The sequence below is a fragment of the Zalophus californianus genome, chromosome 1, assembly GCF_009762305.2.
Source record: "Zalophus californianus isolate mZalCal1 chromosome 1, mZalCal1.pri.v2, whole genome shotgun sequence".
Classification (NCBI taxonomy): domain Eukaryota; kingdom Metazoa; phylum Chordata; class Mammalia; order Carnivora; family Otariidae; genus Zalophus; species Zalophus californianus.
In genome coordinates this window covers 46,829,698-46,973,876 of record NC_045595.1, presented here as the reverse complement: position 1 = coordinate 46,973,876, position 144,179 = coordinate 46,829,698, and the positions used below count along the sequence as shown (strand labels likewise).

Sequence of the window (144,179 nt, the reverse complement as noted above, 5' to 3'; positions counted from 1 at the left end):
CGCTTAAACAGAGTCAAAGGAAAACCTGCTTCTAACAGTCCTGAAGCTTCATCCAAAATAACGGGATAGACTGTGGCACTGGGAAGATTTAGATGGAAAATAATCCATTTAATCCATTTTCTAGTTCTTTTTTTATTATTATTTTAATAGGATTTGGAGGGAAAGGTGCCATTCCTTGGTTGCAGCCAATTTTGGCCTGATTCGCAGCTTGCCCAGCTCCCTGGGTCACTCACCTCATAAAACAAGGCAATGGAGGGAAGGCTCAGTGGGCTCCTTTGGCCTGGGGTTTAAATGGGTGGCTGGTCATGGTTAAGAGCCTCAGAGCTAAAAATTCACTAGAGCTCACAAAGTACTTCAGCCCCTATCTCTGACAGACTCCTCGTTCTTTCTTTCTTGCTGAGTCCCCAGTCCCTGTATGCCATGTCTGACTTTCCTGAGACAGAGATGTAGAATAAAACCTGGATCTGTGTTTAACTTATTCTTAAAAGATCGCCTTTTTTAAGGGCTTACAGATACCAAGATTTTTGCATAAATTAATCCTTTTTAATTTTCACAACAATCTTCTGAACTGAGAATTGTTGTTTCCACTTTACAGATGTGGAGACTGAAGCCTAGATGTGGAATTTATTTGCCCAAAGTCACATAACAGTACTTCGTGCAACCGTGACCGACAGCATAGCGGAGAGCTGCAAAGCCCTTGTTCTTAGTGTCTGCACTCCACTGCCTTCTTCAAAAACCTACAAATGCATCTGTACAATGACCAACCTCAAGTCTACAGAACCCCGTAGACTGGGTACCCAACCTCCTAGGCCCTGCTCAAGCTTCATTTTCTCTATGAAGCCTTTTCTAATGCCCCAGCCTGCATGGGTCTCTCCCCATAGAGAACGGTCAGCATACATTTAACATTTTGTACTGAACTTTCATTTCCTTTTTACCATTTTCTCTGTCTCCCTACCTAGACTATGAACTCCTTCAGGGTCAAAAAACTCCCTTCCACTTCTTATTTTTGTCCAAAAAGGATAGAGGCTCTCCACCCAGGCTCTGCATATCAGTGTCATCCAGGGAACTTGTAAAAAATACAAATGGCCGACACCTTTCCCTGGGCTCCTGAAGTGGCCTCTCCGGAAAGGGCCCCAGCATCTATACTTTAACCCATATCGCTAAGTTCACCTGAGGCACAGCAAGGCATGTAAATAGCTTATCTACAATATCTACAACAGGTTTAAGCAATTCTTCTTTCAAAATGGCTATAGAATAGTCATAAATATTTTTCAAGACCCAACTACTTATCTTCCTCTACCTCCCACAGCTCCTGCTAAAACAACAGGTCTGGATGGTCCCTGCGCCCTCAGGTGACCCAGATCCAGGACTGTACTAGAACTTGGCTCAAGGGTGTTCCATTTTCCAGTGGAGGTAGAAGGCCAGACCCATGCATGCATCCTAGGGACTTAACCTGTACCAAATGCTATGACAGAGGTGTGTGCAAAATGCTCTCTGAAACCTGCAGAGGAATTGGGGGAGGCTTCTCCAAGGAAGTTTAAGTGGTTGAAGGATGAATAGTTGTTGTAGAGTGGGACTGGGGATGGGTGGTGACTAATTTGCGAGGAGACGCAAAAACACGTATAAAGGCAAAGGGTGGGACTTAAAAAAAATCACTGTTTTTAAGCAACCCTTAAACCCTTAAGTTTAAAAACCCTTAAATTTTTAAGCAACCCTTAAATCCATTAATAGAGAACTGGTTATAAATGATAATATAGCTATACAGTGGAATACTACACAGATGCAAAAAATGAGTGAGAACTCTATATACTAATTTGGAATAATCTCCAAGATACATGGTTGAAAAAAAATCAAGGTACAGGTGTGCTGGGAAAAAAAAGAAAAAGAACATGGGAGGAGACTGTGTACATACACACACATTTGTGTTAAGGGAAAAATATTCTGGAAATACACATGAAATGCCCTGGGAAGAGTGCCTGGGGGATAGATGGCAAAAGAAAATGTTTCATGATATGCCCTTTTATACTGATAGATTAGTGTGTGTATTTTCATTCTTTGTTTAAAAAATCTGTTAAGAGTTTTAAAAATATTTTGTTGGTAATCAAATAAAAGGATAATGAATGCCATTCTAGAAAATTGTTTCCTATTCTGGTAAAAAGTGCCCCACCACTCAGGTGTTCAGAAAGAACCTGGTCCAAAAAAAAAAAAAAAAAAGAACCTGGTCAAGTTGCCAGGCCAGATGGTATAGACAGGGAGAGAAATGGATTCAAGCAAGTTAGTTGGATGAGATGACCTTCTGGGTACCAAGCCACTGGGAAACTCAAAGAGCCTACGTGCAAACATCTAGGGGCAGGGCTTGCATCACCGAATTCAATTAAACAAGCCCATCATTGGCACTCAATAAAGCTATTGAATCCAAAATCTTATTAGAATGTCTATATTGTGAGAGTCTGCTGATCTATAATAAAGCACATTAATCGAAGATTTAAATGAAGTTAAATTTGTGTTAACAAATACTCTAAAGGTCAGAATCATTACTTTCAACACAGGCAGCTAGCATTTAGTGCAAATATTTTTCTCTTGTGTGCTACTCCCCGGTGTCTGTTGAAACTGGCTTGCCCATTGCACCTCATTATCTCCCACCAGCCTGAGAAGCAGTAATCTCCTCATTCCTGCTCACCTCCAGGGTGCATTGCCTTTGTGATATGATCAGGAAGCTTTCTCAGGAAATTTCCTTTGAGCTCATTGTTAGAAATTTCCTCTGCTGCCTGAAACCCACTGCTGGGTGTAATTTGTGGCATTGTGCCTCACCACCAGGAGGGTGCATGAAGGCAGGAACATTAATCAAATTTGGAAACAACAAAGAAACGGTGGGCTCTAAGTGGATCAGCATATGATTAGCAGCCCACAGTATCAGATTTTAGAATGTGAAAACCAGAAAACCTTGGGGCTAAACTATTATGTATGAGATTAAAATACTCATCTGCAGATCACCCCGAGGTGATATTTGACAGCAAATATTACCTCCAAATTCATGTCATCGTCGTTAATTTATTAGCTGTTTGTATTTCCTATCTCTATCATGAGCTGCGATTTTTCTGAAAACTATAAATTTATCATATTTATATAAATTTGATATCGTCGCTAGCATGGCACCAAAGGCATGGGGTCTAATAAGTGCTTCTAGCTAGTGAAATGTTTGTTGAGCTTCTACTATATACAAAGGGCACCCTTGGGGATGCATTGTTGGATGTTTCACCAAAATAAGTAATTGGTCTATATGCTATTTTTTGACCTCTGAGCTTTTCTTACATTTCACCCTGCCAGAAACATCCTCAATCTTTCAAGAGTCAACTCCTCCTTGAAGGCATAGTTAAATCCCTTCACTTCTGTCCCCAATCCCCTGATACATTTTTTCCTTTGAGACTCCATAGTGCTTTGTATGTTCTGAGAGTGCTCTTCATGAACGTCACTATGTAACAGTTACCTGCATAGATTCCTTATTCTCCCTCCCAGAGGTAAGGAGCTTGTTTGCTTGATCAATATCCCTCCGCAGACAGTGCCCAGCACAGAGCCCTATAAACATCAGGTTCCTAATCTTTTTTTAAATAAAGAATAGGAACTACCATGTGATGTTGTACTGGATTGAATAGATCCCCCTTGCCCCATCAAAAAAAACGTGTCCACCTAGACCCCATGAATGTGCTTATTTGGGAAAAGTGTCTTTGCAGGTGTTAATAATTGAAGGATCTCGCGGTGAGATCACCCTGCATTAACGGGGGGGGGGGGTCCTACTCCAATGACATGTATTCTTTTTTTTTTAAGATTTTATTTATTTATTTATTTGACAGAGAGAGACACAGCGAGAGAGGGAACACAAGCAGGGGAAGTGGGAGAGGGAGAAGCAGGCTTCCCGCAGAGCAGGGAGCCCGACGTGGGGCTCAATCCCAGGAAACTGGGATCGTGACCCCAGCGGAAGGCAGACGCTTAACGACTGAGCCACCCAGGCACCCCACATGTATTCTTTCTTTCTTTTTTTTTTTAATGAAGATTTTATTTATGTATTTGACAGAGAGAGACACAGCGAGAGAGGGAACACAAGCAGGGGGAGTGGGGGAGGGAGAAGAAGGCTCCCCACCGAGCAGGGAACCCGATGCGGGGCTCGATCCCAGGACCCTGGGATCATGACCCCAGCCGAACTGAGCCACCCAGGCGTCCCCCAACACACACATGTATTCTTAGGAGAGATAGAAGAGAAAACAGAGACACAGAAAGGAAAAGGCCCTGGGAAGTCAGAGGCTGAGATCAGAGTGACCCCACCACAGCCAAATGCCTGGAGCCATCAACGGTGACTCTTTCCAGGCTCTCCCTGGAAAAGGCAAGGGAGAATCCTCGCCTAGAATTCTGGAGAGAATGTGGCCCTGCCAACACCTTGATTTCAGACTTCTGTCCTACAAAACTGTGAAAGAATAAATTTCTGTCACTTAAGAACCCATGTTTGGGGCACCTGGGTGGCTCAGTTGGTTAAGCGACTGCCTTCGGCTCAGGTCATGATCCTGGAGTCCTGGGATCGAGTCCCGCATCGGGCTCCCTGCTCAGCAGGGAGTCTGCTTCTCCCTCTGACCCTCCCCCCTTCATGCTCTCTCTATCTCATTCTCTCTCTCTCAAATAAATAAATAAAATCTTCAAAAAAAAAAAAAGAACCCATGTTTGTGGTAATTTGTTACAGCAGCAAATAGGAAACAAATACAGATATGGTCTCTGGCTTTAAAGGAATTATTGGAGAGACAGTGACATGCAGAGCTTATAGAAGGATATTCACACATAAAAAGACAATGGTAGGGGCACCTGGGTGGCTCAGTCGGTTAAGCATCTGCCTTTGGCTCAGGTCATGATCCCAGGGTCCTGGGATTGAGCCCCGCATCTTTGGGCTACCTGCTCAGCAGGGAGCCTACTTGTCCCTCTCCCTCTGCCTCCCAGCCCTCACCTCCCACCCACCCCCCCAACTCATGCTTGCTCTCTATCTCTCTCGCAAATAAATAAATAAAATCTTAAAAAAAAAAAGACAACAGTAAAGTCAGGTGTCATTAGGAGCTAGGTCAGTTGCACAGATTTTAGATACCAGGTGCTTGTTCATTCTGTAAATGTTAACTGATCATCTCTGATGCTCCAGGCTCTCAGAATTCAGCAGTGAACAAGGCAGACAGATGTTGAGTCTCATATTGCTTACAGACTGGGCAGAAACTGCAAAACTCAAAAGCCTGCAGAGGACCAGGCAGGTGATGGAAAGCCGTAAGGTAGGATGAGGGGATCTACCATCCACCTTCCCACTTTTGATAAAACAGGGATAAAGAGAGTTATTTCTTTGCTTTAAAAAATATCAGCCACAAGAACAATAAATAGCAATCAACACTCAGACCTCATTTGGAGTGAAACAGCAGGGACAGGTAGAGACTGTGGAAAACTGCAGACACATGTCCCAGCTGAAAGGGAGGCTTCACTCAAGCCCCAGTTGCCGCCCCATGGAAATGAGAGCACAGTCTTGCCCAAGTTTTACTCTTAAGAGAAATGAGAATCGCAGGGCTTTTGGGGGGTTTTTTCCCCCAGTTTTATTGAGAAATAGTTGGCATACATCATTGTAGGTTTAAGGCATACAGGATGATGGTTTGATTTATACATATTGTAAAAGAGAATTTCAAAATCTTTTACTGCAATCTCCTTTAAATGAGATTGCCAGAAAGTAGACCAGTGCACTTGAGGCAGCCCTTGGGCCCCCAGGGCTTCTCATTTGGATATTAAATTGGTTCGCAAGAGAAAGATTTCCCTATGAACTGTACCAATCAAAGAATGCCACAGAGCCTGTGAGACCTGATGCAGACCTTTCAAAGTAGGGAATATTCTCTGCAAGGAAAAGAACGTATTCTAGTGTGTACAAGTCTCTCACCAAATGGGTAGAAGACAAACATCTTCACGACCTTTCCAACCCTGAGCTGGATATAAAGATGGGAACGCATAAGGTACTGCTAGGCAAAGAAGAGACAAATGTGTAAAATGTAAAGAAGACTGATAAACGGTGGTAAAAAGAGCCTTCCTCTTTAACCTCTGGGCCTATTTAGATCAGGTGGAAAAGCAGAGGCTCCTGATTCCTTCCATGGCTCGTGCTTGAATTCATAGAGGGAAAAGCTATTGATAATGATCATTTCATGGGAATTCCACCATTCAGAGACATCTTAGAAGGAGAGAGAAGGAAGAGCTAAAGATTCATTTATGCATTTATTTATTTATATGTGTAGAGCATCTGCTAAGTGCCAAGAGATGAGGACACAACCCTGAATAAAGCAGGCAAAATATCCATCTTCAGGGGCCTCAATTCCAGTGAGAGAAGAGAGATAATAAACAAATAAACATGTAAATACATAAACAATCATTTGTATAAGCCATGTGACTTTCTGGGGAGGAGTTCCAGAAAGAGGAAAAAGCAAGTGCAAACGTCCTGAGGTGAGACTGATCACAGCATGTTGGAAGATTAACATGGGAGCAGAACTAAAAGGGATCTGTGATTCCCCCCCTTCCCCTGTGTTACTTCCATGATTACATATGTTAAAAGAATTTCACTGCTGCAATTAAGATTACTAAGCAATTGTCCTTTAGTTAGGAAGACTATCCAGGTGGGCCTAACCTAATCGTATGAGTACTTTAAAAACAGAGAGTTTGATCTGGCTGGCTGCAAAAGGGAAAGTCAGAGATATTCAAAGCATGAGAAAGATCCAATACACTTGCTGGTTTAGAGGATCCGATGCATATTTGCTGGCTTAGAGGTGGAGGGGACTACATGGCAAAGAATGTGGGTGGCCTCCAGAAGCTGAGAGTGGCCCTCAGCAGACAGCCAGCAAGGAAACAGGACTCTCGGTCCTACAATTGCAAGGAACTGAATTCTGCCAAAGACCCGAATGAATTTGGGAGTAAACTTTTCCCAAAAGCCTCCAGACAAGAGCCCATTCCAGCAGGCAAGCTGATTTTGGCCTGAGCAGAAAATGTGGCTGAGCCTGCCTATACTTCTGAGCTACAGAACTGTGAAATGATAATAAATGGGGGTGTGGTTTGTGCTGCTATGCTTGGAGCAATTTGTTATGCAGCAACAGAAAACTAACAGAAACAGCGAGGAGGCCAGTATGGCAAGAGTATAGTAAGCCAAGGGGGTTAAGAAGATGAAATCAGAGAAATAGCTAGGAGCCAGACAATGCAAGCCTTTATGTGCCTTGGTCAGGCCACTGGACTTCCACCAAATGAGACGGGACACCCCTGGAGTGTTTGAGTAGAGGAAACCTGACCTCAGCTTTCTCCTGAGAACTCGCCCTGTTAGACCAACAGATACCCAGAGAAAGCAAGCCTGCTGGTGGAGTTTCTGATGACCTCCGGAGGCACTGGTAAATACTCAATTATAAAATATTCAGAAGAAGCCAGCAAAACAAATGGAGAAGAGCCAGAGAGGTTGAGAGATGGACCATATCAAATATAGCATTAAAGATAGGCCAGCAGTTTAGAAGAGCAAATCCATCAAGAGAGATCACACAAAGCAGCCTAAACACAACCATGCTACTCACTTTCTTCAGCTCTTGTGCACAATAGGACGAGTGCTTTCAGTAGACGTTTCGTTAACAAACATGTCTGTGCTGTACAGATCCAGCCTCAGGAATATCTGAAGCTTGCCCCCACGCCATCTGGCAGATGATTAATGTGTGATTAAACCTGATGATTAGCCACCGGCAGGAATTTGATCGCTAATAGTCAGAGACTCAGGGGGCAACTTTTATCGGTGGTTGACTGCTTTGCCAGAAACTGCCTCCCAGAGGGGGCTGGGGGATTGGAAAGATGACTAAGGAGCCCCATGGTGGGAAAAACGAAACTGTAGACCCATGAGATAATAACAGCAATAGAGAAGAGGCAGAGCCTCCTACACACACACGCCAAGTCAGAAATACCTCAGGTATAATTAAACCCTATTCCAGAATTTAGCACCTTTTTGTAATAAGAATCTTTACTTGCAATCCTCAGCATTCTGTTGCCTTGGCAAAAAACCTATCTCTTGACATTCGGGAGGTTTCCATCCCATTTTCAAAGAACAACCCTGGTGAAAATGCATTTCAAAAATGAGTTTTGTATCTGCAGTGACTTTGCCGATGAATCCCCCCTCCCCAGCAGAACTGGTTCCCATCCTCTCTCTGCCTTCTGCCCAGCCCCATTTGCACCGGCAAACCTGGGGCTGGACTGCTGTGGGGCCCCAGCTGTGGGAGAGTGCCCCAGCAGGAAAGGACCAGATTCTCCATGTCTCACACTGCCCTGGGAGGATGCCTTTGAGCCTCCACTATCTGGACGGGCAACTGTCTGCTGGCCTTTGGTCCTGGTCCCTGGCAACGGAGGACTCCAGCATCAGTTTGAACTTGGATTTGGGACTGGTGACTTATGCTTTCTTGACTGGCTTCTCATCAGTTTTATCTCAACTGCCATTTTATGAGCTCCCCTGTTTTGTTTCCATTCTTGTCCATATTTGCTTTCTCTTGCCTTCCTGTTCTCTCTTTTCAAGGTCCACAGTCAGAGCTTAATGTTGTTAGGAGTAAACTGTAACTAGGAATTCTGTTATACTAGGAATACATGTGATTTGATCACAAAGTGTGTTTGTGATGATTTGGATGACAACACATATAAGGCCCTGTGCAGTGTGGTTGGCACATTATAAATGCTGAACAAACACTTGCCATCTTCAGCAGGAAAGTTGGTGGTTGTGTGGAAAATGATAAGGATGAGACCCAGAGAGAGTGTACTTGTAGGAGAGGAGACTTAGGTATGAGAAGAGAATTTCAGAATCCTATTTACCCGCAAAAGGCACCAAGCAACGGACCCCATTTCGTGAGCGTCGATTCAGCCCTACATTCACAGAAACACAAGATGTGGCCCTGGGAAGTTTGCATAAAGCCATGTAAGTTTGAGTATGCTGTGTTTGAAAATCCTAGTGATGGAAAACTCACTTTAGTCTTTCTCTCGCCTTCTCCATCACAGTGGTGATGATCAGGATGTCTTCATTCAATAATTATGTATTGAGTGTGTGCTGTGAGCTGGATACTAGATTACAGCAGAAAGCAAAGCAAAGTCCCTGCCCTCCTGCATCTTAACAGTCTGGTCGGGAAGATAGACTACCAATATATACATAACGTAAATAAGTCATCACAGTCAAAATAGCAGTATGAGAAACATGAAAGACCCTCTCTTAGAGAGGGTGAAAAAGGCCTCCCTGAGGGGCGCCCAGGTGGCGCAGTTGATTAAGCATCAGACTCATGATTTCAGTTCAGGTCATGACCTCATGTGTGTGAGAGCGAGGTGTTCAGTGGGGAATCTGCTTGAGATTCTCCCTCTGCCTCTGCCCCTCCCCCCACTTGAGCATGCACACACTCTCTCTCTCTCAAATAAATAAATACATCTTTAAAGAAAAAAAAAAGAAGGCCTCCTTGAGAAGGTGACATTCAAACTGAGGTTTGAAGCAAATGAGAATAAATAAAGCAAGCAAAGAATGGGAGTAAAGCCCAAGGAAGACCTATAGTGGAGAAAATGACAGTAATCACTTACCACGTATTGAGTCACTATATGCCAGCTCCCTTCCATGTGACCCCACAACTCTGCAAGGGAGGCGCCATTTTTTCAGGGGATGACTGAGACTCAGAGAGCTCAAATAAGTCGCCCGAGGCAAGTGACAATGCTGAGTTGTCACTAGACACTGAGTTGCATCAGTGTCTAACTGGGTGCACAGCTTTGTTTTGGAAACCCAAGGTCAGAGCAAGGCAATGGACCAGAACCAGGAAGAACAAAAAAGATGAGCCTTCCAGACCAGGGGGAAAGGCCAGCAGCCACTATGATGGATTTCAAAGGACTCTCTTAAGGAGAATTATAATAACCGTCACCATGTTCTCAGTGACGGTCTTGTGCCAGGCACTGCTAAGCCCCCCACAAGCAGCTCTTATGTCCTCCTTCCAACTCCCCTTCAGGTAAGTGGCGCTACATCCCTGCTTTGCAGATGAATAAAGGGATGGAACACCCCTTCCCCCACACCCCCGTCCCCCCACCACTAGGTCACACACAGCCCCAAGTGGAACCACGATTTCAATCTGGGATACTGACTGCCAAGGCGAGCGATGAGGGAGATTTAAACCATGTCCTATGAGCCCTGATCAGAACACAGTTAGCCGGGAGGAAAGAGTGCAACCGAAAGCCAGGGAGAGGACACTGCACGTATCTGGGAGGTTATTTCATAGGGAAGCTGGGCTAGATTTGTTGACCTCAGAAAACAGAACTCAAATCAGTGGGTGCAGTGGAGGCTGTCAGTGCCCCACTCTGATCCACCTTCCCAGGTCTGTCCTCTCGATGCCCAGTGGCTGGGTGTGCTCGCTAACACGTTCTCACAGTGGCACCCTTTTCTGAAGGATTGGCACAGGGGACGTACCACAAAGCAACTCAATGTCTGCTCTGTCCCAGCCACTGTTTCCGAACTGAATTTTGGCATGTACAAAGACTGTCTGAAAATCCAGCCCCTCTCTTTGTACAGCTTGCTTTAATAATAACTAAAGCGAAAAAGACTGTGATTTGGAAACAAAATGATTTCCAAAATTGTCCCCAGCAAGCAGACACAAAGCAAACCAAAAGAGGACACAGGTAATGTAGCTCTCCAAAAATACGGTTCTCGAGTTTCTCCCTGCTGGTATTTTATTTAAGCCCTGGGGCTTTCCCTCCCTTGGCTAATTAACAGGTCAGTGATTTCTAGTCTCTGCACACCTAATATTTGCCTCCTCTGTTTAATCAGGGAAAGATGGAGGAAAAAGCAAGGACATCTGACTGCAGCCAAAAGTACTTGTGAAAAGCATTAAGCCAAGATCAAATATTTATGCTTCGGCAAGCTAGCTAACTGATTGTAATATCCAAGGATAATAAATCATTTGAAAAAAGGGAGAAAAAGCGATCAATGTGAATAGTATAATTTGCCTTTCATCAGGAGCTCTTGATTTTTTTGTTGTTGCTGTTCATCCAACAATGATAGTTTCTGACTTCTTTTTCTTGTCATTTTAAAAATACTTTTCATTTCCCTGCTCCATGCCCACCCCCACCCCCGACTCCCCGGCCACTCAGATGTGCGGCGTTGTTACAAGAGGTTTTGTGAAGGAGGCACTGGATTCCATATTTTGTGAGCTGCAAGAGGGGATGTGTGTACTTTTCTTTAGCCCTTGTCTCTGTTTCAGCGGCTCCTGCTGTGTTTACATGATTAAGAAATTGATTGAACTTCAAGAGACCGGAGCATTTCAAAGAATAGCTGTGTTCGAATTACAGATTTCAGTAAATGAGACTTATGAGAAACATTAACAGCGGCCAACTGGCCAGTAGCTTTCATCCCAGCCACCCCTCCCTCCCAGCCAAGCCCACATGGGCACCAGCTAATAAACGAAATGTAGATAATAGAAGAAAAATGATAATGAACAATTTGACATTCTTCACTTTTAGTGTTTTCTAAAAATCTACCTTTTTAGTATTTGAAACAGTACCATTCATCTTGTTGCACTTTTTACATTTTTATTATATGCTTCAATTATAAAACCTTCCCAGTAAAGTCTGCAACAAAGTCATACCTGGAAGATAAATTGCCCTACAATTTATCATCGGACTATGAAATGACCTGATCCTTGGTGCTTATGGAATTTGGTCCTCCTGATTTTTAGAACTTATTTATAACAGCTTTATTGAGATAAAATTCACATACCATACAATTCATCCATTTAAAGTATACAATTCAGTGGGTTTTACTGTATTTACAGAGTTGATTTTCTTTTGAGGAACCACAATTCCGTTGTTTTAAAATGGTCTTTTTGGAGGGAAAGCCATAGAGAAGAATCTAGAAGAATTTCTAACCTCACGAAATTTGAACTCAAAGAATCAACTGCTACTTTTCTTCTACCCCATGGCTCTGTTCTTTGTAAATGTTTAATTTTATTTTTGGACACATTCATTCAACCAATTCCAACATTCCACCAAAAAAAGTCCTCTATGCCTAGTGTCAGTAGAGAAGTAGTTTCATTAGGTTAAATCTTGCACCCTTGCTATGGAAAGCACAGTTGGGATTTGCTGCTGGAAAATAAAACCTCCATTTCCCTTAGTTTTCCTTATAGACATTTTTGGGCACAGCTCATTGCAGACTGATCTTTATGACTTCATTATTTGCTCAAGGCAAGTGATTTATTATTAGTAGCACCGACATAAATTCATAGAGGAAAAATCTTTATAAAATATCAATGAACCAAGTTTCACTTTTATACTTTGTGCTGCCTGTGTGTGATATGCATGCACACACACACACACACACACACACAGACACCCCACGACACACACACCTTCAGTCATTTGTAGTATGGCTCATGGGTCTGATTCTGTTGTTTTTTTCCTTTTATAAAAAGAGATAATTACATCTGAACACTTAGTGTTCACTCAATTCCTGTGCACCATTCCTTCTCACCCCAGGCTTCCTGATATTCTCAGAGGAGTGAAGCCTGAGAACCTGTATTTTACACAAACTTTCTGGGTGACTCGGATGGCCCAATATTGGGAACCAAGACTACTCTGTCACATACTGAAGACTGGATATTCAATGCAAGTGGTGGACGGCTTCGTGGCTGATATTCAGGGAGATGGATGCACCAGAATTAAATCACCAGCTGCTAGAATCTGAATGTTTATATCTTCCCAAAATTCCTAGTTGAAATTCTGACTCCCACAGTGATGGTATTACAAGATGAGGCCTTTGGATATTGATTAGGACATGAGGGTGGAGGCCTCATGAAAGGGATTAGAGCCCTTATAAAAGAGGTCCCACATCCTCCCTTCTTCTTCCCCAGAGAGCCCTCACCTATTCTATCATGTGAGGACACAGCAAGAAGTCACCTGCTTTGGACCAGGAAGAGGGCTCTCACCAGAATCCGACCATGCTCATAACTCGAACGTCCAGCCTCCAGAATTGTAAGAAGCAAGTTTCTGTTGTTCATATGCCACCCAGTCTATGGTACTTTGTTATAGCAGCCCCAGCAGACTAAGATACAAACTGTTCTGAAGTCTGAGAGCATCCAAATCAGCATGTCCACTCTGTGCCACATGCAGGAACTACAAGAGAAACAAGACTTGACCTCTCTGTCTTATAGGAATCTGGACATGTAAACCAGCAAATTACAAGAAAGCATTAAAAGTACAAAATCAAAAATCTGTATGTTACAAGGCCAATCTGGGGAAAACTGTTAAAAACCACCTTCAGGTTTCCTATATCTCTTCTTTCTTTCTTCTGACCTCCCATCCCCCCACCCAAACACAAGTCCTTCCCACCCCTGCACACAATATACACACACGTACACACCATGTACACATACACTCCTCCCCCATATACTCCCCACTCACACATCACAGATAGGGCTGCTAAATTTAAATAACCTATTAAATTAGACTTTCAGATAAACATATTTGGAACATACTTCTACTAAAAAGAAATTCATGATTTATCTGAAATTCTAATTTAACCAAGGTCCTTTTACTTGGCAACTCTTCACACCTCTTTCTCCCTCTGTCTCTCTCTCTCTCTTTCATACACCCACACCCACCCACACACAGACACACACATACCTCTACCCTACTTTCACATAGGTCTACAATACTGCTAAAAATCCCTACAAGAGAGTTCTGAGTTACTATCTTTTTTACCTTTCTATATTTTTTGCTTGAATTTTTATAATACATATGTCTTACATTCGAAATGAGAAATTAAAAAATTGTTCAGAAATTATTAAATGCATATTTAGTCCCACTAAGCCATCAACATTCCCAGGAATGTGCCCCCTCCTCACCAAGTTCGTGAACCACTACAGAGAATAGCATGTCTCTGGGGAATTGTGGAAGCTTTGGAAAGGGAAGAACATAGGTCCAGTAAAAAGGGTAGTTAGGAATGGACACTGGAGAAGGCAACCAGGAGGGCCCTCGGCATAGAGACTGCTAAATGCGTTAAATGCTTTGGCTGCTATTTTTAAATGGTAAAACCTGCTACAAACCAAGACTGCTACATTTGGCAGGATGCTGAATATGTACTGGAATAGTGGCTGACCCAAGGCCAAAGGGGCTGTACTCTGCTTGCCCTTCCCCCACATTCAGATGCCATCTTTTTCTCATTTATATAAAGGCTCCACAGAGCTTAACCACTGCTTCCGTGAGTTAGCATTCAGGAGAAATTTTTACCTGCTAAATAGTGTGCTAATTGGCTTAAGAGGCACACCATTCCTGGTGGAGATCTCCCTGTTACAGAAGGAACACCATTCCAGGAAATTCAGAGCACTAGCAGGTGACATGGGCACTTGTCTAGTGCATACAATGGAAGCTGTCACCCCCTCCTTAGCCTGGCCTCCCTCACACTGAGCTCCAGAGGGAGGTGGAGGATTACATTTGTCAAAGATGGCTGCACTGTGCTCTTCTGCAACGTGACTCTCCAACCCGGAAACCTGGTAGGGTTGCAGGTGCCTCGGCCAATACAGTAGCACAGAGTGGACACAGGTAGCTTTGGAAGCTACATCTAACAGGTGAGGCAGCTCCACCTTGTCTCTAGCTGCCCTGAGGTTGCCATACGGTAAAGAGGCCAGTGACGTAGACTCTGAGTCTTCCTAGTCTGGGCACCAGACTCCTGCCCCCTGCACTGGCATGACCACTAACCTTTGAGTCTTCCCAACATCCTGGAATATTGGCATGCCATTTCCACTCTTCCTTGTCCGATCTCCTGACCCACAGAATCCAGGGGTATAAGTCACTATGTGTTGCAATAACTTGTTACACAGCCTTAGCACCTGGGACAACAGAACAGAATGCCACCTATGGACCCAGTGAGGGCCAACAAATTTTATCAAAGCCTAGAAAACAAAGCGGAATAATCAAGGCCAACAGTGTGTCCTGAAATCAACCAGATGGGCTGCTTCCCTCTCTGGACTCAACAGTATTTCAAGCCCATGTGATCACATCAAGACAGAAACCATAGGACATAAAGAATCAGCAACCAGCAAAAGTGGTTTTACTCTCTCACTATTGCCTGCCAGAGCCATGCTGAGGTATAGAGACCTTCCCACACCACTCCTAACCTCTGGGCAAGTTTGGTTCCTTCAACACTCACAACAACCCCAAGACCCCAGGGCTTGCAGAGCCCACTCCACAATGTGGCAGGACAGAAAACTTTGCAGGTACAATTTTGAGGCTCCTAATTCCTCAAGGAGAGGGACGGTTTGATGCCTTTTATTGCTCTTCCCTGGAAAGAAATTTTGAGGTTGTGGTGCTATTCCATCACAACTCTCTTGAGGCTTTTTTGGCATATAAAGTAAAAGCTTCTCCTTAATATGTATAAGAACATGCCTAAGAACAGATATAACAAGCAAGCATGATATTTAAATGAAGGGGAGTTCAGCAGACGGTTTGCAAACATTAAGAATTCTCTTACTTTGTGCAGACAGATTTGCAGCCCATGTCTGGGAAATGACATAGAAAACTTAGGAAACCCCACAAAAAGACTGTTAGAAACTAGCTCCAGTTCATTAATTCCACGGATCACCCATGAAACAGAAGAGTCACTCACTACATAATGTTGTTAGGGATCTCCAGGGTAAGGGATTTTTCTGAGGGGCTCCAGTGACATTTGCATATAGTTTTTTTTTTTAAAGATTTTATTTATGTCAGAGAGAGCGAGCACAAGCAGGGGTAGCAGCAGACAGAGGGAGAAACAGGCTCCCCGCTGAGCAAGGAGCCTGACACGGGACTCAATCCCAGGAGCCTGAGATCATGACCTGAGCCAAAGGCAGATGCTTAACTGACTGAGCCACCCAGGCGTCCTTGCATATAGTTTAAATAAGTGATTATTTAATAAGGTCCAAGAGGATGCCCCAAATCACTTTTGTACCCTCAGTGTATTCACAATTTAGGATGCTCATTGTCTCCAAGAAGTAGAATAGTCAGGAGTCATGAAAAAGTCTTCAGTTAGTTGAAGAGGTTGTGCACAGTTATTTAAAAACAAAACTAATGGCACTCAATTTTCAGGGAGGACCACAAAGACCTCCCACTTGGAGCCTCTACTGGTAACAAACCCTGTGCGGGATGGAAGTGCTAGCTTGTTCTTGAGACTTTGCTTCAGCCAGCTCTGCTATGCTAATAGTCTCCCCAGAAGGGATGTCATTAATCCGGGATCCCTTCTGAAAGGATGACAAGCCAGGTACTTCCAACTCTCCATAGGTGACACGATGTGGTGATCCGAGCACTGACCAAGAGAAAGTCCAGGTGTCACCAGTAAGACTTCGGTTGTAAAAATATTACTAAATGAGTTCTCTGGGAACAAAATAAGCCCAAAGCAAGTGCTGGGAAAATTTTCATCATCATGCCGAGGGTCCCTATTATTCTTTATGATGCTACTACCACCATGGAGCCGCTGCCAAGTTGACTGGGGTAAATTATTCCTCCTTAATAGCCCCCAAAATAGCAAAAATGTTCCCCTCTTTCCCAGAAGTAGCGAGCTTGGAACAGTTTCCCATTGCTGTCCTGAGAACTGAATATTTATCTTGCTCTGTCTCAGATAAAATACCTGTCCCTAAACCATGGGTAGCAACTAGGTTTCTGACCTATTTTCTCCCCTGTTAGGACCATAGGGAGAGAAGGATCCTAAGGCCATGTCTGGAGTCATGGGGAAAGAGTTTCATGATTGATTAATGATGTCTGCAAGGGATCAAGGAGCAAAGACATTGGCCATGGGTTTGCTATCGTGGCTCTGACCTAAGTCACTCTCCCAAAACAACAGCACTGTTCAAAAATCAGTCATAACTTAGCAGGAGAAATGTAAACAAATGCTTGTTTGGTGGATTGTTTTTTTTTTTTTTTTAATATTGCTCTTTTTACACCACTAGCACTTGACGGGAAAAAAACTGTGAAAAATGAGTCCATTTTATTACACTCCCAGATCCTGCTACTGATTCTAGTGGGATTAGCGCTAATAAACCTCTGAGATGGAAGATTGAGTTGTAGTGACTGCAATCCCCATTTTATATCATTACAGATAATATGTACTCGCCAAAAGTAACTTTATTATTCTTCTGACATCTTTTATCTAATTCAGAAATGGGCAATTCCAGCCGTGAAATGTGTGTGCTGCATGCCAATATTTCCAGAAGCTGGGATAACGCCAGCGTGCTGATTGCACATGAAGAAAGATTTGGGCTTGGCGCCCCCAAGCCTCCATACAGCACCCCCTCCCCCTAACCCCCACCCCTGCACCGTGATCACATTCACAGGAGCAAGTCAATAACAGCTGCTTCCTGCTTCTCAGGCTCTACCTGGTAGAGTAGAGGGCAGGAATCACCGAACTTCTTTGGACTCCCCTCTGTTTTAAGGGCCAGGGATCACCTTCAGGTCAAGCACAGTCTAGAGTTACTGACCTCAGCCCGCAAACATTTAGAGACTCCATACTGAGTAGGGAGGGAATCAGGCTGTGCCTTAGGCTAGGAGCTTCAGGAGACCCGGATTCCACATGAGCGCCGGCCATCAGCACATCCCAACACGATGGAAATGTTCTGTGATCTGCCTGTCCAATAAGGTAGCCAGCCATGTGTGTCTACTGAGCACTTACACTGTGGCTGATGCACCTGAGAAAAGTGGAAGGTTTAATTTTATGTCATTTTAATTAATATAAATTATTTAAGTAGCCTTTGGTGACATTGGTCAAGCGATTGAACTTACCCAGCCTTCAGTTTTACTTCCTACAGACTCTCAAACCTACCTACTATTTCCCTCTCCGCAGCATTGTAACTAACCCTCTAACACAAGCTATTCTGTCTGTCTCTCCCCAGGATAGCCTCGACACCTCCTAGTCAATTGTCCTTGCTATTTGTGGATGGTGAGCGCTTACAAAAATAAAAACTGGTGGATGCCTTTGTGGCTCAGTCAGTTAAGCGTCTGCTTTGGCTCAGGTCATGATCCCAGGGCTAACTCTCAAGCACAGGAAGGAACTGCAGAAGGAACTGGTGCAAGACTTCATCACAGAGTAGTCCCCTGTCAGCAAGGGCTTTTAATGAGTAGACTATGGCAGAAGTGATGGGATGTCCCTTCCAAATTTAAATTATAAAAGATGGTGACTTCTGTCTTGCTGGTTAAGGTATTGATCCCAAGCCATCTTTGCACCATGGTCACCAAAAGCATCATGTGGATAAGGGTTCTGCTCCTCACCCCCCAGATTAGTAAAAGAGAAGCATAATCAATTAGCAATAGTCAATCTCAACACAGCAACAAGCAAAGCACCAACACTACATGCACTGAACAAGGCTTCTCTGGACTGTAGACATGAGAACAGGCTTTGGAGTCAGGGAGGCCTGTGTTAAAATTTGGGAACAGCTTCCTATTAGCCCTGGAGCCTTAAGCAAACATTCAACTCCTCTATCTCAGTCCTTAGTTACCTATGGCTCTTGTAACAAATTCCCACCAACTTGGCAGCTTAACACAACACACACATTCTCTTACCATTCTGGAGGCCACAAGTCCAGAATCAGCTATATAGAGCTAACATCAATGTGTAGGCAGAACTGGTTCCTCTGGAGGAACCTCGTGGCACCTTCCTCCATCTTCAGAGCTCATCCGTCTTATCTCTGCTCATATCACCTCCTCCTCTTCTGAGCCAAATGTCCCTCCACTGGCCTCTCATATGGACCCTTGTGATTACATTCAGGAATGACCTGGACAATCCAGGACACTCCCCCACCTTCAAGATCCCTAACTTAATCACATCCGCAAAGTCCACTTTGCTGTATAAGGTAATGTTCACAGGTTCCAGGTACTGGGACCTAGATTTGGGGGGGCCTCCCACACTCAGTTTACTCAATTTCTGTGCAGTGGGAATATGCCTGTCTCCTCATGGAGTTGTTCTCATGATTATAACACTCAAATAATAGTCCCTTTCTCTTCCACAAGGATCCAAATTGTCTTCAAATCCCAGCCCCACCACTGTGCAGTAAACAATTTGGCCTTACCCTAAGAGAGCTCTGGACTTTGTCCTCAGCTTCTGGAAGGTAACCCATGTTGCACCTGATAGGAGTGTCTTTGTGGAGGGCAGGGCCTGGCCATACTGGATCTTGGAGGGGGGCTGGCCAAACCTGGTAGTCATGGAATGAGGGGTGACCATGCCCAGAGAAACCAACCATGTGATTTAGAGTGGGGACTTTGGTCAAGCGGTATCAGTTGCGCTAAAGACTGAGTTGAACCACAGGAGCAATTAATCAACCAACAAATCATGCCTATGTAATGAGGCCTCAATAAAAACTGGACACCAAAGCTTAGGTAAACATTCTCTGGTTGGCAATACTCCATGAATATTGTCACATATCAATGCCCAGAGGGTAAGGCACCCTGAGGACAAGAGAAACTCCCCATCTGAAATCTCTCCAGCCTGTGCCCTATGCCTCTCTTCTTTGAGCTGATTCATCTGTATCCTTTTAGTGTAATAAATTGTAACTTGAGTATACTAGCTTGCAGTGAGTCCTGTGAGTCCTTCAAGCTAATTATCAAACCTGAGGATGGTTTGGGAAGGGGACTGCTCCCTTTTAACTTTGTAGTTGTCCGAAACTCCTTATATTTGGTGTCAGAAGTGAGGGAAGTCTTGCATGGAAACTGTTCCCTTAACCGTGATATGGAGAACAGAGGCAAAAGAAAAAAAAATTAAATTTCTTTACAATTTAGAGCCCATTGACAAGTCCTTGAGACATGCAAGTGACCTTCCTCTAGGAAATCAACTGTCTCAATGCTAATACTTCACTAAGGGCAAAGGCAACCTTAGCTGAACATTAGCCCAACTCCCAGGATCCTGTGTCTCCTTTAACATATAAAAATTCCTTTGGAAACTTCCTTTATCTCTACCCCCCAAGATACATGTTAGCAATCATCCTCCAAGCATATGACCCACTGATATACACCTAAAGGGTCTCATGACTAAAGGTTTACTAGACAGTAATAAATGACCTTACCTTTTCCTAACAACAGCTAGTTGCTCAAGGTCCTGGAAACCTTGCCTCCAAAATTCCTTAGAGACTTACGCTATCCCTAACTCCCTCTCAACTTGAAAGTGTATAATCAGCCACCGCTCACAACCCCGGGGCAGCAGCTCCTTCTGCCCACGGACACTGTCCCTATGCTTTAATAAACCCACCTTTTTGCACCGAAGACGTCTAAAGAATTCTTTCTTGACCACTCGCTCCCAAACCCCAACATTTTCACATCAACCTTTGTAGTTTGGACTTGAAACAAACACCTACTAGTCCTATGACTTTAGGTACTTCTCTGTGCCTCAACCCCCCAACTCCAAAATGGAGAAACCTGATAGGGTCACTGTGAGAACTGAGTTAGTTAATATAAGTAAGCACTCAGAAGAGAGCCTGACGCACACACAGTAAGCACTGGATCATGCAACGTTAATGGAGACAATATCACCAAGAGGGCAAAAATGGTTCTTAGAGGCAAAGAAAAAAAAAACTTACAATTTTTATGGATAAAGATTTATATCCAGTACATAAACAGGTAAATAGTCTATCTATGGTATTAAAATTTCATAATGGGGGGGATAAGAAAAATTCTAAAAGACTCCTTAAGAGGGGCAAAATGCAAAAAAAAAAAAAGGCTGACAAACACTACCCTATACAATGTCACCTACAGTGAAAATGGTGACAGAGCCCAGCCATTCCAAATGGCTGAAACACAGAAATGGACTCTCTGCAACTTGGGTAGTTTCCCAGTCTAGGGACCAGCCAGTGCAGATGTTTCTCCAAAACCCCCACCTTTATGCGCCCCTTGCCGCCACCCCTCACGCCCATCCTTGTTTCGCATATTATTAAAACCAAATCATTTGGATGTCTGAGCTGAGAGCATTTTACTTTTTTCCCCTTTGAAATCTATTTTGAAACTGATGGATGTGTAAAAAATACAAGCAATGTAACTTAGGCTCAAAATGACTGATTTTTCAGTAATTCTGAAAAAAAAATAAAAAAAGTGTTGCCCTCAGAAGGTGTCATCTATCTGCATACAATTTGGGTTAGAAAAAGAAAATCCTTTTCAGTACTTTATTATATAGCTCTCAACCCAGCACCGGGAAACAGTGTAATTTGAGACAATGAATATCATCAATGCCATGAATTCAATGTAATTGGATTTCATTGAGAAAAGGAAAAATGTCTCTGCTGGCATACTTGTGTGTCTCTGAGTGAGGAGAAAGGGAAGGACGAGGAAGAGCATGGTACCATCTGGACTGTCAGAATAAAGATGAAAAATAGAACAGCCACTCACCCCGTCATTGGGAATTCAGTCACACATTCCTGAAACACGAAATATGAACATCATTAAGCTAAGGTCAAAAGAAGTCAGCTCGAGGCTGGTTTTTCTCTACAGTCCAGCCACCCCTTAGTGAACACCTTCCTTGCAGATTCTCTCCCCCTGCTGAAGCTTCAGCCCTTTTAACAGAAGACGTGAAGACTCAGTCTGAAAGGGGCAGAGTCGGGGCTTGAACCCACGTTCCCTGAGTTTCATATTATAACCCTTTGGCTTTCAACAGACTGAAGCAGGTTCCAGCTGAAAAAGGAAAGGACTGGTGCAGGCTAAAAGGTCCAGAAGGAAAGGCTTCAAGCATGGCTGGATTTAGGGGTTCAAACAAGGTGATCACGGCTCTCTCCTACCTTCAGCTCTACCTAAGAGCTCAATGCTGAAGCCTCCGTTTTGGGGGTAGAGAGATAATGCTGATTGGCTGGCCCTAGGTCATGTGCCCTCCCCCAACACTGTGGGGAAGGAGAGTGAAACCTTTTGAACTGAATGGGGGGAAGATCAAGGTGCTCTCCCCAGAACAAGGATTAAAGGACAAAATATAGTCCTCTGTATCATCCAGAAAAAAAAGAATAGCTCATGCCCCTCCCCCGGTCCCCTCCTCCACCCAGCATGCTAGGCTTTCTCCCTGCTCTGCCCTTATGCTCTTGCCATGCTCTGACATGATAGCCTAAATTGATTTCTGTGAGGGCACAATCCTATCACCACACCCTAGAATCCCAGAAGAGTACCTGGCACCTAAAAGCTGTTGAGTTCAATAGAAATGAATGAATCAGAAACACCAAACCTGCCTCTCAACTAGAAATAACATGGTTTAGGTGATAAGGCATGTTCGAGGGGAGGAGAAATGATCAGCACTCTTTTTTTTTTTTAATTATGTTATGGTAATCACCATACATTACCTCATTAGTTTTTGACGTAGCGATCCATGATTCATTGTTTGTTATAACACCAAGTGCTCCATGCAGAACGTGCCCTCCTTTATACCCAACACCAGGCTAACCCATTCTCCCACCCCTTAGTAGGCGCTTCATACATGCTCAGCACCTGCACACCCGGGAAAGTAGAAAACAACCCCCATCTCCCACCTCTACCAGCCCAAGAATGGCAGGAAGTTGATAGATTCTGGAATCTGTTCCACCTGGCTGGGAGGAAGACTGACCGGCCCTCGCGGAAGGTCGCCCGCCATTCAAAATCCAGAATCCTTGTTAAGCAAATTGCCAAATACCCCCCGCCCCTGGAGATTCCCATTCTCTAAGTCTAGGGTAGAGTCCATGAGTTTGCATTTCTAACAAGTCCCCTGAGGTGCTGCCGCTGCTGTTTTAGAAACCACATTGTGAGAAGGAGCTTTCCCACCAAGACAGCATTTCCTAACTGTATTCCAGAGCTGGCCCGGCAGCTACTGGGTGGTAGGAGTCCTTAGGAGGGTACAGCAGGAAGCAGCCTAGATGAGCTGCATTTGCAAATTTTATTAAATCTGTCCCAAAGGTAAGCCTCAAAATGCCAGCTGTGGTGCCGTTTCCCCCCAGCAAACTCCCGAGGCAGTTTTCAAACTGTGATGCTCTGACCATAAGCCTGGACTCTAACCCCCTGCCCCCCACGAGTCTGTTGATAGGCAGACTCTGACTCAGGGCCAAGCCCCCCAATCCCCCCAATCTGCCGGCTGCAAGCTGGAGGCCCAGGAAAGCTTGGTATAGTTTCAAGTCCAAGCGCAAAAGCCTGAGAACGAGGGGAGCCTGTGAGGGAACTCCCAGTCAGAGTCCAAAGACCTTAGAGCCAGGAGTCCCGATGTCTGCAGGAGGAGATGGACATCCCAGCTCAGCAGAGAGCAGATTTGCCCTTCCTCTGCCTTTCTGTTCTGTTCAGAGCTTCAACAGGCTAGACATCTGTCCACATGGATAGGACAATCTTGCTCAGTCACCTCCACGGGCAGAGGTGGCAGTGAGAGCAGGTGACCAGCCATGCTTCCATGAGGTAGATGGCCACAGAGACCCAGCCTGGCCGGCCATCTTAGATTGAACAGGGGATTCTCATTTAGAATCTGTTTTTTGTTCATGTTAGAACCAGGGGCGCCCGGGGGGGCACTCAGTTGTTAAGCGTCTGCCTTCAGCTCAGGTCAGGATCCCGGGGTCCAGGGATCGAGCCCCGCATCGGGCTCCCTGCTCGGCGGGAAGCCTGCTTCTCCCTCTCCCACTCCCCCTGCTTGTGTTCCCTCTCTCACTGTGTCTCTCTCTATCCAAATAAATAAAATATTTTTTTTAAGATTTTATTTATTTGGATAGAGAGAAACACAGCCAGAGATTTCAGAGGTTTAATAACTCACCCAGCTAACAAGGAGCAGAGTCCAGATTTAAACCTACAAAGTCGACTTGATATACTGCCTTCTGTCTGCCAAATCAGACAACAGAAACCAAAGGCAGGACAGTAACTAGAAGGGAAGGCTCAACAAGACCCAGAAGTGTCTAACATCCAGAGTGCAAGTTCAAGGGGAGAAACCATGAAGAAGGAGAGCCTAAGGAAGCCGTCATCTGAGAAACTCCCCGTTGTGCAATGTCCTGTGTGTGCCGAGAGACACCCTCCCATGTTGTATCTAGAACTGTGTACCTACCCAAAACCACAGCAAGCCAAAAGCAACCTCACCAGATCAAAATTAAACCACCCACCAAACACTGAGGAAGCCTGGTGCACTTCCCAAAGACTAGGTCTACATTTCCCCTTTTCTTACCTACCCCTTGTTCTGAAATATCACCATCTAACAGGGCAGCTTGTGGTATTTACCTAGTCTCACTCTTGGAAACCAAGAACCCCAAAACACATGGCATTGCGAGTCTTCACTGAATAACCCATATGAAAGAGCTTGCTCTCTCAGGAGAAAGAGCCCATAGAGACACCCAAGGCCATCATTGTCATGCTCACTATTACTCATGTTGCGATTAGCAGCACACAACAAGAGTTTGATACAAGATTCCAAAAGACCATGAAATTATATTTTTGCACGCTGAGTTTAAAACACGCCAACACTGGTTTTTGTTTTTGTTTTTGTTTTTCTGTACCGCTGGTGGTTTAAACTTTAAAAATTTTTTAAAGGCACCGTTAGAAAAAGTGAAGCAAGAGTGGCCTCTTGTGGAAGTGATGACACCTACAACAATTTGTGGAGCTGAAACGGCACAGGATCTTCTGAAGCCCGCTGGAGGGAAATGGCCCGTGTTCAGAGGGATTGGCTTTTGAAAGTGCATGCCTAAAACCTGAGGCCACACTGAGCAGCCTTTCCTCCAGGCCATGAAAAGTTGCATCCGTCCTGTCCACCGCCAGCCTCCCTACCCCACGCTCCGCAATCACCCCAGGTGAGTCTATAGCAGGTGTTCAAGAAATATGCTGAGATCCAGTGTTTGACTGGTTTTACTGGCATTGTGTGGTATGAAGCACGTTTTCTTCAAATATCACTTTCGGGGCGGGGGTGCACGCAACTTAGAGACCTTTCCTCCTGGACTCCTATTCAAAAATGGTCTGCCAACCCACTGACAAGCCCTCATTTCTAGGTTGGTGTCCACATAAAAGGGTTGATGGGGGCCCAAAATCCTTGGTAGATTTGTCCACTAGACAATGTACATGATTTTATTTTTCCCTATTTTGCCCAACATTTTGCCACTTTTCACACTGTACCAGAACAAACTGAATTATGACTTCTTTTTCACAATTTGGGAGACCAGTTTCACCTACGATGTTAAAATTCATGTATACTGAAATTTGACAGACACACTGAAGAGCATCTAAAACATGGGGACCATATAAAGAATAAAAATAAAGAAAGCAGCCAGACAGCTAACAAGGAACCCAAGATAAAAATGGACATTCCCAGCAGCCCTGCATGCCTCAACACCATCACAGCCTCATCATAATCCAGGCATGGCCCCTCTGCTAACTTCTACGATAATAATTTCCTGTTTTTCTTTATAAGTTTCTGCATGTGTTTACACACCCAAGCAATAAATTCAGTTTGGGCTGCTTTTGAACTGTATATAAATGGACCACTGTGCATTGCATCTCTGCTCTATAATATTCCACTGTACAAATCACTACTTTTGATGGATATTTGGGTAGCATCTCAGTTTTTTGCTTTGGCAAACCATGCTGCTATGAACTGTCTCACTGTCACCAGGTTCTCACATGCAAGGAATCCTCTAGACTAGATGCCAGCAAACATTTTCTGTTTGTCAGACTGAATATTTGGGGTTTTTCGAGCCAGATGGTCTCTCACAACTATTCAACTCTGTCATTGTATAGGAAAAGCAAACATGACCGTATGGAAAAAAGTGAGCATGAATGTGCTCCAATAAAACTTTAATTAACAACACAAAACCAAACAAAAACAGGTGGCAGCTTGGATTGGGACCATGGTCCGATAGTTTGCTGACTCCTGTTAAAGATGACTTCCTTAGGCCTGAACCTGCCAGGGCCACCCCTTCGCACAACTCCATGGCAGCCCCACCTGGTGTGGTACACGGCCTGGCACCACCAGAAGCCAGGCCACAGGGCATGTTCCAATCAACTTTGCTGAGTAACACCAAGTTCCTCCTCTGAGTGGACACACAAGTTTGCATTCCCACAAGCAGTGTGCTGTGTCCCCATCATTCACATCCTTACCAATACCTGGTATATTTAATTTCTGCCAAACCCCTGGGTGTGTAAGAATTTTGCATTACAATTCGCTGAAACATAGCTGAGTCTTGAGTTCAGGAATTTCTGACAGAATTACAGCTTTCTTACAAATTGAAGAGAAGACATTTCTCCTTGGGCACTTAAGTGGCAGAAAAACATGGTTTTGTATCATCCTCTTTCCCCTTCCCCCAAATCCATGCTTCTCCACTGCTGAGGCAACTGTTTGGGTCATTCAAATCATGCCTTTGGCTCGCTTTCTTGGATGGCAGAGGAGTAGGGGACCCTATTCCAACCAGTCCCCAGAGTTGAGCTGGATATCTACCAGACCACTCTGAACACCCACGAAATCAGCTTGAGACGTAAGAAGATAGATCTGGATCTCTACAAACAGAATATCGCAGGTGGTTGGTTTTGAAGTATGAAGCAGGGAGCCGTGATTCCGCAGGCAGATATCGGAGGATAAATGGCAGCAGAAGGGAGCCTGGCCGTGGGGATCCTACACCTCTGGCACTGGGGACGAGGCACAGACTCACAGGCCGGTAGCGGCGGGGAAAGGACCATGGGGCAGGCCCCCAGATGGAAACCCGGAGCAGCAGGGCCGAGCGTGCAAACTGGGGACAGCTGGCGGTTTTAGAAGCACAAAGGGCAGAGACATGCCCTGACCTGGAGCCGAGGACTGGGAGCACTGCTGAAGCGCACACAACCCAGGACGCTCAGTTTATAGCAGCACAGACAGAAAAGAGAGAGTGTGGCCTGGAGAGCTCACTGAAGAACAGACTGCGATCTCTCTGCTCTGAGGCAGAGGGTGGGAAATGGTCTCTCTGCTCTCTCAGAAGAGACATGGAAAGCTGCCAGGGAAAGCTGCCAAAGAACAAATCCCCCAAAAACCAGTTCCCACTGAGCCCATCCCCCACCACGGGGGGGCACGGCAACTCTGCCCAAACAGGGTTGCCTGAGTAACAGTGTGGCAGGCCCCTCCTCCAGAAGACAGGCTGGGAAAACAAGAGGCCAGCAACCCTAAGGTCCCTATAAAACAGGTGCATCTTGCTTGGGTTGTGGTCAATAATTTGGACTCTACACATTCCCTCAACCACACCTAACAGAATGACTAGGAGGAGGAACCCCCAAAACAGGAAAGACTCAGAGGTTATGACTTATGCCACAGATTTATAAATGGATACAGATATAACCAAGTTGTTGGAGATGGAATTCAGGGTAGCAATTGTGAAGACAATAGCTACAATGGAGAAATCAATTAATGGCAAAATAAAGTCTCTAAGGGCAGAAATGAAAGCTGAATTGGCAGAACTTAAAAATGCTATCAATGAGATCCAATTTAATCTAGATAATCTAACAGCTAGGGTAAGCAAGGCAGAAAAACGAATTAGTGACCTGGAAGACTATTTAATAGATAAAAAAGGAAAAGAGAAGGCCAGGGGAAAACAACTCAGAATCCATGAAAATAGAATCAGAGAAATAAGTGACACCATGAAATGTTCCAATGTCAGAATTACTGGAATCCCTGAGGGGGTGGAGAGAGAGAGAGGACTAGAAGATATATTTGAGCAAATTGTAACTGAGAACTTCCCTAATCTGGGGAATGAAACAAACATTTGCATCCTAGAGACAGAGAGGACCCCTCCCAAGATCAAGGAGAACAAGCCAACTCCCCAGCATGTAATAGTAAAACTTGCAAATCTTAGAACCAAGGAAACCATCTTAAGGGCAGTTAGGGGGAAGAGATTCCTTATGTACAGAGGGAGGAACATCAGAATAATGTCAGACCTATCCAGAGACCTGGCAAGCCAGAAAGGCCTGGTAAGACATATTCAGGGTACTAAACGAGAAGAACATGCAGCCAAGAATACTTTATCCGGCAAGGCTGTCATTTACAATGGATGGAGAGATGCAGAGCTTCCAAGACTGGCAGAAACTGAAAGAATATATGACCACTAAGCCAGCCATGCAAGAAATATTATGGGAGGTTATATAAAAGGACAAAGACCCCAAGAGTGATATACAACAGAAATTTACAGGGACAATCTATAAAAACAAGGTCTTCACAGGCAACATGATGATAACAAATTCATATCTTTCCATAATCATTCTCAACGTGAACAGCCTAAATGCTCCCATAAAATGGCACAGGGTTGCAGATTGGATAAAAAGACAGGACCCATCCATATGCTGTCAACAAAGAAACTCATTATGAACCTAAAGATATAACCAGACTGAAAGTGAAGGGATGGAGATCCATCTTCCATGCCAACAGACCTCAAAAGAAAGCTGGGGTAGCAATTCTTATATCAGACAAATTAGATTTTAAACTAAAGACTGTAGTTAGAGACACAGAAGGACACTATATCATTCTTAAAGGGTCTATCCAACAAGAAGATCTAACAATTGTAGATATCTATGCCCCTAACATGGGAGCAGCCATTTACATATGGCAATTGTTAACCAAAATAAAGAGAAATATTGATAACAATATGTTAATTGTAGGAGACCTCAATACTTCACTCTCAGCAATAGACAGATCATCTAAGCAGAAAATCAACAAAGAAACAAGAGCTTAATAGTCTCTAGTTCCAACCACATCATTGCAAATGGCAAGATTTCATTTTTCATGGCTGCATAATATACCATTGTACATATATATACACCACATCTTCTTTATCCATTCATCTGTTGATGGACAGCTAGGCTCTTTCCATAGTTTGGCTATTGTGGACATTGCTGCTATAAACATTGGGGTGCATGTGCCATTTTGGATCTCTACATTTGTATCTTTGAGGTAAATACCCAGTAGTGCAATTCCTGGGTTGTAGGGTAGCTCTATTTTCAACTTTTTGAGGAACCTCCATATTGTTTTCCACAGTGGTTGCATCAGCGTGCATTCCCACCAACAGTATAGGAGGGTTCCTCTTTCTCCGCATCCTCGCCAACATGTCTTTTCCTGACTTGTTAATTTTAGCCATTCTGACTGGTATGAGGTGGTATCTCATTGAGGTTTAGATATGCATTTCCCTGATGCCGAGTGATGTTGAGCACTTTTTCATGTGTCTGTTGGCCATTTGGATATCTTCTTTGGAAAAATGTCTGTTCATGTCTTCTGCCCATTTCTTGATTCGGTCATTTGTTCTCTGGTGTTGAATTTGATAAGTTCTTTATAGATTTTGGATAGTAGCCTTTTATCTGATATGTCATTTCAAATATCTTCTCCCAACTGTCAGTTGTCTTTTGGTTTTGTTGACTGTTTCCTTTCCTGTGCAAAAGCTTTTTACCTTGATGAAGTCCCAATAGTTCATTTTTGCCTTTGCTTCCCTTACCTTTGGCGATGTTTCTAGGAAGAAGTTGCTGTGGCTGAGGACAAAGAGGTTGCTGCCTGTGTTATCCTCAAGGATTTTGATGGACTCCTTCCTCACACTGAGGTCTTTCATCCATTTTGAGTCTATTCTTGTGTGTGGTGTAAGAGAATTGTCCGGTTTCAATTTTCTGCATGTGGCTGTCCAATTTTCCCAGCACCATTTGTTGAAGAGACTGTCTTTTTTCCATTGGGCATTGTTTCCTGCTTTGTCAAAGATTAGTTGACCATAGAGTTGAGGGTCCATTTCTGGGCTCTCGATTCTGTTCCATTGATGTATGTGTCTGTTTTTGTGCCAGTACCATACTGTCTTGATGATGACAGCTTTGTAATAGAGCTGGAAGTCCGGAATTGTGATGCCGCCAGCTTTGCTTTTCTTTTTCAACATTCCTCTGGTTATCCAGGGTCTTTTCTGGTTCCATACAAATCGTAGGATTATTTGTTCCATTTCTTTGAAAAAAGTGGATGGTATTTTGATGAGGATTGCACTGAATGTGTAGATTGCTCTAGGTAGCATTGACATCTTCACAATATTTGTTCTTCCAATCCATGAGCATGGAACGTTTTTCCATTTCTTTGTGTCTTCCTCAATTTCTTTCATGAGTATTTTACAGTTTTTGGAGTACAGATCCTTTGCCTCTTTGGTTAGATTTATTCGTAGGTATCTTATGGTTTTGGGTGCAATTGTAAATGGGATTGACTCCTTAATTTCTCTCTCTTCTGTCTTGTTGTTGGTTTATAGGAATGCCACTGATTTCTGTGCATTGATTTTATATCCTGCCACTTTACTGAATTCCTGTATGAGTTCTAGCAGTTTTGGGGTGGAGTTTTTTGGGTTTTCCACATAAAGTTATCACATCATCCACAAAAAGTGAGAGTTTCGATTCTTCTTTGCCAATTCGGATGCCTTTTATTTGTTTTTGTTGTCTGATTGCTGAGGCTAGGACTTCTAGTACTATGTTGAACAGCACTGGTGATAGTGGACTCCCCTGCTGTGTTCCTGACCTGAGGGGAAAAGCTCTCAGTTTTTCCCCATTGCGTATGATATTCACTGTGGGTTTTTCATAGAAGGCTTTTATGATACTGAAGTATGTACCCTCTATCCCTACACTGTGAAGAGTTTTAATCAAGAAAGGATGCTGTACTTTGTCAAATGCTTTTTCTGCATCTATTGGGAGGATCATATGGTTCTTGTTCTTTCTTTTATTAATGTATCACATTGATTGATTTGCAGATGTTGAACCAACCTTGCAGCCCAGGAATAAATCCCACTTGGTGAATAATCCGTTTAATGTACTGTTGGATTCTATTGGCTAGTATTTTGGTGAGAATTTTTCATCCATGTTCATCAGGGATATTGGTCTATACTTCTCCTCTTTGATGGGGTTTTTGTCTGGTTTTGGGATCGAGGTAATGCCAGCCTCATAAAATAAGTTTGGAAATTTCCCTTCCATTTCTATTTTTTTTTTTGGAACAGTTTTAGAAGAATAGATATTAATTCTTCTTTAAATGTTTGGTAGAAATCCCCCTGGGAAGCCATCTGGCCCTGGGCTTTTGTTTGTTGGGAGATTTTTGATGACTGCTTCGATTTCCTTAGTGGTTATGGGTCTGTTCAGGTTTTCTATTTCTTCCTAGTTCAGTTTTAGTAGTTGCTACTTCTCTAGAAATGCATCCATTTCTTCCATACTGTCTAATTTGCTGGCAGATAGTTGCTCATAATATGTTCTTATAATGTTTGTATTTCATTGGTGTAGGTTGTGATCTCTCCTCTTTCATTCTTGATTTTGTTGATTTGGGTCCTTTCTCTTTTCTTTTTGATAAGTCTGGCCAGGGGTTTATCAATCTTATTCTTTCAAAGAAGCAGTTCCTAGTTTCGTTGATCTGTTCTACTGTTCTCTTGGTTTCTATTTCATTGATTTCTGCTCTGATCTTTATTTGTCTTCTCCTGATGGGTTTAGGCTTTATTTGTGTTCTTTGTTCAGCTCCTTTAGTTGTAGGGTTAGGTTGTGTATTTGAGACCTTGCTTGTTTCTTGAGAAAGGCTTTTATTGCTATATACTTTCCTCTTAAGACCACCTTTGCTGCATCCCAAAGATTTTGAACAATTGTGTTTTCATTTTCATTTGTTTCCATGAATTTGTATAATTCTTCTTTAATTTCCTGGTTGACCCATTCATTCTTTAGTAGGATTCCCTTTAGCCTCCAAGTATTTGAGTTCTTTCCAACTTTACTCTTGTGATTGAGTTCTAGTTTCAAAGCACTGTGGTCTGAAAATATACAGGGAATGATCCCAATCTTCTGGTACTGACTGAGACCTGATTTGTGACCCAGGATGTGATCTATTCTGGAGAATGTTCCATGGGCACTAGAGAAGAATGTGTATTCTGTTGCTTTGGGATGGAATGTTCTGAATATATCTGTGAAGTCCATCTGGTCCAGTATGTCATTTAAAGCCTTTATTTCCTTGTTGATTTTTTGCTTAGATGATCTGTCCATTTCAGTGAGGGGCATGTTAAAGTCCCCTACTATTATTATATTATTCTCAATGTGTTTCTTTGCTTTTGTTATTAATTGGCTTATATAATTGGCTGCTCCCATGTTAGGGGCATAGATATTTAAAACTGTTAGATCTTCTTGTTGGACAGACCCTTTAAGTATGATGCAGTATCCTTCCTCATCTCTTATTATAGTCTTTGGTTTAAAATCAGATTTTCTGATATAAGGATTGCCACCCCAGCTTTCTTTTGATGTCCATTAGCATGGTAAATGGTTTTCCAAGCCCTCACTTCAAACCTGGAGGTGTCTTTGGGTCTAAAATGAGTCTCTTGCAGACAGCATATCGATGGGTCTTGATTTTTTTTATCCAATCTGATACCCTGTGTCTTTTGATTGGGGCAGTTAGCCCATTTACATTCAAGGTAACTATTGAAAATATGAACTTAACACCATTGTATTGCCTGTGACTGTTACTGTATATTGTCTGTGTTCCTTTCTGGTCTATGTTACTTTTAGGCTCTCTCTTTGCTTAGAGAACCCCTTTCAATATTTCTTGTAGGGCTCGTTTTGTGTTTGCAAATTCCTTTAGTTTTTGTTTGTCCTGGAAGCTTTTTATCTCTCCTTCTATTTTCAATGACAGCCTAGCTGGATATAGTATTCTTGGCTGCATATTTTTCTCGTTTAGTGCTCTGAATATATCATGCCAGTCTTTTCTGGCCTGCCAGGTCTCTGTGGATAGGTCTGTTGCCAATCTAATGTTCCTACCATTGTAGGTTACAGACCTCTTGTCCCGAGCTGCTTTCAGGATTTTCTCTTTGCCTCTGAGATGTATGAGTTTTACTATTAGATGTCAGGGTGTTGACCTATTTTTATTGATTTTGAGGGGGGGTTCTCTGTGCCTCCTGGATTTTGATGCCTCGTTCCTTCCCCAAATTAGGGAAGTTTTCTGCTGTAATTTGCTCCAATATACCTTCTGATCCTCTCTTCTTCTCCTGTGATCCCAATTATTCTAATGTTGTTTCACTTTATGGTATCACTTATCTTTCAAATTCTGCCCTCGTGATGCAGTAGTTGTTTATCTCTCTTTTTCTCAGCCTCTTTATTCTCCATCATTTGGTCTTCTATATCACTAATTTTCTCTTCTGCCTCATTTATCCTAGTAGTTAGAGCCTCCATTTTTTATTGCACCTCATTAATAGCCTTTTTGATTTTGACTTCGTTAGATTTTAGTTCTTTTATTTCTCCAGAAAGGTATTCTCTAGTATCTTCTATACTTTTTTCAAGCCCAGCTAGTGTCTTTATAATCATCATTCTGAACTCTAGTTCTGATATCTTACTAATGTCTGTATTGATTAGGTCCCTGGCAGTCAGTACTGCCTTTTTTTTTTTTTTTTTTTGAGGTGAGTTTTTCCATCTTGTCATTTTATCCAGAGGAGAATAGATGAATGAGAGAACAAAATGCTAAAGAAATGCTAAAAGGGTAACAATGACCCCAGAGAAATATACACTAAACAAATCAGAAGAGACCTGAAACCAGGGGGGAAAAGAAAGGGAAAAGAAAAAAAAAGAAAAAGAATATGATCAGGCTGGTGAATATAACAGAGCCACACACTAGATTTTGGCTGTATTTTTGTCTGGTAGAAGAAATTGCCTCCTAAAATTTTAAAGAAAGAAAAACATATATGTACAAAAATAAGGGTAAATACAACGAAGGGATGGAATATGACTGTAAAGATAAAAATTTAAAAAGGTTTTTAAAAAAGAATTGATAAGAAGTTGGTTGAAAAAAGAATGAAAAAAAATTTTTTTAAAAAAGAGAATGTTATCAGGCAGGAGACTAGGACAATGTTATACACTAGATTTAGGGTATATTTTGGTCTGTTAGAAGAAACTGTATCCTGGGTGCCTGGGTGGCTCAGTTGTTAAAAGCATCTGCCTTCAGCTCAGGTCATGATCTCAGCGTCCTGGGATTGAGTCCCACATCGGGCTCCCTGCTCTGTGGGAAGCCCGCTTCTCCTTCTCCCACTCCCCATGCCTGTGCTCCTGCTTTCACTATCTCTGTCTCTGTCAAATAAATAAATAAAATCTTTAAAAAAAGGAAGAAGAAACTGTATCCTAAAATTTTAAAGAAAAACATATATATATACACAAAAAATAAGGTTAAATACAATGAGATAGAATATGACTGTAAAAATGAAAAATTAAAAAAGATTTTAACAAAGGAATTGGTAAGGGGCGCCTGGGTGGCTCAGTTGTTAAGTGTCTGCCTTCGGCTCAGGTCATGATCCCAGGGTCCTGGGATCAAGCCCCACATTGGGCTCCCTTCTCATTGGGAAGCCTGCTTCTCCCTCTCCCAATCCCCCTGCTTGTGTTCCCTCTCTCGCTGTGTCTCTGTCAAATAAATAAAAATCTTTAAAAAATAAATAAATAAATAAATTTAAAAAAACGAATTGGTAAGATGTTGGTTGAGAAAGGAAAGAAAACTTCAACTAAAAAATAGGAAAAAAAATAAAGCAACTTTTAAAAATTAACTTTGAAAGACTTAAGAATCATGGTAAAAAGGCCATGAATTCTATGTGCAGTATTCCCCTAGTGCTGAGGTTCTGCCATTCTCATTGATTGGTAAACTAGGTCTTGGCTTGCTGGCTGTTCTTGCTGATCTTCTGGGGGAGGGGCCTGTTGCCGTGGTTCCCAAATGTCTTTGCCGGAGGCGGAATTGCCCCGCCCTTGCCGGGTCTGGGCTAAGTAATCTGCTCGGGTTTGCTCTCGGGAGCTTTCGTTCCCTGAAAGTTTTCTGTACAGCTTTGGAGGGTGAGAATGAAAATGGCGGCCTCCCAATCTCCGTCCCGAAGGAGCCGAGAACTCGGGCCCCGCTCCTCAGTGCGCCCCCAGAGAAAAGCAGTCAGTCACTCCCTTGTCCCCGGTCTCCGGCCACACTCCGTGCTCACCTGGCCTGTGACCGAGCGTTTCTATCTCTGGCACCCGACTCAGTGCGGAGTCTCCACACCCAGCAGATCCCTGCAGTGCGCTCCCGCGCCGCTCCTCCCGGGGGAGGAAGGGGAGTCTCCCCAGATCTGCCGCTTGTTGGGTCCCTGCTGGAGGCGCAGTGGCCCGACTGTGCTGCCGATCCCAGTCTATGGCAACCCCGAGCTGAGAGCCCGCGCCTCGGCTCCGTCTCTGCAGCCGGCTTCCCCGCTCCGATACCTGGGAGCTCTGCTGCACTCAGGCACCCCCGGTCTTTCTGTGACCCCGAGGGTCCTGAGACCACACTGTCCCGCGAGGGTTCCACCCCCCGCTTAGCCACTGGAGCGACGTCCCTCAGCGGAGCCAACTTCTCAAAGTTCCGATTTTGTGCTCCGCGGCTCTAGCACTTGCCAGAAGCGGCAACTGAGGCCCCCTCCCCCGCCGTCTGTCCTCCTGAATATCGCCTCGGATTCACTTCTCCGCACGTCCTACCTTCCAGAAAGTGGTCGCTTTTCTGTTCAGAGAGTTGTTGCTACTCTCCTCTTCGATCTCCTGTTGAGTTCGTAGGTGTTCAGAATGGTTTGATCCCTATCCAGCTGAATTCCTGGGACCAGACAAAATCCAGGCCTCCTACTCCTCCGCCATCTTGCTCCTCCCCGATCAGGACCCTTAGTTCTTGTAAAGCAGAGCTGGGTGGAGGAGGTGGGAGGTTCAGGGTCCCCAGTCCTTCCCATACTTAACCAGTGCTACAAGTTTGCAGTGTTGTTGTTGTTGTTGTTTTCATCTGTTTTCTAAATTCAGCCACTACATAATATTTTATTTGAAGAATTTTATAAGCTCTTTAAAGAGGCTACAAACCACTGTTCAATGTTAATTAACTTACAGAGAGTCAACACGAAAACTACCCCGCATGGAGCCTATTGATCCTGATATGATTTAGGTGTTGCAGGCAGATGTTCAAATCCTGGGCTCTGATTCTGACTCTCCCACTTACTGGCTGGTGATGCTGAGCTGATGCTACACTTCTCTGAATCTGTTTCCTCGTGTGCAAAATGGGAGTAATGACTAAAACTCCCACTTCAGCTTAGTCCAAGTGTTAAATGAGGTAATGCCTGGGAAAAGCTTGCTATGGTACAGGCATGAAATTTAAGAAATGAACTCTAGCTATGGCAATCTTAGTTTTTAAAAAAGGTAATCGGGAATATAGTGGAATGTCCCTTCTGCAACTCTCCATAAACTCTTCAGGCTCAGAACCATTTGTCTTCTAGTGAAGAAGTAGGTTTGGTGTGGCTAGACAATGAGAGGCCAAGAACCCAACTACTTTCTTTCTTTGCTGTCACTGCCAGGAAGCTGAGGTTCTGTAACCAGAGGGTTGAAGGTGTATGTCAGGGAAGGGGCATACAAATGTGAGGCACAAAATATATAGATTCATATAAGTATAGAGAATAATCAAAGCATATATAACCAAAAAAATGTAGGAAAAGAGTCAGGTAATTTTAACTAAACCATTATAATTTTTATGGAATGTGTGTTATTGTCGTATTTGTCAGCTTTTTAATATTTGTGATTTGTGATTTTTTTCTCATCTTCCATATTTACTTTTGCATTTCTAATTTTGTGTTCATAATTTTATTTTTCATAAAAACATCCCTCCAAAACCCAGATCACCCCCTACAAAATATGGAAAAGTTAAGAGTGTCCTTTGTACTGGAAGATGCTCCAAGGGGAAAGCTTTAAGCAAGATTTTCAAACTGTGGTCCCCAGATTGGCTGCAATTAAGACTCATGGATTTTTGATGGTTGAGTAGTATCCCATTGTATATATATATATATATATATATATATATATATATATATATATATATACACACACACACACACCACATCTTCTTTATCCATTCATCTGTCAGTGGACATCTGGGCTTTTTCCACAGTTTGGCTATTCTGGACATTGCTGCTATGAACATTGGGGTGCAGGTGCTCCTTTGGATCACTACACTTGTATCTTTGGGGTAAATACCCAGTAGTGCAATTGCTATGTCATAGGGTAGCTCTATTTTCAACTGTTTGAGGAACCTTCATACTGTTTTCCAGAGTGGCTGCACCAGCTTGCATTCCCACCAACAGTGTAAGAGGCTTCCCCTTTCTCCGCATCCCCGCCAACATCTTGCCATTTGCAACGACATGGATGGAACTAGAGGGTATTATGCCAAGTGAAATAATTCAATCAGAGAAAGACAATTATCATATGATCTCACTCATACGTGGAATCTAAGAAACAATACAGAGGATCATAGGGGAAGGGAAGGAAAAATAAAACAAGACAAAATCAGAGAGGGAGTCAAACCATAAGAGACTCTTAATCATAGGGAACAAATTGAGGGTTGCTGGAGGGGAAGGGGGTGGGGGGATGGGGTAACTGGGTGATAGACATTAAGGAGGGCATGTGATGTAATGAGCCCTGGGTATTATATAATTCTACCTCTGAAACTAATAATACACTATATGTTAATTGAATTTAAGTTTTAAAAAAAATAACTAGGCTCATCCAGGAACTGGTTAGCAATGCAATTCTCAAGCCCTGCCCCAGACCTGCTAAGTCAGAGGCTCAAGGGGGGAGCCCAGCGATTTGTGTTTCTACAAACACTCCAAGTGACTCCAAGGAACTTTAAAGTCTGACAACCACTATTGTCAAAGGAATCAATTTCCAAATCCTCACCATACACAACATAAAACTACACATGTGTACTTTCACGGAAAATGGCTCGGCTTGATGCTTGACCATGATCCTTCTCCGATGTGATGGGAGGGCCTACCTCTCACAGACCCAGAATCTCACTGCTCTGTGTGTGCAGCCCTGGCGTGTAGAAACCTCTGGAGCACCAAAGGATCCACGGGAAATGTTTCTCAGGAAACAAACAGCCTCTTCCCTTCCCAGCTTGTTGGCGACAGTGCCTGGATCAGAGGCTCAAGGGCCTCCTTCTGTTCCTGTAGCAAGCACAGCAAAACTTCACGCTGCCTCACTCCATGCTAGGATGCAGAAGAGAGAGGGCTCTCATGTTAATGAACACATTTATTAGGACTGAAAAATGAAATCAGACTTTTCCCATCAGCAAATAAAACTGCTAGGGCTGAAGAGCTTGAAAACAAGGACTGGCTTAGCCAATTAGGTTACATGGTGGTTATTTCCTCTGAGTTGTGTTGACTACAGCTCCAGGGTCATGATGTAAATATATTTAAGGGAGGTGACAAGATGAAGGCATTTATTTTTTAAATGTATTATCAGAGATATGTCAAAGTTATTATTAATTTTCTAGCACTTTCTATTTCAGTTTCTATCAGGTGCCTCCAAATTTAAAAATAATAGGTACAGGGGCGCCTGGGTGGCTCAGTCGTTAAGCGTCTGCCTTCGGCTCGGTCGCGATCCCAGGGTCCTGGGATTGAACCCCACATCAGGTTCCCTGCTCTGCAGGAAGCCTGCTTCTCCCTCTCCCACTCCCCCTGCTTGTGTTCCTGCTCTCACTGTGTCTTTCTCTGTCAAATAAATAAGTAAAATCTTAAAAAAAAAAAATAGGTACAATGAATAATCATTTGATAAATGACTCTAACAACTAAATAACAAATCCTTTTTGCAAAGGGGCTTTCTATTGGTTGGAGGGAGGGCAGGCTCACTGCCCCTTTCACAGCCCCACACTGGCACAGAAAATATTCTGATTTGTGGAATGAGGCGCAGCTTCTGGAGGTCTTGATTCTCAGAAGCTGGGAGGACCATGGTGCCTCAGGCTGGGGTCCCAGGAATCCAGAATCAGGTTTGCTGCCCTGTCCTGACCTCCGACCTCCCCACCTGTGAAAGGGGCCACTGGGGTCTCAGACCAAGGATTGAGCAACATCCCTCTAGAAATGGCCCAGGGTATTCCCCACAGCAAAGACCCCCTTCTCTCCATCCTGGGACTAGAGCCAAACTATTCATTCTGGTACTTAAGAGAACTTAAGGTCACAGGTTCAGAGTGGTTCAACTGTGACCTAAGCAGGGGTGCTTACCTTCCAGTGGCCTCAGCTGTAGAAATTGAATAATAGAACTGACCTCCCAGGATTTTGGTGAGGATTTAAGCCATGTGTGCATACACACACACACACACACACACACACACACACACACACACACACACACAGGCATGTTGGAGGCCTATTTGTGTGATGTGCCAGTGAGGAGCAGACTGTGCCAGGCACTTGCCTACAACTCCCTGGGGACTGTGACGCACAGACATCACTCCTAATCACCCTGCACCAGGACAAGGTTCTGGCATCCTAAGAGGGACAGAACAGCAGTGTATTCTGTTGGTGGGAATGCCAGCTGGTGCAGCCACTCTGGAAAACTGTATGGAGGTGTCTCAAACAGTTGAAAATAGAGCTACCCTATGACCCAGCAATTGCACTACTGGTATTTAGCCCAAAGATACAAATGCAGTGATCCGAAGGGGCACCCAAACCCCAATGTTTATAGCAGCAATGTCCACAATAGCCGAACTGTAGAAAGAGCCCAGATGTCCATTGACAGATGAATGGATAAAGATGTGGTGTGTGTGTGTGTATATATATATATATATATATATATATATATATATATACACGATGGAATATTATGCAGCCATCAAAAAAAAACGAAATTTTGCCATTTGCATGACATTGATGGAACTAGAGGGTATAATGCTAAGTGAAATAAGTCAGTCAGAGAAAGACAATGATCATATGATCTCACTCATATGTGGAATTTAATAAACAAAAGAGAGGATCATAGGAGAAGAGAGGAAAAAATAAAAGAAGATGAAATCAGAGAGGGAGACAAACCATAAGAGACTCTTAACCATAGGAAACAAACTGAGGGTTGCTGGAGGGGAGAGGGGTAACTGGATGATGGGCACTAAGGAGGGCACTTGATGTAATGAGCACTGGGTGTGATGTAAGACTGATGAATCACTGACCTCTACCTCTCAAACTATTAACTATATTAATTTTAGAAAATTTAAAAAGCAAATTAAAACAACAAAAAAAGGTAAGATACTATTTTAAAAAAAGAAGAAAAAAGAACAGCAGTGTATTGCCCTGATTAAATGTGATTCACATCTTTGATGTGAAGATATTCACTAGCCAGCATCTAACGCACTCTGAGAAAACGTAGCTCATTCTGCTCTCACAAGAGCCCTGCAAGTAAAGGTGCTAGTATCTGGCTTTACAAAGGAGGAAACAATGTGAGACCCTGATCCAAGCTGCTGATCCAGAAGGGCAAGCCCAGGCTCCAGCCCAGGCCTCTTCGTGACAGTCCAAGTCCTTATCCCTCCTCAGGGTCCCCGTGTAAAAATCCTACAGCTTATCCTGGGAATCAAATCTAACTTGACCCTAATTATAGGAAATGTACCCACAGGGCTACTATGCACCAGGTGCCATTTTAAGCATGCTACACAGCTTAATCCACTCCATTCACCCTATGCATATGGACTGCTGCTGTCATTCCATATAATAGTTGGGGGAACTGAGGTCCCATGAGATTGTGTACCTTGTATAAACCGGCATGAGGCTCACAGGTGGTTAAGACTGTACCTCATACAGTGTGCGTCCAGAGTCCCCCTCAGCCCCGGTGCTCCCCTGCAATGTCTGGACAGGATGCTCCAGGACACTCGCTACGGCTGACCAAGGGCACTGGTGCTCCCACTCTCAAGGCTCTCCAGCTGACCCCGTGGCACAGGGGCCCTGCCTGGCCTCGTTAAGAGGGTTACAAACCCACGAGACTTTACATAGACACAACCACCAACAACCCTTACAAAGGGGCAGTGTGCTTTTTAAGTAGGCTCCACACCCAACATGGAGCCCAGTGAGGACTTGAACTCACAACCCTGAGATCAAGACCTGAGATGAGATCAAGGGTCAGACCCTTCACCAACTGAGCCACCCCGGCGCCCCAGGCCAGTGTGATTTACGACCAACAAGGTACTTCCGATCCCAGGGCTCCCTTCCTCTCCTTATTGCAATTCAGTTTTTTAAAAGCCCCGTCAGAATTGCCTAGAACACAAGGGTGGGACACTAAGGGGTCACAGGGGCAGAATCAGCCATCTCCCTCCAGACCCCATCATGACTCAGGTAGCAGTAGGGATGGAGGCCGTCCCACTGAAACCCTCCTGGCTCATGCCTCCCCCAGACCAGTGCAACCCACACTGACCCCATGCGCTGTTACCCCTACCTTAGTCTGCAAGAGGTCAGGAGAAATGAATCGCCTTGCGTAAGATAACGGAGAATGGGTCCCAGAACCTAGAGAGACTCAGATAAATGGCAACAACTGTGAATGAGTCAGTGCCTGGGAGAGAGGAGGCTGTTGCAGGGAGGAGGGCAGGGGCAGGACGAAAACCGTTACATGTGGCTCTCAGACACTTGCCAAGGACTGTTCAATGGGACGTGTGACGGACAAAAAAGGAGCAGTATTACTCAGGGCTCGGCTGTAAAACAAAACAAAACAAAACAAAAAAACACAAGTTTTTATTTGTCTAATTTTACAGTTTTCTTTAAAGAGATTCCCCCCTTGTTTGTCCTGAATGTAATGTGTATGTGTGAGTATACAAAGGAGAAACAAAATGACAATTCAAAAAAAAAAAAAGAATCTTTTAATAAAAATTACTCATAAAAATCCTAATAAATTTCAAAGAACAAGATATTTCTTAGTACATTTATAAAAGAACATTTGGTCCTTTTACAAAAAGCTCCCTCTTAATTTAAATACATTTCTTATTTACAGATTAAACATAAAATATCATCTATAGTTGCAAAGCATATTGCACATTACAGAGAGAGAAGCATGTGTATATCTCAATAGGTTTTCCCAGAGTTTCCAACTCCAGATTTTTTTTTGTAAAAACAGATTTACCTTTCTTGTGCATAATAAATAAAAATGCAGCTTGTGTTTTGCTATTTAAAACTAAAACAAAATACCTTTTAAAAATATTATTTCTCTGCCTCTCAGAAAGAGGGAAAGGGGGTAATGAATCAGGAAGGTCCACAGGTAGATTTTCCCGGATTCACATCCAAACTCCAGCAGGAACAGAACCCTGAGCCCTGCAAACCTGGGGACACACAGCCCAGCCAGCCCACCTTCCCTCTTTCACAAGGGTCCCTGCCCTGCAGGGAAGAGGCACTAGAGAAGGAGCTGGATGCCTGGGAATGGAAAAGGAATGACCAAGATTTCCTTCAAAAGTCCCTGCTCAGGTACTCTGGTGAAAGCAATCATTTAGCCCTACCTTTTCACCAGCATTAAATTTGAAAGCCTCAAAAGAGGAAGATCTCTGGAGCCCTCCAAAGAGAAGAAAAGGATGCCTGATGTTCAGTCCACAAGATCCGAAGCAAAGGATTACAGTTTGCAATCACCCAGTAAACTGAGCTAAGGAAATAGCTAAGAGGGTATTTTTCTTGGGGGGGGGGGGAGGGGAGGGAAGGAGGGGGTGCCACGTTCAGGCCCTCAGATTGCACACAGAGCCTCCTCTAAAATCCACCTGCACAGACACCACATAATGACTTCAGTGACCTGTGCGTGCCCCCTGATCTGTGACAAGCTGGGAACCTGCAATTAGGAATTCAGGTAGAAGAGCTGGAACAAACTGCAGGCAAGATGTGAACACTGGAAGCTGGTTTTTCACAAAGGCCAGCAGAGCTGGACGCCAGCCAACACTTCCTGTCACCTACTATTCCGGAAATGGAGCTCCTCGGTCACATCACCAGAAGCAGCAAAGCCTGCCCTGCACCGGCTGAGAACTCTGTGGTAGGAGATTTACACTGCCTGGCCTAACTACAGGGCAGCTTTCTACAAGAGTTTTGCAAAACCACATTCCTCATGTCGACCAAAGCAGACTCCAGACACTAGCTACACAGGGGAACTTGAGGATGGTGCAGGCTCACAGCTGTTCCAAAGGATGAGCTCTGTTCAGAATCAGGGCAGTCCTGGGGCAAAGCACTGAGCAAGGGAATCTCTTCAACACTCCCCTCCCTGATCCTACCGGACATCCTGCAACACAGAAGAGAAGAAAACAGCAAAAGCCCTGCAAGAGAGAACACAGTTGTTGACATTCTGATTTCCAAAAAGAAAACAAGCAAGCTTTGAACTTGGCTCTAAAGAACGTTCGTTTCATGACTGGCACTAGACAGTATTCCTAGCCCCACAGATCACAGACTAGGTAGCATCGACTTGAGACTGGGGAGTCTGGAAGCTCAACCACCAGGATTGGTCTGCAGTAACACCCTCACCCTCAGTCTCACCAACTGGTACAAGTCAGTGTCCACAAGTCAAGGGGGTTTGGACTTCATACACAACACATCTCACGCCAGCCTGCAGCCCCTGGCGTGCGTCAGTGGCCCTGGGGCACAGGTCCCTATTCCTGAGCATAAGGGGGATGGAATGCCACAGCAGGGACAGGTTAAGGGCCCGGACGAGAGGGTGGTATTGGAATGCTACACATTAATGCAGTCCCAGAAGCTGGAGAGGGAACCTAGCAGGGCCACGAGAGGGAATGGATGCCCGGAGGACCCACTTTCTTCCCTGACGGGCCTCATCCCTCCAGATGGGACATTTATAGTCCCGCCTCAGTTTGCCTGGAGAAAAGGTACAGGGACACTGTGCCTGGGTGCACATGCGTATGTCAAATGCAACATTTTGATTTTACCGAGTCAACGAAAACACCTAAAATATACTATATAGTGTTCTCAAAGGAAATGTTCTATTCAGGAGATGAGACAAGGCCGATAAAGAGAATGCTTCCGAAATGAAAAGGTAAAACAGAAGCATTTGATTTTGTTTACAACAATTTGCATAAATATTTAAAAGACAGAGGTGACACATTTATTACTGAAAATCCCTTTTTCAAAAATCTCCAAGAACTGAATTCTGTATCTATTTTTTTAAAAAACAGTAACACTGAAATTTTCAAGAAGGAATAAAACTTCTCCCTTTGATTGGTATGCAATGGCTCAGACCACACTTCTGGTTTTAAAAAAGATGAACAGGAAATCATTTGAAGTGTGCAAGCAGAGACAGGTTGGCAACACGACAGGTAAGGGTGGAGGTTCTTAAGAGACTTCTACCCTTTGTACCAGGATTCATTTCAACCTCAGACGTTATATGGAAGTCAGGCTGAGGGTTCAAATCCACCTCTGCTCTGTAGGAATATTCAGCCTAAGTTCAAAGAGAGACACTTCTGTTCTGGCTAAGAATATAACAAAGAAAGAAGGCAATGTAGCACAACTCCCTCCTCATGCAGGTTTGCTTAAAATATCATGCTGAAAGGCGAGGACTGGCCAAGAATTTTCCAGAATCTTACTAATACTCATCCCTTCCCCTTTTTCACTGTGGTCCCACCCTGTGACAAATCAAAACAAGGCTGCTAAAACCAGAGCAGCAGCTGTGACAACCAGCGGCCCCAACCAAAATCCTATAAGGCACTAAGCTAAAGCCTCTAGTCAGAGAAATGGCTCAGGGATGCCAGAGAGTCATCTGATCATTTCTTTCTCCCTGACTTAGCTAATTGGCACTAGACACAGAAAACAAAAACAAAACAAAATTCTAACCCAAACATGGTCAGAATTGAGAATCCTTGGTTAGTAAATATGAGATAGATGGAAGCTCAGACATTCTTAGGTATTTTTCTCTCCCTAAAAGGCACCTGGTTCTGGAACTACGGGAGTTCCTCAGGTAAGTTCAAATTAAATGTAATATACCATCCAAGAGATCTAGCTGTGTGACAATTTAAGAGACTGCCTTTTGAAATTCAGATAAAAATTATTCATAAGCAATTAACTTGTAACACTGTGAAGATTATGTGGGGTGCAAATGAAAAACTGAATGATTATCCCCCCTGTGATCCAAAATCGTGGGTGGAGGGAGAGCCAATTATCTAATGGAAGAAAGGATAACAAAATGCAATAAATAGGGATGAACCTCAGGCCCTTTGCACGGAAATTTTGTTCACAGTCCTCTAACAGAGAGGTAGCAATACTGCAGTCACGGCAAGTGCCAGAGACAGGAACACACTTGTCAGATTCCAAAGTGGGAAGCTATGAAGCTCCATCCAAAGATGCCCCATCCACACTGTGCTTATAAAATCAGCATGTCCTAAGAAGCCAACTTCTATGTACCCTCCTACTTCAAATTATATCCTTAAAAAAAATAGGGCATTTTATTGAACAGAAGAGAAACACTAATGTATGCAAGAATCTGCTAGATGTGTGTGAGGAGCTGGACAGAAATTCCTACACCATCACGGATGGCCAGACTGCCATCCTCTCCCGCTTCAGACTGGTCTCTGCACAGTGTGGGTTCGGCTGTTTCCATCCGGTTTCAGAAGAGGCCACACGGAGAAGAGTAGATCAAATCAAGCCAACCATCTGGTCAATCTGCCGCATGTAGATGCTCTTTAAGGGCAGGGAGTATCTTCTCTCGTCAGGAACACGATTGCACTAGAAAGAAAAAAAACAAAGAGGAAAAATATAAACTTTGAATTAAAAATCCAAGTATTAATTGCTCAGGGAATAAATGGGGGTTTCTTTACCTGAGCACTGTTGACGGGTGGGGCCCTCTGTGCACTGCAGGATGCTTAGCAGCATCCCTGGTCTCTCCCGCTAGATGCCCCCTCAACCCCTACTCCCCCAGTCGTGACAACCAAGATTGTCTCCACACATTGTTCAATGTTGAGGAGCAAACCACTCCCCCAGCTGAGGACCACTGACTTTTTTTTTTTTTTTTTTTTTACCACTGACATCATTTAATACCTTCACTTCACAGGTAAAGAAATGGATACCCAGGCAGGCTAAAAGACATCCACTAAAGGGCAGAGTGATCAGGACAAGAAGCTCATCCTTCAGGTTCTTAACTTAATCCACCCAGAATTTCAGAAAACACCTTAGCTATTTGAAAATACAGCTGGCCTTTGAACAATGCAGGGGTTGGGGCACTGACCCCAAGTGCAGCTGAAAACCCACATATAACTTCTGACTCCCTAAAAACTACTGATGGCCTGCTGCTGACCAGAAGCCTTACCAAGAACATCAACAGCTGGTTTAACTAGTATTTTGTATGCTGTATTTTTTTTTAAGGTTTTATTTATTTATTTGACAGAGACATAGCAAGAGAGGGAACACAGCTGGGGGAGTGGGAGAGAGAGAAGCAGGTTTCCCGCTGAGCAGGGAGCCTAATATGGGGCTCGATCCCAGGACCCTGGGATCATGACCTGAGCCGAAGGCAGACGCTTAACCGACTGAGCCACCCAGGCACCCCTGTATGCTGTATGTTATTATACACTGTATTCTTACAATAGAGTCAGCTAGAGAAAAGAAAATGTTATTAAGAAAATCATAAGGAAGAGAAAAATACATTTACAGGTGCAATGTATTTATCAAAAAACATCCACATGCATCTCAGACCCGCATTGTTCAAGCGTCAACCGTACTGTGGTTTTTCTGAGTTTATGGTTCTTTCCATCCACACCTAAAACCTAAATGCTTGACAGAGTTGTTTTTTTGTTTGTTTGTTTGTTTGTTTTTAAGAAAAGCCCCTTTCACATGTATCATATAACCTCACTAATATGAGGAACTCTTAATCTCAGGAACAAACTGAGGGTTGCTGGAGTGGTCGGGGGTGGGAGGGATGGGGTGGCTGGCTGATGGACATTGGGGAAGATATGTGCTACGGTGAGCGCTGTGAATTGTGTAAGACTGTTGAATCACAGATCTGTACTTCTGAAACAAATAACGCAACATATTTTAAGAAAAAAGAAAAAGAAGAAGATAGCAGGAGAGGAAGAATGAAGGGGAGTAAGTCAGAGGGGGAGACGAACCAGGAGAGATGATGGACTCTGAAAAACAAACTGAGGGTTCTAGAGGGGAGGGGCTGGGGGGATGGGTTAGCCTGGTGATGGGTATTGAGGAGGGCACATTCTGCATGGAGCACTGGGTGTTATGAACAAACAATGAATCATGGAACAGTACACCAAAACAAATTATGTAATATATGGTGATTAACATAACAATAAAAATTAAAAAAAAAAAAGAAAAGCCCCTTTCTCCCCTCAAGGGCTGCCCGAACGGCCCTTCCTGGGAAGCTCCTCCTCATCCCCTCACGCATCTTCTGAAAAGTGACCTTGGCAATGAAGCCCTCTTTATCTCCCCTGGCAGAGTAACTCCTTGCTCCTCTGTGTTTCAGCAGCACTGCATGCAGCGCCTTATTGACAAATACCTGGGGAGGAGCCGGGCTCCCCACGAGACCCCTCTGATGGACCCACATCGCCAGAGCCCTAAGAGGAGTGTCTCCTTCCAGTCTACCTCCTGGCTCCAACACACGACCAGAAGCTCTCTGTGCCTCCCTTTCCCCACATGTAACATGAGGAGACCAAAGGCACCTACCCTCGCGGGGCCACTGTGAAACGTTACTGCATATAACCAGTTGGAAAAGGGGCCTGGGCTATGGGAGGTGTTATACACAAATGTTGACTGTAATTACTATTTTTCTGCCCCTAACTCTCCTCCTTCCCTTTCTATCTCAATTAGGCTGTGTTCACCTAGTCTACACTGCATGGCCTTATGGAGATTTGGGGGACCGATCTCTGCTCTGGTCTGTCAACGTAGTTCACAGACTGATGGTAAAGACCTTCAATGGGACACTGAAGGTCAAGTACAGAAGCACAGCCTAGGACCATGGGGTGTACCCTAGCCAAGGCAGTTTGGAAGTGGGTGGCAGGCATCTTGACAACAGAGGCTTTTTCTGAGCAGAGAGGCGGCATTCAATGCATGGTGGGATAACCCGGTTCGATTATCTCACCTGACACGGGGTCTCTTTCCCCATCCTCACTTCCAAACCGTCCTATTTGACTCAAATCAATACAACTACCTAGGACTCCTACCAGAAACCCCAGGACTTGTTTCTAAATCTTTCCCAGTGATTATCAGGACAGTCGAGGTGTGCTCAGTGAAACTCTGCTTTAAATGAAACTTCATTCTTCTGCACTTTCAAGAGCATTTCATTAAAAATCACAACGACTGATGACTGCTCTTTTCTCCCTCTTCTGCTGCTGGGTGATTTGGCTGGATCTCTTCCATTTGTCCCTCCAGATCCACTCTCTGCCCTTCTCCATCCTGCTCTGGCCCCAGAGGCCAACTCGGCAGATTATACCAAAATGTCCCCGTGGCCTCTGACCCGTGGTGAGCATCGCCAGTGAGAAGCTCCAGCAGAGGAGAAGGCAGAAGGATGGTCAAGTGTTTACTCTGCTGGTTCCCTTCTGCAAGCTCACTGGAGCTGGCTCGGAAGAACAAGGCTTCTGCCAGGAGCCCCCCACTCCAGCACGCCTCTCCCCACCCAGGTTCCCGTGACCACGAGCCCCTGCAGCTAGGACGAACAGTGCACTGCTCCCGTGAGTCCTCACACCCTGACGATATCCACGTCAATGGTCTTTTTTTTAAAAAAAAAAAAAAGATTTTATTTATTTATCTGACAGAGAGAGATACAGCAAGAGAGGGAACACAAGCAGGGGGAGTGGGAGAAGGAGAAGCAGGCTCCCGCTGAGCAGGGAGCCCGATGTGGGGCTCGATCCCAGGACCCTGGGACCATGACCTGAGCCGAAGGCAGATGCTTAATGACTGAGCCACCCAGGCGCCCCTACGTCAATGGTCTTTTGTGAAACCTTCTCCAATGACCCAGTCTGGATGCCACCAATTTTCTGTCAGGGACTCTGGATGACAAGTTTGTATTATCTTCTCCTCGTCCACATGCCAACCACCCCTGAAGAAAGCAACTTACATTGGAGCTGGAGTTGATGACTTTTAACTCGGGTGATTTAGGCCTGTGCACAGACTTCCCGTCTTGGTCCTGCCCCGCCTCTTCGGAAAAGAGTTCCTTCCAGGGTGATTCCCGAAGATGTTTATCCACAGATACAATGTGTCCCTCAGTTGTAAACATGTATTTGGTTCCAGATTTGTGGACTGGATTCTCCTCATCAAATAGCTAGTAGGAAAGGAAAAAAAAGAAAATAAAAAAGATACAACTGGTAATTGTAGCACATTGGGAACAAACTCAGTCGAGTATGTCCCAGACTATTCAGGAAGTAGAATTTGCTGGGTCCTCAGGCTTTTCAGTGACAAATGGGTGAAAAGGTGGTTCCCAACTCTGGCTGCAAAGCACAATCACCAGTTTTGTTTAAATCCAAATGCCTGAATTTCCCCCATCCCATCCCACCCTGCTCGGACCTAAAGATTCAGAAATCCCAGGGCTGAGCCCAAACTTGCATAGTCTATAAAAGCTCTTCCCTGAGAGTTGTGGCACTAGAATTCTAGAACTATCCCCTCCTCACACACACCTAGGTCCTACACTGGAAAATGTTGGAAGGAAAGAAGCAAATGCTTTATCCTTCACCATATCCCAGGGCCTGGCACAGAGCATGACACCTGTGCCATCATCCCACTGATTCCTGTCAGAACACAGGTGGGGCTCTGAGGACAGAGAGCAGTCCTTTCCTTCAATAGGAGGAATGTGGCAGGAGCATCCAGAAAGAACACCTAACTGAATACAGGACAGGTCGGTGAGGGGAGGAGCCAGGTGTCTAGTAAATGTTAAATGAGCAAACATTCAGAACAGAAATCTCAGTGATGGAAGAAACCTTACAGTCACCTGAAGTACTGTACAGATGAGGAAAAACGAGACTTGGCACAACTTGTCTGTGTTTCCACAGCTAACAGGAAGTCTAGGTTTTCTCGCCCCAGACCCTATGGTCTCTCCTCTAGAACAGCCTAGGACATCTCCTTCACTCGCTCTAGAATTCACCCTGCGAACACCCCAGGCACCACGGGCTGCTGAACAGGGATGCACACCAGGCTCTTATCGGCCTGCAGCGGCCAGCCTGGCCTGGAGGCACGCACTGAGAGGGAGGCCTAGGCCCGCACGGGGGCCTGACGGCAGGCCGGCCAGCTTCCCATGGGCTGGACTATGTGGGCGGCTGGGGGGCACGCCTCCTCTGCAGTGTCCTGTGAAGAGTCACACCAGATTAGACTGGTAATTCCAAACCTTGGCTCGGTAGAGAATCACAAGTCACTTGTCAGAATTACAGATTCCTGAACCCACTTTCTGTCGATTCTGATTCAGGAGGGCTGTAATTTTAACAAGGGCCCTAGGGTGATTCTGACCCAGCTGGCCCCCGGGCCTGGGAACCGGGAACCTCAATAATGCAGCCTATCACTACTCCCCTATTCCCTTTGAATCTCGGCCTCCACACTGCTTTCCCACCAGGAAGCCCTGCCTCTCTGTGCCTTGGAAGCATCCTGTTGCACAGAGTCATACCGAGTACAGCCGTAGAGAAGGTAGGCGAGTAGCTGCGTGCACAAGCCACAGACACCATGTGTGCACACTGCAGAGCAGGGGAGTGGAAAGAGCACTGCAGAAGGAGTCAGGACCAGGACTGAAGCCTCAGCGATGCCCTGAAGTCACCCTGAAAACCCAGGCAAGTCACCTGACATCTCCATGTAGACAGCAGCTCCCACAAGGGGAAGAATGAATGCCGACAAATGACCCCTTAAAGGTTTCCTCCAGGTCCCGTGACTCTCTCTCTCTCCACACCCCTGGGAATGTGTGCGTGGACAGAGAGCCAAACGGGCTGGGGTCTCGGCCAAACTCACATGCATCAGAAGACTTAAGAGCTGCAGACACTGCTGACTTCCTCAGAGACGCCTTCCCCGACCACCACAACTCATGTGTGCGGGTCCTCTAGCAACCGTGACTAGCACTTCAGACCGGTTGTTAATTGTAAATTCCTTTTGTTTCCTTGACGATGCCTCCCCCCACGAGATTAGAAACCTCGGCAGACGACAGCAATACGCTCTTGTTTTGATAGCACTGTGTCCCTGGGCCAGCACATGTCCAGCACGGAGCCGTGCTGGACATGCGCTAGACGGAAGACCAAATGAATGAATGCATGCTCCAAGCACTAATCAACGTTTCTGGGGTTCGCCTTCTAACACACATACCAGATACAAGTATTTACAGGTCTCACTGAGAAAGAAGCTCTCCATCCGGTCCTCTTTGGATTTGTCTATGACGTGATGCAACGTCGCATACCCACACCTACAAAAGAAGTTTTGGGTTAGTCCTGCCTCTGCTGCCTTCCTACCTGCTTATTAATTTAAGAAGCGGAAATAGTCTATTAACAGAACAATCAGCCAAATTATCAAATGCCATATGAAAAACAAATCAGGTTAGGTTTAAGAGCTATCCTTTTTCAGCCTAGGTTATTTGCAAATTTATGAAAAAGTGGTTTGGCTGCTAAATCATCGGGTTAGTTATAGGGGGAAAAAAGAGGGGGCTGGTGGAAGGTATCTGCCAAGCACTTAACATGACACCAAGAAAATGACTGGCAACAAATTTAGGACTGACAGAAATTTTTTGTCCAAATATCTGTAGAAGTGACTTATCATCGGATAGCCTAAAATACTATTTTGTAAGAAAATACTTAAGATACACTGCTAGGTGAAAAAAAGCAGGTCACAAAATTGAAATATAATTTTCTTAACATATATGTATATACACACATTATATATACAAATATATGAAAATGATCCTAAGTACATAAACTTAAATGTTGATTGTGGTTATCTACACACGGAGATTACAATGATAATATTCTATCTCCATATCTTCTGTACTCCCTAAACTTTTTAGTACATGTATTATTTGTACAACTAGGAAAAATAAGTTACTTAAAAAAAAATACATAGAAAAAAAGGTGAAAAAAAATAGCAATTCCCACTATAAGGGACTGGTCCTGGTATACAAAAAGTAAGCAATTTCCCTACAGAACTAACATTAATGACCTGTTCTATAAATTAAAGTGCAAAACAGAATATTTCCCCAGAACCAAAAATAAATCAAAAGTGGCCAACAGAAAAAGGAAGGAACTTAGGAAACTAACTTGACTTTTGTGTACTTTTCCAGACTCTGCAGAATATCCATTCCTACATGGAGGTAGAAGGGATTCTTGGTTGCCTAGAGAGAACATGAGAGAATGTGATCCAGCAAGGGCCTGGAAAACATGCCATCAACAAACATCACGGTGACTGCAGGAACCTCCCGAGGAAGTGAGTCACTGGCCAAAGGCAGGCACAGCGCCCAGCTCACGTTACCTTGAAGGGTCACAAATGTTACAGAACTACGGTGTTCTGTTGGTTCACGTCAAAGTACCCGTACCATCTGTTTAACCGTAACCAGGGCTGAGACAATCCGCTCCAGGGTAGAACGGTACCCTGCTCTGGCTCTCCTGATCCCCGTCATGGTCAGACACAAAATAACAGTACCGTGTGTGAGAACAAATCTAGTTTCTCTTTCGCCTTCGAACTCTCTAGAAACTTAAGATGCAGGCCCAAGGACGCAAGACATTGCCCCCATTCCACTTATAGAGCCTTTTGAGGAAAAGCTAAGAGGAACAGGAAGACTTTCAAACAGGAGGCCCCCACACTTTCCTCTTGAACTGCCCGATGAACTCAGTCCTTAGGGTTGCTTACTCTGCTGTCACGTGCTCTTACACAGTTTCACTAGGAAACCAATTCTCTGCAAAGATGAGACCACTACTCCACAGTTTAAAAGCTGGGGATCATCTTGAAGTCACGCCTAGTGCCTGCCTGCAGCGGCAAATGCAAACGCCTATGTCTGAGGGCAGCGGTCTGTGTGGGAAGAGAGCACAGGGAGTGGTCTCCGAAGGCAGGGCCAGGAAGCTCTAAGAAAACAGTCAACGGGAAGCAACTGAAAATAGGAAAGAGGTGACAGAAATGAAGAGGTATGAACCCAAAGGCAACAGACCTAAGCTTAAGAGGAGACTCAGCAGCACCCAGGCGTGGCCTCCTTGGAGCGCGCAGAGCCGGGCTGTCCACCCAGCTCAGAGAAGCAAACTCGGAGGCTATCCGTGCCCTCTTCTGAGAGGTTATCTAAGGTTCACGAGGTCTCTCTTTGCACGTGAGGCCTAAGACCAGTTTCATAGGATTTCTCCCTTTTTCATCTAGAAGCAAATGGCACGATTCTGCGTTAATTTTTTCTTTAATAAATCCTAACCACAGTACTAACTCTACTACGAGAACTCATAAAAGTAAGTATCTTCTTGTGCGGGCTTGCCCCCTGCAGGCATTCGTCACAGGTCCACTGAGGTGCACTGAAGGCCGACTTTGCAGAAAGCTGCTGCATTTGTGAATGGATGCAGACTCTCCATCATGTGTATAGATGGAGGGCACGCCCAGAGGTAAAAATATCTGCCTTAGACTGCGGGGGAGACTTCACAGTTAAAGTGACAATCCCTCTGGCATTAAATTTCATGGAAAAATGAACACTGTATGTTTTGTTTTGTTTTTTAAGCGTTAAACAAAAATAGACATTCAGATAAATCCCAGATGATTTCCTTTACCCAGAAAAAGAATTCCTTTGGTCTGAATGATGATTACACAGACCAGGGTTCCACAGTGCATGACAACAGAATTGTATCTCAAAAAGAGTTCTTTGGCCAAACACATCTGGAAAACACGGAGTAGTAAGCCCTCTTCCATGTTTAAGGATGTGAGAGAGAAAAGCCCTATGGTGCAGGCGCGATGGGCTTTGCAGAAGGTTAGGTTCAACACCTCCATGTGTGACCGCAGATGTCTTCTCTGTTCTGTGGAACCGGGAATCACACTCAACACCAACAAGCCTATGGTTAGGCAGCATCCATCTCCGAGTCACCAGCAAACACCACAGTTCTACCCCAATCAGCCAATGTCTGCTAAAAACCAACCGCTATAGGTCCTGCTAGCATTGAAACACAAAGTCTAGCACCTGGTAGAGGAGATATGTAGACTCCACTAACTCCGGTCTCAGTGGATAGAAGAGCACGTCGGGGGCCTGGAGCTGCCAGTTATACCTCTCAGGGAGGGCCCCGTAGCGTTTCCAGATGGCGTAGTAAAAGGCATGGAGGCAGATGGCATCTTCCACATCTCCGATCAGAACCTAAGGAGAAGACGCTTTTCTCAGAGTGGTAAGACGTGACACAAAGGCCTTGGGCTCTCCCTCTGCCCCCCAGTTCTTATCTGACCTGGTTGGAGACAAACCAACCCAGAAGTAGCAAGCCAGAAAAAAGGATGCCCTCCCTAACAGACCGTCCGTGCCAAACTCATGGGAACTGCATAGCACAAGAGGTTAACTATACTTAGGAGCAAAGAATAAACAATTAAGAGACAGATGACCCAAAAATCACATATGGTTACTTTTCAACCATGGTTTTACCCTTATTTAGTATGGCTCTGTTCCAGATCCTGAGGACTAATGTCACAAACAGAATAATCAAGACATACTGTGCTACTAACCTCCCAAATCCGGAGGAGCCAGAGAATACTCTGGTATCACAAAAAGAAAAGAGAAAACACAGAAACCCTTGGCAATGATTGCATTTTCTTGGCAAACATGGTTGCTGAATACCTGCAGTCCAGGGAAGAAGGCCTGCAGAGAGTCAATCCAAGTGTTCATCAGCTGCCCGCTGAACATGTTCACATTCACGTACAGTGGCGGGTCTCCTTCTCCTTCATTACAGGCTTCCCGACTAACGGGTGAGCAGAGCAGGCAAAGGTGAGAAGAAAGATCGCTGACAGCCCTCCAGCCCTACTCCTCCCGCAGCCCCTGGTCCTTTAACTTCAATGGCATCAACATTAACATTTTCTCCTAACTCATTCTTTAAAGCTTTGGAGATAAACTGCCTCTACCTGTGGATACCAGACTCTAGCATAAGGTAACATCTGCCATAGAATAAAAGTGCTGAACTTAGCCATCGTAACTGATCAGGGCTTTCACTGTGTTTTGCAGAGGGCACTTGGACATTCCAAATGGCTTACAAATACTGCCACATAATGCGGTATCTAGCAGGGTCTTTGTTGGATTTGACCTGAGTGGAAAAGCCTGGTTTCTTCTACACAAAAAAAGGATCTCTTCTCTAATAAGATCCTACACCAGGGGCCTGAAGGAATGCATCAGAGCAAGATGCTTAGGGATTACTGCTCAATTTAGGTTGGGACTTTAAAAAAGCAAAAATGACTGAACCCTGGACAAATAGCCTCTTACTAAAACACAGCACTCACACAAAGTGTTCCTACAACAGCTAACGTAGAAATGGGTCCAAGAAAATCCCAACATGCAGAAACTCAGTAGCTATCACCTGCACTGGACATTTAATATACAAAAGCATACAAAGAAAGACCTAAGGAAGTGAGGTGACATCGAGGTAGAAGCCACTGCAGCTCTGAATGGCACTTCTCCCCAGCCCTCCTGATTGTACAACTGGGTAGTAGCAAATAATGCTGTTTTAAACTACAGCGCGGGGAAATGTGGTAACTGTCCTTTCTCTCGTGAGGTATACAGACCAATCCGAACGATTCTTTGGAAAGTAAAAGAACCGAAGTAACTCAATAATGGTCCTGTATTACAGCTTTATATGCGATGAAAGCCACAGTGAAACACAGGCACGTGTCACTCCTTGTGGCAACCAGTGTCCACCATGGCCCCCGAAGATCCCTGACTCCGGGCAGTCACAAAGGCTATGACTTGTATGGCCCCCTCCCACACTGGACCGCGGCTGGTCTGCGGGACCTACAGAGCCAGGCAGAAATGTTGGTTCATCATTCCAAACTTAGGTCACAAAAGCACACTTTTGGCCTCTCTTTCTATCTCTCTCAGACCACTCACTCTGGGGGAAGCCAGCTGCCATGACCTGCCTACAAAGAGGTCCACGTGGCGAGGAACTGAAACCTGCCAACCAGCACAGGAGTGAGCCTAGAAGGGGGCCCCCCAGCCCTGACCGAGCCCGGACACGGCTATAGCCCCTGCCAATAGCCTAGTGACAACCTTGCGAGACCCTGGGTCCACTCAGCGGCTCTTGGCTTCCTGACCCTTGGAAACTGTGGAAGATAATGTTTGTTGTTTTAAGCCACTAAGTGCTGGGGTAATTTGCTATGCCGCAGTAGAAGCCTAAAACAGATCTTCACCCCCAAATGTCTGCCCAACAACTAGGAAGTGGGAAGATGAATGCAGAGACCACAAGACGCAGCGGATTCCCGTTGAGAACACACCCTACTTGTTTTACAGGGCAAGAGAGGAGACACACCCTCTTCTTAAGTAGTTCTGAATACTCCGGTACGCAGCATTAAACATCTCGAGGTCTTCCTTTTCTCCAAAGAGAATGTAAGATTTCAAGAGGTATTCATAGAAGGAGTCCAGGCCAGCACCCAAGCCACTCTGCTTTCCAACCCAGCGGCCCGTCTGAATGTTCACCACATTGCCTGCAAAAACAAACAAAGCCTATCAGGCCCCAGGTATCTGGGGACGGCTCCTCCTCCAGGGTGCCCTCCAACCCTGGCCCCGCCAATCTCCCACACCCTGGGCCTTGGCGGAAAAGAAGGAATGAGCGCTTGGCTCTCGCATTTTTATCAGTCCCATCAGCGGCACAGAGAGCCAGGAAATCTTTCTCAATATACGGTATTTAAACACTGGGACAAAACTGGGGAAAACACTTGAGGCAAGAGAAAAGTAAATTTGTCATTTTGCCTTTCCAGATTAACAGTGCATTTCAAATGCCAAAGGAGTGTTCAAACCTTTGACTCAGTAATGCCATTCCTGGCAATTTATCCTTAATGAAAAAAAGTCTTTAAGAAAAGGTATTGTGTTGTTCATCAAGAATTATGAACTGTATGATTTATGTTATCTGTAAAATGGGGGGAAAAAAGAAAAAACAGAAATAATGCAAGTGTCCAACACTGGAAGAGTTAATGGACTCTGTAGATTTTAAAGACGGTAGCTATGAAAACAAGGTAACAACTTTAAAAACCTGAACTGCCAAATGCAAGGCAGAGTAAAAATGCTTATTTATATTAGAAGTTGAAGGTATATAAACATTGCACATGCCAGACTGAAAGGACCTATGGGAAATTTAAAAGGTGACAATTTGTGGTGACACTGGCAAACCATTTGGTGGTGGGGTGGCAATTTGGGCAACTTATTTCTACCAGTGTTGTTAAACACAACAAATATGTAAATAAATTTAATAATTTAAGGAATAATCAAAAATCACTTGTGGGTCGCCTGGCTGGCTCAGTCAGTGGAACACGAAACTCCTGATCTCGGGGTTGCAAGTTCGAGCCCCATGCTGGGCACAGGGATTACTTTAAAAAAAAAAAAAGTCACCTTTAAAAAGCAGTGTTCTTGCAATGATACTCTATGGCTCTAGGACAACTAATCAAGGTACTTCTCAATGATAAAAAAAATTTTTCTGGGGCACCTGAGTGGCTCAGTTGGTTAAGCATCTGCCTTTGGCTCAGGTCATGATCCCAGGGTCCTGGGGTCAAGCCCCACATCTGGCTCCCTGCTCAGCAGGGAGTCTGCCCCTCCCCCTTGCTCATGCTCTCGCTCTCTCTAATGAATAAATTAAAAAAATTTTTTTAAACTTTTCTCAGTGTAAGACAGTTTAAAATAGTATCTTGAGTTAGCAAAAAACTAGTAATTATTGAAGATGAATGATGAGTACACAGGGATTCATTATTCATTATACTTTCTCCCTACTTCCATAGGTTTGAAATGTTCCATAATAATTTTTTTAATAACATCTTGACCAAGCATTCTCAAGAGGAAAAAAAAAAATCCCACCTAATATAGGTTTAATCTGGCCTTTCGCCTACTACCACATGCCTAGAGTTTTTTAAAGGAAAAAGCCACTCCACCGGTACCTCCAAACGCCTATATTTAGAGCCTTATATTGAAACAATATAATCTGCCTCAGAGGCGGTTCTTTTTATAGCATTTCCATTAACAATTATTTTCAAGTGGAATATGCCAAGGGATTCAAATCAGAAGGGAACCCTCAAACAGCAAAAGCATTATTCTTTCCCATCAAACATTACAGCCTCACTCTAGGCAGAAAGTCCCACAGAGAAATTAGACATGGCAGACACGAAGGGCCATTCTCTCTGAGGTGTCCATTGTCAGGTTCAGTGGTACAGACAGAAGTAGTGGCGAGCAGGGAGAACCCCAGAGAAGAGGAAAGGAAAGGGGGTCAGATGTACCCAGTCCCAGTGGCCTGAGAAGGTGCCACCACACCTAATAATCCCGTATCATTGCTCCGCAGGTCCCAAAGGGCTTTCACAGCACGTCTGGCCACCCACTCAAATGTAGAATCCCCCAGGAGTCGGCTCAGAATCCCAAATTCCACCAGGAGGGAACCAGCGCCTGCTGTGCATGTCTCATTATTGCTGTCAGGAGGAACGCCTGTCTTTAGATTCACCTGGGGACAGGAAGAGACAAAGGATTTGTGGCAAGACTTGTGAGGAACCCTCAGGGCTAGAAGGCCAGGTCACAGCCACTAGATTCAACTACTGAACCAAACTTAATGCAGCGTGACTCAGCTCACCGCCTCCCATGTCACACCTGAGAGAGATATGGGAGTTAAGCTTAAACGACACAAACAAGGCAATAAGAACACTACGCCTTGTTTTAACAAGAGCAAGTCTTAGGGGGATGGTTACAACGCTGTGCTCTAACCCACCTCTTTCCAGCACCAGGCTTTGGTATTAGAAACAAAGGCCAGGGGCGCCTGGGTGGCTCAGTTGGTTGGGCGACTGCCTTCGGCTCAGGTCATGATCCCGGAGTCCTGGGATCGAGTCCCACATCGGGCTCCCTGCTCGGCAGGGAGTCTGCTCCTCCCTCTGACCCTCTTCCCTCTCGTGCTCCCTCTCTCTCATTCTCTCTCTCTCAAATAAATAAATAAATCTTTAAAAAAAAAAAAAAAAAAAAAAAAAAAAAAAAGAAACAAAGGCCAGCTGTGGAATGCCTTATCAGTTTTAAGTGAGCTACGAGGAACTCACCCCTGCTCAGCGAACATAAACAAATCACAGACTGGCAGACAAGGGAGACACAGGAAGAATGTGACAGCCTGTTTCATCACTGAGGCTCTGTGGGCTGGCAATTCTCTGCTGGTTACCTAAAAGGCTGACTCAATTCCCAAGGGAGTTCTGAGCTCAGCAAATCGGGTGCCACAAAGACAGAATCGCATTCCAGATCTTGCAGTTAAATCAGCAGCTCACTGGCTGGGCTGGGCAGGCTTTTATTTGAAAGATCCACGTGAAGCACTCCCAAGAACAGTCGCCAGGATCCTACAGTACACACATGAGGGTCTCTGCGGGAATGTACTTGAGTCAGAAATAAAGACAGTCCCCCATGCTATTTGGTAGCAGGGGATACAAATCTCACATGCCGAGGAACTTCAGGATACTGAGCCCAGGAACCTAGTAAGTTCCTTAAGGGGAAGAATCAAATGTGTCAACAGTATGCCTGGCACACAGTAGGTGCTCGGTAAATGCTGAATGAATTAAAAAAACATCCTGCATCACATTTTGGGACAAATTCTCTCAAGGACACAGCTTTCCTCTTTCACATCACCTCCCCACTTGCCCCAAATAAATGTATCAAAAGAGTTTTAATTCAGGAAGATGGTGACACGTCCAACTAGTCTACCTACCCGAGGATAGGGGATCCCTGTCTTGGTGTTTTCAAAGGCCGGCAGGAGCCGCACAGCCAGGTCGTGGGCCATGTGCAACAATTCGTTATCATAATCCTTAATTGTCATGTCACCAAAGGGCTGCTTGGAGTCAGTTATTATTCTGTGGGCAGAGAGGAGGCTTCCTAGGACCCTAAAAGACAGGATGACAAGAAGAACACACAAAAACAATACAATCATGTTGCTTGTCAATGCATACAATCTGGTTCAGACTGAAAGAAGCAGCCTCAAATCCCTTGAACTCAGAGCTGCCTGGAATCAGAGGGACTGAGCTTAATGGCCTCTCGAAGTTCCTTCCAGCCCTGATAAACGACCGATTTTTTATTAACCACATCATTGAAGGTGGGGGGGCAGAGAACCATTCACCTGAGGCCGCCAAGAATAATCTCACTTAAAGTAATAACTAATGGCCGGCAGTCTCTATCATCTTATCGGAAGGGAGGGCATTAGCCAGTCTCAGAATAAACATTACCTTTCAGTATTAATAAATGACTCTTGATTTTTCTCACATGGGGAAAACACTTAACCACATCAGAAACAGGAAAGGGCAAAACAACAAACACTAAGTAACTTTCCCAGTGTGGGCTGCCCAACAGCTGAGAAATTGTCCACGTCCTGGTGAGGAGGCAAGGTGAGGAGCAGGAAGAAACCTGCTCGGAGGCAGAAGGCCAGCAGCTCAGATGTATGAACCTCCGGAGCCAGGAATCATGCACCGCTCCAATGACCTCAAGCTGACTGTGATGTGTGTGTCGGCACAAATGTTTTCATAGCTTTAATTTTAAATAAATAAATGATACATCTGGAATGGTATGCAGTAACACAGTTTTCAAAAAGTTTAAATAGTAAAATAGTCACAACATATCAACCTAGATAGAGGCAAGATACAAAACTGGGTATGGAACATGGGGGGAGGTTGGGAGGGGGGCGGCGGGCACGAGGTGGGGGCGGGGAGAGAAGAGAGAGTGGCACATGAGGGGGAAATACACCCAAATGGTAAGCAGTGGGTGGTAGGTAAGATGGGAAACTTTCATTTCCTTCAGAAATGTGTTGGGGTTTTCCTAGGACACAGTGAAGGAAGGAAATGAGACCAGACACCAAGTGACAGTGAAAATCTGCATTAAAAGGACACCCATCTCCAATCTTCATTAAAGCTTAAGTGAGTCTTTTCAGCCCCCAATGTAATTACTTTGAAATGTCAATTGTTCCACTGTTGATAAAGCCCAAAAGGGAGAGGAGAAATGGACACAGCACCCATTAGGTCTACCCCACAGACTCTCTACCTGGATCTTACAGCTGGCAGAGCCTCACAGGAATTTTGCTGCTCACACACACAAAAGAAGCCTTCAATCCATTTCATGTACTATTTTACCTTATTGTAGCCTCAAAGACTTGGACGGTGGAATCTTTGTCAAATGAAACTGTGTCGATCACTAACTTGACTGCTTTCTGGAACTCAGATGAATTTCCCATTATCTTTAAAAAAAGGAGCACAAAGCATTACAACAGCTTGAAATGACACTGAGGGACCGCTTAGTCTAAATGTCTGTACAAGGTTTTGCCACCCATGGGAGGAGCAGAAACACAAAGGTAGAAAAGCACGGTTATCTCTTAGAATATATTCTAGGACAGATGGCAAGCCCATCTCCCGCAACTCAAGAATCCTATCTCCAAATAGTCAAACTGTGAAATAATTCCTCATGAATCATTAGTACCCCTCAACTTCCCACTAGACTCTCCCTCAAACTTCAGTATGATCTGATTTAGCATGCAAGGCACTAGAGTTCCTAAAATTCTTGAAATGAGTAAAAATAAATCCAAAAACCAAAGAAACAAAAATATAACTTCCCCTATGCTCCTCAAATAAATCGACAGCTTGGGTGCTTGGCTCCCAAGAGACCAAAACATCTGGAAAACAGACTTGTTGCTGGTTATCCAGATGTCTAAACACTTTGAGAAATAGTAGCATTTTCTTTTGGAGCACAGCATAAAACCAGTGGCATTCAAAACAAACAAGACATACAAATAATCAGCTCCGTGTCCTTTTTTAAAGAGTGATCTAAAATTATAATTCCTATTTTGGGTGCATGAATATGATCTCATACAAAGCTGCTCTCTCCTATAAGAAGTGCAAATTGGGAATAAAATTTTACAGATTAACCGAACCGAAACGCTTTCATTCTGTTCAAAAATTTAGGACAATCCCGGGACTTTAAGGACATCACAATGATACACACACAAAAGAAAAACAAATAATTTCATCCAGACACTATTTCTTTCAAGTGTGCCTTATTTCTAGTATTTATTGGTGTAGCGCATCTTTTTATTCCCCTCTTCATTGTTACTATTCCTAAGTACAGACGTTTCTTTCCTGGCCTTTAGTTCTTTCTTTTTAAAAGATTACACAATAATGCTACAAGTCACAGCCAATGGTCAGGGGACTGCTATCTTCTCACTGTTTCCACAGCACATCTGTTAGAGCCTGTTTAAAATGTTAGCAAGAGAACAAGAAAACCTCAACTGAAGTAACACCTGAAAAATAAGCCTGAAGTGCTAGCACGCCAAAGCCCGGATATTCTACAATGAAAACCACAGAAGTGGCTTTGTTTCCTTACAGATGCTCACCAGCAACAATATCTGTTAGTAGCTGCAGAGGCTGATACAATCTCAGATCAAGTGGAGGATGGTGAAGAAAGCCAGCAACTTTCAATTACATATTCTAATTTACCATTTTAGTCACACAGCTACAGAGTAAGCAGGCTGTAAATCATTCACTCATGCTTAAGAAAACCTGGACTGAACAGAAGAGTTAAATCGGTTTCTTTACTGCAGGATTTCTCAGAGCCTTTAAAATTCTGATCTACCTTGTAGCTCTCCAATAATGGGATGGGCATGCAGAATTTCTCAAGGTTCACTTGGGAACAGAATTCTTCTTTTGGGGAATATACCCTTAGAAACAGTGCTGGGAAATGCCGAATTTGGAGAAATTCATTTTTTGAACACATATTTGCACTCCTACTATGTGTGAGACACCATTAGGTGGAGAGTGCAATGAGTAATGGAAATGAGGTCTCTGTAGTACCTGAGCATGGCAGAGGGGTAACAAGATACAATGAAGGCCAAAAAAGAGAGGTCAGGTGCGAGAGAGGTGCTCCTTCATAATGTATATGAGTTTTGGGACACTCTTTGAGCAACACCTAAAAGGCTGAGTCAGCCTCTGGTATCTTCAACAAGCTAACGATAATTAGGTTGAGCAGACTTGTCTGGGCACATTGTGATCGCCCATGATGGATGACTGAAGTGGAGCAGCAAGAACCCCAGAAGGAGAAATTGGGCCACTAAAATGCTATGCAGCCACAGGCTGGCAGAATGAAAGCCCAGGGCCCCCGCAGACCCTGGGCCCAGGAGGGCACTGAGAGATGGCTCAAGCTCCTTACAAGTCCTAGTGAGTCTTCGGCCAGTGGGCTCCTGAGCAGCTGTAATACTAACTTAGCTAGCATTACTCACGTCCAACCCCTGAGAGTTTTAAACTTTTCTCAGCGAAGTTCAAACAGAAAAGAGGACATTATTAAATGCAGGGTCTGGGCTCGACTACGGGAAGAATTCTCTAATGGTAAAGGCATGCTGGATAATGAAGCGGAGCAAAGAGGCTGTGCAATCACCTTCACGAAGGAGGATCTAACGTGCTACGCTGAAATACAGTGCCTTGGAAGCCAAGTGCTGAGAGGCAGACTGCACGCACGGCACGCACGGCGTGATGGTAAGTACCACACCACAGTGGCGTCCTGCTTGCAGTGTGCTTCTTCATATCCGTTCAGAGGTCTCCAGCTTCCAGACTCCACGAGGGAAACCACGGGGCGCTGGGGGAAAAGGCAGCACCCAAGTTGGCAGCCCCAGTGGGGACAAAACATGGAGTGGCACGCAGAAAGGAGTGTTTCTAAAGAGCTTGCGCGATGGCCCGGGACCAGGGCTCAGGACACACTGTTGGGGAGCACGTAGCCGGATGCTATTTCAGGAGCTTGTCTTTTACTTCTCAGATCTTAACTACAGTAACTGTCAACTTGAATGGAATGCTCTACCAATTCCTTTATTGAATAAAATAGTGGGAAACTGAGAGAAAAATAGGTTTCCCCCAAAACAATCATACTTTCTTCTCCATTTTATTTAGGGGAATCACATTTCCACTCCTTTAACCTTGAATGCTTTTCTCGCCCTCAGCATTAAGGTCATAAAAAAAAACAATGGCTATCAAAGCTATGAATACATTTTGAGTATCAGGTTTCCTGGAACTCCCATCCCTGGTGGAAACTAGGGATAATCAACCCCAAAATATCTTAATTAATGAAAAAAATAATAAGGCTAAACACTTACTGCAAGTGTATCCAACGCATCAACAAGAGTCAATGAGTAATTCCCAAGGACATCATTGATGTTCAGATTTGAACTGAAAAAGAAACAAAATTAAAGTTAAAGAAAGGTACTTTATTTTAAAAGAGAAAAGGACAATAAAACTAAACACCCATGAGAAACTAAAACTGTTGGCAACTCTTATTGATTCAGGGACGATTATAGGTGGGTCAGTATGGCAGTAGTCTTTCTATCTCCTAAGTGACCATTTCTAGAGTGTCTGCAAGTGGACTCAAGTCACCCAACAACAGAGACACACTGATGACGCTATTGTGGGAAGAACATGCAACAGGAAGTCCGGAGATGGTGAACCAGAGTCGTGCGCCCTCCCTGAGGTACAGTTTTATCACCACAAATCACCTCTCCAGTCAGCTTCAAAGAGCTCTGATTTCAAAATCATTAGGAATGGAAAAAAGAAAGACCCTGTCATGTGACCTGCCCATGACCCTTTATTTTATTTTTTTGAAAGATTTTATTTATTTGTTTGAGAGAAAGAGAGAGTGTGTGTGTGCACACAAGCAGGGGGAAGGGCCAGAGGAAGCTGGAGAAGCAGACTTCCCGCTAAGCAAGACTCCATCCCAGGACCCTGAGACCATGACCTGAGCCCATGGCAGATGCTTAACTGACTGCGCCACCCAGGCGCCTCCCCCCCCCCATGACCCTTTAATATAGAAATCAGCCGCTCCAGCAGGTTACACACAGGAAGCAAATACCTTCTGTGATGGCCTGATTACCACTCACTTGTGCTTTGGTTGGGGGAATACATTAACCTCTTGATCTCATTTTCTCATTCACATCTCAAGGAATCCCCATCACCTCAACCAACTCGGAGGGGCTGAGCCAAGGCAGGACTTCTCTGCGCTGGAGCTGCACCCTCGTTTCTGCCCACACGTCCTGTTCCCACAGTCAACGCGGATTTCCCTTCTTTCTGAAGCAACCTTAAGACACCGACTTCAGGCCTGCAATGACGGGAAAGCTCCCCAGTCACTGGGACAGCTCCTTACAACACTAAAGCCAATGACGAGGACAAAGAATAGGTCTGGGAAGGGCAGGGATGGAGCAATTGTGCAGCTTGACAAACTGCAGGGACTTCAGTAATTCCCCAGTCTCATTCCCACAAGCCCAGAAAGGAAAGGGCAAAAGCCTAAAAAGACGGAAGGAGAGAAAGAGGACACACCTGTTTACTATTAAAGACCAAAGCGAGAAGCCCTAGCTTTATCTTCGACAGCAGATTCACTGAAATGATGGCACCTTCCAGCACATCCGTAGACCACTGTAGCCAGTCCTTGAGTCACTCGAATGGGGCCTCGTCTTGCTTCCCCTGTTTTGGACGGCCCGCTCTGCTCTCTGAAAGTGTACCCTCCAATGTGCCTTGGTCGGGTGAATGGCCTTACAATGATGCAGGCACACACAGCTTCAACACATCACAGCTGATCCTGCGCGAGCCTTTCTGTTGCTTTGTTGTGTGCTGTTGTTACCCCCACTAAATCTAGGACAAAGAATTTAGAGCTAACTTTGAGATACATTGTCTCAAACAAGCTATAGAATAGAAGGGGCTATCTAGGAACCAGGGTTATCTCGCCCCTCACAAGCCACGAGGCCAGCATACTGCATGGCTGAAAACTGCACCTGCTTCTTCTATTTGTGGATTCTTTCTAAATAAAGTTATATAATTGTAAAAGGTCCTCTAAAGACGAGAGCCATGGGTTAAAATAAGCACTTCAAGGGCAGTGCCAGCCAGAAAGGATACAGGAAATGCCGAAAGTTGGAGGAGAAGGTCAAAGACAGAGAGATCCTCGTGCTCAGTTCTGCCAACTCCAGAATATTCTGTCGGGTTTAAATATTTAACTGCATTGCTCTGTGGCTCAGAAACAAAGAGTGGGTTCCCACGTCCCACCTCATTGGAAAATGGCTCCCTTGCCACTTAGCATCCAAGCTGGATGATGTATAAAACACCCCAACTGCCCTCTCCTGAGCTGTACCCTCATCTGGGCCAAGCTGTACCCTCACCCTCTCCACCTGCACAGGCCTGTGGAAGGCAGTATGAATTCTGACCACTACACTCCTTCACATGTTTTATAGTACTTTCCTGTTAGGCTATAACTAAAAAGGACCCAACTTTACACTACTTCTCAATACAGTGCCCAAGCAGTCACTCAGAATGAACAGTTATAAGAAATGCCACAGTAAGGGAGCCTGGGTGGCTCAGTTAAGCAGCTGCCTTCAGCTCAGGTCATGATCCCAGGGTCCTGGGATCAAGTCCCACATCAGGCTCCCTGCTCGGCAGGAAGCCTGCTCCTCCCTCCCCCACTCCCCCTGCTTGTGTTCCCGTTCTCGCTGTCTCTCTGTCAAATAATTAATTAATTAATTAATTAATTAATTAATTAATTAATGAAGAAGAAGAAGAAGAAGAAAAGAAAAAGGAAATGCCACAGTAAAAAAATAAAAATTTGGAATAACCGGGTGGGTTCCTTCTCTCAGACAAATCTCCTGAAAAATCTAAAGTGTGCATTAAAACACTTTTAATTATTTTCTACCAAGTAACTGCTATACACTCTTTCAAAATGTGCCATAATAGAAAGAAAAGAAAGAGGGGTGTGAAGGAAAATGTAGATTCCATAAAATCCTCTTGGCCTAATAGCACCATATTACTGTGATTCCATTTATTCCAGCCCACGATGTAGGTATAAGACTGTGGCCTTGTTCTTTGCAGATTGATCGATGGTCAGCCTGACTTATCTGTTAAGTGCCTCAAGCCAAAAGAACTCAATCTTCCAGTACAGGGCTAGGCCCACAAGTACACGTCTTTCCACATCACCAGCTGGCTGAACCACGATGACCCAGAATTAAACTCTCCACTTAATTTACCACGTGTGCCTGTTCATGACATTTGCCCCAGTGTGAATTTATAAGGTTCTTATCACCCCAAAACAGAGCTGAAAAAACTACAACCTTTGGCAGGCAATTTTTGATTATATAACTAACAAAATCAAACATATGGTTTAAAAAAAAAATCTCCCACATATACTTAACCTGTACCAGCTGTTCAGAAATCTACCCGGTGCTGGGTAGGCACAGAGGTAATACAAGAAACAGTCTCTGTGTCGAGGGACGGATAATCTGGGGAGACACGCCAAAGGGAAAGGAAGGTGAACACAGAACAGTACTCAATTCTGAAGTGATGTGGAACAGCAGACCAAAGAAAGGAACTGAAAGGAGAACCAAGTAAAGCAAGGAAAATCGTCTTCAAATAGAAAAAGACTTAGGTCTGACTCTGAAGTGGGACAGGAGGTTAGAAAGAAAGAAGAATGCACAGGAGGCCATCTTAGGCTAGGGGTGCCTAGGAATGGGTCGGTTTGGTGGCCAATATCAGTTGGGGTTGTTCATAGATTTGCTTTTTTACCAAACAGCAAAATGGCTGGGGAGGAAGCAAAGAAGGATCATGTGCCCAAGGCCTGAACTATTGTTATCATTCACAAGATTACAAAAAATATAATATCCAAATTTATTTGAAGAAACTTTTGAATTCGGGGTGCCTGGGTGGCTCAGTTGGTTAAGTGACTGCCTTCGGCTCAGATCATGATCCCGGAGTCCTGGGATCGAGTCCCATGTCAGGCTCCCTGCTCAGCAGGGAGTCTGCTTCTCCCTCTGACCCTACCCCCTCTTGGGCTCTCTCTCTCAAATAAATAAAATCTTAAAAAAAAAAAAAAAAAGAAAAGAAACTTTTGAATTCGGATCCTCCAATCCAAATTGAGGCTACGAGAATAACCGACTTTGCATATTAATCTGTAGCTAGGCCAAAAGATTTGCTACTATCAAGTATTCAGGTTTCATTTACTTCACGTTAACTCCTCACCCTACCTACAGTCAAACAAGACAAGCAAGACAAGCCTCAAGTAAATGTGACTAAAAAGAAAAGATACACAGGTTGAGTGCCCATATTTTGTTTCTGTCTTCCTACATGGTATCTAATGGTTTTGTCACTCTATATTTTAAATGCATCATTAGAATACACTTGACAACTATCATTAGAATACGTTTGATTTTTTAAAATCTGAAAAATTTGGGGGCTCCTGGGTGGCTCCATCGGTTAAGCATCTGCCTTCGGCTCAGGTCAGGATCTCGGGGTCATGGGATGAACCCCACGTCGGGCTCCTGCTCAGCTCCCTCTCCGTGTTCTCTCACTCTCACTCTTGTTCTCTCTTAAGTAAATCAATAAAATCTTTACCCCCAAAAAATATTAAAAAAATAAAATAAAATCGGAAAAGTTTCTATTGCAGGTTATCTATTTTGGGGATGTAAACATATCCTATTATTTCAGAGCCAGAATGACAAAGCTCTGGTTCTAAACTTTTCCTTGAAAATACTAGCCTGAAAGGAGTTAAGTTAAAGAAAGGAGAGTAAAAAAAAATTAACTTTCCACTCTTTGGAAGCAGCTAGTGTGAGGGGTCTACTCAAGGCCATCATAACCCGAGTTCTTTCACCTCCTCAAAGACACCAAAGGTTTATCAACTGAAAGGTTTTATTAACCTCCCAAATGCCATCCCCCCGATATTTCAAACTCCATCTTTCCAACAGCAATACATCTGTCTCAAAGCAACCTGACCTCAGTTTACCCACACCGCCACTGTACAATCAAACCAAGACACTCATCAGCAGACTTCATCCTGAAACAAAAGCCTATGCCACCAGGAACTACCACAGGGACCAGCAAGTTAACCAAGTGCCACGTCACCTTGCTGGAGAGGGGCTCCAACTCACCAAAGGGTTCCTAAGGTTCATTAAGAAAAGCATCAAAATGTCATCGACGCACTCTCCTGATTATAATATTCCCAATTGAAAGTGTTATTATAAGTCCTCATTAAACTGCTTTCCTTAGGTCCACACCATAAAAGGAAATCTGAGGAAAAAGTCTGTGAGAGAGAATAGGGCACTTACTCAAAGTATTCTTTCCCTCCTTATAATACCATGAGCATTCCTGAGAAAATACAAGTAAGACCCAAAATATGTACACACACTTTGGTTTCAACAATGTAAAGTATGTGTAGGCATATGGGCGGGATCTGGCAGGAAAAATAAATTAAAAATAACTGTTTGGTGGGGTTTTTATTTTTTTCATATTTTTATCTTTTTTTCCTCCAATAACAACAAAAAATGAGATCCAAAGAAAATACACAGGTATAAAGTCTGTACAGTTAAGGACTAACAATTAACTTATTAATTTCCTAATATCTGGAAAGGCCCCAGCAATTTTTATCAAAACTTAATAAAAAATTTTTTTCAAAAAAATAAAAAACTGATAGAAAATATTTATACGCATAAAGCCTGATATAATGAAGAAAAATAACTCATCAGTTTCCTATAATTTTAAAAAGGCCCAGTCCTTTGAAACTAGCTTGGACTGTGTCCCTTGCTTCACTAAAACTCATGCTCCTCAAATTGTCATTTAAGAAATGATTTTGTAGATAACCAAACCATTGTTTTAAATTCTTCAAGCCCCTTTGCTATTAGGGGCTTCCTTTTCATAACTTAAGGACTGGACTCTTCCTTTTACCAGGTGAAGGAAGATACATCCCCAAAAAGTCCAAAAGCACCCATAGAATGTGGGGCCAAGGCAATGGGCAGCCCATCTCCTCCACTCCCATCACCCAGAGGAAGGTAGTCACCTATCCGGTCCAACAGGGTCTGTGGCAAAACACACCCATTCCCTCCAGCTAGAAGGTCTTCAGCTGGGTGTGCTGTCCTCTTGGACTCTGATGTCAACAGCAGTGACCCTGGAAGCTTGGCCTCCACAGACAAGGGTGGTGGAAGGGGAGGACGGGCTGATCTTACTGGACAGTCCTGCCACCAGAGTGGAGGAATTTATGGGACAGATAAAGGTGACAGTCAACTCAGCGGCCAAGGAATCAAACCCTGAGTATCAAGACCCCAAATCAGAGCCAGATACAGTCTCTCTCTCTCTCTCTCTCCTGTAAGTTTCTTCAGCCTAAAAAGCAGCCCCTGTAAATGAAGGAGAAATGTTGTAGCCCCGCTCTGCCTCATGATCACGGGCTGGCTTTGGAGAAGTCCTTTCCCGTAATCAACTCCTGAATTTTTACATGGGGCTGGGGGGCGGGGGGATGAGGGCTTGTTTTGGGCTGCGTTTAAAAGGGATTTCATTTTGATTATATATATATTCATCTGGAGAAGGGGTTCTTGGAGATGAGTCTAAAGCCCCGGAAGCTACCCTTTGGTACTGCTACCGTCCCTTCCTGTCTCTGAGCCTCAGTTTCCCCATCTGTAAAAAAGTCTGCGCTGGACAGCTATCCTGTAACTCAGAGATATCGGAAGAATCAAGAAAGAGAACAGCCACAGGCCCATCTACACACACCCCAAGCCCAGGGGGACCCCCCGGGGGGTCGGGCAAAGGCACTGCGCGGGAGGGTGTGGCCCCAGGCCCCTAAACGCCGTGGCATCCCTTGGGGGACCCGGAGGTCAGAAGGCTGCATCCTGACCCGGAGGACGGAAGGAAGCGCGTGGGGCGCGCCGGCTACTCACGGGTCCCCGCGATCAGGCCCTCGGCCGCGGCAGTGGATGGGGTTGAGCTCGTCCTGGGGAAAGGCGTGCGCCATGTAGTTGTCGTAGCCGAAGACGAACATGCCCCGAGCTAGGTCGCGCATCTGGGCGCGCAGCTGCGGCGGGAAGGCGCCGCTGTAGCGCTTCTCGTACTCGTCCGGGCCGCGGCCCCGGCCGCCCAGCACGTAGCCCCAGTGGGCCGGGCCGCACACGCCCGGCTCCGGCCGCCGCGGAGCCCGCCGCCGTCCCGCTGCCGCCGCCCCGGGACCCGGAGGCTGCAGCCACGACGGCCCCGACGGCCCCCCGGGCCGGCCCGCGGGCCCCGACGCAGGAGACTCGGGGCCGTCGGGAGCCCTCAGGCGCTGGAAGCCGAAGCTGAGCGGAAAACGCTGGTAGAAGCCCATGCTGGGCCCCAGCCCGAAGACGAGCCACAGCACTCCATGGAGGCCAAGCCGGAGGAGCACCAGCCCCAGGACAAGCGCTCGCCATTGCATGGTCGCGCGGGCGCCGCGGGCATTATTTTAAAGCGCGGGGGACCTCCCCCGCGGACCACCGCACCCCTCACCCGCCCCGCAGCCCCGCTCACTTCCCCTTTAAGGAACTCCCCCGTGACGCACCAGGAACCGGCCCATTGTCCCCCTCCCCCAGTCCCTCGGGCCGGCCGGCCTGGCCCCGCGTTCGCCCGCCCAGTCGCCGGGGATTGGCCCGGCCCGGCCCGGCCTCGTGGGGCGCGGCCGGGGACTCCCTTCGGCGCCATAGGCCGTCCGGACTTCCGCAGCGCCGCGAGGCCCCGCCCCATCATCCCGCCCCGCCCCATCGTTCCGCCCCGCCCCCTGGGCGGTCGGAGTCCAGATGGGCTGGCGTGGCGAGTAGGGGCCGCTCGGGCTACTTGCGGAGGAAACTTCCAGCCAATGGGAGCGCTGCACGGGAGCACCAGTCGGACGCCGGACAGAGACTTGGCCCCCTACCCGCCCGGCTCTGGGTAAAGCCTGTCTCCCGCCTAGCTGGGACCGTCACTCCAACTCTAGGTTAGGGATGGTGCCAGTTAAAAGACGTAAGGAAGAGGAGGGAAACGGGCATTTCCTTATAAAAAGAGCTACTTCTGCATTGCAGGGGCAGGATTTTTAACAAGATCGTTGTTGTTTACGGTGGGGGGTGGGATACTACCTGGTAGCTCCAGACGGCACAAAAAAAGGTATCCTGAATTCTACTCTTTTTATCAGAACACCGTAATTTTTTAAGAATCGCTTACTGCGATTGTAAAACACATATTCCCATATCTTGTACTAGACCTAGCAAATGCCAGTGGAGGGTCCTGAGAATGTGTGTATAACAAGAGCTTTTGGGCGATTCTTAACATCTGGCAATTTCAGAAAGGCTGAATTAGATTACATTGCCTTTGTCTCGGAAATAGGAGCTTAAAAAAAAAAGAGGGTGAGAGTAAGGTGGCCGCTACCACCGAATTATTTTTGCCAAATCTATTTAACCAGGTCCCCTCCCGCCTCTGCTACTCCCACTGTATCTTTTGTGCACCACAGTAGCGACCTAACCTTTGGGTTTTGGACAGATTCTTGGTCAAAGCACTTTATCCATTCTGTATCTACTTTCTATAATTAAGAAGGTTGCAAATACCAGCTCTGAAGGGCTATGGCTCTCATGTAACGATTCAACAGTTTAGAGGTTTTTTCTTTTGTTTGCTACATTTGTAGATGTCTGTTAAGGTGTTCCCTCAAAGTTAGACCATGTGCTTGTTACACCAAGGTTTCTGAAAAGAATGGGAAGCAAAGCCTGATGGATGGCCCAAGTCAGAGATTGGCTGAGTGACCAAAGGAGTGATTAAGAGGATGATAAAGTTGTCATGTGGCACAATCATCCCATTTTCAGAGTCAGGGGACTTTTTTAAGAGTTTATTTATTTATTTGACAGAGAGAAACAGTGAGTGAGGGAACACAAGCAGTGGGAGAGGGAGAAGCAGGCTTCCCGCTAAGCAGGGAGCCCAATGCGGGGCTAGATCCCAGGACCTTCAGGAGACTTTATGCAACACAGAGGAGGTGTATGTAATGGGGACGCAGAAGGAGCCCAAAGAAACATTGTATTACAACTCTAGGTAACTGGCACCTGGTAAGACCCCCCTTTTTTGGCTGAGCCTTATTCCTCCCCCCAAAATCCTGAGAGATAGGCCTGCCCAAGCCTCAGAGTATAAAGAGAGCTTGAACCAAGGTCTTTTGCCTACTTCATTTACTCCTCTGTGAAAGGCAGCTGGGAACCCTGCTAGAAATCCAATCTTAGGGTTTGATCCTGGACTTTCAGGTCTGCCTTCCAAGGACTTTAAAACTGAATGTGAACATTAAGGTATGTGTTGTTCCCTTCGTAAGCTATTTTATTGCAAATCTTAAAAGTTTTAAATTTGATCTCGCACCATGGTCAAGTGCAGTCCACATTAATGACAGCTCCTGTCCTCACATTTGGAGACAAGCTCTAATAAAAACAAAAACAAATTTCTTTTCATAACCAGAGAAAACCAACTTCTGAGAGATGCTTTTCCTGGTAAAACTGACAGTAGCTACCAATCGTGTACGTCTTATGGTTTTCAAAAAAAATTTTTTTAAGATTTTATTTATTTCAGAGAGAGAATGAGAGAGAGAAAGCACGAGAGGGAAGAGGGTCAGAGGGAGAAGCAGACTCCCTGCGGAGCAGGAAGCCCGATGTGGGACTCGATCCCAGGACTCCAGGATCATGACCTGAGCCGTAGGCAGTCGCTTAACCAACTGAGCCACCCAGGCGCCCTGGTTTTCAAAATTTGTTTAATCTTCACTGAAAGCACTGTTAGGCCTATTCCACAAGCCCTAAGGGAAGAAATCAGGTTGAAAGGTTCAAGTTCTCTGAGCTACTTACTGTAGGCAGAAAAAGAGCTACCCCCCAGGTCTCCTGAACTTTAGGGGAATTTACCGAAACTAGCTGGCCCTCAAAGCAACTGGTTTTTCTACTCTTCCCAAGCCACCCCACAGGCAACATTGTTGCCATTAGCGCCCTGCAAGGCACAGCCGAAGATTTGGGGGCCAGGTTCAGAAAGTGTTTTGTCTTGAATTAAACAACCAAAAGAACACGGAATATCTCGTGCTAGCCTTTTGGATTAGCCTAGGACTCCCCTCTAGGTAAATGTGGCTGTTGGGGGTGTTGTCCCAATCATATCTATTCAGAAAACCTCAACCTTAAAAATAACTTTATGAAACTGTTTTCTGATAGGCTTTTCTGCACAGTCTCCCAAGAGCAGCAGGGAACTGATAAAAAAAAAAAGAATGAAATGTACTATGGTAAAAATGGCTTCACTCTGGGGGACGCCAAAGATGACAGCTAAGAACCCAGACTCAAGCCAATTGCCAGATGTTCAAATCATAGCTCTGGCCTCTGAGTGACCTTGGGAAGTTACTTTTCTGGACCTGGTTTTCCCATCTGTAAAATGAGGGTAATAAGAACAGTACTTAGAGCATATGGCAGTTGTGAGAACTAAATTATTGAATGTATTACCTACAACAGGGTTCCATAGTAAGCCCTTTTACTACTCATGAACTCTGTGAACTGACCAGCATTTAGTGTAAGTACCTGGTTCATATGAAACTGAGGTCTGTTGGATGAATTAAACAAGTAAGCTGCCTCCTATTTTCAAAGCACTATTTTAGGAGAAAAACGTGTCTAAAGAAACCAAATATGAGACTGGACAAGGACTAAAACTCACCACAGTCCAAGACCAGCTGAAAGAGCCTTGAATCCTCACGTCTAATTCCAGTTCTACCTAACCTGTTCCAGCAGACTATACCTCATGGTCCTAAATCTCTGTGATTTGAAATTATATCCCACAAGGTGATCCAAATTCAATCTCTGTCTTAGATAGCCGAAAGAAGTGACCTAGGATGTGTATTTTGGTGTTTAAAGATATCCGTCATTGTAAATAAATAGGTGGACATTCCAGTTTTCAGAATCAATCTTGGGAGTCTGAGTGAATCAGTGCACTAAGTTCCTAAAACTGCAAAGCCAGAAAATAGCTGTGGCCCTAAAATGACCGCAAAGGGTAGAAGGATACTTCCAGAGATTCCTATGTTAAGTATCAGCGTTAAAATAGTCTCTTAAAAGGAGGATTTTTCTGCTCTAAGGAATTAAAAGGGATTATCTGAAGCAACAATGTAAAACAAAACAAGTCACAAAATGATGACTTTTAAAACTGAGTACCGCTTCTTTCTGAAGCAATATATACTTGCTTTGTAAAAGGTGAGGGGGGAGACTTAAGAAAAAAAGGGGGGACAAGGAGGAAATTACCTGCAATCACATTAATTTGGGGCGCCTGGGTGGCTGTCTTAAGCATCTGCTTTCAGCTCAGGTCATGATCCGAGGGTCCTGGGATTGAGCCCCACATCTGGCTCCCTGCTCCACGGGAAGCCTGCTTCTCCCTCTCCCACTCCCCCTGCCTGTGTTCCCTCTCTCGCCATGTCGCTGTCAAATAAATAAAATCTTAAAAAAAAAAAAAATCACATTAATTTGGAGGAAATCCAACTCCAGAATTAAGGTAATACTGCCTCTTCAGCAGGGTAAGAAAAGCTAAATTTCACATGTCAAATTGTATGTAATTATCATTCCCACTTATTTGATGGGCAGATATCCAGAAGTTTGTCAACACACTCTGCTGACAAGACATGGGGGACAGGAACTGGTAGAAATAAAAACTGGCATATCCTCTGTGAAGGGAAGTTTGGCAACTCCTAGCCGAAGTACAAACCCATTTACCCTTTGACACAGATATGCTTCTGTGAATTGCTGCACACATACATGATTCACTGCAGTACTGGTCACAAAAGCAAAAGGTTATAAACAACCCAACCATCTATCAAAAGGAGACCCAGTTAGGTAAACTATGGAATCTGGACCAGTGAAAACCACATACACAATGAAATGGGAACCATGCTGCTATAAAGAATGAGGAACTCTCTATATATTGATATGGAAAGATCGCTAGGACAGAGTAATTGGATAAAATCATGTTCAAATCAGTATACCACTTTCTGTGTAAGAAAGTGATTGAAAATATATATTTCTATTGGCTTTTTGTATTTTATATAAAGAAAACACTAGAAAAATAAATAAGAAAGTGATGTAAGGATTACCTGTAAGACCAGAGTGGTGGTGGAAGGAAGGGTGGTTAGTCATGGGTCAGACCGACTGGCATGTTTCTTTGGGTATTTTCAATATTTGAATCATGTGACTTACCTATTAAAAATCATTCAAAAAATAAACAGAACCTAGAAAAAAAAAAGTGGTAAGCTTCCTTTCCCCACCTGGTCTACTAAACCACTAAATCAAATATGGTGATTATCCACCAAGAATTGATATTCACCATTCATATGCCATGCCCACCCTTTGCGTTATTGATCTTTCCAAGACAAAGTAGGTATCATAAAAATTCTTAACTTTCTTCGAAGGGTGATGAGAGCTTGTGCTTTCATAAATCAATTAGCGATATGATAAATATTAACAATTTCTTTTTCCTTAGAAAATGATACAAATAGAAAAAGGAGTTATTTAATTCAAATATTGGGTAACCAGTAGATAGAAATGGTGGACTTTTAATATGCAGCAACAGGATAGTACATTGTGTGATACAGACTGTACAAAAGAGTAGGCCAAAGCTGTATATAAAAGCTGGTTGGAGGAGATACCATAATTGGCAATCTATTAATGTTCTATATTCCATGTTCAAAAGGGATTACATTGATTTTGTTGGGATTTTTTTTTCCCCCTCTCATTACTTTGAAAAGAAGTATTTTCTAACTGCTCCAGTTTTCTCCAAGCTCCAAATAAATTCTAGCAGAACCCAGTTAACACGGCAGTTTATATAAAGTGTTAAACATTAGCTCTAAAATAGTTTGCCTCCAAATTGGTAGTGGGTATGTCTTTTTCCACATTGTATACCAGAATAAACATTTTTCTGCAGTCTGGGAGAGATACTCTAAATTTTTTAAATGGCTTTCAAATTATAAGCCTGTATGTTTTATATATACCATTTCCTTCAAACAAAATCTAATTATTGTATTATTCTGTAAAATGTCTGTGACCTCCAGCTTTCAACTGTGTTAAAGTGATAAAATGTAAATATTTGTGCTTTTGGATTATTTCCAAGATGAAAAACATGCAAAGTTAACATATTCGCCAGGCCAAGTGGGCCTTGTCATCTATCTTCTCTGCTGCTAGAACAGTAGTCTGTTAGGAGAAATTATATTAGAGATCCTCTACTCTTCATTTTACAGATAGGGAAAGTACAGAGCCAGAGGGAATTCAGCAACTCACCAATCAGTTAATAACAAAGAAAGGAACCCATTTTCTCAAATGTCAATCCAGCACTCGACAGAGCCAAACTACATTAGCATTTTATTTTTTTTAAGATTTTATTTATTTATTTGAGAGAGAGAGAGAGAGAGAGAGAGAGAGAGAATGAGAGATAGAGAGCACGAGAGGGAAGAGGGTCAGAGGGAGAAGCAGACTCCCCACTGAGCGGGGAGCCCGATGCAGGACTCGATCCCGGGACTGCAGGATCATGACCTGAGCCGAAGGCAGTCGCTTAACCAACTGAGCCATCCAGGCGCCCTACATTAGCATTTTAAACGGACAAAGTATTTTCCTACTTGGAGCGCCTGGGTCGCTCAGTTGTTAAGCAACTGCCTTCGGCTCGGGTCGTGACCCCTGGGTCTAAGCCTGCGCTACTCCCTCTCCCACTCCCCCTGCTTGTGCTCCCTCTCTCACTGTGTCTCTGTCAAACAAATAAAATCTTTAAAAATATATACATATATATTTTCCTACCACATCCCTTCCTTTTATAAATGCAAGACCTGCAAGCCCCAATAAAATGAAGTTAAAGTATCTTTTCCCCTCTGATTCCTGCTAGGAAATCTGCATTAACTAAGTTACCAGCTGCCTTGCAGTTTTAAAATAGAAATTACCTTACTGAAGAGAGGGCTTGTTAATGAAATGGAATAATGAATGACTACTGCTATTGCTCAGATTAAGAAACTTCCCACTGCAATCTATCTAGCATGTCAATGACTTGATTCTGTTTCCCTAAGAACAGTCAAGCAGCAGCAATTACAAAAGCACCCACTTTTATTAATAGCTGAGTTTTAAACAGAAATTGCATGGAGGCTATTTACTAATCAACAGAAAACACCTGCAGCGGGCCACACATTGTAGAACTGCAAGCTTAAGGGAAGTTGGCAAGGCGAGTGTTTGCTTTACTGTTTTCCTTTTCAAGCATCTTCACAAGCATATACGTTACTGAGGGCACAACAGTTAAAAGTTTGGAAGAGAATAAAATATTTCAAACACTCAACATGATGGTTTCCCCGCAATGGCATTTTTAAAAGTATTTGGCCAAGTGGATGTTACATTATAATGCTGGCTACAGTAAATTCAGACTTCCACTCCAGTTCTCAATCTCCCAGACAATGAGGCTGGAATTACCAAATCAACAGGATTTCAGTGTAACTGGATCCTGTATGGATAGAATTACACAAGGCAATTAGATCTTCAGTTAAAACAATGAGGACTAAAGTAGCCACAGTCCAACACATCCAATTGACAGAATCAAAGGAACCAATTTCAGAAGTCTCAATTTTTGAAAGAAAAGCAGTTATAAGCTTAAAATCAAGGATACAATAAACTAACCTTATATCCTTCCCACCCCTTACCCAGACATCACATTCCTCCTTCAAAAATCACTTTGGTAGGAGGGTGATGAGAAGAAGACCAGGTTAACTGCTTGACTAAATGTCTCCACCAATTCCATACAAGAAATGAAACTGGATATCCTAGGGACTTCTGTCCTAGAAATGTGAAATCACATATTCAATTGGCCAACAAGGGTTGGCTGTACAGAATAACCATACCGATATAGAGGAAAAGCCAAGTTGAACTTTTCTTGAGTAAAACTACATAAAGATCATTTCTGCAATAGCTTTGATGAGATAAATGTTCACTTTTATAATGCAAAAGATAACACACTAGGTGAAATAGGCCAAATGGCTTTACTTTAAAAAATGTGCTTCTTGGGGCACCTGGGTGGCTCAGTCGTTAAGCATCTGCCTTCGGCTCAGGTCATGATCCCAGGATTCTGGGATCAAGCCCCACACATTAGGCTCCCTGCTCAGCGGGAAGCCTGCTTCTCCCTCTCCCTCTCCCCCTGCTTGTGTTCCCTCTCTCGCTGTGTCTCTGTCAAATAAATAAAATCTTTAAAAAAATAAATAAAAAATAAAAATGTGCTTCTTAGGGAAAACCACGTTTGATACTTAAAATCTTTTCATTCTGGAACTCAATTAAGTAGGCCTGCCTTGCAATTTCAGTTTAATAGTAGATTTGTTATAGTTTTTAAAACAAATAGATTATAAAATGCCTAACCAACTAGCTCTTGCCACTTGACAGTTTACAAGTCATACCATCTCCTCCACCCTATCCCCCCCAAAAAAATCGCAGTATCAATCCTGTGGATATTTTAAAAGTTTATTTCTATTTTAACTAGCCCACAGACCCAATTCTTTGAGAAGTGAGCTGATTTCTTTCTAGCACATTGTCTATGGGCCTTGCTCATAGTAACTTTCCTCCCATCCTCTTCTAAAAAGGTCAGCACCTTCCATCATGATGCACATTTTAAGTTAAAATTGTCAATACAACCCTCAAAATGCAAGTTTATTGAATAAAGCTGAGAAGAGCAGTAAACAGACAAAAAATGCATCACCTAAATAAAAAAATTCACGTATTTACAAAGTTCAGTAACTGTTTTCACATGCAGAAGTTAATGCACAGGAAAATGTTGGTAGTAGAGTTTGGATGTCTTGAAATGCTGAAAGCAATGAAGAGACACACAAACACGTTAAGTTTTAGCTATAGGTCAATTAACGAACCAACGCAGTCCCCACACAGTCATACACTTTAGTTCCAATTCCTCCTTTCAGGCACAAGCAAATTGCCACATTCTTTGTAATGGTTTACAGTAACCATTAATGGTGTTGAGCTATAGTAGCAAGTTTAAATATCCCTTCATTTACAGAACCATCCATCCCATCAGGGAAGTATGCAACATGCTTCAAAGAATAAGAACAGAATTTTAAAAGCTGAGATTCTACTCATAAAAATGTGAATGGAGGAAAACAAGTAGTATCTGTGCAACACAGTGCAGTATTTTGTACAGAATATTGTTAAGGCCATGGCAGTCTATAAATTAAAACTGGTATTCATTAAAACAACTGTTGACTGCACTTTTGAGTGCTCAACATGTATGGAAACGCACCGTCTACATGAGTGCTGCTTAACAAAAGAAAAAATCACACACAGTGTGAGGCAACACATAAGCAGGTGTAGCATAAAGTTTTATCTACTACAGTGGTTTATGTGAGTAACAATTTACAAGTGAACCAGTATTAATGTGTCCCTTTATCTATATGGACATCACTAAACTACAAAACATGTTTAAGTTTTTATACATCTCCGTATCGTAGAAGCAAACAATACACAGCATCAGTTCCTCAGTTCTCTGTGTGATTGATTATTAAACAACCTGTAGACGTTGCGCATGATTACATTAGACAGAGCAGGCAGGTCTAGAGTTGTCACAATAATCAAGATGTCTAATGGCACCAGACAAAAGAGTGCCAAACCTTACATCAGTAAGAGAGAAAAATAAGAATTTGTATTTGTTTCTAAGTATCTATTGTGCTGAACGTCTATGACTGGATATAAAAAGTCAAGTTAGAGTGTCATGCAGCAGCAGTGATTTAATGACTAGAGACAGAAAGAACAAACAGGTGTCTGAACAAAGTCTGACATTCTTAACACATTTTATTATATTGGCTGGAATGCTCTAAATTCATGAAAGCCTTTGAGAAAATCTTCAATTCCCAACCCTTTAAAAAAGTGTGTTGAACCCCACCCTCTCCAAAAAAGAGAAAAAGAAAAAGAAAAAATGGAGAAGTAATGACCTGGACAGATACACAACAGCATGCCTTAGTTCCTCCCATTTCCCCAGCTGCTATCTGGTGATGAAGAATTCTCAAAAAGCAGTATTTTTAGAATTCATATACGATCTCACCAGTATAAAGAACCAATAACAACACTGATCTGGTGCCTCTGCTCACTCTTTGCAGACCATTTTTTTAAATTCCTAAGGTGTAATTATACATTTCACATGCATTTGTGAGATATGTAAACATTATGTTTATATCCCACATGAGTCAGGCTAAAGGTTTTCTAAATACTGTGTGTGGCACTAGAAACTTCATGCTGTGTCAAGTCAGTATCAGTATTAAGCTAATGGACTCTATAAGGAAATATCTAGACATTTACTGAAAACCAATATAAAAATCTGGCCCAGAAAGACTAGAACAGAAATATGCAATTTTCTTGATTTAAGATGGTCAAGTGTGTGTTTAAAAAAAAAAAGCTCTACACACTGTTTAAGACAAGTATGTATAAGAAGCTTTTTTTGTGTGTGCTGACTTTATCATGACAACTCTAGCTGATTCTTTATGAAGGATTAGGGATACACATCTTCAGCAGTGCACAAGAGAAATAAACTCTGAAAAAGGCAATTTCTTGGGTTTAGGAAGGACCGTATTCTGGGAAGTACTTCAGAGGAACGGACAATAATTCTAGGATTATAGCCAGGAAGGACTGGAAGACTTCAGGAGATGCTTCAGCTTCTTCTAGATTTTGAATGTTGAATAAGCCACTGGAGTGTGATATCTAAAGATGGAGGGAAAAAAATTGAAGGCGTTAAGATATCAAAGTTAAGACACTAAACATGAGACAGTATTTAAAATGTAGCTAATTCAAAATACATGCTGTGCCTGCCCTCTTCTGCTTTTTGCATCTGTATTATTCTCCATTACCTAAACTTCAAGAGGACATTCTAAGGAATTATGGAAGACTCAGCAGTCTCTGATTTAAAAGTTAAATTATGTTCAGGACAGCCTGTGCCATCTTTTATTCAAAAAAAAAAAAAAAAAATTACTGACTGCCTGTTAAGTACTTATGTGAAGTGCCAGGAATGCAAAGATATGGGAGATCCCCTCTCACCCCTCAAAGAGCTTTTAGTATCAAAGGTGGAAAACATAGAACTCATTTGGGCCTAGGAGGAAGGCTGCCCCATAGAATTCCAGGCAAAGGAAACAACAAAAGCAAAAGAATAAACAAAGGCATGAACAGTGTGGAGATCTAGATGGATTATATGTGGTAAGTTGTGGATGAAGCACAGGAATGGGGGAAGGTGCTGCCACTCATTGCTAAGGCTACAGCAGGGGTTCTCAACTTCACCTTTTTGACCTTTTGGACTGGGTAAATCTTTGCTGGGACAGGACGAAGGCCTTTCCTGTGCATGGCAGACTATTTTGCGGCATCCATGACCTCTACCCTAGATGCCATTATCACTCCCCCTACACACCCACAGTTGTGACAACCAATAATGTCTCCAGGGATTGCTAAATGTCCCCTGGGGAGCAAAAATGTCCTCAAGTGAGAACCACGGGCTAGAAGGAGCCAGATAACCTTGTATACCACTCTAAGATGCTAATAAGTTTGGGTTTTATTCTCAAGTCAACTGGAAATTACTGGAGAATCTTAAGCAAGGAAATTATATTAGTTTATTTTAGGATGATCAATGGCAACAGAAGAGAACAACGTGGAGTTGTCAGTAGACAGTGACGATCACAGCAGGAATAGGAAATGCGAAGGCACGAAGCAAACAAATGCTGTAGGGATGGAAGAAGGAAAATGTGGATTTGACCAAGATACGAACAGAGAAAGAATCTTCTGGCCTCAGTGAGTTGTGTTTGTCATGGAGCTGTTGACACAGTGGTTAAAGTAAGAACAGACTTGAGGAAAACAAAAAGATAAAGAATTTAGTTATAGAGCACATCAGAGTTGAGGTGCAGAAGGTAACAGGCATGGAGATGTCCAGCAGATAGCTTTAGCTATACTGATCTCAGAAAGGGATGGGGACTGGTAAGATGTCACCATAGAGGTGGCAGCTGAAGCTATCACAGCTGAGATTAGCCAAAAAAAAAGCACTTAGACTGACAAGAGATGGCAGCTAAGTCAAAACAGTGAATTTCTGTCCCTGAGTTCTTTAAAAATGTGTCATCCATATAAAGGGTGTGTCAGCATCTATTAGAAGCAGCACTCAGTTCTCCAAACCTGAAGATGAGTGCAAATTCAATTTCCAAGCTAATTATGAGTTACAGAAACTGTAAGCCACACATGTAAAGAATAGCCTAGAGCTGAGATCTGAACAAATGGAACCTGTTCAGGGTTGTAGAAACAATGATTTAACCTGATTGTTGAATCAGATCATGCGCACTTTAAAAGGAGGACAGCAGGGGCGCCTGGGTGGCTCAGGTGGTTGAGCGACTGCCTTCGGCTCAGGTCATGATCCTGGAGTCCTGGGATCGAGTCCCACTTTGGGCTCCCTGCTCAGCAGGGAGTCTGCTTCTCCCTCTGACCCTTTTCCCTCTCGTGCTCTCTATCTCTCATTCTCTCTCTCAAATAAATAAATAAAATCTTTAAAAAAAAAAAAAGGAGGACAGCAGTATGTAGTAAGAGCAAAGCCACATTCATTAGAACTGAATGGGGAGAAAGGTAAATCTGAGTGTGAAATGCCCAGGTTTAAATATTTAAGAAATTCACTTAAAAAAACAAACAAAGCTTGTGGACAGTGGACAGATGTTATATCCCAAAGACAAATGGATCCTTAAGACTAGATAAAAAAGCAGAAAAGAAATAAGATACTCAGATGAAGGAGTCATCTTCCATGACAAAAAGGGCCACAAGTATGAGTCATCTTTGCAAAGATCATGTTCACAGAAGTAATCTGTTCTATGTGTGATGTGAGGACACATTACTAAAGTATTTCATACACCACACTGGTAAGGTGGAAGGAGAATATACAACCCATGTGCACTGAGATACTTTTGGAACAATTTAGTAAATTCATAAATTCGGTTCTAAAATATGTTGTAAAAGGTGAAATTGGGGAGGATGTTCTGATTTGACTACCCAAGAAGTCTAATCTGCTTGGCCCTTAGTTGTATTTCTTGCTCCAAATAAACAGGCATTCTCATTTACAAACTACTTGTTTTGAATCTAGTTAGAGTGGATCCATTTCCTTGAGCTTGATACTACTAAGTGAAGTAGGAGTTCTATCATCACAAACTGTGACTATGGAGCTCTATGACAGACTATGAGGTCAGCCTCAAATAACAAAAGAAGTATTCACCAACTCTCCCGCATTTACTTCTTAAATGAGCTCACAAGATTTTTTTCCAGGAAAGTATCCAGCTGGTTTGTCAAGGTAGTAAAACAAAGGATTTTTTTTTCTCCTTTCAGTAACTTTTTTCCCCTATTTTATGAAATACTAGAGAGAATATAAGGGAGTAAAATGGATTTACAGAATAGCACAATGCCCTACAATTATGGTTAATAATGTATGCAGAACAGGGTTTTTCAACCTCACCACTACTGATATTTTAGGCTGGACAATTCTTAGTTGTGGGGACTGTACCATGTTTAGAACATCCCTGGTCTTTACCCACTAAGTGCCAGCATCACACTCTTTGTTATGACAACATTTGGCAGTGTCTCCAAATGTCGCCAAATGTATCCTGGGGGAAGATCCTTCAATGAGAACCAGTGGTGTATAAGTAAATGCTCTCTTGGGGACACAAGAATTCCTCCTAACATGGGGGTGGGAGAATTTTTTTTTTTTTTTTTATGAACTCTAAGTAATCCTAAGTGCTTGAAGAGTCTGTTCTCAAATGCTCACAATATAGCAAGTCACTTAGTCTACCCCTTTATAATAGAGGACAGTTTGTGCCCAACAGCAAAGTATTAGGCTCAGATTGCTTTTGGGTGCTCTTTAAAGGAAGCCCAGGAGCACCTGACTGGTTCAGTGCGCAGAGCACGTTACTCCTGATCTCAGGGTTGTTAAGTTCAAGCCCCACGTTGGGTGTAGTTACTTTAAAATAATAAAAATGAAAAATAAATAAAGGAAGCCCAGAATTAGCCAGAAAACTATCAACACTTTGAGGTCATCAGAGCATGTTTGAGGAGGGGTGAGGAAAGAGTTAATAGACTAGAACTGACTTGGGAAAGAAGTTAACTATGATGAGACCAAATACACACTGAATGAAGGCTAAAGGAAAAAAGATAACAGAATACCTTTTAAACACACTGTGTTGGCACTATGTATTACATCCTACTCCAATACAAATTTTTGGTTTGTTTGTTTCTTTTTAATTGGAGGTGTGACTATGGGAGAATGGTCAGAGATACCATGTTTTTGGCTTTGAAGATGGAGGAAGGAGCCATGCGCCAAGAATGCAGGCAGTATCTAAAAGCTGGAAAAGACAAGGAAATGGAGTCTCTCCTAGAGTCTCCAAAAAGAGTACAACCTGTCATTTTAGTCCTTGATTTCTAGCTCAGTGAGAACTATGATAGGCTTCTAACTGACAGCAGCAATAGAAAACTAATACACCCACATGACATCCACCATATGTCAAATGCTGCAATGCATTTTCACATTCCCTCTCACAAGAGAATTTCTAAATTGCTGCCATTATCACCATTTTATAGAGAAGTAAAAAGTGGAGATTAGGGAGGTTACGTGCTTTGTGCAAGGCCAGTCAGAAAATAAATTAGGACCAAGTGTTCTGGCCTGAGGCTGGCTGACTCCAAAGCCCATGCTGTTTGTAGCCTATTACGCGGCAATGATAGACAACCTCATTTTTCTGTAGTGGCCCACAGAGCGATTTTTTTTTCACCAGTGACCACCAAACTGGGAGAGGTGAGGGTGCCATGAAAATCTCTAGGCTCCTACCCAGCTGCTTCAAGATACATGCATTTAACTCTCCTCTCACACTTTGGTTGAACCTGTCATGCCAGACAAGAACTGTGTGACTTAGCCTGAGTAGCTTTTTGTCATGAAGGTACACTTAACCAGTGAGTATGTTTTATTGCACTGTTACAGGTCTTTTCATTCAAACAGCTAACAGGTTGAACAGCCTTTCAAACGTTTCTATTCATCTTTCCTTTTTACCTTTTGATCCTTTTCACCCATTCCAATCCACTTTTATTAAATAACCTCTCACAAATTAGTTAAACTGAAGTTCAGCCAGATATACTTAAATTCTTTAAGGACACTGTGTTGGACTAACAGTGTCCCCCTAAAAATTCACACCTACCTAAAACCTCATTAATTTCTTCAAAAATTGTCTTTACAGATATGAGGTCATACTGAATGAAGGTAGGCCCTAATCCAATGATATGTATCTTTATAAGAAGAGAAAATACACACAGAGACACACACAGAGGAGAAGGCTATGTGAAGCCAGAGGCAAAAACCGGAGTGAAGCATCGGTATGTCAAAGAATGCCAAAGGCAGCCGGCAACCACAAGCTAAGAAAAGGCAAGGAAGGATATTCCCCAACAGCTTTCATGGCCCTGCTGACACCTTGTTTTTGGATGCCTAGCCTCCTGAACTTGAGAAATAAATTTCTGCTGTTTTCAACCACCCAGTTTGTGGTACTTTGCTATGGCAGTTCTAGGAAATTAATACAGACACTAAATAGATAAAGAATACTTTTGGCTTATACTTCCAATAGAGTACTAACATTACAGTAATATACTGGTTCAATAAATGAACAATTGTTTCAGTGCCTATAGACCAATTTTTGTAAAGTCTTCAAAAACACTTTGTTATAAAGCACAGCTGGATACTAGCTCTGCCAAAATTAATACAATAAATTGGTATCACATCATGTTTTAACTTCGTCTATTTCATTTACTTCTTTAAATAGCATAGAGCACATTCAGGATGTTGTCTTGCTGTCAAAAGATATAATGTCTATTCTTTTTCCTGAGGCAAAAAAAGTCCTCTAAAAGAAGTCACTTAAACAGAAATGGAGATAATAAAGAATAAGAAGCATTAAGACAGCCCTTCCAGTGATACCCATTTCTTCCACAGTCATTTCTTACCTATATTATCCTTTTCTTTGCAAGAAATTGAATAGCAGCAAATTTCTCTATCCTGAATAGCAGACAGGTTCCTATAAGAAGCAGAATTAAGCCAATTAAGTCTGCTTAAAATAACTATCATACCTATCACTCTTTGTTCAATTTTCTTATCTTTTTATACTGAAGAAATTATTTTACTACAAAATTTTAGAAATTCACTTCTCTGGTAGGCCAAATTTACCATGTTTACCTAAAAACATGGCTATTATCTTTACTAAGTAACAGGAGGGCCTGGCTGGCTCAGTCAGAAAAGCATATGACTCTTGATCTCAGGGTTTTAAGTTCAAGCCCCACAGTGGGTGTAGAGATTACTTAAAATCTTCAAAAAAATAATAATATAATGATGCTAAGCAAAGCAGTGGGCAAAATAGTATAATTTAGGGGCGCCTGGGTGGCTCAGGCGTTAAGCATCTGCCTTCAGCTCAGGTCAGGATCCCAGGGTCCTGGGATGGAGCTCCACATCGGGCTCCCTGCTCTGCGGGAAGCCTGCTTCTCTGTCTCCCTCTGCCCCTGCTTGTGTTCCCTCTCTCGCTGTCTCTCTCTGTGTCAAATAAATAAATAAAGTATTTTTTAAAAAGTATAATTTAGAACCAATTTTTTTTAAACACCATCATTCATTCTTAAGACATACATTTTTTCAATTAGCTGTTTCTCATCCAAGGCATTAGGAAGATCTCTCTTGTTTCCAAGTACGAGCACCTTTAAAAGAGAAAAGATATTAACAATGAACTTTTATGTAAGAAAAGGTCACAGAAGCATATGATAGTCATATTTGTAGACATTAAAATTGGAATGCTACCACATGCCATAATATTGAGGCATATTTATATAACTGGTGGCCTATCTCATTTATTTAGTAATTCAAATTAGCATTCATTTCAACTTCTACCACAAAGATGCCCCAATTCAACATGTGGCTGCCAATTTCTACTAAAATATTCTTAAGTCTATGGTATGTATTCTGCAATTTCTAAATAAATCTCTACCATAATGTGAATATGATCTTAACACAACCAAGGGGGGGGGGGCAATTTTTTAACCATTTTTTATGTTAGCCATTAATCATACGAACACATAAATTTGCTTTTAAAATTCCTGATCCATCCTACAGAATATCATGTATAAATATTCTAAGACAATGGTTAAGTCTGGAAATCAGGATAAATATAGCAGTCATAAGCTCTAGGAATAAACGGTATCATCTGGTTGCTAGATGTGCTTTGAAAAGAAAGCAGAGACAGGCTTCTCAATCACCACTCCATCTTTTCTCAGTTAATATCGTTCTTTCTGCCTTAGAGAAAGCAAAGAATATGAGTACATATAACTAATATTTGAGAATATACGTACTCTCAGTGTTCTCTAAGAACATGTAATCTTTGACCCACCTCAACCAAGTACATGCCATGTCTACCTTGCCATACCTATTTTCTTTCACTTAATACACCCCCACCCCCACCCTACTCCATACACTTTGACCATTTCTACTCACAGGACCTAGATTCTTACTTTGCACAAAGGACAAAGAGACAAGGACAGAAGCACAGAACAGTCAGGGACACCAGGAGCTCACAGGACAATGTTAAACCACAGCCTATCTCCTGTTCCCCAACTTTCACCCCTCTCCATACTCTTATTTAAGTCACACTAGATTCTCAAGCTGGACCTGCCTGAATTTCTAAAAATAATATCATGGCCATTTGTGATCAGCTGTCAGTTTGGGGGTTGCCTGGCATTTTAGTCCTCTTACTACATTTAAGAACTCTCCCCTCCTACCTTATGAACCTGCCTCCCAATAAGCTACTTGCTTCTATGGATAATTTTTTCCCCAGCTTTCCTTTCTGCTAGAGCATGGACACTTAATCTAGGATGAACCAAACCTTTCAATGCAGAGGCAGTGATGCAAGAAAGCGGGAGAGAGAACCCATTTTGATAGGGAAAGGGAATCAGCTAGATGACTTTCGAATCAGAACAATTGTGTCTAGTGTTCAGAAACTGCATGTGGTCACCAGACTTACTCTGTGGTGTGAGTCTGGATGTGATCCTGGCAGCTGCTTAGCTTCCTTGTTCCAGCCTATTTCCTGTGCCTACTTACGTGCAGCCTTCTCTGAGACTCTGTGAGCTACCCAATATCCTTTCATTCAATTCCTTTCTACTTATGTCAGCTTTCCATTGCTTGCAACTAAGAAGACTTATGGTGACCTTGAGGTAAGACTGATTTTTACCTATGGTAGGTATACAGAACTAAGTTTTAACACAGGAGACAAATAGGCTTTGAAGACATGGATTCGAAACCTGGTTGCACAACAGGTAATGTTACCATGTAACCCTGAAGAACAACTGTTACAAAGGAGGGATAACGACAAACCTCATTATGTTGTAAGGATAACCTGAATTAATATACCTCAAGTATTTGACAGTCATGAACTTGTGATGAGGCTAAAGCATGGTCCTTTTCCAACATTCATCAGCTCAACAAATGGTACCCCTTCCACCTAACTTCATGAACCAGGAACTAGGAATTATATTCTTTACATCTCCACTTCCAACCCATTACCAAGTCTGGTTGACAGCATTCCTAAATATCACTAAAATCGGTTTCCTTCTCACTATCTTGTCTACTACCACCCTAATCCAAGGTACTATAATTTGCCAAGACAACTTCAAGAGCGTCCTAAAACTGCCCTCCTTATAGTCCCCCTTGCCAATTTAATCCATTGTCAGCATGGATCTCTGCACTCAGGGCAGAGTCTGCTTCTGCCCCCTCTCCCCCCACCCCCACGTACTTGCTCTAATAAATTAAATCTTTAAAAAAAAAAAGGAAAGAAAAAAGAAACACTTCAGAAATAAAGTTTTAAAACACTAGCAACAGCTTCCCACACAGTCCAGCCCAGCCTCCTCTAGTATCCCAGCTGCCGCATGGCTCACCACTCTCCCCACCCTCTCACTTTGCTTTCGCTCTAGGGAGACTGGCCTCCTCTTAGTGCCTTGCTTCCTCCTACCAAAAGGCCTTTGTCTACAACTCTCTTTTCCTCCAATCATCCCCTCCCTCACATGTCTACATAACCCTCACAATTCAGCTCAAGCATCACTGCCTCAGAGAATCCTCCTTTCTTCCCTCAAACTAGATCAAATATCCCCTCTAATTTATAACTCTCATGGCCCCTGGTACCTCTCCTTCATTGCACTTATCGGAGCTGTATTATTCCAGTGATTTCATGGCATCTACCTTTCCTACTAAACCATAAGCTCCATGATGGCAGGGAGCATACTTCTATTCACTTTGTATCCCTAGGACTGAGCACTGCCCCTATTGTATATAGTTTAATAAATAGCTGGTTAAGAAATGAATAAATAGCACAGTGCCCAGTATATGGCTAGTATTCAGTAAAGATAAGCCTTTGAAGATTTTAAGACATTTAACTGATTTCAAACATAATAAATCATATAATTATAATTTTAATAATATAATTATAAATCTTATATAACAAGAACTCCATACTTACTGGAATTCCTTGTAACTGTGGTTTATCTAGAAGATTATGTATTTCATTTCGAGAGGCTTCTATCTTTTCACGATCGGCAGCATCATTGTAATAATATAATTATAAATCTTATAATCATGTAATATAAAATAACAAGAACTCCATACTTACTGGAATTCCTTGTAACTGTGGTTTATCTAGAAGATTATGTAGTTCATTTCGAGAGGCTTCTATCTTTTCACGATCGGCAGCATCTATCATGTAACTTAAAAAAAAAAAGTGACTTCAATATCTCATCTCCGAATTCTGACAGTCACAATTAGGGATAAAGATTTTTAATTTTCAGATTTACACTACTAAGGGGCACCTGGTTGTCTCAGTGGGAAGAGCATGCGACTCTTGATGTTGGGGCCGTGAGTTTGGGCCCCACACCGGGTGTAGAGATTACTTAAATAAATAAGTAAATAAATAAACTTAAAAAAAAAAGATCACTGAAATTGTTAATCAAAGACCTAAAGAAAAGCTCAGTACCCAAAAATACTTTTAAATAGACTATTTAGATGCTAATACATGATAATAAAACATTTATAACCCTTAGCTCTTAGCTGCTTAAATAAAAAAAAATAAACTCTCATTTATAATTAAATTTGTTAAAGTTTCATATTAATGGGATTACACTAATAAAGACTGTTATTGATGAAATAAAAATTGAGCCTTTGGAAGTATTAAAAACAACTTTTTTCCTGGAAACCTAAACTGACTTTTTTAAGCAACGCTTACACAATGGCATTGACTCCTCTGCAGTACCGCTCCCACATGCTCCGGAACCGGGGTTGTCCTCCTATGTCCCAAATCTTTAAATCAAGACAGACAATTCTTAATAAAGGTATTTTAAGTAACACATTGAAAGAAAAAGTAGAAAAAGGAGAGAAAGATCAGGCAGATATGCCCATGTCCACAATGTTAGAGCCAAATTACTTCTGAAAAACTTAGGCTGAAACAAGTTCTTAATCTAGAAGCTCTTGGGTCCACTTCTAAACTTGAAGTTCATATTTAATATGTTTACACTGTATCTAGTCAGTTCTACTAAAGAAAATTTTGTGCAATACTTTGCTTGTTAACCAATAAATTTCCGTATTGAAAAGTTTCAGCATGTACCAAATCACGGATCATCCAGATCTGAATGCCAAAAGAGAAAAAAACAAAAAATTTGTATCTGTATATGTTAACAATTTAAATCAAGTATGGTAAAAAGATCACATACCTTTATTGTGACGTTACCTTTAGTTACTTTCCTCATGTTGAAGCCCACCGTGGGTATCATATCTTCACTGAATTGACCTGACTGAACAAAAGAAAACATCTGAAGTTAGAATCAGTATTTATTAAGACATATAACACGCCATAAACTTCAGGCATTAACAATGCTTTTATAACCATTTTAGTATATTATGTAACTAATTTTTTAGTGGTGGTAACAATCTGTCTTAAGAAAACATTCTTTATAGGTGCACGGGGTGGCTCAGTCAGTTAAGCGTCCACTCTTGATTTTAGCTCAGGTCATGATCTCAGGGTTGTGAGATCAAGCCCCTCTGCACTGGGTGTGGAGCCTGCTTAAGATTCTCTCTCTCCCTCTCCCCTTGCTCCTACCCACCCTCCTTTAAAAAAAAGAAAGAAAGAAAGAAAACATTCCTTTTAGACACAGTTCTTGAAGAGATACATTATTTCCTTCATCCAAACACAATCCATTTTTTTAAAAAAAAAGATACTTTTAGTAAGATTTTAACTTTTTACATATTTCCTCCCTCTCCCTTTGCTGTGCCCCCTTGCTTGTGCTCTCTCACTCTGTCAAATACCGTCTTAAAAATAGGTTAAAAAGAAATATATATTACAACTATAAATGAAAATTTATTAATTTCCCCACCTACACATAAATGTTCACACAAAGTAGGAAATCAGAAGTAAATCTTCAAAGTTTTCCCATTTTAGCATTTAAATTACTTTGACAATTTACAACTCACTGCTAAACAGCTTTTCCAAGTTTGTCTTTTAACAAGACATATTCTGTCATTGTACAGGTTTTCCTTTTATGTAATCAATTCTGTTCTTTTTTAGCTTATGACCTTCTCATAAGACTAAAATATTTTCTAATAATATTTGAATGCCCTTTAAAATTTAAAATGTTCATCCATCTGGAATTTGATTTTACAGTGCAAGAAAGTTCCTTTTCTCAATCATCTCACTCATTTAAAAATCCACACATTCCTAACTAATTTGAAGTGATGTGCCAAATGCCGTAAGAGACACTTCTATATCTGAGTCAATACTTTTCCACTAGTCTGTTTATTCCTAAATTAGGATTAAATGAATTACTGCAGCTTGTACAATTTCTTATTCTATACAGAAGATCAAGAATTTGGAATGTTTTCGGGCGCCTGGGTGGCTCAGTCGTTAAGCGTCTGCCTTCGGCTCAGGTCATGATCCCAGGGTCCTGGGATCGAGTCCCACATCGGGCTCCCTGCTCCGCGGGAAGCCTGCTTCTCCCTCTCCCACTCCCCCTGCTTGTGTTCCTGCTCTCGCTATCTCTCTCTGTCAAATAAATAAAATCTTAAAAAAAAAAAAAAAAGAATTTGGAATGTTTTCAAAACTGTCTTAGTTCATCACTCACATTCCAAATAAACTTCAGAAATTCATATTTCAGTTAAATATTGACTAGAATTATATTAACTGTATTAATTTGAGAAGGATTGCCCTATATCAATTCTTTATATTTAACCACGATCAAGTTTCTCCATCCAGGCACATGGTTTGTTCATTTAAACATTCAAATCTTTTATATCCTTCACTAAAGTATCGTAATTCTCGGAAGCCCGGGTGGCTCAGTCATTAAGCGTCTGCTTTCGGCTCAGGTCATGATCCCAGAATCCTGGGATTGAGCCCCACATCAGGCTGCCTGCTCAGTGGGAAGTCTGCTTCTCCCTCCCCCACTCCCCCTGCTTGTGTTCCCCCTCTCACTGTCGCTCTCTTTCTCTGTGTCAAATAAATAAATCTTAAAAAAACAAAGTATCATAATTCTCATAATAGCTCTCACATTTCTTATCATATCCTTTATTTTTTTTAAAGATTTTATTTATTTGAGAGAGAGAGAAAGAGGACAAGCAGGGGGCGTGGGAGAGGGCGTAGGGATTAGAGAGAGAATCTCAAACAGACTCCATGCTGAGCACAGAATCTAGTGCAGGGCTCAATCCCATGACCCTGAAATCATGACGTGAACAGAAACTGAGTCGGATACCGAACCGACTGAGCCACCCAGGTGCCCCTCATATTCTTAATTCTGACTACAATTACAAAGTACATCTAATGAGTCACAGCTAATACTGACTTTATATATTTACATATTTATAAATTTTATTTACCAAGTATTAATTTCTCAGTTGACCTGACTTATTTTTAGGTAAACAGCCCAGAATTATGAAATCTCGCAACAAAGAAATGGTTAAACAAATAGGACTATTTTCAAGGCCCTAAGACTGGCTGATTGTTTGCTGTGACCTTATGCTAGCCACACATGATTCTAAAACTGTCTACAAGTACTGAGCACAATGAATTCCAATTTTAAAAATTAATTTCCTCTACGTAACTCCAAAGTTCTCTGTTCCCCCCCACCCTGCCCCACATTCAGTGGTGTTCAGGCTGATTTCAGAAAAAAGATGTTAACCACAATCACTACTTTCATTTATATTAAACATTATAATTCTCAGAACTTTCACATATGATTTATATGTGGAAATCTAGTCATGACATCAAAACTATATATATTGAAACTAGTAATGATACAACAACAAAAACATAATCTGATTAGAAGGGGAGAAAAGGCAACAACAAAGGCACTATCCATAAAGCAACAATAAGGTGGGCTTCATTAAAATTAAAAACTGCCCTGTGAGATTTAGAAGAGTTAGAGTTAGAAAAGAGGCACAGAGTAAGAGAAAATATTTGTAAAAACATACATCCAATAAAGGACTATTATACAAAAGATACAAAGAACTCTTAAAACATCAATATAAAAAAAAACAATTAAAAAATGAACCACAGACCTCAACCAATACTTCACCAAAGATACACAGATGCAAATAAGCATACGAAAAGATAGTGCACATCATATGTCATCAGGAAAACGCAAATTAAAATGAGATACCACTGATACACTTATTAGAGTGCCCAAAATCTGGTACACCGATAATACCAAATGCTGATAAGGAGGTGGGACAACAGCAATTCTCACTCATTACTGGTGGGAATGCAAAACAGTACAGCCACTTTCAAAGATAGTGGCGAGGTTTCTTACAAAACCAAATATACTCTTACCATTCAATCCAGGAATCATGCTCCTTCATCTTTATCCAAAGATGTTGAACTTAAGTCCACACAAAAACCTGCACATTAATGCTTACAGCATCTTTATGCATAATTGGTAAAACTTGGAAGCAACCAAAGTGTTCTTCAGTAAATAAGTGTATAAAAAGACTGTGTCATATCCAGGAAATGGATTATTATTCAATATTAAAAAGAAATGAGCTACCAAGCCACAAAAAGACATGAAGGAATCTTAAAAACATATCTAAATGAAAGACTCAATCTGGAAGGACTACTTAACTCTGATTCCAACAAAATGACTGAACACATGACTCTAGCAATATTCTGAAAAAGGCAAAACTATGGAAACAGTAAGAAGATCAGTGGTTGATAGGAACTGAAGGGGTGGGGGAGGAAATGAATACGCAGAGAAGAGGATTTTTAGGCAATAAAAAACTCTGTATGATACCATAATGATGGATATATGTCATTATACATTTGTCCAAACCTATAGAATGTACAACACAAAGAGTGAAAAAATAATGTAAACTATGGACTTTGGGTGATTATTATGTGTCAGTGTAAGTGCGTCAATTTTAACAAATGTACCACTCTGATGTGGGATGTTGATAATGGGGGAAGCTGTGAGTGTAGGGGCAGGAGGTATATGGATAACTCTACCTTCCCCTCCTTGATTATGTTGTGAACCTAAAACTGCTCTTAAATTTTTTTTTTTTTTTTTTTAAGAGAGAGAGAGAAGCAGGCTCCCCGGAGAGCAGGGAGCCCAATGCGGGGCTCGATCCCAGGACCCTGGGATCATGACATGAGCTAAAGGCAGATGCTGAAGGACTGAGCCACCCAGGCATCCCAACAACTTTTTTTTAAATGGGCAAAGGACCTGAAGAGACATTTCTCCAAAGAAAATATACAAATAGCTAATAAGAACATGAAAAGATGCTCAACATCACTAATCATTAGGAAAATGCAAATCAAAACCACAAAAGATTACCATCTTCATACCCATTAAAATGGCTATTACCAAACAAAAAAAACCAAAGTAACAAGTTACAGCAAGGATATGGAGAAATTGCAACCCTGGTGCACTGCTGCAGGAATGTAAAATGGTGCAGCTGCTAAGAAAAACAGTATAGAAGTTCCTGAAAAGGTTAAAAATAGAATTACCACATGATCCAGCAACTCTACTTCCAATTATAAACCCAAAAGCATTGAAAGCAGAGACTCAAAGAGATTTATCTGTATACCCATGTTCACAGCAGCATTATCCATAACAGCCAAAAGGTGGAAGAAACCCAAAGGCAACTGACAGATGAATGGGTAAACAAAATGTGGTTAATTCCTACAATGTAATATAATCCAGCCTTAAAAAAACTTACTCATGCTAAAACACAGATGAACCTTTTGAATACATTATACTATAATAATATAAATAAGCCAGATACAAAAATACTATTAATTCTACTCACATGAGAAACCTAAAATAGTTAAATTCATAAAGACAGAAAGTAGAATGGTGTTTGCCAAAGGCAAGGGAGAAGGAGGAAATAGGGAGTAACTGCTTAGTGGGTATGGAATTTGTTTGAAATGGTTAAGAAGTTCTAGGGGTGCCTGGGTGGCTGGCAGTTAAGCCTTCAACTCTTGGTTTTGGCTCAGGTCATGATCTCAGGGTCATGGGATGTAGCTCTGTGTCAGGCTCTGGGGCTCTGCTTGGCGTGGAGTCTGCTTGAGTTTCTCTCCCTCTCCCTCTGCCCATCCTCCTGCTCTCTCGTGCTCTCTCTCTAAATGAATGAATAAAATCTTAAAAAAAAAAGTTCTATAGATGTATGGTGGTGATGAACTTAATACTACTGAACTAATTGTACACTTAAGAATAGTTAATATGTGGAATACTACGCAGCCATCAAAAAAACCCAAAATCTTGCCATGTGCAATGAAGTGGATGGAACTAGAGGTTACTATGCTAAGCAAAATAAGTCAATCAGAGAAAGACAATTATCATATGATCTCGCTGATATGTGGAATTTAAGAAACAAGAAAGGATCATGGGGGAAGAGAGGAAAAAATAAAACAAGACAAAATCAGAGAGGGAGACAAACCATCAGAGACTCTTAAGCATAGGAAACCAACTGAGGGTTGCTGGAGGGGAGGGGGGTGGGGGGATGGGGTAACTGGGTGATGGCCATTAAAGAGGGCACGTGATGTACTGAGCACTGGGTATTATATAAGACTGATGAATCACTGACCTCTCCCTCTGAAACCAATATTATATGTTAATTAATTTAAATTTAAAAAATAAGAATAGTTAAGATGGTGGGGTACCTGGGTGGTGCAATCAATTAAGTGAACGACTCTTGATTTCAGCTGGGGTCATGATCTCAGGGTTGTGAGACTGAGCTCTCCACTGTCTCCACACTCAGCACAATCTGCTTAAGACTCAGCTTCAGTAGTGGTTGATTCTGTTTTTCTTAAAGATTTCCACTGTAATTATATGTATTATTGTAAGTTTTAATTGATGTCTGAGGTGAGGTCCATGTGAGATAATGCCTCATTTGTTTGTTTTCATTAGGAAATAGGTGTTTTATGTAAGGAAGGAGCCAGAAATGGTAGCTAAACTTTTTAAAGGCCAAAACTTTTAAACAAGCTTGCACAGGAAGCTTTCTAAAATAAAATGCATTACATATTTAGGGCGCCTGGGTGGCTTGCTCTCTCTCAAGTAAAATCATTAAAAAAATTAAAAAATAATAAAATGCAATAACATGCTTAGCTAACTTCTCACACATAATTTATGGAACATGATTCAATGTGTTCTTGGTATTTCAAGGTTACTTTATCAATTGTAAAACAAGAAAACAAGGGCGCCTGGGTGGCTCAGTTGTTAAGCGACTGCCTTCGGCTCATGTCATGATCCCGGAGTCCCGGGATCGAGTCCTGCATTGGGCTCCCTGCTCAGCAGGGAGCCTGCTTCTCCCTCTGACCCTCCCCCCTCTCATGCTCTATCTCATTCTCTCTCTCAAATAAATAAATAAAATCTTAAAAAAAAAAAAAAAACAAGAAAATGAAGATAACCCTTAAGGGCCCTTCTGGCAATAAAATTTAATGATTGTGAACATCAATTATAGTGCCATTCCATGATAAAATGATGTAGGGGTCTACAGTATACTGGGGTACTGACCCTAAACTTTCTTAGATGTTCCTTCATCTCCTTTATCAATACTTCTTATTGGTGACAGAAACTATAACTTTCTCTAATTCAGTTGCTAGTGCTAATCTGCAGTGGCTTCAAATTAGGTAATCAAGTCCTTGGGTTTTTAATCCAAAAACGTCTTGAGTACAGAAATATGTTTAATAAATATTTAACTGTGCTGCATGGATTTTGTGGTATAACTACTTTATAGACTTGGAAGCATTTCCACTTCTTTCCTAGTGTCAAATCTTAATCGTCACTTCTCAAAGCTTGTGCTGAATGACTAAACTACTGAGTTGGCAGCTGTTCTCTAGGTAACTGAGAATTTATTTCTATGCTGTCAAAATGCCGTTAAACTGAGACAAACAATTTAGGAAGCAAACAGATGCTTGAAAAAATACTACTTAATTTTGTATCATCTTATTTACTTAAAAAAAGTTAACATTTAAATAATACCAAACATCGTTCTTAGCACTTAATACTCTACAAACAGCACTCACTGATTTTGTGGTGATGGATAGAACTGTAGTCATCTCCACACACCCTGTAAGCCGAAGTCTCAAAGCAATATTCCCATAATTTGTTTAGTTGGGTAAAGTAAATCTGAAGCAAAATAGGTGGTAAAAAGAAGTCTAATCCTCCAAGTCTGAGAATCTTATTACCAGTTTTGCTACTTACTAAACACATGCAAATCATTTTACCTTTGGAATGAAGCTACCTATTCTAGAAGAGGGAATTGGAAGAGTATGTCCAAAGTCACTTCCAGCTCTAACATTTATTATGTTTTATTCATAGGCCTCTCATTTAAAATATAGTTGAGCAAGAGATAAATGCCTACAACAGAAAAATGTGGCTCTCTTCCCAAAATTCTTTGGTATATGAAAGGCTAAAAGCAAACCTTGTCCCAGAAAGTTTTCCTTTAGTGCTAACTCACATGTAGAGTTGGGGAGAACACAGTGAAATACTCCTACAATTCAGTGGTTTTAAAGTAGGGATTCTATTATTATTACTTTTTTTTAAGATTTTACTCATTTATTAGAGAGAAAGAGAGAGCACGAGCGAGAGGCAGCAGAGGGAGAGGGAGAAGCAGGGAGCCCGACATGGGGCTCGATCCCAGGACCCTGAGATCATGACCTGAGCCGAAAGCAGATGCCTAACCGACTGAGCCACCCAGGTGCCCCTAAAGTAAGGATTCTAAATGAATTAGGTTAGATTTTACAGTTGCTCTTTATTTATTTGACAGAGACAGACACAGAGAGAGAGGGAACACAAGTAGCGGGGAGTGGGAGAGGGAGAAGCAGGCTTCCTGCTGCACAGGGAGCCTGATGTGGGGCTTGTTCCCAGGACCCAGGGATCATGACCTGAGCCGAAGGCAGACGCTTAATGGCTGCGCCCAGGTGCCCCTACAGTTGCTCTTTTAAATGCATAAATATGCAGAGAGCAAGCTATTACCCACATGAGGAAATAAACTTCTCTTTGCTTGATCTGTCCATCTACAGTAGCAATCCAATCCAGTCTTCAATAAACTTGAAAAGACAAGTGGTAAAATACCAGCTTTGACAAATGTCTCCGAGTATTCTCTAACAAAACCTTTTTTGCAAAAAAAGGACCTGGTTATAAAGCTACTTTGGAAAGACAGAATGCAGTAAGGACCATGACAAATACCTCATATAAATTTCTTCTCTTGGCCAGAAGAGACTACTTTTACATGCTCAACAGAGGAGTCTTTTGTTTTTTTAAAAAGACACACACTACGGGGCTCCTGGGTGGCGTCTGCCTACAGCTCGGGACATGATTCCAGGGTCCTGGGATCAAGTCCCACATCCAGTTCTCTGCTCCACAGGAAGTCTGCTTCTCCCTCTCCCACTCCCCCTGCATCTCTGTCAAATAAATAAATAAAATCTTAAAATAAAAATTAAAAAAATACATTTTAAACACACATTATGACTCAATTGTTTAATGGCCAAAATTCACACATTTGCTAAGTGAGAATATATGGCCAATAAATATACATGTCAGTCATTTTTCTTTCCAAGAACCTTTAACATAAAATTATTATTACCAGTACTAATTTTTCTACTTAATAACATCATTACATCTCTTGTATTTCATTACTAAGTGGAACAGAATACCATGAGAAGGAAACAATATTCCCCATATAGTACTATTTCAGCTGAGAATGTGTAAACTAAATCTAATGTTGAAACATCAGACAAACCCAAAATGAGAAACATTCTATTAAATGAGAGGGAATATTTCTGACAAATGTCAATGCTATAAAAGCAAAGGCAGGCTGTGAAAATGTTTCAGACTAGAGAGGGCTAAAGAAGACATGACAACTAAAGGTAGTACCTGACCCCAGACTGGATCTTGCACTGGTGGGTAAATATGCTATAAACATTATTGGGTCAACTGACAAAATAGCAGTAGATAAAATCTGTGAGGTATCAGTTTTTAATGTCATAAAGTTGGTAACTAAAATAGTCATATAAGAGAATATCCCCAATCTTGGAAAATACACTTAAGGTACTTGGAAATAACGGGCCATGGTACATATAGCTTACCTATGTAAAGTGACACTTTAAAGCAAATGAAGTAAAATGTTAATAGTCTGGTCTCGGTAAAGGGTATATGGACGTTCTTTGCAATGCTTTTTATTCCTACAACTTTTCTGTAAATCTGAAATTGTTTCTAAACAATACATTTTTAATGTGACAAAACTCATGAATACACTCAATCATAAGGAATTCCAACAAGTTCAGGAACGAGTCATTGCTAACCTTGTTCTATTCTTTAATATTCTAAAAAGATACTCATTTACAGATGTCTTCTAATAGAAAAATCTATGTTTCATATTTCATAGTTTTGGCATAATGTAAATTCCTCTGGGCCTTAAAACTGGCATTTTAAAATCTACTCCAATGTTTCAATATTTATTTACAACCTGGGAAATGAATTAAGATAGTGTGTTCTACTTCTAGGCTTCTGCTTCTCTTAGTTTTTGGAACTAAACGTATTTTCCTTTTCTTTTCTTTCTAACCACTTAATAGTTACCACTGTAAACACAGAAATCATGTCTGAGGCAATCTCCCTTACAACACACTTTTTAAGGAGCTAGAAAAGATAATCATTCACTTTGGTAGCACTTCAATAATCATTAATATGATGTTCAATTTTCTCCCAATTTTAGAACACTATGGACAATCTCTTTTTTAATAGTTTCCCAAAAGACAATAACTTGTCCTCAGTTTTATGTGCAAATCTGGACTTACTTCCAACTACAGACATAATTCATTCCCAAAGAATGTCAGTTTGAAAGCACACATTAAAAAATTTGTTGGGGGGGGGGGGGCCCTGGGTGGCTCAGTCGGTTGAGCAACTGCCTTCGGCTCAGGTCATGTCATGATCTCCAGGTCCTGGGATCAAGTCCCACATCGGGCTCCCTGCTCAGTGGGGAATCTGCTTCTCTCTCTCTCTCCTCCTTCTCCTCCCCCCTGCTCCATCTCTCTCTCTTCCTTCTCCTCCCCCCCCCGTTCGTTCTCTAATAAATAAATAAAATCTTAAAAAATTGTTTGGGCAATTGAATCTTATTAACCAAAGAATAACTTCTCTCAAAATTCCGGTGAATCTTATTAACCAAAGAATAACTTCTCTCAAAATTCCAGTGGGTTGGGCGCCTGGGTGGCTCAGTCGTTAAGCGTCTGCCTTCGACTCAGGTCATGATCCCAGGGTCCTGGGATCGAGTCCCATATCAGGCTCCCTGCTCAGCGGGAAGCCTGCTTCTCCCTCTCCCACTCCCCCTGCTTATGTTCCTGCTCTCCCTGTCTCTCTCTGTCAAATAAATAAATCTTAAAAAAAAAAAAAAAATTCCAGTGGGTTTGTTTGTGGGTTTTGTTTGTTTGGGGAGGGAGGGATTCTCTTTAGTACTTACCACAGAGAATTAAGAACCATCCCAAAATTTTAAATTTCAGGTTCCTCAGGGACATAATCAAGTAAGGCCTCTTTTCTTTAAATGGCCCAAATTCTCAAAATGGGCCACTGCTCTAAATAAACTAAAGAAATTATTTCTCTGAAGCAAATCAAGTTAATAGCAGCTTTCTACAAAATCACAAAATTTCAAGATTATCCTTCAAAAAAATGAGGCAACTTGCAACACCGACTCAAAAAAACTTTTAACTCTACAAGAAACGGTAGCTAAAGTAGTAACAGCATCTTTAGGCTCTTGCATAGACGCACCCCCTGTGTAGACTATAGTCTGGATGCAGATGTTTTTCATCTGGTCTGGCAATTCAAATCAATTGGCATGGGTTGTCACCTGGGCTCAGTGAGAATGTGCTCTTCCATCTGTGTTCTTCTCTACACAGATGAGTAGAAAAGTGGTTACAGATGAGGGGAAAAGTGGTTACAGCTCTCGGGCTTGGCATTTATGAACTCTGGCCTAGGGGTTCTGCCACAGGCAAGTCAATTATAAAAGCCTGTTTCACACATGACCCAATCATCGGCAGCATACATAGACAATGAATGTGTGTTGTACTGATTCACAAACACTATACTGTTCGCCCTTTCCTCTATGGCCATAGACCCACAAAGCTACTTTGCCTCCACTTTCACTCATTCGTTTATTTATTCACTCACTTTTCAAACAGCAGAGGGAAAGAAAAGAAACTAGGAAACAAATATAAAAATATCACACAATAAACACACACCATTTAAAACATAGGAGATGGGGCACCTGGGTGGCTCAGTTGGTTAAGCGACTGCCTTCGGCTCAGGTCATGATCCTGGAGTCCCGTGGGGGGGGGGGGGGGTCCCTGCTCAGTGGGGAACCTGCTTCTCCCTCTAACCCTCCCCCCTCTCATGTACTCTCTCTCTCATTCTCGCTCTCTCAAATAAATAAATAAATCTTTAAAAAAATAAATAAATAAAACAGGAGATAACATGAGATGACTGGGTATCCAGGAAGACCTCTCTGAAGTAGTGACATTTAAGCGTCTAAAGATAATTTAAAATCTACATAGAATAGGCCAGCTTCTTGCAGATAACCTACCTGTTGTGCTACTTGAGCATCAGTAAGGAAATCTAAATTTCAGTCCCAGCTATGCCACTTTCAATTGCATATAGATACACACAACTCTTTTTTTTTTTTTAAGATTTTATTTATTTATTTGACAGAGAGAGACAGCGAGAGCAGAAACACAAGCAGGGGGAGTGGGAGAGGGAGAAGCAGGCTGCCTGCTGAGCAGGGAGCCCGATGTGGGACTCGATCCCAGGAAACTGGGATCATGACCTGAGCCGAAGGCAGACGCTTAACAACTGAGCCACCCAGGTGCCTGATACACACAACTTTTAACAACACTCTTACTCAGAATGCAAAGGTTCTACCTCCTCTCTCCCTATAGCTGCTTCTCCTAAGGGTCTATAGCTACTTCACCTCCTCCATTTCCTCAAGTGCTTACTACTCCCTTCCTTTTGCTTTTCTTCTTTCCTGAGTCTCAAAAACTACTGTAGATAGGAGTTTCTGCTGCCAAATAGCAGGCCTTTAATAACAAGGGCATTCCTTTCATCTCTGAGGCAAACAGACCCACTCCAACCCATAAGATGTAATATTTAACTCCTAACTGCTGTCCTGGTTCTCACAAACCACTCAAACATTGCCTCTCTGCCCACAAAGACGCTCCTGATAGACAGACTTCACCAAGGACCGCACCTGAATCTAAAGGTCCAGAAAGGCAAGTCTCCAAGTTTTCATGTTAAAATTGCCAGTATCTGGTTTGTTTTGTTTTGTTCTTTATTAATGTTAAATTTATGGTACTTTGGCAAGCAATTAAGTTTGCCTTGGGAGGACTGGAGGTGAATAACTTATTTTTCAAGCGAACTATGGGTAGGTTTTTACATTGTTAGGATATATAACATCCCACACAGTAGCAACATGGATTTTAAAATAACTCTTTTTGGGCGGCAACATTAAAACTTGAGTGAAAGAGGGGCGCGCCTGGGTGGCTAAGTTGTTGAGCGTCTGCCTTTGACTCAGGTCATGATCCCAGGGTCCTGGGATCAAGTCCCGCATCGGGCTCCCTGCTCAGTGGAAGGCCTGCTTCTCCCTCTCCCCCTGCTTGTGTTCTCTCTCTTGCTGTCTCTCTCTCTATCAAATAAAAAAATAAAATCTCTAAAAAAAAGAAAAAACTGACAAGCTTTCTTTCAAAAAAAAAAAAAAACTTGAGTGAAAGACATTATGTTTTCTTTGACATTAGAGGGCATGAAAACTAAATATAACAGACAAAAATTCTCTAAATAAGAACTTTTTTAAAGCATAATGGCAAATGGAACTAATTAAATGCCTGTCATTCCAATGCAACTCATTTTAAACTAATTAATCCTTACTTCTTGCTAATACCAAGAGGGCTACTTTGAGGCAATCTTCTTTACAAATAGAATTCTTGAGGATTAAAATGTTCACAAAACCACAGTTTCAATTAGGAGCCTGAAAATTTTCATCTCTGCTAACCTCTATTCCTGAAGAAAATTCATTTCAAAAGGTCTCTAATGACTATTTCCTATGTTCACTATACCTTTCATTAAGAGCACTTTAATAATGGTTTTACTAAATCTACATCCAAAGAACTAAAATTCAACTTGCTTGTCTGTAAAACAATTTGCTAGTGAACATCCCTGGTAAACACTCAGAGACCACATCACAATGCATTTTCACAAAGATACTCAGAAATCATCACAATGGCATAATAATGTGAAGATGGACCCCAAAAGAAATCAGTGCTACAGACCTTTAGCAAATATAGTTTTGCTAACCTGTCAAGCCACTAATGTGTCTCGATGTATTTCCCATAAGCATCAAGGGTCCACCATAAATCTTTTTAACACCTGTGTCTTTATATAAAAAAGACTACTACTAATCTTCAGACTACTAATCTTCACATGTGAGCTAAAGCAGGTTCTAAAGTAAGAGGCATGAGAGTGGGAAAAATTAGCATACTCACATTTTCAGGCTTTGATACTATTCTACTGGTTGGTCTCTAAACATTTCAACTACTTTTTTTTTACTTTTCTTGCTAACTTACTTTTTCATAAAGAAAGTGACTTTCTATATTTAAAAGTTTCTTTCCCTCTTTCTGGGAAAAACTGGGTATTTAAGAATTAGAATGAGCCCTCTTTTCTCACTGCATGTGCCCTGCCCTGTGTGCCTGTTTAGCTAATTCAAAAAGAAATTACAGAAGTTTCCTTCAAATCCCAAAATAGGCTTCTATTACTAAATTAAAAGGGGGATTCCTAGAACCACCCAAATGCTATAAATCAATAAGTTATATATTGCTATATATGTAACAAGTCATTCAGTCATAAGGAAAACTGCTGTATGCAAAGGCTTCACCATACACAACAAAATTTTAACCTGCAAACAGTACACTGAATTTCATACTCTTTAACAGACCTACCCTTTATCAAAATCTAATAAAGCCAGAATCAGAAGAAAAATAAAAATTTTAATGTATATATAAGCCCATCCTAGAAAAGTAAAACGGCTAATCCTTTCAGTTCAGTTTAGTAACTGTGGAGTTACTATAAGAGGCTGTGCAGTTATTGTAAGAGATCCCATTCATTTTCTCACATAATGGATGTTAAAACGCAATGAAATAGAAGTAGTGTTAGTCCGGTGGTTATGACTGAGATTCTGGAGACAGTTATACTAGGTTATAACTCTGATCTTACCACTTGCCTAGCTGTATGTCCCCCTTGCACGTTCCTTAATTTTGCAATGCCTCACTTTCCCCAAATATAAAATGGAGATCATAGTCTATCTGACAGAGTTGTTTAAAAATTAAATCAATTTTAAAAACTAAATCAATTAAAACACATACAGCATTTACAACAATGCCTGCTTCAGAAACAGGTAAGGGAAAGCATTTAATATTTGCTACCATCATCATTACACAGAGTCCATTAAATGTGATGTGATGTTAAAAAGCAATGTAGGGCACCTGGGTGGCTCAGTTGGTTGAGCGACTGCCTTCAGCTCGGGTCATGATCCTGGAGTCCCGGGATCGAGTCCCGCATCGGGCTCCCTGCTCAGCAGGGAATCTGCTTCTCCCTCTGACCCTCTTCCCTCCCATGCTCTCTAGCTCTCATTCTCTCTCTCTCAAATAAACAAATAAAATCTTTAAAAAAAAAAAAAGCAATGTACAGCTGGATGATGGACACTGGGGAGGGTATGTACTATGGTACGTGCTGTGAATTGTTTAAGACTGATGAATCACAGACCTGTACCCCTGAAACAAATAATACATTATATGTTAATAAAAAATAAAAAAAAATAAAATAAAAAAAAAGCAGTGCACAGGGTTCTGGTTAAGATTAGGTAAGCACACTATCCACTGAATTTAACTATAAACCCTGGACAGAATGCATGCAGCAGCTGAGGGCTCTAAAAAGTAAGCGGAAGCAGGTAGATTAGAAAAGGAAATCAGAACTCAAAGCACAAGCACCTGGTGCTACTTCCTAGTTGTTTTCTTTCCTTCCAATCTCCCAGGCTGGATCAAAGGCAGCCCAAATGCCAGAAATGTACACCAGGCATGAACAGAAAAGGCTCCAAGAGAAGCACCTTCTCTTTTGAGTCTGAGGAGTGTGTGTGTGTTGGGGGGGAGGGAGGGGGGGACAATGGCAGGAGGAAGAGAGGACAGGGAGTGGGAAAAGTCCCCTAGGTTTCTTCCCCTCTCTCCTGCCATGGCCTCCAGACAAAACCAAGCCTGAAAGCTATGAGCATCTATGGCAGCTATGGTCAGGCAGGCATTCCTTATAGAGAAAAGGAGCCTAACCATAGGAACTCCAATCCAAAAAGTGCTGGGGGTCGGGGGGAATGGATAGAGAAAGGAATCCCTGTTATTTTTTGTCTATTCTCTTGGTCCCTGAGATAGATTCAGTTGAGGGAAGGACACAGCAAAGGAGGGATAATAAAACCCCAGGTTTGTAGACAGAGGATCAGGGAAGTGGAGAAAGGGCTGTGAGTGACAGTAGGGGAAAATCTGCAAAGGAAAGATCTGGAGAAATGACCCCACAAAGTCGTACGTGAACTCCTGGGCTCATCCCTAAACTGTTGACATGTGGATATGGCCCTAAAGAATACCTCAAAGGCCTTGAGAACTAAACTACGAAGTAGACCACTTGCCAGGTTTCTGGTTAACGCCCTACACAGTATATAGCCAGGAATGATCCAAATAGTACTACTGAGGTTTTGAAAGCTGGACTGACATTAGAAACAAAGCCCACAGAAGAAGGCAGGTTGGATCTTTTGGCCTGAACTTAGGGTCAAATACTCACTAAAACAAAACAAGTCATTCTCCACAGGATGTAAACAAAACCCAGAGACTCATAATATTCAAAGTGTCCAAAATAACTGAACATATGAAGAATCAAGAAAACTCAACAACTACCAAAGGAAAAAGTCACTAAATAGATGCCAACATCAAGATGACCCCAATGTTGGAAATGAGACAGAGACTATCATAACCATGCTCCATGCTCCAAGGATGAAATGAATGTAATAGGAAGTTTCAGCAGGTAAATAAAAGCTATAAAATAGAACCAGATGAAAATCTTAGAACTAAAAAATACAGTAACAAGACAAACCTCACTAGATGGGCTAACACAAGAATGGAGATGACAGAGGAAAAACTCGAACTTGAAGATAAAGCAACAAAAATAACCTGAAAAAAAGAAAAAAAAAAGATAGGAAAAAGAAAGAGCCAAGCCTCAAGGACCTGTAGGAAAATATAAAAAGGTCTAACATTCTTATCATTAAAATCCCAGAATAAGAAAAAGAGAATGAAGTCACAAAATATCCAGAAAAGGCAAAGCAATCTTAAGAAGAAGGCCTTACTTACATTCCCTGAATTCAAATTCTAGTACAAACTATAATAGGCAAACCAGTATGTACTGGCATAAAAACAGACCCATCATCAATGAAACAGAACAGTGACCCAGAAATAAACCCACACATATGTGGTCAATTTATTACAAAGGACCCTAGAATGTACAATGGGGAAATGACAGTTTCTTCAATAAATGATGTTGGGGAAACTGCCACTATCTTACACCACACACAGAATTAACTCAAAATAAATTAAAGACTTGAACTAAGACCCATAACCATAAAACTCCTAGAAAATATATAGGTGGTAAGCTCCTTGATACAGGTCTTGAGAATGCTTTTTTGAATCTTGACACCAAAAGCAAAAACAAAAATTGAGGCTACATCAAACTAAAAAGCTTCTGCACAGCAGAGGAAACCAACATCAAAATGAAAAGACAACTTACCGAATGGAAGAAAATATTTGCAAATCATATATCCAATAAAGGGCTGATATCCAAAATATGAAGAACTTATACAACTAAGTAACAATCTACTTGAAAAAAATGGCAGGGGTGCCTGGGTGGCTCAGTCATTGGGCGTCTGCCTTTGGCTCGGGTCGAGATCCCAGGGGTCCTGGGATTGAGCCCCGCATTGGGCTCCCTGCTCGGCGGGGAGTCTGCTTCTCCCTCTCCCTCTGCCCCTCTGCTGTGTTCCCTCTCTTGCTGTGTCTCTCTCTGTCCAAAAAAAAAAATTTTTTTTTAAATGGCAGACCTGAAGATATTTTTCCAAAGAAGATATACAGATGGCCATCAAACACATGAAAAGGAGCTCAACATCACTAATCATCAGGGAAATGTAAAGCAAAACCACGTGCAAATCAAAACCTCACACCTGTTAGAATGGCTATTATCAAAAAGATAAGAAATAATAAGTGTTGGCAAAGATGTGGAGAAAAGGGAACCCTTCCTTGTTGATGGGAATGTAAATTGGTATATTGGCCTCTATGGAAAACTGTATGGAGTTTCCTCAGACTTAAAGACAGAACTACTATCCAGCAATCCACTTCTGGGAATTTACCTGAAGAAACTGAAAATACTAAGGATATATGCACCCCATTTTCACTGCAGCATTATTTACAATAGTCAAGATATAAAAACACCTAATTGACCAACAATGGATGAATAAAGAAAATGATATATATATATGTATGTATGTATGTATGTATGTAATTCAACCAATAAAAAATAATGAAATTGGGACACCTGGGTGGCTCAGTCGGTTAAACGTCTGCCTTTGGCTCAGGTCATGATCTGGTCCTGGGATCGAGCCCCTTGTAGGGCTCCTTGCTCAGCAAGGAGCCTGCTTCTCCCTCTGCCTGCCACTCCCCCTTTGTGCGTGCTCTCTCTCTGACAAATACACAAATAAAATCTTAAAAAAAAAAATGAAATCTTGCCATTTGTGACAACATGGATGGACCTCAAGAGCATTACACTAAGTGAAGTCAGACAGAGAAAGACAAATACCATATGATTTCACATGTGAAGTCTAAAAACAAACAAACAAAACCCAAGCTCACAGATAAAGGAAACAGACTGGTGGTTCCCAGAGGCAGGCGACAAATGGGGGGAGGGGGAGGAGAGTGAGAGAAATGGGTAAAGGGAGTCAAAAGGTACAAACTTTCAGTTTTAAAATAAATAAGTCATTGGATATAATGTGCTGCATGGTGACTATAGCTAATAAAACTGTATTGCATATATGAAAACTGCTAAGGAATAAACCTCATCACAAGAAAAAATTTTGTTAACTATGTACTAAGGTGACAGATGTTAACTAGATTTATTGTGGTCATTACTTCATAATGTATGCCGATACCAAATCATTATATTGTACACCTGAAACTAATGTTATATGAGAATTATACCTCAATTTAAGAACAAATAACAAAATGTCCAAAATTTGGTGAAAGAAAAACTTAGATTCAAGAACAACAACAAACCCAAAGTAGTATAAGTTCAAAGAAATCCACACCTGGGTACATCATAATTAAACTGCTGAAACCAAAAACAAAAAAATCTTGAAAGCAGCCAGAAACAACACATGACCTATGAGAATAACAATGAATTTCTCATCAGAAACAATAAAAGCCTTTACAAAAGTGCTGGAGGGGGGAAAGGACTGTCAACTTAGAATTCTATATCCAGCAAAACATTCTTGAAGATGATAAAGACATTCTTGAATGAAGAAAAACAAAAGAATGTGTACTAGCAGATATATTCTAAAAGGAAGGCTGAAAGAAGTTCTGCAGGCATAAGAGAAACTAATAGGGAAACCTAGAACTTTAGGAATTAAGGGAAAGCAAGGGAAATGGTACCATCTGGGTAAATTAAGGTAACTATTGTCTTCCTCTTGAATACTTAAAATGTTTCATGGTTAAAAGCAAAAACTATCATCTTATCTGGTACTCTTTTCAATGAATGTAGGTATAATATGACAATAGCACCATATAGGGAAGAAAGAAAAGGCACCTATATGGTGGTAAGGTTTCTACATTCCACATAAAGTGATAACGTATTAATTCTAAGTAAACTAGTTAAGTATGTATATTGCAATCCCTAGAAGAACCACTAAAGAAGCCAAAGAGAGAGAATAGTCAAAACCGCAAAAAATTAGTGAAAAATAGTCCACTGAAAAGAAAAGGAATAAAAAACAAAGGAGACAAACAGAAAACAAATAAATGGTAGAACTAAATCCAAACATGTCAATAATTATAGCAAAAGTAAATGCTTATCTAAACACACCAATTAAGAAAGACTGTCAGAATACTTTTTAATATTATGTTAATCACCATACATTACATCATTAGTTTTTGATGTAGTGTTCCATGAGTCATTGTTTGTGTATAACACCCAGTGCTCCATGCAGAACATGCCCTCTTTAATACCATCACCAGACTAACCCATCCTCCGACCCCCCTCCCCTCTAGAATCCTGTTTGTTTTTCAGAGTCCATCGTCTCTCATGGTTCATCTCCCCCTCCGATTTCCCCCCCTTCATTCTTCCCCTCCTGCTAGCTTCTTTTTATTTTTTCTAACATGATGTATTACTTGTTTCAGAGGTACAGATCTGTGATTCAACAGTCTTGCACAATTCACAGCGCTCACCATAGCACATACCCTCCACAATGTCAATCACCGAGGCACCCCATCCCTCCCACCCCCCACCACTCCAGCAACTCACAGTTTGTTTCCTGAGATTAAGAATTCCTCATATCAGTGAGGTCATATGATACATGTCTTTCTCTGACTTATTTCGCTCAGCATAACACCCTCCAGTTCCATCCATGTCATTGCAAATGGCAAGATCTCATTCCTTTTGATGGCTGCATAATATTCCATTGTATATATATATATACCACTTCTTCTCTATCCATTCATCTGTCGATGGGCATCTTGGCTCTTTCCACAGTTTGGCTATTGTGGACATTGCTGCTATAAACATCGGGGTGCACTTACCCCTTCAGATCCCTACATTTGTATCTTTGGGGTAAATACCCAGTAGTGCAGTTGCTGGATCGTACGGTAGCTCTATTTTCAACTGTTTGAGGAATCTCCATACTGTTTTCCAGAGTGGCTGCACCAGCGTGCATTCCCACCAACAGTGTAGGAGGGTTCTTTCTCCGCATCTCCGCCAACATCTGTCGTTTCCTGACTTGTTAATTTTAGCCATTCTGACTGGTGTGAGGTGATAGATATCTCATTGAGGTTTTAATTTGGATTTCCCTGATGCCGAGCGATGTTGAGCACGTTTTCATGTGTCTGTTGGCCATCTGGATGTCTTCTTTGGAAAAATGTCTGTTCATGTCTTCTGCCCATTTCTTGATTGGATCATTTGTTCTTCCAGTGTTGAGTTTAAGAAGTTCTTTATAGATTTTGGATACTAGCCCTTTATCTGATATGTCATTTGCAAATATCTTCTCCCATTCTGTCAGTTGTCTTTTGGTTTTGTGGACTGTTTCTTTTGCAGTGCAAAAGCTTTTTATCTTGATGAAGTCCCAATAGTTCATTTTTGCCCTTGCTTCCCTTGCCTTTGAGGATGTTTGTAGGACAAAGTTGTTGTGGCTGAGGTTGAAGAGGCTGCTGCCTGTGTTCTCCTTTAGGATTTTGATGGACTCCTGTCTCACATTTAGGTCTTTCAACCATTTTGCGTCTATTTTTGTGTATGGTGTAAGGAAATGGTCCAGTTTCATTCTTCCGCATGTGGCTGTCCAATTTTCCCAACACCATTTGTTGAAGAGACTTTTTTCCCCTGGACATTCTTTCCTGCTTTGTCAAAGATAAGTTGACCACAGAGTTGACGGTCCATTTCTGGGCTCTCTATTCTGTTCCATTGATCTATCTGTCTGTTTTTCTGCCAGTACCATACTGTCTTGATGATGACAGCTTTGTAATAGAGCCTGAAGTCCAGAGTTGTGATGCCACCAGCTTTGCTTTTCTTTTTCAACATTCCTCTGACTATTTGGGGTCTTTTCAGGTTCCATACAAATTTTAGGATTATTTGTTCCATTTCTTTGAAAAAAGTGGATGGTATTTTGATGGGGATTGCACTGAATGTGTAGATTGCTCTAGGTAGCATTGACATCTTCACAATGTTTGTTCTTCCAATCCATGAGCATGGAACGTTTTTCATTTCTTTGTGTCTTCCTCAATTTCTTTCCTGAGTATTTTATAGTTTTCTGAGTATACATCCTTTTCCTCTTTGGTTAGATTTATTCCTAGGTATCTTATGGTTTTGGGTGCAATTGTAAATGGGATCGACTCCTTAATTTCTCTCTCTTCTGTCTTGTTGTTGGTGTATAGGAATGCCACTGATTTCTGTGCATTGATTTTATATCCTGTCACTTTTCTGAATTCCTGTATGAGTTCTAGCAGTTTTGGGGTGGAGTCTTTTGGGTTTTCCACATAAAGTATCATATCATCTGCAAAGAGTGAGAGTTTCACTTCTTCTTTGCCTATTTGGATGTCTTTATTTCTTTTTGTTGTCTGATTGCTGTGGCTAGGACTTCTAATACTATGTTGAATAGCAGTGGTGATAGTGGCCATCCCTGCCGTGTTCCTGACCTTAGGGGGAAAGCGCTCAGTTTTCCCCCATTGAGAATGATATTCGCTGTGGGTTTTTCACAGATGGCTTTTATGATATTGAGGTATGTACCCTCTATCCCTATACTCTGAAGAGTTTTGATCAAGAAAGGATGCTGTACTTTGTTAAATGCTTTTGCTGCATCTATTGAGAGGATCATATGGTTCTTGTTCTTTCTTTTATTAACGTATTGTATCACGCTGATTGATTTGCGGATGTTGAACCAACTTTGCAGCCCAGGGATAAATCCCACTTGGTCGTGGTGAATAATCCTTTTAACGTACTGCTGGATCCTATTGGCTAGTATTTTGGTGAGAACTTTCGCATCCATGTTCATCAAGGATATTGGTCTGTAATTCTCCTTTTTGATGGGGTCTTTGGTTTGGGGATCAAGGTAATGGTGGCCTCATAAAACGAGTTTGGAAGTTTTCCTTCCATTTCTATTTTTTGGAAGAGTTTCAGAAGAATAGGTATTAATTCTTCTTTAAACGTTTGGTAGAATTCCCCTGGGAAGCCATCTGGCCCTGGGCTTTTGTTTGTTGGGAGGCTTTTGATGACTGCTTCAATTTCCTTAGTGGTTATAGGTCTGTTCAGGTTTTCTATTTCTTCCTGGTTTGGTTTTGGTAGTTGATACATCTCTAGGAATGCATCCATTTCTTCCAGGTTATCTAATTTGCTGGCACAGAGTTGCTCATAGTATGTTCTTATATTTGTATTTCTTTGGTGTTGGTTGTGGTATCTCCTCTTTCATTCATGATTTTGTTGATTTGGGTCATTTTTCTTTTTGATAAGTCTGGCCAGGGGTTTATCAATCTTGTTAATTCTTTCAAAGAATCAGCTCCTACTTTCATTGATCTGTTCTACTGTTCTCTTGGTTTCTATTTCATTGATTTCTGCTCTGATCTTTATGATTTCTCTTCTCTTGCTGGGTTTAGGCTTTATTTGCTGTTCTTTCTCCAGCTCCTTTAGGTGTAGAGTTAGGTTGTTTGAGACCTTTGTTGTTTCTTGAGAAAGGCTTGTATGGCTATATACTTTCCTCTTAGGACTGCCTTTGCTGTATCCCAAAGATTCTGAACAGTTGTGTTTTCATTTTCATTTGTTTCCAGGAATTTGTGTAATTCTTCTTTAATTTCCTGGTTGACCCATTCATTCTTTAGTAGGATGCTCTTTAACCTCCATGTATTTGAGTTCTTTCCGACTTTCCTCTTGTGACTGAGTTCTAGTTTCAAAGCACTGCGGTCTGAAAATATGCAGGGAATGATCCCAATCTTTTGGTACCGGTTGAGACCTGATTTGTGACCAAGGATGTGATCTATTCTGGAGAATGTTCCGTGGGCACTAGAGAAGAATGTGTATTCTGTTGCTTTGGGATGGAATGCTCTGAATAGGTCTGTGAAGTCCATTTGGTCCAGTGTGTCATTTAAAGTCTTTATTTCCCTGTTGATCTTTTGCTTAGATGATCTGTCCATTTCAGTCAGGGGGTGTTAATGTCCCCCACTATTATTGTATTGTTGTCAATGTGTTTCTTTGCTTCTGTTATTAATTGCCTTATATAATTGGCTGCTCCCATGTTAGGGGCATAGATATTTACAATTGTTACATCTTCTTGTTGGATAGACCCTTTAAGTAGGATACAGTGTCCTTCCTCATCTCTTATTACAGTCTTTGTTTTAAAATCTAATTTGTCTGATATGAGGATTGCCACCTCAGCTTTCTTTTGGTGTCCATTAGCATGGTAAATGGTTTTCCACCCCCTCACTTTCAATGTGGGGGTGTCTATGGGTCTAAAATGAGTCTCTTGCAGACAGCATATCGATGGATCTTGTTTTTTTATCCAATCTGGGGCATTTAACTGGGGCATTTAGCCCATATACATTCAGGGTAACTGAATGTTACAAATTTGGTGTCACTGTATTGCCTATAAGGTGACTGTTACTGTATATTGTCTGTGTTCCTTTCTGGTCTATGTTGCTTTTAGGCTCTCTCTTTGCTTAGAGGATCCCTTTCAATATTTCTTGTAGGGCTGGTTTTGTGTTTGCAAATTCCTTTAGTTTTTGTTTGTCCTGGAAGCTTTTTAACTCTCCTTCTATTTTCAATGACAGCCTAGCTGGATATAGTATTCTTGGCTGCATATTTTTCTCCTTTAGTGTATCAGAGTATTTTTTTTTTATAGAAAGACCCAACTATACGCTATCTACAAAAAACCTAGTTTAAGTACAATGATAGAGGAAGGTTAAAAGTAAAAGGTTAGAAACAGTAACACCATACTGCCACTAACCAAAAGAAAGTTGGAGTAGCTATACAAATATCAAACTAGACTTGAGCGCAAAAAAAAAATTACCAAGTCTAACGAAGGACACGACAGGGCGCCTGGGTGGCTCAGTTGGTTAAGCGACTACTTTGGCTCAGGTCACGATCCTGGAGTCCCGCATCGGGCTCCCTGCTCAGCAGGGAGTCTGCTTCTCCCTCTGACCCTCCCCCTCTCATGCTCTCTCTCTCTCTCTCGCTCTCGCTCTCATTCTCTCCCTCTCAAATAAAAATCTTTAAAAAATAAATAAATAAAGGACACTACCAAATGATAACAGAACCAATTCACCAAGAGCATATAACATTCTATATGTGTATGCACCTAACAAAACTTCAAAATTCATAAAATTAAAACTGATGGAATTGAAAGGAAAAATAAACCCACAGAGACTCAGCATTCCTCTCATGTTGAGAGAATAACAAGAAAACCAGAATTTAACATCACTATCAAGTGGATGTAATTGACATTTATAGAAATTTAAAGATGCTCCACTCAAAAGAGAATACACATTTTCTTCAAGTGAACATGGAACATTCATTCAAGATAAACCATATCCTGACCATAAAATGAAGCCGAAGAAATTTAAAAAGATTCGAGTCATACAAATATGTTTTCTGACTATAATGGAATTAAGTTGGAAGGAATTAACACAGTAGTATCGGAAAATAAATATTTAGTTGTATATAATCCGTGGGTCAAAAAGGAAGTCTTAAGGAAAATCAGAAATATTTTAAACTAAATGAAAAACATAAAATTTGTAAGATGTAGCTTAAGTAGTGCTTAGAAGGAGACTAAGACACTCAAGTGTTTATATTAGAAAATTCTCAAATTAACAACTTAAAGAATTAAAAAAGAGCAAATATGTACATCATTACTATAATTAACACTGCTGTATGCTATTTTGAAAGCTGTTAAAAAAAATAAATCTTGGGCGCCTGGGTGGCTCAGTCGGTTAAGCCTCTGCCTTCAGCTCAGGTCATGATCTCAGGGTCCTGGGATCGAGTCCCGCACTGCATTCCCTGCTTCTCCCTTTACCCCTCCCCCTTGCTCATGATCTCTGTCTCTGTCTCAAATAAATAAAATCTTTAAAAAAAAAAAATCCTTTCCTTTAAAAATAAATAAATAAGTAAATAAATCTTAAGAGTTCCATCACGAATTTTTTTTTTTGGTGTCTGTAGATGGTAGACATTAAGCTTACTGTGATAATCATTTCACAATATATGAAAGTCAAGTCATTATGTCATGTACCTTAAACTATACAATGCCATATTTCAATTTTATATCAATAAAATTGGGGGGAAAGAGCAAAATAAATCTAAAACAGAAGCAAACAGTAAGAACAGTAATAATACTGAACAGAAAATCCATAGAAGTAAATCAATGGAATGAAGAGCTGATTGTCTAAAAAGGCAAATAAAACTGATAAACGGACAGAAGAAAACCGGGGAAACAAAAATTACCAATATCAATAATGAAGGAAGGGATATCACTAAACTCTATAGATATTAAATGTATTGTAAGAAATACTATAAACTCTATGCACATAAATCCAACCACCCCACTGAAATGGACCAATTCCTTGAAAGTCACAATCTACAAAAACTAGGAAGAAAAAACTGAATAGTCCTCTGTCAATTAAAGAAATGTAATTAATGATTTTTAAACCTCTTTGGGGGGGATTTTTTTATTTTTTATGTAATCTCTACTGTCAATGTGGGGCTCAGACTCACAACCCAGAGATCAAGAGTCACACGCTCCACCAACTGAACCAGCCAGGAACCCCGATTTTTAATCTTTAAAAAAATCTCCAGACCCAGATAGTTTCACTGGTGAGTTCTACCAAACATTTTTAAAGATTTTTATTTGTTTGTTTGTTTGTTTGCCAGACAGAGAGAGAGAGAGAGCACAAGCAGAGAAAAGGAAAGGTAGAGGGGGAGAGGCAGGCTCCCTGATGACCAAGGAGCCTGGGATCATGACCTGAGCCAAAGGCAGACTATTAACCTACTGACCCACCCAGGCGTCCCCTACAAAACATTTAAATAAAAAATAACACCAATTCTACATAATCTCTTCCCCAAAAATACAAGAGGCAAGAATATTTCCCAACTCATTTTATGACTCTAGCATTACCCTGATACCAAAAAGTAGTTTACAATACTCAAAAAGTTGAATACACTGTCCTAACACAAGTATGACGACACGGGACAGTAACAGGTAGCAAGAGGAATACCTAGAAAATACACACCCAGTTTAGAGAACTCATGGATTTGTTTTTGATTTGAGGACAATAACCCTTGACTAAGGGAGATCTATCATTTGCTGAATGATCTAGATCATCAATTTTGTTCAACCAAATGCTGGTGTGTGGAAGGCAGGGAGTGGGGGCATACTAACCCCCACCTCCATCAGGAGGTTGCTGGTGGTAAACCCACCAATGTTCTCCGGTAACGCAGGAACCATTTATTCTAACCTAAAATTTTCAGAACACAACAAACCACACAGTTCCATACATACAGCTGCATCCCTCAGGCTGTCTTTTCTTACTGTACCCTTGGATTAGTTTTAAGCAGTCTGGAAACCTGTTCCAACACTCACTAAATAGAGAATTAAGGACAAGATTAGAAGATTAGTCTGTGTTGGAATTTAGCCATGAGGCTTAGTTCCTTCCTGATGAACCAACCAGAGAACATTATTTTTAAAACTGCTGTGCATAGTCCCCAAAATGAAGAAAACAAGCTAAATCACATCTTGTATGGGAAGATACCATGACCACTGCTACCTCTGAAAGCATACAACTAGGAAGGCCACTGGGAGCCCTGCAAGCTTTCCATCACATACTGCCCTAATTTCTTTGAGACAGGACACCCTGTAGGAATTGAATTGACTCATTCAGAATTCCCAGGTCCAACATCGTCCATTAACTACTTTTGCTTCCCCTTCAGCTCCATTTCTTTAAAAGAATTTATACAGAGGTTTTTCTGGGCTATTAAGAAATCTAACTGGTGATGAACATTTTATATAATTTTGAGTCTACTTCATTCTACTTCCGAGACAATAAACTTCACTGCTCACTGAAACTGTAACATCCATTAGTGTCCATCTAGATCTGCAATTAAACAAATGTCAGAGACATTACTAAGAAGTTACCCAAAAAGTATCTCCTAGTTTAGAATTTAACCCATAACTTCTACTGCTACTCAGAACCCTTAAATATTAGAATGAAAAAGCCTCTAAATGTAACCAAGGATTACAGCACATCATGCCAGATGACAGCACATGCATGACCTCTTACCAGATCTCTTTTCTAACTAGAAGATAAATGAAGCTGTTGAAACCCTGCTCCACAGGTATATCATAAAACAGATAGGCAATACTCCCTTATCTTTTAAGGAATACTCCCTTCCAGGCATCCTTGACAGCAGTAGTGGAAGCAAGAAAATGTTTATAAATAGAATTCTGATGTCAGACTCTTGGAGGAAAGTAACTTTGGCACCTATCATTAGGATACATTAAAATCTGAATTTTAATTTCTTAGTCCTTTATCTCCAACTTGTAACCTTTTCCTGCCTCTGGTAGATTTGCAACCTTATCTCCTCCACTAATAACATCATATGGATTGCTTTGTGTTTGTCCCCCACTGTAAAACCTTTAGTAACACTGCTTACTTTTTAAAATATTAAAGTTACTAATTCCCTAAAAACATTTTAAACCAGAATACATCAACTCTTTCAGCTGTTTACTTATGTATCAGAGACATCTCTGTTTCTACATTTATCAGTTTGGCAATACAGCATAGTCTGAATACATTTCTCTTTCAGAGCTGTTTTTCACCCTCTGGCTCTCTCTGAGTGTCCCTGAAGAAACACTAACCATTGTAAAGCTACTCCACTAGCCCAGCCAGTGTTATCAGCATTGCTTCATACTGAAACACAGCTCTTAAATGATGGGCAGTCATGAAATACTGAGTCATTGTACAGTGCTCAGGTTCCAAATTGCTGTGTCTTCTAAATGCTAACATCATTATTTATTCAGTAGCTGGCTACAAACCCACTTACTACCATCCAGGTGAGGGAAGTGCAGGAAGAGGCTGGAGTGACAAAAATGTTTTCCAGCTATATGTGGCTCCTACATCAAGAATACATCATTGTGAGGGACACCCGGGTGGCTCAGTCGCTTAAGCGTCTGCCTTCGGCTCAGGTCATGATCCCAGGATCCTGGGATCGAGTCCCACATCGGGTTCTTTGCTTGGCAGAGAGCCTGCTTCTCCCTCTACCTGCTCTGCCTGCCGCTCCCCCTGCTTGTGCTTTCTCTGACAAAAAAAAATAAATAAAATCTTTAAAAAAAAAAAAAGAATACATCATTGTGGGGCACCTGGGTGGCTCAGTTGGTTGAACAACTGCCTTCAGCTCAGGTCACGATCCTGGAGTCCCAGGATCGAGTCCCCACATCGGGCTCCCTGCTCAGCGGGGAGTCTGCTTCTCCCTGACCCTCCCCCCCTCATGCTATCTCAAATAAATATATAAAATCTTTAAAAAAAATCGTTTAAAGAATACACCATTGTTTTTAGTTGGGCCACATGTCGCTGACTTACAGTTAATAAATAACAATAGTAATAATGATAGTAGCAACATGATACCATTCACCTTACCTGCCTCATTTTACAGAAAAGGAAGGTTGATATCAAGATCACAAGTTCACAAACACATCAGCAAAACTGGGATTTGAACCCAGGTCTGAATTTCAAAACCCTAAGGTTACTTTCTACTTAAGTATAATTCTTCAGGCATTTGAGTTATCTGTTGATAAATAAATTTAAAAAAAAAAGCCAAGGTCATTACTTGTATAGAAGTTTGAAGTCTATGTTATTAGGTTGCTCAACCACAGGAACAATATACAAACTCAATGGTCAACTGAAAGGTTATAAATCGATACTATACTAAGCATATGTAGTAAAATACCAATTTAGACCAACCACAATCTCTTCCACCAACCAAACCAAAATTAGTAACTACAACCAAATCTACCAACAAGAAGACAAACCAAATACACCAGCCAATTTTTCAATAGATTGCCCCAAACATCCTAGCACATCTATAATGGATTATGGCAAAGGATAGTCTAGAATTTCAACCTCCCTCTCACAATGACAGAACTTTCATCAAGAATCAGAAACAGCGGGGTGCCTGGGTGGCTCAGTCGTTAAGCATCTGCCTTCGGCTCAGGTCATGATCCCCGGGTCCTGGGATCGAGCCCCATGTCGGGCTCCCTGCTCAGCGGGGAGTCTGCCTCTCCCTCTCCCATTCCCCGCTTGTGTTCTCTCTCTCGCTGTCTCTCTCTGTCAAATAAATAAACAAAACCCTTAAAAAAAAAAATTAAGAAACTGGTCCCTAGTGGCCAGCATACCTCCATCCTGAAACTCAGAAACGTTTCATCCCCCTCTGAAACTGAATCCCTACTCAGTATTTACTTAAAGGGCTGAGAGGAGATCCATTTCATCTGTCATCTAACTGGAACACATACTCCTGGCCCCAATCCCCAAATATTACATCAACCACACTGGTAATTATCAACTATGGAACATTTATGCCAGGCACCGTGCTGATTTATTTTACCTCACACCATGAGCCCATGGGACAACTATTCTCGTTCCCAAATCACCAATGAAGAAACTGAAACTTTGAGGGGGGTCACAAAGCTCTGACAGATCAAAAATTCAAATTTAGGCATGTCTGACCCAATATACTTAAACAATACCCTACACTGCTTCACTCTAGTAAGTCAACAATAATGAGCACCTCCTGAGTCAGACACACAGTTACATTTAAGGGATACAAATAAGAAAGTTTGCAGTCTGGAAGTGAAGACAGATAAATAGATGATAATAGACCCAAATAAATATAATTTTGAACAAAGTGCTATGCAAAGAGAGCAGAGGGCAATTAACTTTGCCTTAGAGAAGAGTTAAGGCAAGGCTCCACAAACCTGGGATCTAAACAGTATGTGTTAAGACAGTGCCATCTAAGGAAAAAGGAGCACCAGGAGATAATGTATTGTAGACAAAGGAAAATGGCTTGGTATCTTGGGAGTCTCTATTAACACAGTCTAACACGTATTTCACAGCCTGCTTCCTCTTCCTCCCCACAACCATCTTGCTAATTTTCACTGGCAAATTTAAGCCCAACTCCAAAGTCTGCGCCCCCCAAAAAAACCCCACACACATACACTAAAATTTACAAATGTTCCTAGGAAGGATAATATAGAGAAATATTAAAACAACCAGTAAAGTAGACAAAGTATTTGGCAACAAATTGCTAAAGAAAGCTAAAAACGGCTAAGGAACACCACAAGAGGTGATGTCCAATTTCCAAACTAGTCAGTCACAGGACTTGGAAGAGCTGTACTGTATCAAGTGGCAAAGCAAGGTCCTAAAGGATTTGTCTGTAAACAAGGATTCATCATAGCTCACCATTCACGCTGAGTTACAGTTGCATTCCAGACCTATCTCAAAACTGTGTCACTTAACCTCTTTTTTCCTTTTATAAGCCAGAGTATCTACTTAACAAGGGGGCTAAAAGAATTATATAATGCTTTGTATGTGAATGCACTTCATAAAATAGTCAACAGAAGATTTTCATTGAATACCCCTTGTGTGTTGGAGATAGTAGAAAAGGATTAAGAAATAGGATGTCTAGGAACATTCTTTGTGTTAACCATCCTTAAGAATGACCTATTATAGGGGCTCCTGGGTGGCTCAGTTGGTTAAGCATCTGACTCTTGATTTCGGCTTGGGTTATGATCTCAGGGTTGTGAGATCAAGCCCCATGTCAGGCTCCGCACTTAGCATGGAGTCCACTTGCCCCTCTCCCTCTGCTTCTAAATGAATCTCTTAGCAAATATCAAACAGCCTAACTGGGATAAGGGGGCTGAGGATCACACTTTCTTTTCAATCACACAATAAAAAAATCAGTAATGTAACCCAGAAAGAGATAAAAATATTTTGAAGTCTAATACTACCCACGTTTACCCAGCACCCTAAGAAAAATCACAACTTAAATCCCAAGAGATCAGATATCCTTTATGTTTAAAGCATAACAAATTACACATACCAACTTTTCTCTTCAGTAGAAAGACAGTATACAAAACTGAACCAGACACTTTCCAGGACAGAAACATTCCTCTCCAAATTAAATAGCTTGGAAGCCCAAGCCTGCAAGAGCCTGAGCCACTCTGAATATACAGCCTTCATTCAGCTGCTTGAAGGGCCCGTGTATTAGGACCTCTTCTGGGCAGCGTGCAATCTGGGCACAGACTCAGGTACACAGGCACCATAAACAAATCAAGATAGCCCAAATGCAGCTCTGGAGGAGTGGAGAACATTCTGTTTACTCTTAGAACTTTAAGTAATCAGCAGGTTAGGATAACTAACACAAATCACAAGAAAAAGTATTCTACAACATTCTTCTGAAGAGAAACCAGAATTGGATTCTCAAATGCTTCCTAAGTTTCTTACTACTAAGATAAAGATATGAATTGATGAAATTTTAATTCTGTTTTAGTCCCACCGTATCTAAAAATAATAGCACGAATGCACTTCCCAAATATAAATTCCCTTTATATCATTAATCATATAATACATTTACACTCAACTCATACCTATCTCTTCTAAACTCATTCCCCTCTCCACCCCATATCCACTAATCACACAACCATATCCCCCAACATTCACTCAGCTCCTTAAAAAAGTCTTCAACAGGGCACCTGGGTGGCTCAGTTGGCTGAGCGACTGCCTTCGGCTCAGGTCATGATCCTGGAGTCCCGGGATCAAGTCCCACATCGGGCTCCCTGCTCAGCAGGGAGTCTGCTTCTCCCTCTGACCCTCTTCCCTCTCGTGCTCTCTCTCTCATTCTCTCTCTCAAATAAAATCTTAAAAAAAAAAAAAAGTCTTCAACAACAAATCCCCCTTTGCCCTACACATCTGATTCAACACTAAATTGCACTCATTCTACTTCCATAATAAAGCTTTTTCCTTACTCCTTAACTCTCTCCCCCTCAGTATCTCTCAATCAGATTTTTGTAATGACCTTGTGACCAAGCTCCTTTTCACTGGTCTCTATACTGCTACTACATTCATCCTTTGGAAAACAGGTCTTCCTTCATTTCCCCAAACAAAAATCTTCACTGCATACTGACCTACTTTTCCAGGCTTTTGTTTTTTCCCTCATGCAAGTTACATGTAATGCAACCAAATTTCTTGCCCTCAATTGTGTCCTTGCTACTCCCACTGTTCCTTCTTGAACATCTTTGCTTCCCTCCATAATACTGGAAGCTGCACAAGGGAAGGAACCATGTCTGTTTTGTTCCTCATTATATCTATGCCACCTAGAACACTGTTTCAAATACTCACTGAATAAATGAAAACCACTCTACTCTCAAAGTTCACTTCAGGGCGCCTGGGTGGCTCAGTCGGTTCAGTGTCTGCCTTTGGCTCAGGTCATGATCTTGGGATCCTGGGATCAAGTCCCACAACAGGCTCTCTGCTCAGCAGGGAGTCTGCTTCTCCCTCTCACTCTCCCTTTGTGCTCTCCCTCTCTATCGCGCTCTCTCTCTCTCAAATAAATAAAATCTTTTAAAAAAGTTCACTTCAGTGGCCATTCCCACCAAGGTCCCACTAAACCACCTTTCTAAAATATCCCCAATGTCTTAGTGAGGTGAGGGTAGCAATTTGTGCCAACCTTAAGGCACATAGTCTACCACAAATAACCTTGTCTGGTACATTTATGAATCATCTATCACAATACCTTGTACACAGTTTAAGTATACATCAAATAGATACACTTTGTTGTTATATTCATTCACTCGATATTTACAGAGCTTATTATATGCAGAGCATAGTGCTTTGCACTGGGATACAGTATTGAAAAAAGGACAAAGCTCTGCCCCTATACAACTTACATTCATAAAAAAAGACAAAGATAATAAGCTAATTTCTTAAGGAGGAAGTGTGGTGAAAACTTCAATGGAGGTGATACAATCAATCCTAATTTGGTAAGATACATGCAACAGACAGGATGAAAGGAGTATATAAAGGTTAAAACTGGTCAAACTGTTTGGCCCACCTTCAGGCACTCTGAAGAAAATTACAAAAACAAAGTTTTAGGCACAAACATTTCTATCACTCAATAATGGAAAATAATACCTGCAACAAAAATATACATATGCAGATTAAAGACTATTAACATCCATTTCATTTAACATTTTTTTAGAAAAGGATAGAGGTTGGTTCCCTGGATTGAGGCAAAAGGGGATCAAAAGTTTCATCCTGGGGCACCTGGATGGATCAGTTGGTTAAGCATCTGCCTTCAGCTCAGGTCCTGGGGTTGAGCCCCATATCAGGCTCCCTGCTCAGCAGGGAGTCTGTTTCTCCCTCTGCTCCTCCCCCTGCTCCTCCCCATGCTCCTGAATGCTTGCTGGCTCTCTCTCAAATGAATGAATGAATGAATGAATGAATGAATAAAATTTAAAAATGAATTAAAAGTCATATCTTGAACTAACTGAACTTGAGTTGCCTTTTAGCCATCAAAGTAGGTAAGTCAAATAGACTACATTAGAATGTACAACATGATCCTGTCATGGTTATCAAGAAAGCATATACTGGACATTATGCTAAGTGAAATAAGTCAGAAAGAGAAAAACACTTATATGTGCAATCTTTAAAAAAAACTAGTACTCACAGAGAACAGACTGGTGGCTGCCAGAGGCAGGAGGTACAGGATAGTGATGAAGGAATCAGGTGAAGGGTGCCAAAAGGTACAACCTTCCAGTTATAAAATAAGTAAGAGGTAATGTACAGCATGGTGACTATAGTTAATGATACTATATTGTATATTTCAAAGTTGCTAAGAAGTAAATCTTAGAAGTTCTCATCACAAGATTAAAAAAACTGTAACTATGCATGGTGATGGATGTTAACTAGACTCACTGTGAAGATCACTCTGCAATATACACAAATATGCAATCATTATGTTATACCTGAAATTAATATATGTTAATTACATCTCAAAAACAAAAAAAAGCATATATTTGTGAAAGGACAGGGAGAAAATGGGAAGGATATACAGCTTAATATTAAGTCATTAAGGCGCCTCGGTGGCTCAGTCGGTTGGGCGACTGCCTTCGGCTCAGGTCATGATCCTGGAGTCCCGGGATCGAGGCCCACGTCGGGCTCCCTGCTCAGCGGGGAGTCTGCTTCTCCCTCTCACCCTCCCCCCTCTCATGTGCTCTCTCTCTCTCGTTCTCTCTCTCTTTCAAATAAATAAATAAAATCTTAAAAAAAAAAAATTAAGTCATTAAATCCTAATGGTATTAAAAATGATTTTTTTGCTTGCATTATCTATACTTTTTTTAAACAATATGGATTATGTGTATTTTTAAGAAACAAAATGTTTTAAGTTTTTAAATTCAGCCACTGAATGAAGAAAATAGTAAGATCAAAATAAAGAAACCAAAAGCCAGGAGTAAAACAGCTAGATTTTGGAGGCGGAAAAAGTGGATTTCTACCATTTCCTAGTCTTTCCTCTGATAAGAACTATTTAAAAATAATGAAGTCCATATATTTGCATTCAAACTTTTTCCATACAAAAGGAGCTGTCAAGAAAAAGTAGATCTAGTGATCAGTGTCTAAACCAGACCTTAACCCACCTTCACAGAGGAAACTCTGACAAAAGCTCTCTCTGGTCAAGTCTGCATACAGTCTCAAGAGCCCACTTCTCATCTAGGAGGGGATGGGCTACTACAAGCACAGTATACTGCCTGTTGGGGCCTGCAAATTTATAGCTGTCAACAGTGATTAAACCTACACTAATCTTGGGGGGCCTGGGCGGCTCAGTCGTTAAGCATCTGCCTTTGGCTCAGGTCATGACCCCAGGGTCCTGGGATCATGCCCCACATCGGGCTCCCTGCTCCGTGGGAAGCCTGCTTCTCCCTCTCCCACTCCCCCTGCTTGTGTTCCCTCTCTTGCTGTGTCTCTGTCAAATAAATAAAATAAATAAAATCTTTTTTAAAAAATTGAAAAAAAAAACCTACACTAATCTTAAATCCTGGTTTAAAAATTAAAACACACACATGAAAATGGATACCAAATTATGTCTTATCCAAATTTAAAATTACAATCTAAGCATACACTTGTACAGGGCACCTAAATTCTAGAGGGCAGGTAGTACTGCAAAGGGCCATTCTTTCCTTCCTGTAGGGAACAGTCTACCTTTCTACCTTTTACCATAAAGTTGCATTCTTAACTGTCATTCTTTTTTCTTTTAAAGATTTTATTTATTTATTTGAGAGAGTGAGAGAGAGAGCACAAGAGGGCGTAGGGTCAGAGGGAGAAGCAGACTCCCTGCTGAACAGGGAGCCCGATGCAGGACTGCATCCTGGGACTCTGATCCCAGGACTCCGGGATCATGACCTGAGCTGAAGGCAGTCGCTTAACCAACTGAGCCACCAGGCGCCCCCTCTAACTGTCATTCTTAACACTATGCTAGACTCTGCATACTGAAATATGAAAATGGAAATGTGGGTTCATAAAGGCATTTTTCTTAATTTTATACTGTGAACATAATAACTCTATTGGAAAATATATTTGAGCACCTAGTATGTGCCAGGCACTGTTTCAGGGAATTGGAATGTATCAGTGAACAAAAGCAACAGAAATCCTTGCCCTCAAGGACAGCACATTAATCTAGCAGCTAACATTTATGAAGCACTTCCCTATTATCCGCCGTGTTTTGAACACTGTTCAAAATGTTTTACAAGTATTAACTCATAACAACTCTATGAGGTAGAAACTGCTATTATTCTCATTTTACATGTAAGGAAACAGACACTGAGGAGTTAAATAACTTGCCAAAAATAAGACAAGTCAAAGAAGAGTCAAGATTTGAACCTCAATAGTCTGGCTCTCAGTTCCTAACCTCTATGCCATTCTAATTCATGCAGCCACTTAAACATATTCCAAATAAACTCATTCATACCACATTCATATGCCAACAAATTTAGGCTCAAAATATATTCTTACAGTAATACTACTTAGGTAGAGCTAAAGTAATTGTTATCAAGTAAACTGGTAAAAAGACATTTTTAGGATCATTTTGCCAATCATCATCCAAGTGTTTTTTTAATAACAAATGATTGTTTTTCTAACCCAGCTTAGAAGGAAAAGCTTCAATTTTCAAGCAGAAATGTCACTACTTCAGTATCTGAAACCTAAAATTATTTTGTCAGCATTACAATTTTTTAAAAGTACAGTATTCTTAGAGATGGTTTTAAAATGAACCCTAAAGCTGTGATTTTTTTTTAAGTGTAAAAAAAAATTTCTTTTTGGAATATGAAATGTTATTCTAGGGGTGCCTGGGTAGCTCAGTCAGTTAAGCGGCTGCCTTCAGCTCAGATCATGATCCCAAGCCCCACGTCGGGCTCCCTGCTCATCAGAGAGCCTGTTTCTCCCTCTCCCTCTGCCTGCTGCTCTGCCTACTTGTGCTCTCTGTCAAATAAATAATAAAATCTTTAAAAAAAAAGTTATTCTAGTGTATAAAACTAGACAAACTAAGAAATTGGATCCAAATACAAGACCCAATGTCCAATTTAAGAAAGAGTGTAAAAAATAACAAAATAGAATGTAAGCCTTGCAGTGCTGACTTTGAAGAAAGAAACTAACTCAAATTATTCCATTAGAGATTCCAATTTTGGTTTGTCACATACTAGAAAAACTAAATGCCTTAAATTATCATTTAATTTTGACCATTCAGCAAATAGGTTAATATTTTTTTCCTCAGTTTTCCTATATGAGCACAAAAGACATGAATCAACTTTTATAAATGATACTCAAGTTATTAATTTAAAAGATTCATATGCTATAGCCTCAAAAAATGGTCTACTTGGCAAACTTTCTTTTCTCTCTTTTTCTTTTTTAAAGAGAGACAGGTGAGGGGGTGGAAGGGCAGAGGGGGAGAGAGAGAGAATCTTAAGCAGGCTCCATACCCAGCACAGAGCCAATCTCATGACCCTGAGATCACGACCTGAGTCGAAATCAAAAGTCGGATGTTTAACCAACTGAGCCATCCAGGCATCCTTACTTGGTAAACTTTCTTAGATTCTGACTTATAAAATAATATTTTTTAACACGCTCCCCCTCCCCAAGAAAAGCAGCATCACACTATAACAGGACAAGATTAGGTAAGGACTGCATGGAAATATGCCAGATTCCTAGAATACAACTGTTAATGCAATCCACCATTAAGTTCAAAACAAATTAGATCCAGATAGCTACAGGGGATGAGCTGTTATTTATGTGACTTGGCTACAAAATTCAATAAGAAAGAAAACTCAAAAAGGAATTATGTTCTCTATAGTCTCAGTCTTAGTAGTTGCTGAAACAGATACCTCTTTAAACATTGAACACAGAAGCAAAGCAATTACCTAATAGAATAGTTTAAAAATACTGCTGGTTTACTTTACTTATCAACAAAACTAAATACGTTTTGCCCTAAAAATAACAAGGGACAAGTGCTTAGCTGACATCCAACTTTATATATGAAATCTGTTCAGAGAACATTCTCAGTAAAAGCGCATACTTTACTTTCTGGAAAGCAATTTGGCCATTTGACATGAAATATGTTCCTTTCTTTTGACCCAGTGATGTAACTCTGGAACTCATCCTTAGGAAATGCCGAACACATTGATGTACAATAAACTCTGGAAATTATTCAAATGTCCAATAATGAGGAAATGATCATATATATTATGGTACAGCCACAAGATATGCCTTAACAGAATAAATTATAAAGGCATTAAAATAGTTTTACACACAGAAAAATGCATACACTATAATTAAAACAAACTAGGTATCTCAAAACTTTTTAAAAAGGGGTTTAGATATATTCATTTAAAAAAGACAAAAAGAGGGCGCCTGGGTGGCTCAGTTGGTTAAGCGACTGCCTTCGGCTCAGATCATGATCCTGGAGTCCCAGGATCGAGTCCCGCATTGGGCTCCCTGCTCAGCAGGGAGTCTGCTTCTCCCTCTGACCCTCTTCCCTCTCGTGCTCTCTCTCTCTCATTCTCTCTCTCTCAAATAAATAAAATCTTAAAAAAAAAAAGAGTTAGCCTATAACACTTTGGTAAATCCTATTAAACATTTCTTACTAATTCCTGCAACCCATGTAAGAGTCTCCGTTAAAAATAAAGATTACTCAACATACATTGCACATATAGAACACATGATTTATTATGCAATAACTGCCAGAATACTTAGCAATGGGCAATATTTCATTCCCTAAAACTAATGAGAAAATTAAAGACTAGAGGTTTCTTTTTAATGTTCAAAACAAAGAGAACATTCAGTATGTTGAGAGTGTTTATATAAAAATATTAGATAAAATGAAGTATCATTCCATTTTCAAAACAACAAGAATATGAATTTTAGGAATGAACCTCTCTGTAAATAAAATGCCTAATTTCAGGGCACCTGGGTGGCTCAGTTGTTGGGCGTCTGCCTTCAGCTCAAGTCATGATCCCAGGGTCCTGCAATCGAGCCCCGCATCGGGCTCCCTGCTCCACGGGAAGCCTGCTTCTCCCTCTCCCACTCCCGCTGCTTGTGTTCCTGCTCTCGCTGTCTCTGTCAAATAAACAAATAAATTCTAAAAAAAAAAAAAAAAAAATGCCTAATTTCAGAATAAGCCAAACCCTATATATAACTAATTCACCTTCACAAACCTTTTGGGTAAGTTAAATGACATTTCTGAAATTTTTTTTAACTTGCCACATTTTATGCAAAAAGTTGATTTTTACCAAAAGAAAACTGGCTTCACCTGAAGCTTTTCCATACCTGGCAAGTTATTCTAAAGTGACACAAAGTACTCAAACCATCTATATTTGAGTCTACAAATCAAATATTTTATACAAAATACAAACAATAGTTAATTTTTTTAAATATAAGGCTAAATTTACTATTTTGGAAACATTGTTTTTATCTAAAAGTCTGTAAAAATCACCTTTAATTACTAACCTTTTCCTCACCCTCAATATATATATATGTGTATATATATATATTTTTAGATTTTATTTATTTATTTGACCGAGAGAGAGAGAGAGCGAGAGCAGGAGCACAAGCAGGGGGAGTGGGAGAGGGAGAAGCAGGCCTCCCACCAAGCAGGGAGCCCGATGCGGGACTCGATCCCAGGACCCTGGGATCATGACCCCAGCCGAAGGCAGACGCTTAACGACTGAGCCACCCAGGCACCCGATATATTAATAATCACAGATTAAGTTAGAATCTAAGATTTTTTTTTTTAAGATTTTATGTATTTATTTGACAGAGACAGAGACAGCGAGAAGACCACCTCACTGGAAGACTAGTTTCTACAGTAAAATTAGCAGGGGGAGTGGGAAAGGGAGAAGCGGGCTTCCCCCTGAGCAGGGAGCCCGATGTGGGACTCGATCCCAGGACCCTGGGATCATGACCTGAGCCGAAGGCAGCCACTTAAAGACTGAGCCACGCAGGTGCCCACAGTCTGAGATTTTTTTTTAAAAGGAATGAAATTTACGAGGTCTCTTTTTTACTCAGTATCTTAAAGGCTATAACCAACTACAGTCCAGATTTTTTCTAAGCCAAACCTATCCACATCATTATAATCCAAAACGAACTGTCTAATATAAAAAAAAAAAATAGTGGAACCACTAGTTCACTTTGAGTTCAACAGGGTTCCACAAGCTCTCAATTTTTTTTAAACGGGGGCGTACATGATGTTATTATTTGTTACAATCCATAATTCCACCACTGGAGCCCACATTTGGATAAATCAGATTCAGGAAAGGAAAATACCCCAGCTAATTCCCTTCTGAATATTTTCAAAACGCTGTTTCTGCATTAAAGAAGTGTATCCGCTACAAATAACAACACCTACCACTTACCTAGCGCCTTCTATGGGCAGGATGGTGCTAGTCACTTAACATTTGTCATTTCATTTACTCCCCGGAACAACTCTTCAAGAAACCGATTATTATCTCTATTTAATAGATGAGAAAGCAAGGACTGAAAGAGGATACAAGGCTGCTAAGTGGCAGAGCCAGATTGGAAACCCACAGCTCCTTAACTTCAAAGTTCTTGCTCACATTAAGCTACACCATCTATGAAAAACATAATAAGCATGATTTTCATGCTTATGTCTTTAGAAGTTCTTCAAAGATTTACTAAACCTTTTCAGGTTTCCCAAGCATAACTACTCTGCAACAAATACAACAATTAATTGTAGTAATACACCTACATCTACACTATATATTAATTCAGTCTTGTCAAAAGGACAGGGTTTACAAGGAGACTCCAATTCTTATCTCAAGGGAAAACCAGAAAATTTAGTTAACTGAGGTCTGATCTTTTCTGTATCATATAAAAGCTCTAGTACGGGGCACCTGGGTGGCTCAGTCAGTTAGGCGTCTGCCTTTGGCTCAGGTCATGATTCCAGGGTCTTGGGATGGAGCCCCGCATCGGGCTCCCTGCTCAGTGGGGAGTGTGCTTCTCCCTCTCCCACTCCCCCTGCTTGTGCTCTCTCTCTCTCATGCTCTCTCTCAAATAAATAATAAAACATTAAAAATAAATAAGTAAATAAAAACTCTAGTATGGATATTTAGTCCAAAATTTTTTATTAATTTTAGTGCTATCATATACACTTTCCACTCTACTTGTTGCAAAGATAAGTCATCTCAAGCCAAAAACAAACAAACAAAAACATATCACAAAAGGAGCCAAACAAGTACATATAAATTTTCTTTTATACTTATATGCAACGTTCCTCAAAGGAAGTCTGGATCTCTGCTAGTATTTTTCTTCAAGTCTTACTCACTCTGCTGCTCCATTACTACAGGACTAAGAGTCACATGTTACATATTTTCTCCCACAAGGGAGCTGTGTTTGAATCATTCCTGTAACCAAACCAGTTGGGCAACTGGACTATTAAATAAGGATTTCAACCATCATCTAAAAGATGAAGAACTGCTGCCATCTCTCTTTAGCAAAGTTCTAAAGCTTGTCCCTGACAAGTACAAGCACCTATCAGCTAAAAGTGAATCACATCAACTCCTGGCCTCTAAATTAAGATTGAAGAGAATCTTTCTCTCTTATTCCTTCCCCAACTAACCACCCAAGCAAAATTTAATAATCATCCTTCCACTCAATCACTGCTGAATAAACACCACACTGTATACAGGTTCCCAGGGCAATTTCCCTCCTAGACACCCATTTTCTGGGCCTGGAATAAACTATGCTCCTGCCCAGTCTCTTCCCCTCCCTCCCTTTCAAGTAAGAAACACCCTCATAAAAGATCAACCCCTCCTTTTTCAAGGAAGTTGAGCGACTACAGATCCATCTTTTCCGACTACTGGCTCTGGAAAAGCAGAAACCCGTAACTGCTACGGACCACAGTGGACTGGAAATGGCTGGAGGGGTTTCTCCCCAGTTTCCACCAGCGAGCCCAACAGCACTGAACTTGATATCCGCCCCTAGAGGAACGACTGACAACCAATAACTAAATTACAGGGAACAAGCTGCCCACGGAATTCGGGAAGGAGCCCACACGGGTCTCCTGCTTTCCTCATGGGGCTCTCCGTCCCGAGTGGCTACTTGAGGGACGCTCTGGAGTCTCACGCTTTCTCACGGGACTGCCAGCTCGCCAAATCCCACCCTTCGGGGAAGTGACAGGCTGAAGTTAAGCCTGCAGGTGCCCCCACAGAGCAAACCCGAAGGAAACCCAATCCTTAAAAAACGAGACAAGGCCAATTTTACCCTTTGCAAGCCCCGGCCGCGCTGAGAACCTAGCCTTTTGTAGAAGGTGACGAAATAGAATTAACTCTTCGGCTGCCGACCTCAACGCTACCCCTCAGGCACCAACCCGCGGGAACTCCGAACCCCGGCCCCCGCAGCGGTGACGGAAACGGCTTGCCTCCTCCCCTCGTCCCACTCCCATTAGCCCCATCGCGCCGAGGGCAGCCCCAGCCCGGGGCCTTCGGGCAAGCGCCGGGCCGGACTCGCGGGCTGCGGCGCCCCGGGCGGGCGAGCGGGCGGCACTCACCGCGATGACATTGACGAAGGTGGTCTTGCCCGAGTACTGCAGCCCCACCAGCGTCAGCTCCATCTCCTCCTTCCAGAAGAGCGAGCGAAACCAGTCCAGCAGGCGGGAGATGAGCGCCAGCATGATGGCGGCCTGGCGGGAGAACGGACTAGCGGGCGGGAGGACAGCAGCAGCGACGGCTCCCACACGAGCGGGCCTCAGCCCGGACCCCTCAACGGCTCCTCGGGGCCGCGGCGCACCACTGGCGGACACGGGCGGGCGGCGGCGGCCGAAGCCAGGAAGCCGAGCGGGTCATATGACTCGCCCTGCCCCACACGCTCGTCCCCGCGCCACCGTCGGCGTCCACGGCAAGAGCGACGTGGGCTATCCGGCCAGGCGCGTCTACCGCCTGCAGCGCCGCCTGCTGGAGCCTCCCTGCAGTACCGCGTACCCGGGAGCTGCCCTCGGGCTCCCTCCCATCCCTCCCTCACTCATTTACTCTGGTTAACTATCATTCTTTCTACAGTTGTTTATTGACAGTCGGCTGTATGCAGAAAGTCTTCAAGACTCTGGGAGATGCAGTATGGAATAAAAATCCCTTCCTACATTTTTGATAATACCAAAAGATGGGAAGCCACAAGTGTTTATCAAGAGGGAAATGATTTAAAAAACTGTAGTGTGGGGCGCCTGGGTGGCTCAGTTGGTTAAGCGACTGCCTTCGGCTCAGGTCATGATCCTGGAGTCCCGGGATCGAGTCCCGCGTCGGGCTCCCTGCTTAGCAGGGAGTCTGCTTCTCCCTCTGACCCTCCCCCCCCCTTGTGTGCTCTCTCTCTCTCTCTCTCTCTCTCTCTCTCTCATTCTCTCTCTCAAATAAATAAATAAAATCTTTAAAAAAATAAAAATAAAAAAACTGTAGTGTGGCCCCAAAAGGGAATATTATGCAGCTATAAAAACAAATGAGGAAATTCTCTGTGAATTGATATGGAATGATGTCCAGGAAATGTTTTCAAGGACTGTAAATGCAAAGTATGTGCATATATACAAGTATGTATTGTATTTGCATAAGGAAATCCTGGAAGACCAATAAAAAGGGAGGATAGAAGGAACTGGATGGCCAGAGACAGGAACAGGAATGAGATTTCTCTAGGTATCTTTTTGTATCATTTTCACTTTCAATCATGGAAATGAGTTGCCTGTTCAAAAGTTTAACTTGATTAAAAAATAAATTTAAATATCTGCAAGGCTTTCATACTAAAAAAAAAAAAAAAGTCCTTGCCCTCATGGAGCTTACATTCTAGTGAGGAGACATATAATATAATAAATAAATATAAGATATAATGCCATGTAGTACCGAGCATTATAAAGAAAACTGAACAAGAGAAGGACACAAGAGTAGCAGCGTTCTAGTTAGAATAAGAGTAGACCTCTCAGAGGAGGTAGCCCTGGATGGAAAGACTTGGAGGAAATGGGAAAGAGAGCCAGGCACAGATCCGATGCGAGCACATTCCAGGCAGAAGGAAAAACAAAGACCCTGAAGGGGGAAGGAGCATGATTGAAAGACAGCGTGGCTAGCTCATTAATAGGCAGGGAGTAGAAAGAGATGTGGATGGAGAAAGAGGCAGGGACATGTTGTAAGCATTACTCTATAGCTTCCTTTGTTCACTTATAGTTAAGTACATTTTATTAAAAATGAAGGCAATACCTTCTGCCAGTTCATCCACCAAGGCACCAAGATGATACCTTGTGACTTCCTCATCCCATCCAGACCCAGCACCCGATAAGGAAGGGTTTGCATCACAAGATCCTCCTGGCCACCTTTTTGGCGCAAACTGAGGCCCTGATGAAGGGGAAGTCAACAGAGGAGGCCCGGAAGGAGCTGCAGGCCGCAGGAAAGAGTCCAGAGGCCTTGGAGAAGCTGTTGCCACACAAGGTCTTTGAAGGAAATCGGCCAACCAACTCTATTGTGTTCACCAAGCCCACGCCATTCACTCTGGGAGCCTTGATTGCCATGTACGAGCACAAGATCTTCATTCAGGGTATCATCTGGGACCCACGTCAACAGCTTTGACCAGTGCGGGGTGGAGCTGGGAAAGCAGCTGACCAAGAAAATAGAGCCTGAGCTTGATGGCAGTAGCCCAGGGACCTCTCACGACTCTTCCACCAAAGGGCTCATCAACTTCACCAAGCAGGAGTGTGAGGTCAGAAGCCAATAAACTCATGCCCGCAGTAGTCCCTGTTGTGACTGGTCCTTCTTGTCGCTCCTCCCCAGAGATGCACTGCACAGTCCTGCCCAGCGCAGTCTCTGGTTGCGGGCTTGGAGCATAAGCTCTTTGGGGGAAGCTGGTCTGGAATTGTCACCCTGCCCTTCCATGTCCTCATGCCCTCATGTTTTACAATCGGCTGTTTCAGGGCAGCTGATTTTTCTGACCATGTTCACTTTGTTCATGTACCAGATAGAAAAATAAAGATGCCACAAAGGAAAAAAAAAATGAAGGCAATAAATACTCAAAGTAAGTGTTTCCTAATATTTTACTATGATTTACTATTACCTATTTCTTGAAACTATTTATATATATTATATCCATACAACGGAAATACCATATAGTGGAGTTACTGTACATGTCTTCCCAATTCTGAGTTCATTCATGTTATAGTGGTACCTTGAAACTGGCCCTAGTAGGAATAGTCACACTATGAAAATTGGCAAACATTACAAATCAGGATTCCATCCTTCCTTGGAAAACCAGTAGTTAGACATTTATCAGCACACCGTTGATAGTACCTAAATCATAGCATTAGAATGATGATTAAAATAATATTAAGTTAGACTAAGTAAGGATAGTAAAACGCAGGATGTTATACTTATTACATATAGCCCTAAGTAGTTAGTATGGCTGATTGTGATTATCAGCTCCTCTACCCATCAGCTGTGTGAACTGTCAAATTTGCTTAACCTCTCTGTGCCTCTATTTATTAACATTCACTAAATGCTAGTTATTATTTCCAGGACATAGTGTCTCAGGACACTTTGTTAACAATTCCAGGACCCAGTTTCTCATCTGTAAAATAGGAATAAAGATACCATCCTCAAAAAATAAATAAAATAAAATAAAGATACCACCCTTAATTGTTTCTTTAATTGAAGAGGCAATTTCTGCTGAACTCAGTCTAGTAGTGTTCTAAATCCTATGGGTGCACTCTTACCTTTGAACTTTGTCTCGAATTAAGTTAAAAGAATGGGAATGCAGGATCACATGCTCAGACACATTCAAAAGTCATGTGTAATGGTCAGGAATCCCAGTGTCCTGTGAGGGAGGGGTAAGAGATAAGATGGACCGATATGTTTGCCTTATGGCTGTTGTAATAAGAAACATAAAATTGTGTGCCATCAGAGCTGGATGCATCTTTGAAGACCATTCTAGTTTTGGCTATCAGAAAACTGAGGCACAGATGAGGTAGTATCATAGTTAGGGACAGGATTTTAAATTGGAATCTCCTTAAGGACAGGGACCATTTCTACTTAAATCAATGAAGTCATTTTGAGCAAATGAGGCAGTCACTATGGGGATTCTCAAGTCTAGTCTCTTAGGCATCTGTTTTGTTAGCTTCACACTTGCCTAACAGGATAATAGTTTTGGCCAAAGAATAAAATGGGTGTGACACATTCCATATGTTCCCACTGGCCTGATTATCAGCCTCAGAGCATCTTAAAATGACAGCAGCTGGGCCTCATCCACAGGATATTTCTGCACGTTGGCCGAGTCGGTCAAGGATCCAGGATTTTTCGGGCGCCTGGGTGGCTCAGTCATTAAGCGTCTGCCTTCGGCTCGGGTCATGGTCCCAGGGTCCTGGGATGAGCCCCACATCGGGCTCCCTGCTCCGCAGGGAGCCTGCTTCTCCCTCTCCCACTCCCCCTGCTTGTGTTCCTGCTCTCACTGTGTCTCTCTCTGTCAAATAAATAAATAAATAAATAAATAATTAAAAAAAAAAAAAAGGATCCAGGATTTTTCATTACCCATGCATGTCACTCCAAGTCATATAGATAGTCCCCTGAATGTGCAAGAGGCAGAAGGTCAGCTCTGCCTTTTAAAAGGATACTGTTGACCTCAGGAAAAGGGAAACAAGAAACAGGGAGTTCTCTTTAGAAGTGTCAGGGAGGAAGAATTCCTGTCCTCTCACAAGTCCTTCTAGCTGGACTCAGAATTGAATTGACATGAGACAGATTCACACGAGAAAAATAAAATTTAATAGCGTACGTACAGGGAATCCACACAGACATGGAAATTCCAAAGACAGTCAGGCAAAGTGAGGTCTATATGTCATCTTGAACTAAGGAGACGGGGGCAGGGGTCTGGGACTTCAGTGGAAAGGAATGCACTTGACAGGCCAATATGAAGAACAGATGTTTGGTATTTTTTTTTTTTTAAGATTTTGGTTTTTTAAAGTAATCTCTACACCCAACTTGGGGCTCAAACTCACAACCCTGAGACCAATAGTCAAGGGCTCTACCGACTGAGTCAGTTGGGCACCCCAGAAGTTTGGTAATTAGATGTTCACCCTGTGATACAGATGGGTCACTCAGACAAGATTTATCTCTGCTAATAATCCTTATTCTGGGAAAGTCGCCCAATTTAGATTCTTCTAGGTTTGTAAGAGGGGCAAAATTTTCTCTTGAGCCTGTGGGATCCCAATTGCCTTCAGCTCAGAATAATCCATCAGGCCAAAGAGTCCATCTTGGGGTAGTCTGCCTTCACCCCTACAGAAGGAATGCTCCTCATTATTCTAAAACTGAGCTGGTCAACCCCAGGTTAAGAAAAGCCAATCATATGAGAATTCCATAGGTAGAAAACATACTTAATGCAGTTTGGGGTGGTGCAAAGAGCTCTCTGCTAGGAAGGAAAAGGCTTACGTTGAATAAAAAATTCTTATTTTCACTTTAAAACTACATAACTGTGTGATCTCGGGCACCTCTCCTTTCTGGGCTTCAGCTTCCTTATGTATGAAGTGAAGGTTTGGGATAAGATAAAATTTAAGAAACTTTTACCTCTAAAACCTTATAATTTCATAGCAGCCTAATTGAAGTGTTCAGAAGGGGATTCCTACATGAAAGAGGAAATAATTCTTTTTTGTTTTAACAGCTTTTATCTTGGACAGGGGGAGAATTTTAGGTTTACAGAGAATTGAGCAAATAGTACAAAGAGTTCCCATAATCCTCTTCCCCTTTCATACTTTCTCCAATTACATTTGTAAAATTTGTTACAGTAGTTAACAATTGATGAACCAATATTGAAACCTTATTAACTAAAGTCCATAGGGTAATTAAGATTGTTTTGTTTTTTTTTAAGATTGTTTTTTAAAAATGGGAACAACAGGCCTAAAATGGAATCCCTTGCCCCCATTTTGGCAAACCAAGACCTAACTGCAGGAATGAGACCTTTAACCAGTCAATCTGGAATTTCCTGATCAGCGCTAGCGAGGTAGACCCTGGCCCTGGCCCAAAGGAAGGTGACCTTACCTGGAATAATCCTTCCTTTGCTTTTACTAATAATTTCCTTGTCCTGCCCCTGTTTCTGCCTATAAAATTCTTCCATTTTGCACAGTACTCAAAGCTCCTTTCTACTTGTTAGATGGTATGCTTCCAGATTCATAAGTTCTTGAATAAAAGCCAAATAGATCTTTAAATTTTCTCAGTTGAGTTTTGGTTTTAACACATTTGGTGGCAGCAGTAGGATCCAAAGCGGACTTCTGATGGCATTTGGAAACAATGAGAAACACGGGCATAGTACTGGTGGAACACCGTGAGTTCTCTTTCTCACTGTTTCTCAGGATAAGTTCTCTCGGTTCTCAGCTCTGCTACCTGTCTCATTGGCTTTCCACCGTTCCCTATTTGGTTGGAAATTCCAGTCCCTGCTTTTGTCCCCAGATCCCGAGATTTCACATCGGATACTCCTGGTGGCGGCTGTGGTTCCCCATTTGTTTTTGTCGTTGTTTAAATCAGACTACAGTCTTCATTCTTTGGAGTCTGCTGGTTCAGTTCTTTCCCCAGTCCCCAGATTCCACATGGAGAACTTGGTGGTTACTGGCTGAAGATGGACTGTGCCCAACATGGGTACCAGAGCCAGAGTGGGTTTGGGATCAGACCGAGTCTGACTTAAGCTGGGTCCAGTAAGTATAGGCTATTGCTAATGGGAATCTCAGAAGCCAAAAGAGCCACAAAATTGGTGGTCATAAGTCAAACATTTAAAAGCTGTTAGAGTACTGGCCACCTAATTCAAATAGTCCTGTGTTATGTAAGTTGGCCATGGAATGGATTAGATAGATACTAGGTAAAATTTGCGTGCAATGAGGTACACACAATCCCCAACCCAGAGGCACATCTGTTTTAAGTACTAATCTGGCTTCAAGAGACACAGAAACTCTTAGCTAAAAGAAGTGGGATTTTTTAAATCTATAGTTAAGCACAGGGTGCCTGGGTGGCTCAGTCGGTTGAGCATCTGCCTTTGGCTCAGGTCATGATCCCAGGGTCCTGGGATCGAGCCCTGCATCAGGCTCCCCTGCTCAGTGGGGAGTCTGCTTATCTCTCTCCCTCTGCCCCTCCCCCTGCTCGTGCACGCTCTCTCTCTCTCTCTCAAATAAATAAATAGTTAAGCAAACTACTTCCAGCATACCTGCTCATTTTATGTCTAAAAATGATAATCCCAGAAAGCTGTAGATATCTACAAAAGTGGCAAAATCTTACTTAAAAACCTAGAATTTACAATGGTCATTATGGGGAATATGCCAACTGGTAAGATTTAGAAGTTCCTGAATTAAACCGAATGGGATACCTATTTTAACTGGTATGCAGAAGCTTCCAAGATTTCAAAATTGAAATTTTGAATCTCATTGAAAGAGTCATTACAAAAGGCTAATGAAAAGTTAAAGGCACAAGAGGTACCTGAGACAGAAGACAGACTCATGTGACCCTTCCTTCTTCCTCTATCCTTTACCAGAGTGCTCCCGGTCCCCTAATCCTCTCTCTGAATTGCCTTTCCACTCTAAAGAGACTATTAAGTAGTTACCTTTTAAAATAAAAACACCTGAGGTTGCAGGAGGCCCTCTTTAGACACCTTTCACTCCTTGGTCAAAGGTGAAACTTAGGGCTGTAGGCAAAACATTTTCTAAACCTAGGGAGGATCCCAGAAGTTTTTGGAAGAACTTCGAGTCATTATCAGGACTTATGCTCCCAGGCTGCCGGATCTTTATCAGCGCATGTACATGTTGGTAGGACCTGGTGAAGCCCAAAATTGGATGCAGGAAGCAAAATTGGCAAAACCCCAAGGATGATATTTGAGATCCTTGATCTTCAATACGTTTCCCTCATGGACAAGCCAAACCTGGCAAAAGAGCAATCGATCTTTTATTAGCCATTCGGAGAGTCTTCCCTAACTGCATTGATTGATCTAATATCCACACATGCAAACAAAAGAAAGATGAATCTGTGGCCGACTTTAAGACCTGTTTGGAAGCTCTCTTCCGATGGCTTTCTGGGTTCCGTACAACAAAGAAGGTCACCCAACCTGCTCTAGCTGCCCTACTTGTAAATGGATTAACTCCTGAGATTAGTGGATTGGTAAAAGGGCAGAAAATGAGACAGGAGGCCACCAGCCTGACTCAACTCATGGCCACAGCTGAGTACTTTGAAAAGACTTTGGAACAACAATGTAAACAAAGGTCTGCCAGCTATTTGCTTCAGAGCCACGCCAGCTCCAAGATGATGTAGCAGATGTTAAGGTTTGAAGCCAATGGCCAAGAAAGAATTCTTGAGACGTCTGTGGTACAAAAAGGTGATTTTATTAAGGCACAGGGACAGGACCTGTGGGCAGAAGGAGCTGCACCGGGGTCATGAGAAGTGGCCCTTATATACTTTCAAGTTGGGAGGCGGTTAGGGATAGCGTAAGTCTCTAAGGAATTTTGGAAGCAAGGTTTCCAGGACCTTGAGCCAGCTAGCTATTGTTGGGAAAAGGTCATTTATTACATTCGTAAAACCCGCGTCATGAGACCCTTCAGATGTATATCGGTGGGTCACAGGCTTGGGAGGACCATTGCCAACATGTATCTTGTGGGGTAGAGATAAAGGAAGATTTCCAAAAGACTTTTTATATGTTAAAATAGACTTACAGGGGGCGCCTGGTTGGCTCAGTTGGTTAAGCGACTGCCTTCGGCTCAGGTCATGATCCTGGAGTCCCAGGATCGAGTCCCACATCGGGCTCCCTGCTCAGCAGGGAGTCTGCTTCTCCCTCTGACCCTCTTCCCTCTCGTGCTCTCTGTCTCTCATTCTCTCTCTCTCAAAAAAATAAGTAAAATCTTTAAAAAAAATAAAAAATAAAATAAAATAAAATAAAATAGACTTACAGGATCCTGGGGGTTGGGCTAAGATTGCCTTTTGCCCTTAGCAAAGCATTAAACTCAAGGCAGTTGGGTCCCTAGAGGAATGTCTCTCTGCCTGTTTCAAGGACTTGTCAATGGACCGTAGATAGTAAGGAAATTTAGTAGTTTTTCTTCTGCCTTTGTTTCCCACAACACAAGGCACTTGGAATAACAGCTGGGCCTCCCCCATTGCACCTTCCTAGGGGTCCATCATCAAAATGCTGGTCCAAGGATCAATATCCCAGCTGTAATCAACTGGGACACTAGAAAAGAGATTGTCTCAAAGGTCCTGTGCAGATTCTTTAACATCCACTTCTATACCCCCATATCTATCCTGGAAGGAGGACACTTCCCAAAGTTAATGGGATTCTGAGGGATTTTACTGGTCAGATGCTACCTTATTTCCTTAAATAGCCAAGGGGAAACAAACAAAAATTCATGGTTGTGCAATGCTGCCAGAAATATTGACTGTGCTGGCTGAAAACTGACAAGATTTTTGGAGGAATTTAGGTGCCTGGGTGGCTCAGTTGGTTAAGCGTCTGCCTTCGGCTCAGGTCATGATCCCAGAGTCCTGGGATCAAGTCCCATGGCGGGCTCCCTGCTCAGCAGGGGGTCTGCTTTTCCCTCTGCCCTTCCCCCCTGCTCATGATCTCTCTCTCTCTCTCTGCTTTTAAATCTTTTTTTTTTTTAAAGATATTTGGAGGAATTTAATAACTCTATGATCAGAAATGTAGCCAAATTGGAGGCTGATATACAGAGCCTGATAGGAATATTTTTTTAAGGCCTTCTCCCCTAAGCTATATGTATCCAGTGGGCAAGGAAAACATTCTAACATAGGCGAGCGGGTATGTTAGTCCCTGATATCCTTTAGGTGGCAACACAATTCTTTGAGGAATTAAAGACAGCTGTGTGTGGTTTTGTTTTTTTTTTTTTTACAAATCTAGGCTTTACAGGACAAGAGATGGCAGCTCTAGAAACAATTCAAAGTCTAACAGTCCTTTTTACCAACCCCCCAACACTCCCCCTATTTATCTCAAAAGGTGTGTAGAAACTTTTTTTCTGTGCCTTTGTGATGTAAATGTTCTCCTGGGATCCTACCCAGAACTCTTATCTAGACCATCTCTTTGATACCCAAACTTATGGGAGGTAATTCTTATCAAAAGAAAAACAAAAGGGGGAAAAGGTCATTTGGAACTTGACTTGTTGAGGACAAATCTTAAGTGTCTTCACCGCAAATATTAATACAAAAAGCTTTAATCATCTGAGCAGATAAACTTAATCTAGCCTCTCTACCAGAAAAACAACTTAGATCCAACTTCTTTTTTAACTAGTGAGTTTTGTATTATTGTACTTAATTCATGGCAGTAATTTTGAAGTGGAAGCTAAAAGACCTCTGTCTACGACTGTTTGTGGCTGTCCGTGTATATATGTGTTGTAGATATATGGTATTTTCTACCTTCAGATGGTATTGCCGAAATTAATTTGTAAAAGAGCTCTATTTAGTTGGCTTAAAGAAAATGAAGTGCTTATATAAATTGAATTCTCAAAAATATGATAGAAACTAGCCCTGATGAGTTCAGATTTACATGATCTGGGAAAATATTCAATATTAAAGCTAGTTCTGTTTTATTGGTTTAATTAAAACAGGTGTCTTTTTAAAAAATTTAAATAATCTCTACACCCAACGTGGGGCTCCAACTCACGACCCTGAGATCCAGAGTCATACTGTCTTCGACTGAGCCAGCCAGGCACCCCAAACAGGTGTGTCTTTAGAGTTAACATTAAATAGAGTACTTTTATTCTACGTGGGCTTACTAAAAGTCTGTTAACCTTAAAAATAGACACTACCAGTTATTTTAACCAGCAAAAGATGGGTTTATTTGGGGAAAAGAAGAATTGCGGTATGGGACAAACAAGCTGCAGCAAAACCACGGGCAAGTCCAGGGAACCAAGGAGAGGCACGCTTTTTGAGGAGAAAATGGGTAAATTGGGAAGTCTGTTATGAACTAAGAGACCATTGGAGTAAACTGGGAGTTCACAGTGTGGTGGTTTCTCACTGGCAGAGCTGTTGCCCAGGGGGATGAGGAAAACCTCTTTTCCTCTGGCTGGAGTAGTATCCATGTGCAAGGTCAAGTCCATGTAAGGTCAAGTCGATCTCTTCCTTTTGGGTCTGCAATTGACTACGAGTGGTAGGGAGTGAGAACTCCCCCTGCTCAAACCTCACAGCTTCATTTTAATGACTTTCCCATTACCAGTTTTCACAGGTCAAATAAGTTCATGTTATCTCTGTTGCAAAATTTGTCAGCAAGGAAATTAGCTTGAGATGATGGCTTACTTTGTCTAATGTCTCATGAAGTTTTTTTGAGTAGTCTAAACATACTTGTTGGGAGCAAATGATTTAGATAGATATCAGTGGTCAAGCTCTATTCCAAAGCTGTAATCATCAAGACACTATGGTACTAGGACAAAAACAGACACATAGATCAATGGAACAGAATAGAAAACCCAGAAATGGACCCTCACCTCTTTTTTTTTTTTTAAGATTTTATTTATTTATTTGACAGAGAGAGACACAGCGAGAGAGGGAACACAAGCAGGGGGAGTGGGAGAGGGAGAAGCAGGCTTCCTGCTGAGCAGGAAGCCCGATGTGGGGCTTGATCCCAGGATCCCAGAACCACGACCCAAGCTGAAGGCAGACACCTAACAACTGAGCCACCCAGGCACCCTGGACCCTCAACTCTATGGT

At 42.1% G+C, this 144,179-nt stretch overlaps 2 protein-coding genes and 1 pseudogene across 4 annotated transcripts; 1 reads left to right on the top strand and 2 right to left on the bottom strand.

Moving 5' to 3' along the window:
- Nucleotides 1–41,434: 41,434 nt before the first annotated feature.
- EDEM1 (ER degradation enhancing alpha-mannosidase like protein 1) lies at nt 41,435–71,132 on the bottom strand. 2 transcript variants are annotated; one of them, XM_027584498.2, is made up of 12 exons: nt 70,475–71,132; nt 63,902–63,974; nt 60,903–61,006; nt 59,495–59,666; nt 58,078–58,261; nt 56,093–56,267; nt 54,418–54,538; nt 53,779–53,949; nt 51,896–51,969; nt 50,955–51,051; nt 48,739–48,942; nt 41,436–45,407 (listed from the first exon to the last, which is right to left on the bottom strand). In XM_027584498.2, exons 1-12 carry the CDS (start codon nt 70,984–70,986, stop codon nt 45,318–45,320), a joined length of 1,977 nt encoding a protein of 658 aa, XP_027440299.1. In that variant the 5' UTR covers nt 70,987–71,132; the 3' UTR covers nt 41,436–45,317. The 2 variants fall into 2 exon arrangements, with proteins under 2 accessions (XP_027440300.1, XP_027440299.1); XM_027584499.2 differs by lacking the exons at nt 50,955–51,051; nt 51,896–51,969 and having other exon boundaries at nt 41,435–45,407.
- A 7,884-nt stretch (nt 71,133–79,016) lies between these two features.
- Nucleotides 79,017–133,381, bottom strand: ARL8B (ADP ribosylation factor like GTPase 8B). 2 transcript variants are annotated; one of them, XM_027584819.2, is made up of 7 exons: nt 133,046–133,374; nt 91,337–91,417; nt 90,853–90,926; nt 90,244–90,337; nt 87,222–87,289; nt 86,552–86,622; nt 79,017–81,268 (listed from the first exon to the last, which is right to left on the bottom strand). In XM_027584819.2, exons 1-7 carry the CDS (start codon nt 133,166–133,168, stop codon nt 81,219–81,221), a joined length of 561 nt encoding a protein of 186 aa, XP_027440620.1. In that variant the 5' UTR covers nt 133,169–133,374; the 3' UTR covers nt 79,017–81,218. The 2 variants fall into 2 exon arrangements, with proteins under 2 accessions (XP_027440620.1, XP_027440621.1); XM_027584820.2 differs by lacking the exon at nt 86,552–86,622 and having other exon boundaries at nt 133,046–133,381.
- Nucleotides 133,382–133,572: 191 nt separating this feature from the next.
- On the top strand, nt 133,573–135,237 carry LOC113916041 (annotated as a pseudogene).
- The last annotated feature ends 8,942 nt before the right edge of the window (nt 135,238–144,179 follow it).

Bases quoted from the DNA above. Each gene is read 5' to 3' on its own strand.
- EDEM1 (XM_027584498.2), bottom strand. From the start codon at position 70,986: ATGCAATGGCGAGCGCTTGTCCTGGGGCTGGTGCTCCTCCGGCTTGGC. The intron at 59,667-60,902 runs GTAAAATAGTAC...CCTGTCTTTTAG, and splicing joins GTCTTTGAGGCTACAATAAG to GGTCCTAGGAAGCCTCCTCT. The intron at 54,539-56,092 runs GTGTGTCTCCTC...CTCACCCGTTAG, and splicing joins CAGAACTACTTAAGAAGAGG to TCGGGAAGCCTGTAATGAAG.
- ARL8B (XM_027584819.2), bottom strand. From the start codon at position 133,168: ATGCTGGCGCTCATCTCCCGCCTGCTGGACTGGTTTCGCTCGCTCTTC. The intron at 90,927-91,336 runs GTATGTGATCTT...CTTGATTTAAAG, and splicing joins AAGGTAACGTCACAATAAAG to ATTTGGGACATAGGAGGACA. The intron at 81,269-86,551 runs GTAAGAAATGAC...CTCCATCTTTAG, and splicing joins CAAAGAAAAGGATAATATAG to ATATCACACTCCAGTGGCTT.